Source organism: Streptopelia decaocto (assembly GCF_964273445.1).
Source record: "Streptopelia decaocto genome assembly, chromosome: 10".
Taxonomy (NCBI): domain Eukaryota; kingdom Metazoa; phylum Chordata; class Aves; order Columbiformes; family Columbidae; genus Streptopelia; species Streptopelia decaocto.
Genome location: NC_138665.1, coordinates 4,358,036 through 4,498,488, shown reverse-complemented (window position 1 = coordinate 4,498,488; position 140,453 = coordinate 4,358,036). Strand labels below are relative to the sequence as shown.

At 41.6% G+C, this 140,453-nt stretch overlaps 2 protein-coding genes across 8 annotated transcripts; both read right to left on the bottom strand.

Annotated features, from left to right (window-relative positions):
* Positions 1 to 3,564: 3,564 nt before the first annotated feature.
* SH2D1A (SH2 domain containing 1A) lies at positions 3,565 to 18,064 on the bottom strand. Of its 2 annotated transcripts, XM_082061926.1 has the most exons (5): positions 17,791 to 18,064; positions 6,797 to 6,860; positions 4,327 to 4,462; positions 3,984 to 4,038; positions 3,602 to 3,697 (listed from the first exon to the last, which is right to left on the bottom strand). In XM_082061926.1, exons 1-4 carry the CDS (start codon positions 17,925 to 17,927, stop codon positions 3,998 to 4,000), a joined length of 378 nt encoding a protein of 125 aa, XP_081918052.1. In that variant the 5' UTR covers positions 17,928 to 18,064; the 3' UTR covers positions 3,602 to 3,697; positions 3,984 to 3,997. The 2 variants fall into 2 exon arrangements, with proteins under 2 accessions (XP_081918051.1, XP_081918052.1); XM_082061925.1 differs by having other exon boundaries at positions 3,565 to 4,038.
* A 46,483-nt stretch (positions 18,065 to 64,547) lies between these two features.
* On the bottom strand, positions 64,548 to 140,212 carry STAG2 (STAG2 cohesin complex component). 6 transcript variants are annotated; one of them, XM_082061779.1, is made up of 34 exons: positions 140,017 to 140,212; positions 103,509 to 103,653; positions 101,503 to 101,581; positions 101,213 to 101,374; positions 99,112 to 99,208; positions 97,755 to 97,831; positions 96,012 to 96,216; positions 93,667 to 93,818; positions 91,925 to 91,998; positions 91,689 to 91,812; positions 90,527 to 90,625; positions 90,352 to 90,431; positions 89,745 to 89,852; positions 88,948 to 89,059; positions 88,233 to 88,350; positions 87,397 to 87,500; positions 86,658 to 86,750; positions 86,386 to 86,475; positions 85,317 to 85,520; positions 83,776 to 83,846; positions 83,281 to 83,368; positions 83,097 to 83,177; positions 79,915 to 80,007; positions 77,418 to 77,592; positions 76,882 to 77,021; positions 75,717 to 75,818; positions 73,439 to 73,587; positions 72,762 to 72,890; positions 72,223 to 72,428; positions 71,615 to 71,804; positions 71,416 to 71,529; positions 69,545 to 69,671; positions 69,137 to 69,214; positions 64,548 to 66,461 (listed from the first exon to the last, which is right to left on the bottom strand). In XM_082061779.1, the coding sequence occupies exons 2-34, from the start codon at positions 103,550 to 103,552 to the stop codon at positions 66,438 to 66,440; spliced, it is 3,789 nt and encodes a 1,262-aa protein (XP_081917905.1). In that variant the 5' UTR covers positions 103,553 to 103,653; positions 140,017 to 140,212; the 3' UTR covers positions 64,548 to 66,437. The 6 variants fall into 6 exon arrangements, with proteins under 6 accessions (XP_081917905.1, XP_081917910.1, XP_081917907.1 ...); XM_082061784.1 differs by having other exon boundaries at positions 71,416 to 71,499; XM_082061781.1 differs by lacking the exon at positions 140,017 to 140,212 and adding an exon at positions 139,545 to 139,561.
* Positions 140,213 to 140,453: the final 241 nt, after the last annotated feature.

Sequence of the window (140,453 nt, the reverse complement as noted above, 5' to 3'; positions counted from 1 at the left end):
CTGGAGCTCGGCACATCCCGGCATGGGAGGATTTTTCCCTGTCGGACACTCACTGTTATTTTAAACCCGTACTCGATACAAAGCGTGACCAGGTCGAAGGCACCCTGGCTGTCAGAGGCGTCGCTCCTCGGCAGAAGCTGGGAACGATGGAGTCGGGCTCGCTGTGTGTGTCCGGGCATTTGTCACCTGCCGTTATTTGTCTAAGGAAACGTGTTTGACAATTTCCAGTTTTTCCTTAGATCTCGTGGTGGACTTTAGCCTTTTAATAAATGTTAGTATATCAGATCGTGTCCTTGACAATATTTTACTTGTATGAACCATGATAAAACATTAAAATCTTCATACTCTTCAGGCAGAAGTGTCAATAAACAAGAAAGAGAAGCATAGCATACGATATATGTCAAAGTAACGTTCCTTTTTAGCTTTCTCATCAACAGTAAAAATGTTTACAATGTATGCCAAGATCTTCAGTTTTTGTCTAACACCAGTTAGAGGTTCTGATCTTACAGAAATTGTGTTATAATGGCCTCAGCCTCGTTGCTAGGAAACAATAGATCCCAATTTTTTTATTCCTGCTCTAACTCCTGTGCTGAATAGTGACTGGATACTGTACAGGTTTATGTTATATGGCTGCAGTTAAATGGTCTGATGCATTTTGCTCTGGGTTTCAGACCAGAAGCATGCATTTTCTACAAGAACATCCCAGCAACACGCTGTAAATATTAAAAGTTAATATATTATGTGTCGATATTTGAAAAAGAAAGTACTTTGACTATTTCATTTTTTAAAAATAAAGGTGCAAACTGATGGGGTGTGATATTGTCTTTGTTTACACCGTGTATTTTGGGATATTTGGGTCATGTCAGTAATAAGTGCTTCCTTACAGTTAGATAAGGGCTTCAGACAATATTGGTTACCTCAGAAGCTGGAGGGCACGGGGTTGCTAGCAAGATTTAATCTTACGTCTCATTCACCAAAGTTCATGCATATTGCTCTGCAGGTTTCAGTGCAGGTGAAATCAGCCAGTTTCTGTGCACAGGCCATTACATTTCATCAGAACAAATGTGAGAGAGAGAAAAATAAATTCTGCTAAATGCCTTTGCGCTCCCAAGAACTGAGTGGGTGAAGTCAACAGGGTGGTAGGGGACAAGGAGCAAAGTTTAAGTACCTGCACGTTCTGTTTCTGTACAGCTGCCTCAAATAGATAGTGATGAATGACTGTGTGTATCAAAAGTACGCGCGTGAGGAAAAATGAAAAGCCCAGCACATGCAGCAGAGGGGAGGAGATGGTGAACCGGGGGCAGAGGGAATGTTTAAGGCTAAAGAAAAGGTTGCGTGGTGAAAAACAGATGGGAGCAACTGGGCTGGTAGTGAGGGCTGGGGTGGCAGAGCTGTGTTGGATGGGTGAGAAGGAAGCGAGGCCAAAGGGGTGCTCTGGTGGGAGAGATGGCAGAACAGGGAGGGCGGGGGCCGCGGAGCTAAAGCGGCTGTCAGAGCCGGGTGCAGCACCGGGGAACGGCGATGGGGCAGAGCAAGCACAGCAGCGACGGGCTGCGGCCCTGCACGGCTGCAGCTCAGCTGGGGATGGGAGAGGAGAGCCAGGTGATACAGACATTGCCTGAGAAATCATGCCCACAAAAAACAGCTGCTGCTCGCTAAAAGGTTGTGTAGCTCTTCACACCTAAGTCAATGCATGAAATCTATATAATCTCCATATTACTGTTCTCATAACCAAACACCGACTCCTTGTCCCAGAGATACCATGAACTTCTCTCTCTGTTTCCACCTTGTTTAAGCCTACAGCAATTCCAGACCCTTGGGTACCCAAAAGAAACAACACAAACAAGCCTCTATCTTAATAATTTACATCAGAAACTGAAACAACATTCTCAGTTTTAAAGAAAAATGGCATCTTCTGTCTTATTTTATGCATTTTTTAGAAGAACAATGCACTCCTGGAGTCAATCATATTCGAGCCAGTTATCCTCAGCTCGCTGCACCGCAGACACGCGGCTGCTGCTCCTGTGCCACAGGATTTGCACATGCAGCGGTGACAGCCTCAGCAGTCGCTTGAAGGCAATAGGACATTTCTGTAGGACACAGCCCCCCAGCAGAGTGCATCCACTACATCCCCAGCACGGTGCGATCAGGAGAGGCCAGGTCAGCCAGGAGTGGATGTGTAGGGACGTTGTGCTCCGCGCTGGCATTGGGCAGTTCAGCTCCTCCATGGGTGGCGTTTGCTAAATTATGTAACAATTAAAAAAAAACCAGCTTTTAAATATTTTATTAAAGAGCAAATCCTTCTGGCTCTGCCGCTGTATGGCACTATGTTAAGGTAAGAGCCTTGTTCCAACCAGTGAGCTTATGTAACAAGGAGGCGCAGAGCAACGCATGCCAGCATGGTGTAAAATCTGATATGACTAGTCAGGGGATGGAACTTTTCACTGCAAATGAAATCTGGCCTTCATTTAGCCAGAAACTGCCTAATGAACTAAAATTGTCACAACTTTGCAACAGTCTTACCCACTGGTCCCTCTTACAATGAGGCTGTTCATTTATTGCATTTATTCCAATTGCTGATTTACGACAAACATGTTGCGTGTTACAGAAAATGTTGTATTGCTTGCACTGTCTCATGCGCACACTCCGTCTTACACAAACACACAGAGCCACTCTTGGAGGAGGGAAAATAAATAAAAGAGAAAAAAATACGAGGGGAAAAAACAAAAAAGAAAAGTAAACGTCCCAGCCTTATCAAATGCTGCAGCCCCTTTAGTGCTGTCACTGTTCACATCCAGCTTGGCCATGTCTGCTGGAATTTGGGCTGGTTTGTTCTCCTGCGCCTGTAGCCTGATGTTTCTGGAAAAAGATTCTTTACCTCTTAGAAAACGCTTCCTTCCTTCCAAGCTGTGCAGAGGAAATTAGAAGTATAGGCACACAATATTTAACCAGAGCAAAAGGTGGCTATAGAATGTTCAGAGTTGTAGCTTTTTAAAAGATATGTTTTTGTAGCATTTTTGCAATCACTGTTATTCTTGTGCTTTGGAAAGGAGCGTGGGACAATCACCTTTTTTTGGATAGTCAGGACCATTTGTGCAGGTTGAAGCACAACTAACAGTGGCACAAACTTACCAGGCAGCCCAGCTGCGTCCCCTCGAGTGTGCACACACACACAGCCCGGCCCCACACCACATTCACACCCTGTGACTGCCCCACAGACACGGACTCTGCTGAAACACGCTGCTGCAGGACAGCCGGGCTGGTCAAGTGTTTCCTCCTGTCTGCCAGCTCAGGCAGGACAGGGTCACCGTGATTGCTAAACCCGCATCTAAAAGGCGAGTACTGGAGTTCCCGGGTAGCCGGGTGCTCACCCCAACAGCTGTCGGGCTCTGTGGAGTCAGGGCTCTCCTCCAGGAGCCCAGCAGCACACAAACACAAAGCAAAGCAGAGAAACCGTCATGCAAAAATAATTTATTTTTAAAAATTTTATGCAGGGGTGGTTTTTTTTCCAAGTATGGAGAATATCTAAAAGCAAAGAATGACGCTCTCTGCTGGTTTCCTCAATTACTCAGTGCAGCGCTTAAGCTTTTTGATCATTCTGTGCAAGCTATAAATTCTGTAGAGCCAGGCAGAGGTGGCCAGTGGGAAGTTGGTTAGTGGCATCCTCATGATGCCGCCTCCAGAATATCTTTAGGATCTGTATGAATGACAGACACAAAGCCCACCCAATGCAAAGACATCTTAACGTCATTTTCTTAAAGCTATAAAAGGGCACTTGCCCATTTCGGCATAAATACCAATTAGAACAAAGCGAAGAAGGGTCCAAAGTTAAGTAATGGGTGAAGTTTTGAGCTAGAAATTCTATGAAATACACATTTCTGCAAATGTTACAAGAAAACTCATGGAGTTGTATTAACTATCACATAAATTGTTCTGTTCTACTGCATGGACCAGAGACAGTGGGAGATATGGTTATGTCACACCTGGGGAAACATCTTCATGACGGCTGCAGGTGGAAGTTGTGGCCTTCATTTCTCCCTAAGAAAAATAATCACAAAGAAAGGTTGAAGACTGCAAGAAAATGGACAGATCAGAAGGTTTGTAGTACATTCAAAATCTGTTTCCTCATCACATTGACAGGCCTTATCTCTAATGAGCGCCTCGGTGCCAGCATTTCGATCCCACATTAACAAAGTTAGGGCATATTTTTGGCAATACCACCCTGCTGGCCAGTTCCTGTCAAAGAGGTGGATGAGTCCAAGCCCCCCCTGCTGTGATGGAAGCTCTGCTCAGCTGTGGCCAAGGCTCCCTCCACCCCGCAAGTACCTGAGGGGTATTTGGCTTTTGCACAGTTGATGATCGGGTGCTGCAGGTGCGTTACGATGCCTTGGTTGGGTTTCTGGAAGGCCGAAATGAGGTTGTGCACTTTCCGAAAGAGCCGCCGGTGGACCCCTGGTGCTGTCTGCGAAGCCAAAGGGCGAGAGGTGAAAGGGGATGCTGGGTTCTGAGCATCCGTGCAGGGCTCAGGGTGCTGGCACAAAAGCCTTCTCCTCAGAAATGCACACACCTCCCAAGGAAGAGCCAGCCCTTCACTTGGGCCCCCGATATGCTAACTTCAAATGAGCCAATGAGCCATACTGCTCTTCTTCCCCCAGGGCGTCACATCCTCCCTGCACTGAGAGCAGTTTCCAGCTATTAGGTGATATAAGGCTGGAAGAGGGATGATTTCTTAATCACTACAAGAGGAACCCAGAGCCTGCCGTGCTTATTAGGCAAATTCCCAAGTGGTCTTTCACTGTTTCTGCTTTATTACAGCCAGCGCTTAACCTCCAGACTGGGGTTTATTGGTAAGATCCTTCCAGCTGGGAAATACTAGTAAGACAGTCTAGAGAGCTGCCTGATAGAGCTACTGGGGAGGCGAGTCTTTACACCACCAAATTCAGGTTTGGACATGGCCTCTCCATGCCTGCCTTTCTCCAAGCATTCGATACTGTCTTATCTATTCATCGGGTATCCCTGTCTAACTCTTGTACAAAGGCAGCAGCAAAATGTTGCCTGTTTATTAAAAGTGGGAGTTTTCCTATCTTTCAACATTAGCATCTCTTCAAACACTGTGAAATGAAACTGTGTCTGCTTTTAATCAAAAATCCCACTTTTTCTGTTATATCCTTCAGGACATTGTTGTAACAACTCCTCCCCATCCAGCCATGGGCAGGAGTCCTGCCGGCACAGTCCCTCCCGAGGGACACTGCTCTCGCCCAGGCTGAGTCCAGCCCTGCCTGCACCGGCACCAGCCGCAGGCTTCGCACGGGCTGGGATTTCCCCAGCTGTGTTTTAGTTTCCCTGTCAAGTCCTTGAAAGACAGGTGAACCCGAGCTCGAACAGAGACTAACTAGCCCTTGGGAAGGGAACAGAGACAGAACAGCACCAGCTGCAGCTAGAGCCTGTTTTGGCCTTGGAGGCACATTTTGTAGGGATAAGTTGGATTTAGGCTACTGTTTCTAACAGCTGAGGTCAGCGTGGTCATAGCAACATTTACTCAAAGGTTTCAATTTTCTTAAAGAAAGGGATGGTATCATTGGGCTGTGCAGTCCTGTAGATGATGCATTGATAATCCTGGGCCTTCAGGACACCTATGCTGTGAAATACAGACAGGGTTTGCCTAAAATACAGTGAGGGAAAGCCCAAGACCCAGACATAGGAATCCATGTGGCGCTCATGGGGCAGGAGCTGTAGCAGGCCTGTGTAACCCTAGCGAAACCTCGCTGCGGATACTGACGTTAGCTGGGGCCGAGCAGGCTGCAGCCTCGCTCAGGGAATCATCCTGCACAGTGGGGTCCCTGGGGGTCCCGGCACCCCTCCTGAGGCACCAGTGCTTGCCCTGGCATGCTGGGTGCACTGCCACCCCGCCCCAAAATCCCTCCTGCTCAGGCCGTGCAAAGCTACAGGGTGTTCCTGGCGCCTTACAGGAATGACCGAGTGAATTCTTCCCGGGGACCATTCCCAAGGGGAACACAGACAATTATTTTCTCTGCAGTAATGGGAGTCACTTCTACTCCACAATCTGCTTCTAAGTAACCCCAGGAATCAGTCTTGTCTTCCAGAGCACTGCAACCACTTCATAATGGCCAAGGAATTATGCCTGTCTAGAAATCACTTAATGTTTGTAATCAGTGTTCATTAATGCGCAAACAGAAAGCTAATTATGAATTAATACACAGAGAACATCCAAAGAACAAGACTTTCATTAAAGAAACACAGGTTAGTATCCCAATTCCATCAACCTAAATAGTTGTCTGTATTGCAAACTGTGTTATTCTACAATTGATTTACTAGTTTCTTATCATCTGGGTGAAAATATATTTTGTATTGAGTTTTGGCTACCTTATCTAGGCTTTGCATCCATGATGAATTAATCTGGAGAGAAATTAACTTTAAAACACTGTAGATTGAAAATAATTTCCTTAAATATTCTGACATTAGTGGTGCGTGGGAGAGAAGGGAACTGATTGTGCTTGTCAAATTATAAAAACACAATATTTTTGCAATTTAAAATGATGCAAAATAATTCACTATTGCATTATGCAACAGCTGAAATGTAACAAGAAATTAATTTATGAGTTCAAGACTACCAGAAATGGCACCAAGACATCCTACTGATGGGCACACTCAAGATCGATTACCTTCAATGAAGATCACGCTATGCAGAAACAGGAATAATTTGAATATATTTCACTGAATCAAGGCAAACATCAGACAGAATGTAGAAATTTTTGGTAGAGAAAGAAGTACACACCTCAGCACTCCAGGACCCAGTTTCTGTCTTGGACACTCTGTAGGTATAAACATAACCCTGATGCCTGTGAATAAAAAAAATCAACAGTATTTATTACTCATTTCTACTGCCAGGTTTCACAAGAGGTGCACTCTGTTATGTCGGAGTCCGTTTATCTGCTAACCTTTCATTAATAATAAACTCACCCATAAAGGCACTAGGCAGATAAAAAACAAACTGAGACACAGGTCAGAAGCTCTGTGCAACCTACTGGGTTCTTTTTGGATGGGAGGGATTGGTCTGACTCAGATCTAGTTCAACAATACTCAGGTATTCTAGGCTAAGTGAAATTGCTTTCGTTCCTGCCTCAGCACTATTTTTCTTCCAGTGGCCTCCTTTTACTGACACACACCAGACATACTTTCCTTGGAAAAACAGGCGTATTATTGGCAGACAACATTACTGTTTGTGACTGATGTAAATGCAGATGTTCCCAGAAGCAATAGCATAAGCCTAATTTATTTGGAAAGCTAGACCCACAAAAGCCAGGTAAATTCTTCTTTGCCTTGCTTGTATGTTCCTAATTCTCAAATACTGATAAAGGCGAGTTATAAGAGTATGGAATCTTCCTTCTTTTTAAATCTGAGTCTTTTGAGCATAAGGAGCCATGCACTAATAACACAAAACATACTTGTGTCCAGAGTCAGCCAGTCTCTTACAAACTCAGCACAGTGAATGAATTACATGGCAGAGTATTATACCAATATCCAAAAATTTAACTCAGAAGCAGAGACAACTGATAGTAGTTCTGTGGGTGCAACATTGGATGGTATCAGATAAGAAAGACTGTATTTCATACTACACAGATTTATATGAATACACAGCAGGATTTTAGTTACTGTTCCCTTAAGAAAGCAGAAAAATACTGTATTTCTTTCCAATTATACATGGTATTATAGTAGTTACTACAAAATAGCAAAAACCATCAATGACACAGATACCGTATGATTGCAATTACTTACGCCCCGTGTCACGGCTCCTGGATAAATTCTTGTTAAAAAGTCATTACAGCAACCTCTGCAAAGCAGTGTCTGATATAATTTATCCAAGCAGGAAGTTGTTAACAGTTGTCACACTGCTGTAACCCCACGAGGTGGGAGCAAGAACGCCTGTCATGATTTGCGAGCTCTCCCCCAGCACTCGGCTCCCACTGTGGTTCAATACGGAGGCAGAAGACGCGAAGCCGTTCCCTCCTGTGGGGGCTGTGGGGACAAACTCCCTGTGCGGCAGCTGGGTCACTGTCCTCCTCCTCCTCAGATGTGGGGATAAGCCTACCCCAACCCCACGATCCCACCACAACTTCATCTACCTTTTCATGTCAACAAAAGGAGCATTTTCTCCAGAGACAAGACATCCTGTACTATCATGTCCTTTCTTAAAACCTCTGAGAGCTGTGCCTGTATTGTCAGCTTTTCGTGAGCAGCTGATGGTCACATTCATCTTTTCTTTGTAGAAATCACGAGGGGCTTTCCTGCACCTATATATGTAGCACAGCAGCCAATATATAGTTGCTGAAATTAGGATTTTATAGGCTGTAGTGTACTGGGAAACACCAGAGAGGTCTTGGCATTTTGTTCCCTCTCTTTGAAGTGGATGTCTGACCATCTCCATGGTAATTTTTTTTCAAGCCTCAAAACCAACAGAATCAGTATGTAAAAATCTAAAAACTCACTCTCTTGCCTCCTCTTTTTAATAATACACTGTGCATATTACCCATGCTTGTTCTTGTTTGTCCCAAAGCATTCCAACTGCTTCAATCTCTTTAAAATCTGATTTTTTCCACAAATGGCTCGGTTGTCCCGAAAGCTGCCATCTGGTGTTCCTTTCATCATTGTCTGTACCTGAGAGATTGCATGACTTGAAGTGGTCGAGGGGCTGGGGTGCTGCCCTGACTCTCAAATATCTGATGGCTTCCAGCACTCTGCCAGAAGGGTTTACTAAGCTGGACAAATTGAAAAATAGGGGTCAGATAAAGTAATATTCAGGGCCAAGGCAGGGTAAGGTATAAGACAGACGCCTACCCTGCATTTTTCAAAACATGCCACTGTAAAATATTTCAACCAAGCCCAGAGAAAGCACAAAGGATAGCTCAGATTAAAAACCCATGAGATACAGAAAAGAAGAACAAGAGTTTGGGAACATGGGCACATTGAGCACAGCATGGACCACAGGAGGGGTATGACATTGCTATCACAGCCTTGCAAGGGACAAAGTGAGAGCTCTCCACTCACCTGGCAAACGTACATTTTTTCTCAGAGGACAGAAGACCGAAAGGCCTGAAGGCGTGCACTGTGCTTAAGCTGACAAACACAACGTTGTAGTCTATTGTTGGCTCTGAAGCCATCAGTAAACACAGCTACTCCATAGAGGTGAGGTGGCCCAGGACCACCACACCTGCTTCTTCAAAGGAAAAGCACAAAGGAAGGCGGATGCATTTTGTTAAGAAGGTGAACAACTAGATCTTCCCACCTAACTGCTTTCCATTGGGTTTTTTGTTTCCACCAAATGAATTACAGCTCTCCTGATAAGCGCTCTCCCAACGAATATGATCTTATCAAAACTTTCTGTTAAGCAGCAGGAACTTACTTCATTACCACTTCAAAGTGCTTTTTGCCTTCTGTGTGTGAGTGACATGATTTTGATGAGCCAAATTCCCTTTACTGCTAGACAGGCACAGTCTCCTGTGAGAAAGGTTTTTATGATTTAAACCACCCAACTAACTGAGATCAGTGTGGGCTGAAGGAAGATCAAGGTGTTTTTCTTAAAACAAAAAGTAAATACAGAAGTTGAAATCGAGATTATATAGAACATTATCTTCCAAAGAGCAAAACACGTAAGAACGGTTCAAAAGCAGGTGAAAAGGTGCATTTACTGAAGCTTAGGTCTCAGGAGATAAGAAATTTCCCAGCCACCATGAGGGCCAGCTCAGTTTTCTACATTTTACTCAATTCATGGCAGGAAAAGACCTTTTAGTGTGACACAATGTCCCTATATGTGGTGTGGCCACACAGCTAAATCCAAAAACCTAGTGCCACGGGGCCTGGGCATGGCACTAGTCACTGGGAGTCTCTCACATCGCTCATGCTTTGAGGCCATTGCCTAGTGAGATGCAGTTCAAGTCCACCTCTCAGTGACATGAATTCCTCTCTCTGCTGAACAAAATCAACAGGAGATGGACACATGTCACTGAGAGAAGGATTTCAGTGAGCACTCTTGCAGTGACACTGGCTCACCACCATTCCTTGCGGGACGACCAGCTCCTGACGCCCAAAGACGGGCTCCCCCATCCCTTCATCTGACCCAGGGATGGCCACAAGCATCATTCACAATTACAAAACTCCTCGTTCCTGCCAGTGACGCCCAGGGGATGGGAGCAATCATGAATTAACAGCTTGATGAACAAAGCCATATAAATTTTTTATCAAAGGCAAAAAATGCCAAAATGCTGATGAGAAGTAGAAAACCTCTATTGCTGTAAGGACAGTGTTGGATAGCACTTACGAAAGAGTGTTTTGGTCACTGCCGATGATATTTTTTTGTCATCCCACTCATTTTTTCATTTCCATAACAAAGGATGTGTTATACCAGCTGGGAACTACGGTAACACTCTCTTTGTTGCAACACTATCACTGGGAAAACTTCCTTAAAGGAAAATCTAGAAAATGTTGCTATTACAGGAAACAGACTGCTTTATATTATAGGGTTTTTTCTTTATAGCTAGATAATTCCTCCCAAAGAGCAAAAAAGGCATCATTCACAGATGACATACTGAGGCAGCATCTGTCTACCTGTCCTCTCCACTCCTCCTTTTCAACTGTGATCAGACTTGTTAAAGCTGCATTTGCTTTAACAGGTGAATAATTACAATCTTCTGCACCATTGGAATAGCCAGAGGATATTAGCCGCATGCTGCAGATTAAAATTAAGCATGACATTTCAGCTGCACGGTATATTTTAAAACCATCTCCAAATGTTTTGTATCTCAGTTGGGAAATTTTATTAAACTAATTTGTATTCATTTCTGGGTCCAAAATGGAACAAATATAAAAGGAGAAAGCCAGAGAGACAGGGAAAGCCATGTCAGCGATAAATGACATCAATTTCTTCCTTTTTACATAGCTTTCTCCTCTGGTGTCTTTGCACTATACCAATCAGTTTTTCTTACCTGGTAGATTTGCATCCTCATCTTACTTGTAATTTCATTGTACAATATTGCTCGGTGGGAGCTCGTGGGGGACTCGGTACTTGGGCAGTGGGGTTCAGTGGCACGCAGCAGATAACGCACTGAGCAAGACAGGTCAGCCTGCAGTTCTGCCTTATCCACAGGGCTTGGATTCAGGTTGCAGACCAGCTCCTGAATGCTCGGTCAGAAGGACCAACCTCAGCCGTGTCCCAGTGGGCAGCCCTGGACTGGGAACACGGGCAATGACATGAACAGCACAGCACCTACAGGGGCGGAACGCGGTTTCCACAGAGCCAAACGTCCTGAGATCAGGGGAAGGCACATCAGGGCCTGGCAGCCCACGCCTCCACACCCGGGCTCAGCCAGGTCTCCCCTGCCCAGGGCACCCCTGGGCCCCCTGCGACAGAGGTGACAGCTGCCAAAAGATGGAACAGGCAACCCAGCCGACCACTTATTTGTCCTTTTTCTTTCTTTTTCTCTTTTAATTGTTATATTTCTGCTCGGTTTATTAATCGTGGAAAGGCTTGTTATTTGATGTAGGAGAAAATCCTATTTAAGCTTGTATCTCCGCACTGTGCCCCGGAATTTGCATTTTCTTGTTGACAGGCAGCCTGGTTCCTGCCTTATTTAGGTCTCAGACACACAATCAAGGTACAGCAACTTAGCAATTACCATCCATCAGCTAACTCAAGCTGAAGAAATAGCATTCACATTGAGATGATGGGCAAGATACAAGCTCTATGTCAGCAAGAGTGAATAAAACAGTTTAAACACCTGAAAAGCCCAACAGTTACTGTAGCTTAACTCACAGCAGGATTCTGTACATATCCACTTCATCTTACATGTCTGTCACTGATTTGCCTACTAACACTCTTTTTGTGACAAAAAATTTACCTGTGATACTGAATCTATAACTACACTAAGCTTACCATACTGCTATGGCACTATAAAGCAGACACACTATCTTGATTTTCTTTTCTCAAATTAACAGAAGCCTGAAAGAGCAAATCAGGTCTTGTGATGTGCCTCGGAATTTATGCACGGATTTCTGTGTGAGATTGTCAGCATCTTCACCACTTGAACACTCCTAACCATCAGTAGAAACGCTGCTGATTTACCTAATGAGCATGTAGCCTGTCTGAGCAAGGTTTTTATTGGTCTAATACAAGGTGATGCCAGCCAAAAGCAATGTCTCAAAGACTTTTTTTGTTTGGTTTTGGTTTTTTTCAAATTTGAAAATAAAATGAGAATTTATTTGAATCTGAGATGATAAATTACTTTATGGTGGGCCAGTAACTAAGCTTCATGAGTCACCGTGTCCTCCAGAATAGTAGTACCTCACAAGGCAAAAACTCATTAAATAAGGTTATCTGGTGAAATTTCACTCACTTTAGGCAAAACTCACAAGAACTGCAACACATTATACACTGTCAATAGCCCTGTAAATGTTACTGTTTCATATTTCTATGACATTTCTCAGTTTGTTAGGGAGTGATTCAGTGTAGCTCATTGTCACATTTCCCATTTCTCTCAGAGCAAGGTAGGCACGGTCTGACCGTAAAATCCCTGAACCTGAAATCACTGCTGCAACTTAATCCTCAAAACTTGAGCCTGCAAAACCAGAGTAGAGCTCATCTAGGATCTGTTGTCTAACGATTGTAGCCATTCTGCCATTTACATATTTGTTTAACGTAGTGATTTCCCACTGTTCAGGCTGTCTACCTTTCTAAAATCTTTCCAATAAAAGCCATTGGAATGTCTGAAAGCCACTAGCCAAGTTATTTTCAGCAAAGACGAAGCTCCTTCTGATTAGCTGAAATATTCACCTCAGTGGAATTTACCATTGGGCTGTACAAGACTTTTTTCAAAGCTGAAAATCATGTGTGATATTTACGACGACCTTGAATTGAGGGGCACCCCCTCAGAGAGAAGCTTTTGTTCCAAATTACGTTTTAAATTATGATGATTATTATGTGCAGTGTTATAATAAATGCAATTATTCTGCCATTTCTATCATCAAAACTATTACTTGTGAAACAAAAGAAATGCTAAGCTGGAGTTGGCTCGTGATCCTGTATTACACCTTCACGCTGTACAGCTGATGCATCTGCCGCATCAGAAAGTTTCGGCACGTTGCCTGAACTTGTGCACTGTGGTTATGGTGACAGAAAAAATAGCACACGTAAGATCTGATAGGACTGCAGCCTATCCCTGCTGCCATTACTGTTGCTTCAAGAGCTCTAAACAGCTTTCTATTCCGGCTTTTGATTATTTTCCACAAATTGAATGCAGCACAGTACATGAATCGCTGGTTTCAAACAAATGATCTGAACATACAGTTTGACGAGTATGTCATGTTTAGCTTACTTAAAGGTCTGAAACAACAACTAACATTCCAAGATTTTTCAAGTATATGAATTTTAAGACCCAAACTACAAATGTTTTATCTTTGCCCATTCAAGCGTGAGCTGCTTGTTTCTGCATGTGTGCTCATGTATCCGTAAAGGGAAGTGGTGCTTTTTGTACTCTCTGGCATTTTGTTTATGCATTTTTCAGGCACATTTTAAGAGGCTGCTTCTCAAACCTGCCACCGTTATTGTGTCCTGTGTCCCCCATTGACTTCATTAGGAGCGGTGTGCACAGAGGATTTCTGGGGGTGCTAAAAACGTCAAATGGGCTTTGAGCAAAGAGGAAACCAGCCCAGTAAAGGAAGCTCCCTGGATCAATCAGGTTATGGCACTAAAACCCTGGTGCACTGCAGGTAGTGTCTAACATGTTTACAGGTAAAACATGTACATTTTTTAAAGCATATGCATTTATTCTAGCACAGTTTTCAGGAACAGCAAAAATGTTCTTGCTTTTCAAAGCAACCCTAAAAAATTTCCAGGAAAAGATTGTGCTCCTCTGTTGACATGTTCAAAACATGACGAACACCTTAAAGTATATATTGTCAATTTAATAATAATATTCACACAACAAAGATCTTGGGAGCATCTGGTATTAAAAAACTTGGCCAAAATCTGCAGGCAGCACTTGTGTTTGTAAGAAGCCCACGGGACACCGTTGCAAATCAAAACCTTTCTAATCTTCCATGCATAGTTTGATTGTGGTCTTAAAATACTTGTGAAAGTGGGTTCTTTGTGCTTTGCCACAGCCACACCAGAAAACCTTCTGTCTTTGAAGCCTAGCAGGCATGCCACGTGCACACCATGACTTCGGACAGCAGAAAGCAGCATTCAAGGAAGATAAAGCAATACTTCAGGAGAAACAAATACGAGAGAAAGCAGAGTTTTCTAGCCAAACGCTCCACCAACAATATCCTGCCTGCCGCAGTTACCCAGCTCTGTAGGTCAGGTTTTATGCTACTACCTGTCTCTTTTATGCTTGCCTGTAAAAATCAGTGTCAGTCACAAGGGATTCTTGAAGTCTGTGACTCTTCTCCTTTTTAAAGGTCAGGGCTTCACTTTTTAATTGAAAAAGCAAAAGCTGAATGAGCCTGACCGTGAACACTGTTGCCCTTGTTACGTGTTTCAGCAAAGACTGGCCAAACATGTTAGGGCTTTTCAGGAGTGCTTGATGGGGAGGGGATGGTGGTAGTGGTGGCATTACAAATTTATTCAGTTTCTTGGAAAAAAAAGAGGCAATCTTTGAGCCTAATCAGTGCAGTGGCAACCACAGCACTTACTGATTACTGTACCTGGAGCTAAGAGGGCAGAGCAGCCACCTCTGTGAGTTCAAGCTGATCAGAGCATTGTCATCCAAATATTTCTTTAATGACTTACTTGATACATGTTGTTTTTCTCTCTATTAGAACGATGCTTTTTTATTATTATTTTTCCAACTCCCTTCTTCCTTCATGGTGAACAAAAAAATACCAACAACAAACCTAACCCTGAGAAGGCTTGAGTCTGGGAAGCTGGGGTGGTTTAGATTTGTTTTATTTTACTTCTCCAGGGAAGTGCAGGGAGAGGAGAAAGAAGACAGACAGAACATGTTTTGATTTTGGAAAACTGGACTGTTTTTCTCTTTTTCTTTTCTAAGAGCAATAGAAACATTGCTGTCAGCATGAAACAGTCTCACTTCTGTTAGAAATTGTCACTGGAAGGATGTAAAATCTTTTGTTTAGCTCTGATGCTTATTGCGATACATCTAATGTCTGACCCGCTTCATTGCTCATGTTTCAAAGATCAGTTTAGGACTTGCAGTAAATACATGTTATGCCTAATCTTGATATATCTAGGTATCCCAGAGTGATCTTTAGCACAGCTTCTGAACAGAAATGTAAATTTCTTAACAACTTTGTTATTCCTAATGATTTCCATTATTTATTTAGAAGGAAATATAGATAAAAAAAACAAATGAACAAACAAAAACACTGAGAAGTACTTAGTCTTTCCTCTATTTTCTTCTTCTTAAACAGTGAATACAGCAACTGCAGGTTTCCCTCTCAGTTTTTACCAAAGCCCTCATGCACATACACACTTTCTGCCATCCCTGTTCAGATGGTGGCGGAGGTGGGTCCACTGGTTTTATTTTGCCAAAGCAAGGCTTAGCATCCTCTGTTAATGCATATCTACATACCTTCCCTATTTGCTCCTCCAGTCTCTCCACTAAAGTGCTCTGCTTTGGGAAACTTTTGCCTGTTAAAGCACTTCTCTAGTTTATGGTCCACATTTCTTTAACTGTCATGGGTATCTTCAGTGTGAGACCACTTGCTGGTGTCGTTATGGTAACTGTCTCCAAAATTATTACATGATGTGTTGCTTACTGTATCTGCTATTTCTTACATAATGCTCTGAATTGAAATATTAAGTATCAAGGCTTAGCTCTAGCATTTTTCAGGTATCTTTCTGTCTATATCACATCATACTCATAATAACATTCTTCTTCATCTTGATTTATCCGAGATGCTATTGAAAATTTCCTTCATAAAAAATTGATTGAGGAGCTACATTCCACAAGAAGCCTGCATAACATTCATCCGTAATATTTTTTTGCTTTCCCCTCTTCGCTTATCATATACATGTTTGAATGCAACATAACATGAAGACAGGAGTGGCCCATAATTTCCAGAAGCAATTAGGTAGGGTTCCGTTCCTTACTGAAGTCGCTTTTCTTTTCCTCCAAACACCGCAGACCTTCATAGTTAGCAATTCTTTCTGTTGTTTTCTATTTTCATTTTATACATTTTATTTCATTCATGAAACTTCTTCTGAAGGACATAAATTACCACTAACACGGAAAAATATCCCAATTGATTGTGTGCAGATGAAAGACCTTGTTACATACCTACACTCTGATTTAGACTATGGTGGACTTCCAAAATTCTCTATTTTATTTGGCATTGTAACATTTTGCCTGACCCTTTCTCTAATGTCTTAGTGTTTCACCTGCACTGAATGACTTCCGAGCATTAAGAAGATATATCACCGTTTCCTCTCACAGCTATTTAAAAAATATTCTGCTTTTATTGCCTATTCCCATCACAGGAATCATAGCACTCCTTACCTCTTGCTATGTCTGTTCTACTTTTCATTTAACTCAAAATGCTTATTTCCCATTTTTCAGCTAGCTGTTAAGGTATTTGTCAGCCTAGCTTGGTTCACCTTCCAGTTTCATGAGAGAAAAAAGAACACATCTTCTGCCACAAAGATCCTCCCTGAAAACAAGGTTGTGTATTTCTGGATTGCCTATAACATTCCTGCATGCCTCCATTTACTAGTCTACAACAGGGGAATGATAATGCTTACTCAGGGCTTAATTACATAGTGTTGGAAATGTATTCAAGACATTTGGGGACCTGACCTAGGACTCTTCTCCCTCTTGTGGTTTCCTGCCAGGTACCTAAGTGCCCTCTGTTAGCTAATTTCTTCATGGTCCTAAACCAGTTTTCTCTTGGATTCCTTCTCCCACTGAAGTAAAGCACAAGTGTCTGTTTAGCCTTGGTAGACACATCTTTGTTCTTTTAGTACAATGGCATTTCTTTGTGTAGTGTTACCTCTCAGGACATCCAAGACCTCTGGTTTTGCCAAAAGTAAGGTAACTAAATTACTGCATTAAAATGAGGTCCTATGACTATAAGGTACCCCAGGTGCCTCAGGAAAACCTCTCTACCCTCTCTCTGACAGACCAGCCCATCAAATTTTGTTGCTTTCACCCTAATTGATGAAACATTAGCACTCACCCATCAGTAATTCATGTTCTTTACTGGTAGTTTAATCCAAGACAAATGGCTTGTGGGACACACAGCCTGCCCAAGAGCACCAGGAAGCAAAGGCATGTTCTGGATGGCAGCAATCCATGCTACCCTTCCCAATGACAGAGGACAATGTGGATGTTGCTAAGCAAACCCACGAGCACATTTAAGAAGCAGAAGGCAGCGGGCAGAAAGCAAGATTATGCAGCACAAAGAGGCAGTGCATGTCATTCCAAGCCAAGTTGCCTGGCTCTTCCCCACAACACCTCGCTTGTCCTTCCTATGTGCTCCAGACCTGCTTTCTCTTTTTGTTTTATGCCTGGAGGAAGCATGGGCTCTGCAAGGCAAAACCTGCTTCTCTTCATGCTGCAAAGGACCCCACAACACTTATGCACACCCTAAGTCAAGGCAAAGGAACCAAAAGTCTCATGCATCTGCAAATGATAATATCAGGACATATTTTGCCACTGTTAGGTGGGAACATCCCATACTGTGGATGTGAAGGTTGGAAATCAGCTATCACCGTCCCAGCACCCCTCTCCCAGCCCGCAGTGGCGCGGGGCCGGCCGCACTCACAGCACGCAGAGGCAGTAGGCTCCCGGGATGCTCTCGCTGTCCCGCAGCAGGTAGCTGCCATCGGTGCCCGCAGCCAAGAGCAGCTTCTCCCCAGCCTCGCGGGTGATGCCCCCGTGGTAGATGGGCAGCGCATCCATGCTGGGGCGGTCACCAGCTCTCCCTGCACACGGCGCTGCCTCCGACTGCTCCTCAGCTGTGCGCTCCCCTCAGCATCTCCGTCTCTGTGGCAGATGTAAACAGGATGTGTTCACACCTCTGAAGCCTCCACACGGGGCAAGACAGCACTGAGGGAAGTGTGGAACGAGCGCAGCTTTTTTGTGTTTTATTTTTTCCTTTACCCCTTTTTGTTTTCCTCTTTCGTGGTCTGTAACATCCTCACGGCATCGCGGCTCAAACACAGAGGTGACATTTCACAGCCCACCCTCACCCATGCTGCTCCCGGCGCAGCAGGAGCGTGACATGACGCAGTACACGATGGCTGTGGGGCAATGACCACGCTGGGTCAGGGCAGGGAGGCCAGGACCATGGCGCCATTGTCAGCGGTTGCCACACGTGCTTGTCTCCTCTAGCATTAACCCAAGTGGGTACAAGAAGGGCGAAGCATGACCTGAATCCCTGCAAAGCAGGGATTATTTTTTAACCTCCTATTTTTAAAACCCCCAGGGGCAAGAAAGCAGAGAAAACAAGGCGGCGGCACTGTCCCTGCCCCGCCAGGCCACTCACCTCGGGCTGCGGGTGCTGAGCACAGCCCCTGATCCACGGTGGCTGGTCCAGTGCCTACAGATGCAAGCCCCCAGCTAATTTACCTCACGACCAGTTGCTCTAGTGGTGTTTAATCACTGCCCATGTCAGCGGTGCTCATTGTTTCTGCTTGGAGGCAGGCAACAGCCTTGGCACAGGCAAGGAGGCCCCTCACATCCTTCCTGGCACCATCGGTGCCGCTGCCGCCTTTGTGAGGTGCACGAGTGGGCAGCCAAAATCCAGATTTGTCTGAAAAAGCTATTTCTCTCACCTGCTGTGGTCACAGACATTTCCTCAGTACGCTTGTCACTTGAAAGCTCCCACACGCTCATGCATGCAAAAGGATCTGTTTGGAAACAAGCTGAAAGTGTGCTTTTATACCACAAAGATATTTCCATCCATGGAATAACCGAGCACGTTTCCTGGCGCTGAGTGGCACTGCACGACAGTGACAAGGTAGTGCTGCCACTGCCACCATGGCCATCGAGACAGACCCTGCGAGTTGCAGCGGCCTCAGGGCTGAATTCATCCCTGGTGCGAGGCCGCTGTGCTCCCCAGTGAGCCACGCTCTCACACCCAGCTGTACGAGTAATAACTCACTAAAATACAGCAATAAGTATAGGTCGTCCTTATGACTGATTAGTTTTAAATTGAGTTTGCTAGTAAGACGGGGCAGAATGAAATCATCTCACCCAGGTGCTCACAGAATCCCATGTCCTGGCTGAAGTTAAGGAACTGAGTGAAAAAATAGCTGTCTAGAAACACACATCTCAGGAACAAAGATTAAATTAAAACCCACCAAAAATAAGGGCTCCTCTTTTTAAGTTTCAATCACTCAAACTGTTTTCTTTTGATCATTTCCCAGGGTGTATTTCAGCTCTGACCTTTAATATAGTTTTGGCTTGAAAATATTTTTTTCAAGCTACGGGGTATTTCAGAAAGATGGACCCGACTTCAAAGAAGTATTTCTTTGAAATCGGGTCCATCTTTTTGAATCACCCTGTAGCTTTAGCTTTTCCTTTTTCCGACCAGTGAGTCACAGGGTAGCTGGTGTATGGGGCACTGCACCAAAGTCACTGATGGCAACGCTGCAGCTTTTGGAGGCACCAGGAGCCTCTTTCCCTGCAGAGACCCCAGCTGAGAAAGCAGCAGAAAACCTCAGCTGAAGAGGGACTGAAAACTTCCACCACCGTGTTTAATGCTTTTCTGTTTTATTACACAGGCGTTCATTACCCTGTTTACGTGAACCTGGGGACTCGGCTATCACACTTAGTTTTTTTAAACCGGTTGTTAAGGTATTTGCACAAAAAAAGGTAGAGCTGGTAGAGGCTACTGCAAATGTGATTAATGGGGAGGGCGACAAGGTGTAAGCAAAGCACTGCTCCCTCAGCAAACCGCTGCCTATTGCTTCTTTTCCAAACTACCTGTACTCTTGGGGATTTCATCTAGCTTTCCCATTTCTGAACTTATTCTCAATATTAATAGCTGATTTCACAAAAAATATCTATGTAGTCAGCTGGAGCAGAAAAACAACCAGAATAACCCAGTTCTGTAGATCTCATTGTCCCACTCATCAGATTTCAACTAAAGCATAGGTGGAAAATCATAAACCTTTTGACTATGAGATGCTCTCTTAGTAAGGGAATCACATTAGCAGGCCATCCTGCATACTCCCAGCACTTTGGTGAAGCAGTGTCTATTACTGTAAAAGAGCTATAAACACTGATTTGTGGATGAGGAAACCATAAAACTCCAGGTACTTTACCCCAAAGACCAAGCTTCCATACCAATCCCTTTCTGGCCACACTGACTAGGGGACATGCAGCTTTTAAGAAGTAATGGAAATGCTGGATTTTGGCACAAGGGACATTAAGCAAACATTGGGGCACCAAGCAGGATAAACCACATGGAAGGACAGAGGTGCTTCCTGAGCTGAGAAGAGAGAAACCGAGACACCGCTGGCACAGCTCTGCACCACACCACCCAGGCTGTTTGGACTTAGTCCCTGTTGCCTTCCACTGAAAAGAGTCATTTCTTCAATCATCCTGAGCCTTGCCCTGTAGGATTCTGGACATTTCTCTTGGGTTTTTTTTGAAGAGTATTCAGCATATTCTGGACACCACAGTTTTGTGCCTTCCCTAAATCAGTCCAGCAAGCAGTCCCTGCAGTATACTGTAAAAAATTTATCTAAAAAATGCATGAAGGAAAGGAAGCACTTAAAAGTGCTCTGAAGTATTTGGTCATGAAAAACAGGCTTAGAAAGATAGGCCTGCATAGACCTCTTGGGTCATCAAGTCTACTTCTCTGCTATCTTAGCCAAACACATCATATAATCCCTTTCAGAAACTCATTATCCTCCGTCTTAAAAGTAGCTTGGGGTTTTTTGTTGTTGTTGTTGTTGTTTCCACTGTTCTCACTGGAAAGCAATTGCAGAACATCACTATTCTGTTGTTTGGAAACCTGCTACCAATTTCCATCCAAAATTTATTCATGACCAATTTATACTCATTTGTTCTTGTGCCAATGTTGTCTTTTAGTTTAAATAGATGTTTTCTCTTCCTAGAGCTTATGTCCATGTGGTATTTATAGCGGCCTCCCTCAGCCTTCATTTTGCCAAACTCCTCTCCCACTTAAGGCTCTCCCTTCCCATGGCCACTCTAACCATATTTTTCAGTAGCTTCCCAAAAGTGAAGTGAATCATTTGTGAATAGCGTGCACCACCCTGGCTGATTTCGAACATGTGCCTCATACACAGTTACCAGCATTTCATTACCCTGGTGAAAATATCTTGTTCCATGTCTTTGCTCTCCTTATTCTTTTCTCACCTCTGAGCATCCAGGTACAATATTATAGAAACCTGGTTAACAAGACCCAGATGCATGAACTTGCACTCAAATCCTTTTCTATTTCATCCAATTTATCCTATCCTGCTCCTCAAGGTCACTCAGTTCTGCCTAAATGAGAGTTTTATTCATCTCTGCAGTGACAGTACCTCCCTCCCTTATGCCACCAGTAAATTCCATTAGCACATGCTTATTTTTTATGGGATCATCATTAATAAAAACATTCAATAATATCACGCCCCAGACTGACACTTGGGAAGCTTGTCTACCTTCCCTCAGTACTGATCTTCTCCTCCTACTACTCACTTTCTTATTCACTTTTCTCCCATTTTAGCTAATAATTTCACACATGGCACTGTAGCAAATGCTGTATTCAAGTTTAGGTCATTTGCTCTAAGAACTTCCTTTGTCTAGAAAAATAAATTATGATGATATTTCAGGCACCGGAACTTGCTGAAGTACCTGAGAAGTGGAGGTAGGGGAGAAAAAATGAAATTGCCTTAAGTTTCTTTTGCCTGATTTGGGCTGGTTTTCATTTTCAGATGAGCTACTTCATTCATCCCTAGCGATGACATTTTCATACATTGTTGAATTTTATAACAATTCTGAATATAACACTAATGAAAAAGAATCATTAAAATTCTTGGATATTGTTATTTGACTGAAAATAAGAATGACCTTCAGGACCTTTATGAAATTGATGCTACTGCAGAACCGTTATAGGAAGGCCTTGTATAAAGGGCTATAAAGCAAGATAGAAAGTAAAATACCTGTATTGATAGTTTTGCTGATACAGCAGTGTTATCATAAACACCATCCCTGTAGAAGTACTGACAAAGTAGCTTCAAAATCAGCAGCTATTGCAATGGTTTTGAAAAAATATTTAACTGGCAATATGCCACATTAAAACACAGCTAACTTTAAATATTATTTTCATTATTTCATGTCACTTTCATTTTTAGTGTAATCTAACAAAATATTCAGAACGACCGTACAGAATAATATTTACAGACAGAGACTTGCTATTCATAGAAGAAAGTAATGCTGAGATTCAGTAAAATGTTGGGTATACTACAGAGTAGCTGCAGAGTCATCATTGTCATGTTTCCCTTTTGAGCTGAAATGAAAGAAGTTGGAAAAAGCAGGCTACAATTATCAAATGTGTTATAGTGGCTATAATAAATAAGGTTTGGATGCAGGTGCAGATCCCAGCATTATACTCCAGGATACATACATCATTCAGATCTCATTCTCTTTGAGAAAGGCCAACCTGTAAGACTAGGCTACCACAGAACTGCTCAAATGTTTGGGTAGGTGTGAGGGCAGTTGCAAATCCAGGCTTTTGGCCCCTTCAGATTAGATACATAGTACAGGGAAAATGTCATTTCCTCAGAATATCAAGTCCTCAAGTGGCACATTAGCTACTGTGCTCAGAACTTGAAAAAAGTAAATGTTCTCATCACCCAGAAATTGGGTGGTTGGTGCCATCGATCAGATTTGTTTCTGGGGGAGGACTGAGAGTACAAAAGGTTATGGACCTTTATGAATGAAACTCATTACACTCATCGACATTTGCATTCTGAGCACAGGTATATACACATGTACCATAAATGACGACATTTCACTGAACTTTTAGAATATTATTTCCTCTGTGTGGTCTCACTGCTTACCTGTGCAGTTGTTTTGAATGCTTTGTGAGTGAGATAACACTAAAATTGAAAGCTACATACTATGGTGAAATTCATATAAAAAGTTATCTGTGTTTTAATGCGGTTTCTTTTACCGGCTAATATTTTGTATTTCTTTCTCCAGAAGCCTTGCAACAGCTGGCTATTTTGCAGGTGCATGTGCATTACTGAGCAGAGATGCCATCTGCGATAATGTCAGCGTAAGCAGAACTGCTCACAGAAGCTTGCACCTTTTTATTTTCTGCTATTACTCTTTCAACAACCCTTTCCTGTAAAATTCAGCCATGCACAGGTAGTCATAAGCATTAGGCACACAGCTGCTGTGGGAACCAGGACCTCCGTGTCTTTGTGATTTAACTGAATCAGCTTCAAAGCTGACAGGACTAAATCCTATGATGACGCTCTCAGGGTGGAGCAAGTGTCCCAGATGCAGTTCTTCTTGGTACATTCCTGTGTGAGCAAGTCTGGAGTCAAATTTAAGCCTTGAAAACTAGATTTACACACAACACACGCACAGTAGTTAAAACTGACTTGCTGACATCCCACCCAAGTTCCTAGCAGATATTTATCTGAATTACAACAGCACCATGTAATTAGGCATAAATAACGGCCTTTGTTCTGGAGGGGAGGAAAGTTTATCAGTTCTGAACCATATGCAATTGCGTGTCTAATCTCTGCCTGCAATTATTTCAAATGCACATCCAGATGATAACATTTGTATTCATTCTGAGATTCACTGAGTTTGAGGCCAGAAGGAATCATTATACCATCTGGCCTGACCTCCTGGATATCACAGGCCATTACATTTCCCCAATTACCTCTATATTGAGCCCTGTAACATGTGTTTGACTAAAGCATAACTACTTTTGACTAAAGCTTATCTCCCAGAAAGGCATCTATTCTTGATTTGAAGCCATCAAGAGGAGAGAATCCACTACTTTGTGGGTACTTTGTTCCAATGGCTAATCACACTCACTATTAAAAATGTAGGTCATGTTTCCAATTTGAATTTGTCTGGCTCCAGACTCCATCCACTGGATCTCGTTATACTTTTCAGAGTTAAGTTAAAAGCCCTTTGGTACCCATTATTTTTTCCCTGTGTAAGTGTTTATTCTCTAGAGTCAAGTCGCCTCTCAAATATTTTGTTCTGTTTTTTTCTAATAGGCTTCACTGAACTCTGAAAACTCAGAGAATAATGTGTTTTCTCTGGTCTTTTTTGTCTGCGCTTTTATTTTACCTGATATCTATTTCAGCGGTGCCCAGCCCCTTGTTGTGGTGCTGGCGATGCAGACAAGGATCGCAGGAGTCCCCGCTGCCCTGGAAGTGCACACTGAGTTGCTTTCCTGTTACCAACCTCTGGTCTATAACAAATTCTCTCCTTCCCAGTACACAATTGGAGGGTGAGGCAAACAACACTGTGCTGAAGTTTCATAAATACAGAATTCAGCATGTACCGTTTGATCTCAAGGGGACCTGTTTATTGATACATCCAGGTTTCCTTTATGACTGTGCTCACCGCCTCATCCCGTACTGTCGATTTGTGGTGATGCACAAACTGCTTCACCCAAAACCAAATACTGTTGATGGCAAAATAAAAATGCACTGTGTGCATGTTCCTGTTTCCAGCTGGAGTTTCCAGCATTTTGAGACTCCAATCATAAGTCTACCTATAACAGCACAAAGAGAAAATATACCGATAGATTTTTAAAATAACATATAACTTTTAGGTGGTTTAATAACCAGGTTTAAACTAAACATTAGAGCAAGTAGTTCAGTACAGCCCTGCATGTATTCTCTCATTGCACTAAGGAGAGATTTTTCATTTCATAAGTCTTTCAGAATCTATTGCAGTGACGTTACGTTGGTCTCAGTACAGAGAAATACACACACATGCGTACTTCTACCCGGAGTATTTTGTATGGAAAGCACACTGGCAGCGGAACTCACTGAATGCTCATTTCACTAACCAGGCTGTCAGCAAAACAAACAGACATGATCTCAATAGGAAAAAAGAACATGTTTGGTTATCTGGTTATGCTAGTTGTTCTTTGAAAGCTTTGCCTTCATATTTTGGGCACAGATTGCTTTTCTGGCCTACAACACCAACTTCAGCAGCAAGAAAATTACACTTCTGTCCTAAAAGAACCCAAAAAAAACCAAACAAACCCAGAACTGAAGATGTTTGTGTCCAAACACACACATGTATATGTGGTGCTTATGCATTTTAAAATACCTGTGCATATTACATCTCTCTTTTTTTCTTTTTTTTTTTTTTCTGACAGATCCTGTAAAATGCCCTCATTAAGCTTTATTTTTTGCCACTGATGAAAGACTGGAATAGAGTTGCTTTGGTTCAGCCAGGAAAGAAAACTTGCATTGAAGTCAATGCCAGGCTGTACATCAGATCATAAGCTACACTGACAGTAAAATGACTCGTAGTTCCAATCCTGCTCTGACTGAACTCGGCAGCAGAGCCGTCCTGCTCGTAGCAAGGGTGAGAGCAGCTGAAGCGTCTCTCGGCAGACAACAGGAAGCGCGTGTTTTTGGAGAGCAGTGATCTTTAGGCAAGGACTACCCAGCACGTGATTCTGGTTAGACCCTTCCTGCGGCTCATAGCATAGCTGAGCCAAACCCTGCAGATCTGGCATCTCCAAGCGGCGCAGTGAAAGTCTGTGGGTGGACTAAACCCACGTCCTTTTCATTTCATTATTGATTGCAGAACAAATCAAATACAGTGAGAGAAAACAGCAAAAGAAATTGAGCTGGTTAAGACAACAACATTTACATGCCAAGAGAGGCTCTGACTCCTTGTATCACTATCACAGTTCTGTGCATTTAAGGCCATTCCCTAAGGCAGATGTGGGTTTTTCAAAGGTTAGAAGCTCAGCAGATGATGTCTGGGTCATGCAGAGGATTCACACAACTCGAGGTCACTGCTTTCAACCCACACCAGATGGGTACCTCTGAGAGCCAGCACTCTCACACCAGTGCCTGCAGCGACCCGTCTCCCCCTTGGCTGGCATGCCTTGGCAGTCCCGTTGGTTACGAAGCCGCGTCCCAAGCATGGCTGAACCTTCTGTGTCCGGGTCGAGGTGACCCAGAAGGACAGGATGAGGAAGAAGACTGCATGTGGTGGCTTGCTACTCTATTTTAAGAGAAATAAAATTGCCTCACACACCAAGACACAAAGCTTGCAAGGCTGAAAGGAAAGCCTTTGCCTCCCTTGGTGGATCTCTTGACCCATGGGTTATACCCAAGTCGAGGTGGCAATGGTCAGTAGGGAGCAGAAAAAAGCTTGAGGCATCAAAGATGTTATCCTGCCTAGTGTCAAAGGAGAAGTTTTATTTGGAGATGAAACTTGCTGCGTGACTTGGCATAACATAGCCATGAAAGGTTGCTAGTAGGTCTACATGAGATGGGTCCCGAGTCCCAGCCAGGGTAAGGAGTTCCTTGTGAGGCTGCTGGCCCTGTGGGACTGCCTCCTAAAAAACAACTATAATGTACTTCACACTTGAGTCTTGTTTTATTTGTATGAAGCCATGGTGTTTCCTATGGGGATGGTGTTTCCTGTGGGGATGGTGTCTAAGCACCCCGATAGTGTTTGGGGACAGCATACTCATCCTGACCTTCTTGCCTGGGTAAGATCAGGCTCCCTTCTCCCTGGGACCTCATATCTGCAGGTACCAACAGTTCTTTTTCTGATGGGTCTGTCTTCTAAAATATAACTGAAAATCTTCACTTCTAGTGGTAAAAGGAAAATGTGCATGAAAAAATGAGATACTAGATTGGTTAGACACTTTTTTTGCCCAGTACTTATCACAAATCCCCTTACAGCAAAAACGTTAGCTGTGTCTGAACGATCTGCACTCAGGCTTTCCAACCTGTGGTTCAAAAAATGTAAACATCGGGCCATTAAGATTTAATTGCTTTTTATATTCTCTGTGGAAGCTTTTACTATGAACTATTCATAAGCACGCTCAGGGCTGTCCAAAAAACACATTAGGGCTTTGCTTACAGAGGAATGTGCTCAGGAACATTTTCAGGCACCAGGTTGCAGTGACCTGCCCGCCAGAGAGAACTCAACCATGGGCAGGGCAATGCAGTGGCAACGGGACCACACTGGTTCCAGCCCTTTGCCACTTGGACCATAGCAGGTACATTATTCTTTTGGTGCTAAATGTAGGTCTTTGACTTCCAATTCCTGCTCTTGTTTGACAGCTAAAACAGGCAGAAATCTCCTGCCTGAATTGTTTTCCTATCTCAGAGAGCTCTTCATCAAATACGAGGGGTTTTTCTCCCACTAAAATATTGTAGGGCAAATTTTAAAGCTAAATACAATTATTATTTTATTTTCATTTAATTAGTTTTTACATAAATAGTTCACAAAATACTTATCTTTTTGTGTTGTTGAAATTCCTTTACTGTTCTCCCTGCAACATCTTCACCCATCAGTTCTAACAGAGAGCAGAATAATTTTTTTCCTAACTTTTCCAAAATTTCCTTAGTTTCTACAAAAGTTTCAGGGATGTAAACTGAACTTCTTTATTCATGGTGGCATGTATATACTTAACTGAGAAAAAACTGAGAAATTACCAAGTGAGAAAGGAAAAACAAAAAAAAGTTCAAGATATGAGATAATTCCAGAAAGCACCTTTCATTTAACAGTCACAAAAAAAAAGAAAATAAACCCAACAAAACGTGTGTTTTTTCCCTTGACTGAGCTATGTCCAGGTTATGTCCACTGGAAATGTTCCTCTTCATTTCCAGGCATTTGAAGTCAGGTAATTTCATGGAGTACCACATTTTTAGCTCACTCCATTCTTTTCAGTTGCTCCCTTGAATGAGTCATGTCTTTCTTTTGTAACAGTGTATAAATGCCCCCCATTTGACTAAGGTCAAAGTAGTAACAATATAATCATAGGCATGAAACCCCTTCCAATTCAGTATCTGTAACACACTTACCTGCCTTAATCTTCAAGAAGAAAGGACCAATGCTTCAAAAAAGTCCCCAGGTCCCCAGTTAGTCATGAGAAGGTAAAAAGGTAACTATTATGGAGATAAGATTGTGTGCTTTCTTTACACGTGCTTAAATGTCATCCTTCACTTCCACTGGCAAAGGTATGTAGTGAAAAGTATTCGTAGTGCCACCATTTAAAAAAATAAATAAAAGGACCCTAATCTATTTGTTCTACACAGTTGGTGCTTTATTAATGCAGTATATTCACTGCTGCCTTGATCAGGGGAAATCTAATAACATGAAACTAGATCACTAATTTTAATTTTTGAGCTTTTACTTGTCAGTTTCCTTCAAGGGGTAAAGAACCGGTTTACTGAAGCCTTTTTACATTACACTCACTGAAAATTATACAGTAAAACTCATTCAGAAGATTATTTATTTGTAGAGAAAACAGCATGAGGAATAACGTCATGAGCCTTTAGTACTGTAATCCAGATCACCTGCTAGTCGATATCACCACTTCTGCAGAAAACAGCACCCACTAGTATATAATGTGCACCCACCTCTTTGCCGCCTAGAGGTAAGATTTGTGTCCTTGCCTTCAGCTCGTTTTCCCCGTCAGTGCAAACTCTGCTTTTCCTCTGTCTCCCCCTCACTGAACATCACCTCCCACACCTTCACTCTGCCGGCCTCAGCTTCAAAGAACCAGAAACCTCTCAACAGCTGTAAAGAAATAAAGTCAGCACTCCAGTAATTGCTCCTGGCCTAGCTGAGGTGGTGGCATCACTGTATTTTCTCACTCTATTTACCTTCCCTGGCACTTTCCCATGACAGGCAACATGTTCATTTCTGAGCAGGCACAGGTGCGGGAGGGGCTGAGCAGAGCTGAGGCACCGTTGTTTTCTCTGGTCCTACCTATTTATCAAAGTGCTTTTATGGTCCCTGTCCAAGCTCTATCTAAGCACTACAGGCAGCTAAAGGCTGGCTCTCAGGAGAAGGATTTAATACCGTAAGAGAACAAGTAGAAGAACATGGATATCTCTCACGGATTAAAACAACCAACCAAGCCAATGCTGGGCACATGTCCTTCACTTTCCAGAGTAAGTTTTGTCTCATTAGACAAAACAGAAATCAAAATGGCATGCAGGTCAATGGATGAAGACTGCTGTGTCACCATGAACTACAGAAAGAATACACTTCTGGTAAAACAATTCTGAGAAATATGTGTTTGTGAAATAGTTTAAGATCCCTCCATGTGAGGTGCAACACATAGTCTCGTATATAAATTTCTAATAACTTGTATCTCATACGCAGATTTCAGTTATCACACAGTGCTCATTTCCAGCATGCTTTGGCATCTGCAGCCGATGGTATTTTTAGTCTGTTGCAGGGACTCCAGAGTCACAAGCTCAGCCTGATTTTACAGCCTGATCTGTAATGATAACCCAGCAAACCATGTCATTTTATATGAAGACCAAGAAATTATTTTTACTATCAAACAACTTTATAATCTTGCTTAAAACATTCTTTTACTTCATTTCTTCATCTTCCCCTCAAATGGCTTTTTGGTCCTTTTTTTGTGTAGTCTTTTATAAAGATGAAATTAAACACCATGCTGCAGCTCAAATACATAAGACTCATCTGCGCTGGGTGCTGAGAGATGTTCATCTACAACACCCCCTTGATTGCCCAGGCAGGATATGCAATGAGAAAGGACCTAAGGTTCCAGATCAACTACCAAAAATTCAATAGTGGCTCAATTATTATCCAAAAATTGGAAAGGTCAACAGCCCCTTCCTAAAAGTGCTGTGGTTTGGGTTTTTTTTTTTGAGCAGCAGTTTAGGACATAATTTGCTGACTATCATAACCATAATGTTATTTAAATTGAGTTCCTTCTGAATGCAATTTACTGCCAAAGTTTACTGAGCTTATTTTAACATCATAGTGGGAGATTAAAAATTAAACTATCATTTTAACTGTTTTTATAAAGGTTACATTAGTACATTTCATTTCTTTATTGCTTCACTGAATGTCAAGGTGCAAAGCACCCAGCGAAGCCTGACAGTGAGTAAGAGATATAAAGGTCATGTCATGTACATTTGCTTCAAAAGTTCAACCTTTGTTTTACCTGGAAAATTATCCACAAATTACTGTCTACAACAAAAATCAATTAAAGAAGAGGTCATCCACACCAGGAGCACCGGAGACACTGCAGGAAATTCTGAAGAGGGGAAACCCACCATTCCTCAAGGTTGTCTTTCCATTTAAACTTGCACGCAAAGCTCACTTCTGCCCACGTGGAGTGATCTGATCCCCGCAAGGCGCTTCGCTGCCGCTGCCTGCCTGTGTTCCGCCTGCAGCTGGAGAGTGAGGAGCTTGTCACCCTTGCCTTTGAGAAAGAGCCCTGGGATCCTTCTGCAGTCCAGAGCAACAATAAATATTAATATGCAAATTGAGTATTAACATTGATAAAACACACAACAGATTATAACATAATAGGTGAAAACAGCCATAAATTCACATTGAAGAACGTGTCTGCCCCGAGCACGCTCACGCACACCTTTTCTTTGTCATTAGCAAATCTTAAGATAATCCTTTAAAACTGAAATTAAAATATGCATTGTTAATTGAAAATATTTTTGCCCTCTTCAAAAGAACACATTTGTCATAGCAGAGTTTAAATTGAATTAAGAAATGAAGCATTTGGTTAACAGGGCACTTGACTTTCATTACAGATGAGTATATTTCTGTTACTGCACTTTTAATCTTCTCGGAGTTCTTTTCAGTAGCAGCTCTGAAGTCATTAGCACTTGGGGACGTGTTAAAAGCTCAGGACGTGAGCAGAAGCAGGGCAGCGGGCTCATTTCTGACAGGACAGAGAAAGAAGTGAATGCACAGTGAGCTCGGGACCCCCCACAGCAGCGGCAGCACCGGGGCTGCTGGGTTTCACCCGTGGGCTCTGCTCTGAGCTGCACAAGCCAAGCCGCTCACCATTGCATCGTGAGGCATCGTGGGGTCTGATGTGGGGCTTCAGCTGAAGGAAGAAGTTATCTACCATGGCTGTAGAAACCAGTCTTCTGCTGAGAGAAAGATCATAGTCAATGTGAGCAGAGAAACATGGTCCTTCCTCCTTTTCTCCGCTGTCTCTGCCCTCCCTCCCGACCAAGCGCTGTGCCTTTGAGACCCTGACCTGCCGTGGGTGGCTGCGGTGTCAGGGCTGCCCTGACACTCTGACCCCTTTGGCACCCACTTGCACAGGGCAAGAGGGTGACATGCATGCAGCCCTCCATGTCTCGAGAGCAGAGGGACCATTGCTGCTGGTGAGCTGCCCTTTGCCTGAGGCATCATGAGCCCTGGGCAACACCATGGGCTTGAGGCACCTTGAGCAACCAGAGCAACAACCTGCAAACCGAGTCCAGCAACATGTCACCTGTGCAGAGGTTCCCAAGCAAAAAGTAAAAGGCTTTAGTGATGGTGTTCATGCTGTGGGAGCTGTACAGGGGTGAGATACACTGGGGGTCCTGCTTTTTAGTCACTTCACCCCTTGCACCGTCACCATGGGTGTAATGGAGAGCAGAAACCAGGAACCAAGGGAATTCCCTGCAACTGCCTGAGAACAAAATCTGGTAAAACGTAAAACCCAGCCGAGTCACGGGCCAGGCAGCATTTTGGCTGTGACTGCCTGGCCATTCCCCAGCGCCTGCTCTGAGTGGTCCCCAGGAAGCAGCTCCCACACTTGGCTTTGCACATGGTGTGGTTTAGGTTAGTTTGGTTTAGGTTAGTTTATTTTTGATTCTGTTGTTATGAGGTTTGACACAAGTGCAAAGATGATCAACTGAAAAAACAAGTTGTCGCAAGTCCACATAGCGGGGGGTGCGGAGCTTTGGCCCTGTGAAAACCAGGGTGCCGCAACGTTCTAGCACGTTCTGCAGAAAATGGCACAGGAGCATCTCTGAATGCAACAACCCTTGCTTTCAGCTAAACCAAAACTAGGTTGCTCTTGTCATTTGAAACAGGGTTTTTCCACCGGTGAGGAGGGAGAATATTGTTCTATATTTCTTATTATGCCTTTTTTTGGCCATTTTCTTTATTTTCCTGCCTAATCTTCTACATAAGCTTTCTAGGGCTTTGGACCTCTCAGTACATTATCAGATGCAATGGCCTGCTACTCTTGAATGTGCCTAAACTCGTGAATTTTACTCTCAATTTGACATCCCAAGCAAATCAAGATAGTTTTTAGATTGAGAAGTCTTTCTTTTTGAATTTCAAATATATAAAAGTCCTATCAGTAAAACACACAGACCTTGTAGACATGCATGAGCCAAAAGCTAAAATTGGTCCCTTTTATCCTGTGCAATTTGTTCTTCATTACAACAATGCAAAACACTGGAAATAAAAATGAAGAAGAAGAGTTAGAGCCTGGTTAGCACGGGGGATATAACCTAATACCAGCCACTATTATGCTTCCATATGTTGCTTAATGAATCGATGCTGGCAGGAAAAAAGATTGCTGGAGCCTGAGGCACTTAATAATGGCACGTAACATAACATGCTTTTCCCTTTAGGTGTCACTCAGAAAGTTGGTATGTACAATTCCTGGTCCTAATGCAACGAGAGCAGAGGGTGATGCTGTCAAGATGAGAAGTTTTGGCAGCACAGTTCGAAGCTGCACTCAGGCAGCCGGTTTGTTCGGTGGCCGGGAAAGCCATCCCGACGCAGTGCTGTGGGCAGGATGGGCATCTCGAGGCTGAACATTAAAGAAACGCAGTGCATGGAAATGCCTCCTGGTTCGCGGAGGTGCTGCAGGTGCTGCACAGCACAACTAATAGCATCGGCCTGAAAAAAAACCTTAATATTCGACCTCATTTTCATGATGTGTCACAAGTCACATATCCCTCCCATCCTGGGACTTCTGACTGGTCTTTGGCCTCCACCTGGCAGCTTTCCTTGTACAAATTCAGGACCCCACGGGTGCTGTGATCACCTCTGAAGTACCATCGTTCCCCTCCATCTGTGGCTGCCTCCTGTGTGTGTATGTGAGCCCAGGTGTGCTCTGCAAAGTGTCTGCATTGGTATGTACAGCCTGTAATCAGCAGTGAAGTACTTTAGGATTCATTTCAGTGGAGGATGTAAGGCTTGAATTGTATTATACAGTCTAGTAATTAATACTAAGAAAAGATCCCGCACAGTGTAACAATAGCTATAAAATTGCTTCAACTACATGGGATGCAGAGAGAAAAAATGACACAATACGATCATTATTATTATTTTTGCTTTTTTTTCACTCCTACTCCACTAAATCTTGTAACATCCTTCATGAACTCTCTTCCTCTCAAAATTTCTTCTTGCCAGAAAATGGAACTAAATTTCTAAACAGGACACCATGTCATTTCAGAATGAGTCAAGGTCAGCCAGTTCATTTTTTTAAGTGCAAAACTCCTACTCGGTCCCTGTTAACCACGAAGAAGCCACTTGTGCTGGTCAGTCTGCAAGATGCCATGTCTGTGCAAAGAGGGAAAATCAACAGCAGCAAATGGGAGGGTGCAGCACAGTGCCAGAAACACCAACTGACCTGGTGTTGCCAGGAGATCAGGTTTAAAGACTAATTTCTTACGAGTTGCAGCGAGAGAATCTTAATAATATTGCGATGGCAAAGGGGCAATGCCCCGCCACAAATCTCCTGCGCTCTTTCAAATACCAGTTCCACAGTGACAATAACTGCAGCCTCTGGTTTGTGTCCTTTGACTATGAGCCAGCTTATACAATTAATAACGCATCCCTGCCCAATCAACAGAACGATCTGTCCTTGCCCCCAGGTACTAATCATGTGTCAAGACAATTAATTGCAGCAATGTACTATGTGAGGAAGGTTGCACTTAATGTAAAATGTGGCAATGTTTCTGAAGGAGCCAAGGCAATGATCATCTGAATATCCTCCTTTACAGTAACGCTACCCTCTCTAAATGAGACAGGAGAACTTAGTCAACATGAGACCTAAAACCAAACCTCCCTCTGGGTTCAAGCCCACGAGATTCAGAGCACCCTGCCACCTCACACAGAATAGCATCACACTCTTCAGCAAAGGTTACAATTTTCCATTTAGATTGGATCAGAAGTCTCTGGATGGCTAAATTTAAAAGCTGATCACCGCAGAGGATTTTTAAGAGGTGTTTTTTTTTTCTCACCAACTTTGGTAGGTTGCAAGAAGCTCTTTCCTCACAGAAGCTTGGTCCTGCACGAGGGAAGGCTTGCCGTTGATTTTCGCAGAAATACAACTGTATCTGCCATTAGTCACCATCTCACTGGGCATGTAATTGGGTGCAGATGAGGGGAGCTAGTGAGGAGCCTGTGGACATGGACTTTGGGCATTAAAATCAAACAATATTTCAAGGTGCTCTTTGTTTCACTCTCTTTTCTTTCTCTTCTTTCTCAAAGCAAGAGAGGAAAATCAGACCAGCTCTGCCCGAGGAGGGCAGAGCCACCTCCAGAGACCCCCTCCCACCTCGACCTCCCGACATCTACTTCTGGCATGGCTCTGCCCCCCACCCCACGGTGGGGAACATCCCTTCTCAGGCATGAGGGCCAGCTCCTGTGGTCACAATCAGACAAGGAGCACCCACAACCCCTTTGCCCCATCTGCAACCAGGGCTACCTGGTTGTTGGCAGGATCCCTCCTTGGGGTGGGAAATGGCCCTGGCAGCAAGAACCACAGCCAAGGGTTTCATGACTGGGGAGTCACTATCTCACCACTGCTTCACCTTGTATTTTGATTTTTCACTTTAACTCATTGCTCCCAGTCATCATTGTCATCAATAATAAGAGGTGTTGGGGCACATCTTACAGATGCGTGTGCTTAATCATCTTGATAACTGAGAGGAGCCTTGTAGATAAGACGGGCTGCTAACTCCGTTTCACAGAGGCAACATGAACCTTCCCGGGCTGCACAGGATGACTGCAACTGCAAAAGGCTCCGGCAGCAGCGTGCAGACATCCCGCTGTGCAAAACTGAAAGGGAAAAAGCCTTTTCAGGGTTACAAGGGATGGATTTAACTTCACACGCTGCTCCAGGCCTTGGTGAGTCCCACCAAGCCCTTCCACTACTGTAGACTCAAGACAAGCCTTCCCCACTTGGTCATACCTCCCCTTGGTGCATCATCATCAGCAAAGACACAGTCGGCCTTCCTGGCTCCTCTGGTACATGCTATTGCAAGTCAGACCTTACCTGGAAAGTGTTGTTCTCCTCCTTGTCCCACTGTGAAAGGCCACTCGTCCCCTAGTCTTCAGTTTCTCTTAACATACAATAAATTGCACTCACAATAGGAGAGCCAAGGCAGAATTCCCCTGAGAGTCTGAAATGACATTTTTCAGGATCTGACAATAAAACATCACTTGTGCTCTGCCTCTCATCTGCTCACCCTTTCAGTTAAGCTTTCGCCCCATGCATTAGAGAAATGAGTCATCTTCGCCATCTCTCGTGCAGTAACATTCTGAGTACCTTGCCTTAATCTTCTGTTTTTCACTATCACCTGAAATATATGCTCTTTAATCTCTAATATTACTTTATGGGGAAAAAACACTAAAAAATAAATCACAGTCATAATGAGAAGCTTCCAAAGACTCTAATCCTAAAATGCACTCCTATAATAACACAGGGGAATCTCCATGCTCAGTATTAAAAGGATAATTTTTCAGTGCATCCCCAGTTTCACAGATACACACAGCTCGTCATTTTCACCTGCAAATGACTCCATAGATTAACAGACAGACAAACCTCAATCAAGTATGTCTGTCATTGTGATTATGGCTTGGCTGTAAAGCAATTTCACAGAATGGAAGAGGACCGTGACATACCTATCACAGCTTAAAAGCCTTCCTCATTGCATCAGATTTACATAACTTTATTCAGTGCTGTAGATTAAAGGTTAAAAAAATCTTCTTTGGCCAGAGGGATGGGAAATGAGCAAAGCACTGGCACTGGAGGTAGTTCATCATTTGACCTGGGTTTTGCACCTGCAGAATTCCCCTCTTTCTGTTTGGTAACGTCTGTGGCTTGCACAGAACCAGACTGTAAAGGGCTATTTGTGTATTTGTATCTCCTATCAAATAAAAAATAAAAGTAATTTGGAATGACTGAATTAGAGACGCCAATATTCCAGACTGACTGGGGCTCTGGGGTTCAAGGGAAAAGGTAGCACTTACTTCCCTCAGGAAAATACACCAAGATCCATGCACTTCTCTGCCTGAGGATCTTCCAGAGGGACTTTCACACACCTTCAACCCCCACAATGGCAATTGTAAAGCCATATCTACCAATGTAGGTTGCCATGTTCAAAATTTCATTTTGAAATTCTGATATGTCCTCAAATCCTAAAACTGACAATTTTTTTCAAGTATATTCTAACAGTTTAAGCTGGAAACTCTGGGATTTTTTAAAATAAAAACTGAAATGCTTACTATTATGAAAACGCTAAATGGTGTCAGTGTTTACATCTCAGTCGTCCTGGCTCTGGCATGAGAGTTCATGCTTATTTTACAAGGAAATTAATAGATGCGCAAGAGCTCTCCCGCAAGAGCTGCAGAGCTGATGCTGCTGCAGGAAGCAAAACGCTCCTTCAGCCACAAGAACCTGCCCCAGCTTCTCACTGCAGAGCTGCTGGGTTTGGGCTGCCCCGGCCCATACAGAGCATGGCTGGATGATGCTGCACCATGTTCCCCAAGAAAAACCAAAACAGGGGCACGAGTCACAGCAGGAGTCTCTCCACACTGGCAAACTGAATGTTTTCCTTCAAAATCTTCCAAATAACCACTGAAAGTGGTGTAGAGACTTTCAAAAAGCTGACCACATTTCATAAGGAATGGCTTAATCACATCATTTTCAGAGAGAGAGCCACAACAGCCCTTGGTGGTGTGCAGTTTGTTCCCGCGAAGGTGGGGGAAAAACCGGTGGCCGGGGCTTCCTCCCCAGTGTAACTGCTCAGACATGCAGCATTTTGTTCTTTGTTATGAAAACTCATTTTTGCCCTCTTCAATTAAAGATGGAAGTCTGATGCTGTTTCATTTTGCCTTTTCTCTGGATCCTGATTCTGCACAGCTAAAACTGAGCTCCATTGAATAGCTCTGATGCTGAAACATGTACATAAATAATTTGCTGAATCAGACCCTCTTAAAGTATAAGGAGGAAGACATTCAAGCTTTCTAATCCAGCAGCACAGTGGGGAAACTGCTTGTCTCGGCGTGATTGTGTAATTGCTTTTCAAAGAGAGAAGTGAGTTTCTCTATCCATGTAGCACTGATAAAACTCAGAAGTCACTTTGGTTTCCCAGCCTAACTTTGAAGATTATTTGTTATGGATAAAAGGAAAGACACTTCTATTTCCATATCTGACAAGCTTTGCTTCAGGGCATGCATTTATTTTCCATGCTGTTGATCTCTTCCTCCCTGTATCAGGCTAATTCATCAGATTAATAAAGGACGATTTAGCTTCCTGCAGGGTGTTATTGATCTCTTGGGCAATGTGGCAGTTGTTTGCTGTGCCACCTTTCCCCTGAGCAGAAGGGATGATTTTTAAATATTTCTAATGCTCAAAGGCTGTGTCTGGCTCTCACTGAGCAACGATGGAGGAGCAAAAGGCAGCGGCAAAGGGGAGATGCAAAAAGGTATCACCTCGATCCTTTGCTGTCCCCTGCCCCAGCACAGCCGGGCTCACCTCTGGGCTCTGCGTTTGCCCACCTTGAGCTGCCTGGACAGGATCTTCTACCTCTGGCAGGTTTTTCCCAAGCCATGTTTCTGTACGCCTCTTCAGAGCGCCTCTGGAAGGCACAGGGTTTCGGCACAAGGAGCCCGTCACAGTCGGCCATGCCAAGCGGTGCCCAGGACATCAGCTGTGCTCCTCTCGGGCCCTTTCACAGCAGCAGCCACTTTATTAAGAGACCAGAAGTGGGCACATGTTTCAGAAATATTCCCATCTCATCCGGCACAGAAACAACGGCGTCTCCTTCCCAGTGCTGCAACCACCGAAATTATTTCTATACCTTTTAGGCTACAGTGTTGGACAAGGATTTTAATTCACCATAATCTCCCAATAATTCCCTGGCTCTCTACTTGCCTGGATAGAAATCCCTGCTCTGCAAGCACAACCTGGCTCCTGGCTTCCAGGATGCAGGGCATGATGTTTGACCTTATTAAAAAACAAATACTGTTTATTTGTGTCAGGCTACAAAGCCCAATTGCTCAGCCTCGGTGACTTACTACCTCATTCTTCACCTTTCTCCTGGTTTAATGTCATCTATGAATGTTCCATCTTCTCCCCAAAACCACTGCCAGACATGTTAGCTCGAGAAAGGGCAAACCCCAAGCCCCAGCAGGGCTGGGCGGGCACAAGCTCGCCTGCTGCCCTGTTTGCGGCTGTGTTGTGAGGCTTGTAAATCTACTGGCTTGAAATTCACTCAGTATGTATATATTAATTTTCTATCATTCTAATTCCTTAATCAATGGTGTTGAAGAACCAAATATTTCTGTAAATTAAAACAACATTTTCACCTTTAGCAGTCTAATTTACAATGTCATTAAAAAGACATCAAGTTCTTTTCTGTAACCCCACATTGATGGAATAACTCTCCATCCCTCATCAGTCAGACCCTTGCACACACTGTTACATGTTTGTCTAGGGCTGGTGTCAAGCTGGGCCATCCCCAGCTGGTTTTGCAATCCTGGCGCAGCAGCAGCTTGCTTCCATTGCCACTCAAGCGTGACAACCCCAGTGCCACTGGCAATCAGTATGGCCAGTTCAGAGAGCTGCGGGGCCAGTGCCGGTGCCCAGTCCCCCGCACCCGTGATGCAGCGGTGGCCCGTGCTGTGCCACACGCACAGGGTCACCGTGGGTCTCTCCATCCCACAGCAGGACCGCAGCTGAAACTTGTTTTCCCCAAACATGACACATTTATTGAATGTTTCTGCATGTATCGAGTGCCCTTTCTGCATTATCAGTATCTTTTCTGCCGAGTTTAGCTGATACCTGACCAAATAAATGTCTTCTCTTCCCAATATATTCTGAGAATTACTGAGCTCTGCTTGTATCATTTTCCTTCCCAAAAGAAAGGTAAGCCCATTTTCTCAAATGTAGAAGAGCTTTGGAGCCAGAATCAGACAAGGAAATGTTTCAAGAGAAGGTGTTGGGACCCATTTTCTGCCAGGAGCAGGGGATCACCAGCAGTCTGTGCAGTTAGGCTGGATGATTAAAACCTGAACCCACCCTGCAAAGCTGCCTGTGTCTGACCACTGCCTACATCCCCCGCTCAGGCACATTTCTCATCATTACCCCTTAACCCTGCAGCTTCCAGTCCCACTTAAGAAGCCTGTCTTTATTTATCTGGCTTTTGGCATGACGGATAAAACAAAGCTATGCCAAATTTCAGTCCATAAATCCCAGTAAGTAGATTGGACGAGCGCAGATTGTAAAGGAAAACAACTGCAGAGAACTTGTTTGGGGGGAAAAAAAATGCTCTTAAAAGTGATTTGCTGACAGGGTAGACTGATGTCATCCTTCTACAAGTGGGTTATGATTGTTCTCACAAACGCAAAATGATATGCAAATATATACATCATGTCCTGCTGCTTCCAGTTTTGTCTGCCTTTCTCCTTTTTTGTCTTGTTTTCCCCTTCCTCTGGAGTGTCCCAGAAGCTGATGAGAAGCATTTGTCCCATTTACAAGGCCAGGGACAAAGGCGGTGGAAAAGGAAAATAACCTGCACTATACCTGTTCTGACAGGGACAAGTTTCCTGATAGTTTATGTCTGTATCATGAGATGTAGGGTTTCATTTCTGCCCTTCAAAAATAGATCAAAGGCTATTGCCGGTATACATTCTTCCATGACAATTTTGCACTGGTTTTGGAAATATGGAGAGTTTATAGTCAGCCAATGTTCCTCCTACAGTGAGAGCTTTGCTGGCCCAGTGGTTTGGAGCAAGCAGGACCCACCGGGACTGCCAAAAAGTGTTCCCCAAACCCAGAGCATTTTGTAGCATGAAAACAAGTAGCAATGCTCTCCTACAGGAAGAAAAGCATCACATGTTTGGTTTTTTTTTCCCCCAATTCACAACTACACATTATCTTCAGGGTTCCTCAAATCAGATCGTGCTCCAGCTGAACCTCAGTTCAAAAATCATGGGGTTTGTGTCTAGAGGTTGATCTGAGGAGTCTGTACCCAGGGAGGCCCCAGAGGAGCCTTGGCGAGGACTGGAGCCTGTGCCAGGTTGCTCTTCGCCCTGGGGGGGGATTTTCACCCGCTGTGGGTGGGTTGGAGGGGGGGCCGGGGCTGTTCTGTGCCCCACGGGGCAGCTGGTGCTCGGGCTGCCCCCGCAGCGTGCGAGCGGCTCTGTGGGAAGCGGCTGCTGCTCCTAATTAAATAGCACCGATCCATTCCTGCTCATCAGTGTGGTGGCCGTGAGCCCTTCTCCCGCCTCGGGTGCTGGAATTAATGCCGCTGCGAGACAGTGTAAATTGCGGCTTGAAAATGGCAGGTCAGGTGTACACTTGCTGCCGTTAAAAAGGCTTTAAATTGGTTTAGAATTGAAATAGAAAGAAAAAAGTCTACCACAGAAGATCCAGATATGGCTGCAAAGGGCTGAATGCAAATGGTTGTATTCAACATGAAGCTGCTTGCGGTCTTTGCAAGGCACACTCACAATGTTGGCCCTTAGCAAGGGACAAAGAGGCTGGGGCTGCTTAGCAGCCAAGTTTTAAAGCAGAGTCAAATTAAGAAACCTGGCTTTGAAATACTGGATATCTCTTGAACAACTTTAAGCCTGTTTTTGTAATGTATTAATACAAACACTTTGATAATAGGATACTTCGATAATAGGATCGAAGTATTTGAAGCCTTTAAACAGGATCCCACTGCAGAAATTTTGGACACCCTCCACCCAGAAGGATTCAAGATCTGTACAGTTAGTAATTATTAATACATGAGTAACATGTTACATGACAACAAAGTGAATATACCACATCCATATTTATATATATATACATGTATAGAAATATATGCATTAGACCTGTGAGCTACAATAGCATTTAGTGAAGGAGTGAACAACTTTTCTGAAGATCATAAAGCTCAGAAAATATTTCTATTTCAAAACCACCGAATAGTCATTGGTAAAAAAAATCTGTAGATAATTTTGACTTAAAAGTCAGAATCCAGGCTGCCGTTCTTCCAGGACAGCCTGAGCCCACCAGCCATGGGCGTCCCCTCCCAACCCAGTGAACCCCCTCCTGCCACCGCCTGCGGTGGCTTCGAGGGAACGGGGCGAGTACTTGTGCCCAGAGCCTGGCAGCAAGAGACACCCCAATGATGGGAGACATGAAGCCAAATCATCTTGGGCAGGAATAAATAATCAGTCCTGAGTGTCCCACACATATTACAAATGCTGGCTTGTAGTGTAAGGGGGTGATGGACCAGTCTTGTCTCTTCAGTCTTTCAAATGAGAGCTGTGTTTTTACCCAATCTGTCTGGAAGGTGAATGGGCTTCGCACCTTGTGAACTCTTAAATATCTTTCAGCTGAAAAACAGACCAGCTCACAGGGAGCACATCCCAAACAACCATTGATTTGCTCTCCTACATACCTTTCATGGAAGGGTGGGATGAGAAAGCAGAGCAGGCAACTTGCAGCAGCTGGATGATGGAGAAGTCTGGAACAAGATGCTGAAGCCACCAGCTTTTTCTGAGCTCATGGAGAGAGAGGAGAAGGGTCTCTCAGCATGTCAAGTCAGTGCTGGGGACCCTCTGACACGGTGCCCATGCCACCGGCTTTGCCCCTGCAGGCTGGACAGCGACACCTCTCCTTCTGCAGTAGGGGCATTAGCATACACTGCAAAGCACAGCCTAGGGAGGATGGGATTCCTGCCAGAGGCCTTGGGAAGCACTGCAGGAATAGCTGTATTTTTCTACAGAACTGTAAGAAAAAAGAAAATTGCCAAGAAAACGCATGAAATATCAATGGAGAAAAATGTTACAGTCCCTGTTCAGCACCCGTTAGCTGGACACTGATGTAACAGGGACTGAACAAATCTCATATAACATTTTCTCCTGAAACATTAACTGCAGACAAAGATCTTTCTCCGTATGAATTATGAAGTATTATTTCATGTTTAATTGCATTGATTTGCATTGAAAGCTTTAAACATCAGCCTAATAATTATCTTAAACCAATTTGTCATCCAGAATACAATAAACCATTATATCTATGCCAGTGCTTACAATGAGCTGATTCTCTTGCATCAGAGGAACTGGAAGAAAATAAAAAGAAACACTTAAAAACCCAGAGTGTGCATCCAGGTTTCTGCATTTAGGGGGAAGAAAAAAATAAAAAGCAAGAAGGTTTGCTGGTAAACATGACAGTAGAAAAACCTTTGGAGCCAGCAATGGCAATTATTTATGGAGAAATGTCCAAATGGTGGTTGGGCTGGCACCCACAGCACCGAGAATGGTTGGGGCTGGAAGAGACCTCTGGAGATCACCTAGTCCAACTCTGCTGCTAAAGCAGGTTCACCTAGAGCAGATCACGCAGGAAGGTGTCCAGGCGGGTTTGAATGTCTGCAGAGAAGGAGACTCCACAACCTCCCTGGGCAGCCTGGGCCAGGCTCTGCCACCCTCGATCCTCCTCTCCAGAGCTGAAACCAGCCCCGACAACATGGGCACGTGGTGCCAGTTTGTGTTATTGCTGGCAGCCTCGAGACCAGATCCGCCTTGTCACTCTCCCTTCCCTTGCACACCAACCAAGACGTTTCTGCTCACAGAGAGAACGTCAGCAAAAATTCTTAATAAAGAAACTTCACACCACTCCAACCCCTGCTCTTAGGAAAAGTCTGACTATTTAAAACCAACACTAAAAAAAAAAAACAGCTAGAGGCATGGAAAATTTTGGACAAAGCAACTACAGCCTCAGCAAGCTACAGAAACCAGGACAGGGAGACAGCAAGGTGAGAGGTGTTCCAGGGAGAGCTGCTGGGCCAGGGGCACCGAGCAGGCCTCCTGCCCAGCCTGGCTTTGCCAGCAAGAAGTGGTCTGCAGATTCCCCAGCCTGGAGAGGAGGTGAAAAACAGGGGTGCTCTGAGCCCCCGGAATTCCTGCGAGAGGGAGAAGGGTAAAGCGCAGAACTATAACAGGATTTGAATATTTTAAACTCCTTTGACAGCCCCACACTGTAGTGCATTTCATCTTGCAGCAATTGAGCACTTTACAGCTCCTGTCCCAGGGAGCTGACATTACGCAGTGCTTAGCTTGCAGCATTGTGCCAAATTTCACTACCACTGCAAAACTTCTCCCCTGCCTCACAACCAGTTGCAGCTTAATGGTCTTTATTTTGCAGAGTGATCTTGAAACATACACAGCGGTTTTTAGGGGCAGGATGAAAGCCAGATATGACTCACGGTGGCCTTCTCAGGGGGTGTTCCCAGGGCCGTCCTCTCCCCCAGGAAAAGGTTCATCACAGGCAGCCCATGCTACAGGACACGCCAGCTTCACCCACCGAGGGTGACATCCCTGCCCTGGGCACAGCCATCGCCAGCCCTGCTGCAGGCCTGAGCTCTCAGGCAGTGTTCCTTCCCTGACTGGGAAGCACTTCACGTTGCACAAACCCATTGATGGCTCAGGATACTTAGTCGATGTTTTTGAGCGGCACAGCTGGGCACAAGGCACTGCGCGCCCCATTGGCACAGTGGGGACAGGGCTGTGCCCCAGCGCAGCCGGGGTGGAAGCAGCAGCTCGGGAGCATCTTCCATCAGGATGGGTGCTCCTGCCTTCACCACAACATTCAATCCAGCCCACAGCCCTTCATATAAAGTATCATGAAATAATTTACAGTTGGTGTCAGCTGCAAGCTACAGCCAAAGAGAAGGTTTATTTAAGGTACCATGTGGATTGTTATACAAGATCCTGATGGATTATTCCTATCTGAGAATTTACAGATACCGCAGGAGCATGGCCAACAATTTGGATTAGTTTAGATTAAACTCAGACTGGGTTGTTTTTTCTCCCTTAGGAAATCTCAGCCCTAGGTCTACAGATTTTTTGTAAAGGAAAGATACAGACAAAAACAACTTTTACACTTTCCAGCAGGCACCTAAAGTGCTTTTTCCATCAATCACCTTTGGTATATGGAGACAGAAGTATGAGTTACTTCATTAAGAGCACTCACACATAACTGGGTACATTTACATATTAATCAGACAGCTGAGCTGCTAATCGTTATATCTTATGTGCATCTGTAACCATTAGTCAGAGCCGGAGTGCTGTTAAATACTCTGGGTACCACCGAGTGCTCTAAAATCAAGATGAGTGCAGGTGACAGGGAAAGGCTCATATTTACAGCGCTCCCGTAGAGCCGAGCACTGTTAGCTCTGCAATGGTAATAAAAAATACAAATATCTAACACCGGGAGCTTTAATCGAGCAGGAACCCTAAGCGAGGGGGGACACTTGCACTGCCTGAAGACCTTAGTGGTTCTTGGGGAAAAGGCTGGCTCCAGTTCAGCCTTCTCCCAGCTCTTGTTGGGTCCGAGCAGCACAGGGCACCCGGCACGATGCACCCTGAGCACCCAGCAGGACACTCTGGGAGATGCTGTGCTCAGGGGTCCCTGTGGGCACCAGGAGCTAACAGAGCAGATGGTGGGGATTTCAACCAAACCCACACATGGGTTTACGATAAATTAAAAGGTGCCAGTTCAGGTGCTTGTTTCCGTGTTACCTCCTTCCTCGTGTTTCTGAAATACTGTTTTGTGAAACTCATCCGTGTGCAATGATGGCGAGGGTCACTGCACATGGCTGCTCATACCATCTGCCTCTTCCTCTTTCTCTTTCTTTTTTATTTTGGAAAATCTCCTCAAAAATAAAAACCAAACCAAACCAAACCAAAAAACTCTCGGCAAGTAGTGTGCCAGCTTTAATCAAACTAACATTTCTCTGGCTTGGGAGCAGGAGGCAAGGGAGCCATTCTGAGCAGCCCGAGGCAGCGGGCAAGCAACCCTGACCACTGCACCACTATGTCCCTTGTGGGGTCACATGAAATGCTGCACAGCCCCACCAAACAGAGAGGAACCCGTCTGGATTTGTGTTTGTCCTACCACAGGGAACTAATGAAGACAGAGAAGCAGCTTCTCTGCACCACTGGTAGCCCACAGCCCAGCCCTGCCTGTCCTGAGTCCAGCTGGTTTTCTGGACAAGATTAGATTCCTGAGTAAATCAGTGGAGCAAAAGGGGTTGAAGCAATGAGGAGATCTGTGGAAATGATGCTCCAAAGTCATTAATTCCTGAGATGAACAACTCACACGGACCTCGACTGAGGATGCGGTGGCTCCACAGCCGAGCTCTTGCTCACTGTGTTGAACCCAGCACCTGTCTCAGGCACAGCACATTAGTCACTTGGTTTTTTGCTTTACTTGTTCACTTGCCAGTCCAGCATCCTCAACTCTATGTCTTCAACTCCCGGCTCCCTCCCTCCTCCTCCTCACACACAGCTCCTGAACCAGCTTGCACGGTGCCAGGCTTTGAGCTGATGAATTACCTTTTCTCCATCCTCCCCCAGCAGATAGCGTCACGAGGTGTAAACGTGGGGTGAGAGCACATTGCCTGTTTCTTAGCACAACATGTCTCACACCCACCTCCACACCGAGGGTGGGCACACACAGCGGGGACACACAGCGAGCAGGGGACAGGGACAACCAGCACCCATCGGTTACACACCTGCAGCTGCAGACTGGAACAAACAATACAAACGTGTAATAATGGCCTTTGCCGAGGAAGTGATCTGTGGTATCGCTTCCTCTTTGCAGAACCATCACAGTTTACGTTTCCCAGGCTTTAATTAAGCAAAGGAAAAATAATGTGGGTGGCTGCAGAGATACCACAGGCTCTGCAGAGCTTTCTGACATTCCCTGTTTTGGGACTTTAAGGGTTTTTTTGCCACTTTCTCCTGATTAAGTGGATGGAAAAGTTAGCCAGACCTGGTCTTGCCATGAGACATCACCTGGGTTACCTGCAGCTCTCAGCACTTGATATGGCATTAGGCTGGTTTTGCTGCCCGTCCCTGGGGGCAGTAACCCGGCTGCTCTGGTGAAGCCATCACCCACCCTTTGGCATTACGGTCCCTGCTGCCACCCTGGCACCTCTGCTGCCCCCCAGCACTGACCCTCAGACCAGACCCTTCAGTCACCACCACTAAGCTATGCACTGCCCTCCCCATCCCCAGCCCACACAGGCAGGAGGGTGCCGAGGGGCACAGCGGTGTTTTGGGGACCATGAGCCTCTGCACAGGCTTTGCCATCATTCTGGACCCAAAAACAAGTGTTTTTTGCTAATGGTTTTGGTTCTTAGGAGGGAGCCCTGATGCCCCACTCACACCAGTGCAGCCCTACACACCCCATCCCAGCAGCTGGAGATGTTAAAGGCTCCTATTCCTCATCTCATTGGAACAGGTGGATTTTGGAAATGGCAGCAATTCATGCTCCTTGTCTGAAGAGGCTGCACACAGCAGCGGGTGTGTTACAGCCAATGTCTCTCTCCTCCATCTTTCACTGCTTTTTATAATGTTTTATTGATTGGCTTTGTCGAACTATTTTATTGATTGCAAGTATTTCCAACTTCTGCAGTCTGGGCATAGATATTAAAGATGAGTGAACACAGGCTTTACAATGGAGCCTGGGCTCAGCCTTGAGTCTAGCTGGAGACTCAGCCCTGGCCCAGTGGCCTTGATTGACTCAGGCCAAAAAGTAGGAGAAAGGAGCTGGGACACACTAACACCCATGTCCATATCTCTGTCTTCCAGATAGAGGCACAAATACAGCTGCCCTGCTCAAGCTGGCTGAAATAAAGCCTTGAGCGCAATTAACGCTGTGGTGGGGATGCTTGAGGGAGAAGGGGGTCATGGCCACCACCGCTGTGGCTGGGGCACCCGTCGGCTGTCTGGGCAGGGACAGCGTGAGGCCATAGCCAGAAAAAAACAACCACCAGACCCAACCCGCTCAGGCCTGGAAAGGCCAGGAGAGCTGGGACACACGGCGCAGGCAGCCAGGCCACCGGCAGCTCCCGGTGATGCAGGGGGAACAGAGGTGGAAACACAGGGAGGTCGCTGCCCAAAATACCATGCTGACATGTTATCCTCACCATGCACCTCACCCCTGCCGCCTCCTGCTCTCACCGCAGTGGCAGAGGGACGTTCTACCCTCCAACACAGCCCCCTCGGTCGCTTGCCTCGCTGGGACATCCCAGTGAGCACCGGGGTTGCTCCGTCAGACACGAAGGGTTCGGCTTGGCCTCCATGCAGCCCAGTAAAGCCCAGTTTGTCCGGATCAAAAGCAAGCAGGACGTGCCCAGGGTGAGATGCCATGCAGCTCGCTTATGAGTCAGGGCTATTTATTCTTCACATCTTTTTTAAAGATGAGCTTTACAGCTTGATTTTGACTTCTAGCATTTGCCCCTCCTAAGAACACGTGAAAGAAAAACACCACGACAAATGCAATGGGGCAAAACCTCTGACCCTGTAACATCAAACCGCTGAAAGATGCTCATGTTTAGCACGTTAGCGCAGGGAAGAACGTCTCTGCTCCTTCCAGAGCAGCAGCGGTGTGTGCTACCTGAGGGAGAGCTGGTTACACCAGAGAGGGGAGCGTACACAACGGAAGGATTCCCGTTTCATACACGAATCATCAACAAATAAAATAAAACAGACCATAAAAAGCACATGACTGCCCCACTTTCTCATAAAAACCCCCAGCTAGAAAGTTTTACCTTTGCTGTGGTTTAGTTGTTGGTTTAAGCAGCATACACAAGCACGTGGGGACAGCCGGCCCTCGGTCACGGTTCCTCTCTCGTGGGAGAATGGAACGCAGCTTGTTTCCACCTGGATCCTACAGCAGCAATTCAGTGGCCTTTTCCACTCCCCCAGCACAACCCCAGCCTTTTCTGCAGGAACGTGAAGCTGAGCCCCCTGCTCCTATTGAGGAAACCCTGATTTGATTTCATTTCACCAGCTCTTCGCAGCTGCAGGGATTGGCGCCCTTATCCTCCTCCTCCTCCCGCGAGCCCCGGCAGAGCTCCGGGGAAGGAAAGGTCCAACCCTCACCTGCGGGTAGGAAAGGGAGATATTTTTAAATCATCGTTAAGCACAGTTATTTAATGGCTTTCAAGAGCTCTTAAGCTCTGGTCTTACTGCTGCCCGTCAAGCCCTCAAATTACATGTACCAAATTAAATTTGCCCTAGCCGCTGCTGGGAAAGGTGGATGAAGCTCTTTTTTTTCTTTTTATCACAAAAAAACACACAGCCAGAAAATGTAGTGGTGAAACCAGCTGTCCTTTAGGCAGGTGATTTCACAGATAAGTTACTCCCCGGCTGTGTGCAGTATAGATCTGACCTTGCAAATGGCCCCATGGGGACACATCCTGCTCCTATGCCGAGCGGAGCCGTACGGGACAGATCAATGCAATGCTGTGGCGAACAAAACTCATCTTAACGCACGTGTTTTCTAGCCCTGCTTTAACCTCCTGAAATCAATGGGAATATTTCCTTTGGCGTGTGTGTCTCCATCACACTGATTCCTGTGGCTTGTGGGGCAAAGCTGCAGGGTCCTCCCTGCACACCCCCCTGGTATTTACCGGCGCACGGGGGGATCCAAAAGTCCCAAACCTGGGAATCGCCTCCACGGGTGGCAGCAGAACTGCCTTCTGTCCAGCTCCTTTCTTCCACCTTTTCCATTTATTTATATAAATGCTGCAAAGTCTACTGCAGGTCTACCAAATGGTGACTTTCTTCATGGTGAAAGCAGGCACAGGGCTGCCCTGTCCCCTCCAGCACCCATTTGTGCCCACGAGGGACCCAAAGCACAGAGGAAACAGCCCCATATGTTCCTGGTGGCTGGAAGGGACCAGGGACAGGCGGGAGCCTGGTGGGTCTTAGGTGTGGGCTCTTAGCTCAAGGCAAATGCAAGACTGTGGGTTTTATAACTTTTTCTCCATATTATAAGCTAAGTCGAACTATACTACATTACTGCGTTATCATTAATTTTATTTAAATAATAAAAACCTAAAGATTCCCCCCAAAAGGAGGCTCCTGTCACCACCTTTAATTTCTCAGCAGGGCCAAAAGCTTCAAGCACCAACACAGAACCTGAGCAAAACAGACCTTTCCAAGGGCTCACGGCAGCCCAAACTCACGTGGGACTTCCCCAGAGTGGAAACCTTGAAAAAATAAAACACTGAACAATGTCAAAGCCCCAGGCAGGGTTTCCAGGCTCTACCTCAGCCTGGTCAAAGTCCCTGCACAGTTTAGGAGGGGCGGACGATGTGGGGATGTGGGGGGGTCCCTGGCCGGAGCTGCTCCTCAGCCAAGCATCAGCAGCCCCAGCACTATTCTTTGTTTGCTTTGGAAAAAAAGCAACCCCAGGAGGAGCTGTGGGGTTTGGGGCCACAAGAGCAGGGCAGGGGAGGGGTGCAGGGCTCCAGGGCAGGCAGGAACGGAACAGAAAGCAGTGGCTTTCTTCTGGCCTGCAGAGCAGGGAGGGCTTGGGTGTGGGCAGCAACACGGGGACTTGTCTGTCCCATGTCCCTCTTGTAGCTCCTTGAAGAGAGACCACAAAAGGGCTGATCTGCACCTCCCAGGGGAAGGCCAGGCTTAGTGGGGGGAAATAAATAAATAGCGGGAGTAAAAAGAGTTGATCTGTTTTTTTTCTCTCCATCCTACTTGCACTCCAAACATAAATATTAACTTAAAGATGCTAATAATAGACTTCAATGCTTGCAAACTGTCAGAATGCAAGCAGTTTGGAGGGAGGGTGCCACAGCTGATGTGCAGTTCTGGGCAGAAGGCTCAGGGCTGCTGCCGCTGTGCCCAGACTCTTCTTGCTCCTCCATGCAAGCTCTGATGGCAGCTGATGTTGCACCATGCCTGAAATATTTCCAGTGGCCCAGCCACCCCAAATGCCTTGGCAGGGAACAAGGGGCTTGCAGCACTGTGGATATATCATGCTGCTGTTTCTGAGCTGTTCTATAAATACTCTTTTTCTCTGGAAACAGCCCTCAGCACTACAGAGGCCAAACCTCTTCCCAGCACTTTGACGTCTCCTTTTTGCAGCCAGCCTCTCTGCTTCCCCAGAAAATCACCTCTTGGGTTAAAAGCTGGTTCTCCCCAACTACAGCTGTGTAGAGACCTGGAGGTAGCTGGGGCAGCTCACCCAGTGAGTCCATCGCCCCGGCTTCTGGCCTCACAGACACACTGTGAGCTGAACTGAGCTTTAGGCAGATTTCCTAGGGAGAGGGGCCTCTATCTGCTGCAGGTCTCCCCAGGGCAATTCTGGCACCTTTGCCAGTGCCAGCAGAGAAATGAAGCCCATTTGGGGGGACCATGGGACTGTCCCAGCACCATCATCCTCCTTGCTTTGGGATTGCTGCTCTCAGGCTCCACTCACTAGTGCCCAACACACTTGGAACACCCTCTCCCAGTGCCCAGGGGACAAGGTAGGGCACAGCAGCAGGTTTGGAGGCACCTTCTCCTCCATACAAACAAGCTAAAGGCAGCACACGGGCAGAGTGCTCACCGCCAGTGCGAATAGGCAAAGCTCTTGCCCGGGTTTGCACGTTCTCCGCCGCCACGAGGAGCAGGGACAGCGTCCTGCCGCCGGGACACAGCACACACGGATTTACCGCCGAGCAGCACCTGGTGCCGTCTCAGATTTATACAGCCTCAACCCTTATTTACACTTCAATTTTGTCACTGCTTGCACACAAACACAAATCACGTTGCTTTCCCAAGATGTTCTCACCAGCAAGGTTGCTTATGTTTTCTCCCCTGGCATTTAAGGGTGGAGTGCAGCCATACTAGCAGCTAGATATTAAAAATAAATAAACTGGGGAAAAACCAGGAGCTAGCAGCTCTGGCTGAAGATGAACAGGTATTTGGATTTTCAAAGCGATAATGCTTTGACTTAAGCACACAAATGACTGATTACATTTATAAGATTGTTCATCTGCTTTGTACTTGAATTAGATGATGCACTTTTAAAAACCCATCCCCAGGTGAGTTCTGGGCCTTTCTGGAGATCTGTCATGAAAGCACCAGGCAGACCCGAGTCACTCGTCAAGCACTGAAATGCAGTAATCACTCAGCAAGTGCCATCGCTCGAGCCTGGTGCTTTGGACAGTCTGAAACAGAAATGCAAATATCTATTCATGACCCCACTCAAATCACTTTGGTTTGATCGCAGAGATGCAGCATGAGCTGGATCAGAACAAACCATTTATTCAGGAGCTTGAAAAGCTGCAGAATCTCATAGCAAGAAGGAATCTTCGTTTCAAAAACATATTCACTTTTTTTTTTCCTCCCCCGCCCAGAACTGCCAGGAAAGCCCATAAAACCTTCCCAGGGACTGCTCTCAAACCCAGAAGACAAGGGGTTTCCTCACCAGCCAGCAGTGCCCTGTGCTGACATGGTGGGAATATTCACACCCGGTCTGCAGTGGGCCACGTGGGATGGACAGACAGACACCCGCAGGATGGAGCCCAGAGTATGAGTGTCAAGAGGAACATGGTGGGGGCTGATCTGCCTGTCCCCTGCCCTGGGTGCCAGCTGGGTGGTGTCCCCATGCTCCCAGCCCTGGTTTGGCATCCAGGGCACCAAGATGCCATTGGCCACCCCGGGCAGTGCTGGGTGCTGCGGGAGCCCAGCGGATGCTCTCAGGGAGCAAAACACTGTTCTTCTCCCAACTGAGAGACACTTAACTCCTGGAATGGAGGTGTTTTCAGTAAATCAACTTTTTAATCATCTCCTTCTTTCTTTAAAAAAAAAAAGCCACTGCTCACTTTATTAGAAATTTCTTTTCTCTTTTCCTTGTAGCCGGGGGCAACAGCAGCAGCTCAGTGGAGTGAAGTGCTTTCCTCACGCCCAGCACAGCGATGAGGAGGGGGCCGAGGTGCCCGTATCCTGCAGAACAAACCTCGGAGCTCCCGCTCAGTGCCCTGCGGCACCAAGGAAAGGACTGATTAACCGCACTGTGAAACAGCAGGTATTGCATTATGTGTCATATTACACTTAACCCAGAAGGATAAAACCATTCATTTAGATATAAAATGGATTCCTCATCTGATGTGAAATCAGCCAGCCAAAATTTAGCATTCGATCTGTGCTAATCTATGGATTGTGCTGCTTGAAGAAAACATCGCAGCTCCTGTCATCACCCTCCCAGGGTTCCTATATTCCCATGAGCACTTACATTTTAAGCAGACCAATAAAACCTGCCAGTGTCACAACAATACAGCTCTTGGCAGCTCTCGGCAGTTTGCGCAGCTCCTTGCAGGTTTCAGGGGTTTGCAGAGGCCACGCGTGCCCGCGTGGAGGAGCAGAGAAGACGAGCAGAGGCCAAAAGCCGCTGCAAGGGGCACACGAGCCCCTCCAAGCCCTGCGCATGGGACCTCTGCCAGCTCTGGTTTGCACCCAGGGCTCAGCTGCTGGTCCAGTCATCTGGACGTGGGACTGGGACCATCTGCAGTCACTGTCCTTGGCCACACCAGTGTCCAGGGACCTCCCAGGAACAGCTCCACACGCACGGGGGGCTCAAAGCACCCGCACTCGCTCACAGGAGGGGCAGGAGGAGCTGTGCCATGGACCCTGCGGCGCCAGCAAACACGGTTCGTGCTCAGGGAAGGGCTGAGTGCTCATCCACGGGATCACACAGCGCTCGGGTCTGCGAGCCTGGAGCAGAGCCAGAGCCGGCACGTTCATCAACCTTTTCCCTCACACACCAGGGTTTGGACCAAAACCTACAACCAGTGGCACAAGGTCCTTCTCATGCATCCAATACATGTGGGATGCTGTGATGGAAGACATTCAAAAAGATGCAAGAGACCAATCATGATGGAGCTTTCCCAACCAAAGGGTCCATTCTCATGCAGGCAGGAGCTGCCTTCTCACCTTCACCTACCTGAGCAGGGTTCCCGCTGGCTCAGCATCAACCATCAGGTTTCTGCAGAACTATCTGCCTTCTGTGTAGCTCTGCGACTTCCTCTTCCCTTCCATTTTAGTGACTTCAGTTTTTCCACCCAACACAGCAATTTCCTTCAAAGCCCAGGTTTTATAAAGCGGCACCAGCAGTTTCCTCCTTAATCACATCTCTCTCCATGTGCTGGCAGGTCCATTTTCCTTAACAGCTTCTTTTCCTGGGATACGTGCAAGTCCACCTGCTTGCCGGATAACCAGCTTGACTGGTATTAACAAATTTCCCGTGTTTTTCCCACTCTTACCGTATTTTTTTTCCCAACCTGTATCTTGTTTGGTTCCCATCCCTCCACTTCCAGGTCTGTCTCCCATAACACAAGTACAAGAGACTCCAGCTCACGGTGACCTCGCAGCCCGGCCCACAGCTCACCTCACAACATCACACTTTATTTCATGTTGGTTTTTTAGGTGGATGCCCTGTACAATGAATAATGCTCCCCCCGCTTCATTTATGGATGTCAGACACAGGGCTCCGCTGTGCTGCAGAAAAACAGCAAGAAGGAGTCCAAAGGCTCCTAAATGAATCAAGGTATTTGCAGGTGACCCAGCTATGGTCCCTCTTCTCTCACCCCCACTTCTTGTCCATCTGTCCCGAGATCACACATCACTGCCCCAGGGCTGGGTGGGCTCCCAGAAGCTGGGAAGCCACGAGCAGGAGCTGCAGCAGCACTCGGTACCATTGCGCGACTCTGCTTTTGTACAGATGTGCCTGGATGCTGTGAAATAAACCCCAAATTTAGAACTGTGTTCTGCTGAGCTGCCAGACGCTGTGTTGTTCAGACATACATAAGCAGCACTTGTTCACGAGTAGGGTTGACTTTAATTTGCATGTAAACCTTCAAAAGCTGTAGAAGATGGTCTTTTGTGAGACACTGAAAAACATGATTAGGAAATGACAATTTAGGTGAGAGGTTCCATGTGGCTTCCATCAGCCTTGCAGAGAATCACAGACTTCACCAATATTGCAAGACACTCTAACGATTCCAGCATCTTTGTCCAATGGCTCAGACACCATCCTGGCACCGGAGAAGAGGCCTGTAAGTCAGAGACCTGCTGGGCGTCCCCGCAGCTCAGCCTTCTGTCCAGCAGCTGCAGCGACAGAGGATCCCGGTTTTGCTCAAGTTCCACTGGGGACTGGAACCAGGCAGCCAACATCAGCTGCTGAGCAAGCACCCGACCCTCTCCCCGTGTGACCCAGGATGTTCCCATCCACAGCCCCCACACAGAAATGTCCTGCTGGGGTGAGACGGGGCAGCACCAGACCTGTGATCCCAGTGGACAGCCCGTGAAACCGTTCTCGGGAAAAGCCTGAACCCCCACCCTCCTTCCAGCACCTCCATCTCTGCTGCACCCGGGGCACTGCGGAGCCTCTGAGGTCCCGCTGCGACAACCTGCCCTGCTAAACACACAGCGCCTCTTAAAGCCAGAGAAGCAGAAGCCTCTCCATCGCTGAATTTGATGTAACGGGGTGGTGAGAATTCATCTATACAGAATGCTTCCAACACAAGCCCTTCCTCGAGCACTACCGCTGTCACACACCCTTCCAAGGAGGGCAATAAGGAGCAGTCTGAAAACCCTCGACCCCCATGGCAGTGTGAGGCCCACGCAGAGCCAGGCTCCCTGGGGCACAGCCTCCCCTCTGACGAAGATTCACACGTTCCCGTGCTGCCGTGGCTCACCAGCCGCTGCTGGTCCATCCCCAGCGACCTGCTCTGCCACCTCAGCTCAGGGGTGCTGGGCCAGCCCAGCCCCGCGGCCACAACGCACAGCAGCGATGCTATAAAACATCTGTCAGGCTTGCGGAGCCAGCTACGCGAAGTGAAAAACACAGGCAAAGAACATTCAAGGTTTTATTATCATTCTTCAAGAAAGGAGCGGGGTTTTGCCCCCCCTTCCTCCAACATTTCGTTTTGCGGCTGTAACGAGGCCTCGCTGATTGGAAGAGCCGGGAGAGTTTTAGCCTGGCTTAAAACAAATCCCTCTGCAGCACCAAGGAGACTTCAACCACCACTGAGAGAGGGTGGAGATAGAAACATTCATTATTTAGTGCAAAGCATATCAAATTTGATAGATCTTAAATTTCTTTTTAAATGACACTGATTAGTCCTAATTGGTGCAGAAGTCAGCATTACCTCAGGCTGACACCAGCTCAGGAGCTGAAGGCAAAGTCAAATAAATTCTGTTTTAAAACTATTTGAAGTTTAAATGAAAATTGTGGGTTGGATTGGTTCTTTTTTTTTAATCTTTCACTATGTTGAGAACACATTTGACAATTAATCGTGCAAAAGTCTAAGAAATTAAGAAACTACCAGTTTTAGGAGAAGAAAGGTTGAAGTACGGCAGTAAGAAAGTCAAGGACCGCACGTTGGATAGGCTGCCGGCTCCATACCCAAGGCTGAAAAGAACTGATTAAGTTGACTGCTATTAATGAAACCATATACCTGTATATCTTATGTCGTCATCTAAGATAGGGCAGTAGCCACGTGGTTTCTCAAGTTACTGCTCTAATGCTTTCCTGGGGTGCGTTTCCAAGCAGCTGCTGCGTGGAGCTGCCAGTGCCGGGCCCAGGCTGCCCCACGGCACCGCGCGGCACCCACCCCACTGCACAGCCAGGGAAACAGAATGAAGAACAACGCAAAACAACCCCCCGAAAACCCCAACTAAAACCTAACAGCTGTTTTTCAGCTTGAAGAACTGCAGTCGTGACAAAGCCATCCGGAAGGGAGACCTAAACGATATTCAGGCAAAATACAGGAAACTGGACGACTGGCTTCTGTGGAACGTCCATCCCGAATTCCACTGAACATGCTCAGACCTTGGAGTTTATTTTTCTTTCTAGCTGGAAGGCCACTGAGAGGACACAGTGAGACTGGCCGGTAGAGAAACACAGCCCAACAGAGGTTGATGCACATCCCTTTCTTTTTCCTGATGATTTGGAAACTCTTCCCAAAGCCCCCAAGAGACACCCCTGCTATGGTGAAGCCCTCCTGCCCTGTTATCTTGAAAAGGGCCCCGCAGGAGAAATGAGGAAGGGAGACCGGTCCCTGTGATGGAAATGGAACCATCAGCTCAGACAGCACTCAAACCCCACTGATCCATAACTGTGTTATAGGGACCTGAAACAAGGCCAGATAATCCCCCAGAAGGCATTATGGTGAGAATGGGGAATTTGTCTCACGGTCTGAGTGTCTTAAGGATGACCACGCTGCTGGAGCAGATCACTTTACGCTGTGGAAGCACAGGCGCCCATCAGGCTACTGAAGGATCTAAAAGGGGAGATCAGGAGGTATCTGCACAGGATAATGCACCATGACACAGCTTCTGGGCTATTTTGGGTCCTAGGATAAACTTAGCTACATTTATGTTTCACTTAAGCATGAACAAAAAGTACCTTCTTCCCCAAATTTCTGGCCAAAGCCAAGAAGGATGAAGTCCTCCCCCCGGGAGCTGAACATCCCTTACCTGACCCTTCTCCTGCAGGAAATAGAGCAGTCTTCTCCACAACGATGCTCCAGCACTTAAAACGTATTTTCCATTACACATCTGAACCAGAACATCTGTAAATCACATCCTGACAGTACTGAAAAGTACAATCTGTGCTCAAATTTCTCAGCCACTAAAACCACGCAAACCTCTCCTACCTTTCTACTCTGCCAGCTTCTTTATTTCTATTAGAGGCTCCTGCAATTTAATATTTGCCTAACATATTAGTATTTTCCTAAGACAGAGAACTCAGCCCTTTTTAATCTAGCAATTAATTCCTTTCAGCTCCAAAGGCACTTGCCATTTTGCTCAGCAACACAGAGGTAATCCTGCAGCCGCCAAAAGGTGGAAGCCCCTGGTGCGTGCACTGCGGAGATGCGGCCTGCGCCCGCCGGACCCCACACGCGTCCACTGGACCCCACAGGGACCCCCTGGACCCCACCGTGCCCACCAGACCCCACAGCTCCCAGGGCTGCGGGGAAGGATGAATTCCACACACAGCCTGTAAAACACGGCGGAGAAGCCTCAGCCTTGCTCTCGCAACACAAACCCTGAAGTATCCTCTTTACGAAGGTTATTTTCTTCATCGCTATTCTCCTCTAAGAAGAGTCTTGTTAACCAATTTTATCTTCACCCTGAAGTGGCTTATCATAACCTTCTTTTCTCAGAAAAAAGGATATTTTTAAATTTTTTTGTTGTTGCTGTAAAGCGACAAGAACAGTTGTGCTTATTTGTTCTTGTAGAGAATTAGTTTGTGAAGATCTGTAGGTACAAAGCGATATGGGAAAAGGAAGGAAAAGAAAGGGGGGAAACCCCAGAACTACAAAACCAAGAGCACAGCCCAGGCAGCAGACAGACAGACAGACAGACCGACAGCCGTGACCTGTGGCAGTGACATCCACCTCAGGGGATCAGATCAGTTCTAGCCCAAAGACGCATCCAGATCCGCCTACGGTGCTGCGCTTGGAGCTCACACACGAGCACCAGAGTTAACTGCAAATATCTGACTTTGCACACGAAGTCTTCCCGAGCTCGGCAGCCAGCAGGAAAGCCTGTGGGAGCGGGGACACCGCTCCTCCGCACACCCGCACCTGTCCAGCAGATCAGTCTCTGCTCACACAGATCGAGCCACTAAACAGGCATACAGGGAATATTAAATACTCCCTCAAGCAGTGATATATTAATACGATGTACAGTAAAATATACTTGCCTCATAATTCTAGAAATGCCTGCTGAGAGTCAGCCGAATACGAAAATTGCTTGATCCTGGTTTAAGTGGATTAAAGATGATCTTCCAGGGTTTAAGGCTCAGCTCTGAAATAGCTGCTCTGTTTAGGCCAACTTCAACTGACTTAAACATTCAGAGGGATGCTGGACTAGACAATCTCCACAGATCCCTACCAGCCAATGTTGGAATGTTCACTAAAAATTATCATCAGGTTGGATGTTGTAACAAACATTTCGTTGCTTTAACAACATTTTGGTGGTCAGAAACAAATATCTGTGCAGATTTTCTTCCGACTGGCTGGAGACTAAGGCTTGTCACGGTCAGTCTCAAGTTGTCTGTTAATATGGAGGTTATCTTCACTCAGTCATGTGTTAGGCATCAAGAGCTATCCTGAACAGCATTAAAAAGCTTTGGGTCTCCAAACAGTATATGAAAAGAAAGACAACAGGGACCAAAGATAACGAGAACAGCTCTCTGTATTTCGGAAAGGTGGCAGAAAAACAACCTGACGCTCAGCACGGGGTAGTAGCGCCAGAAATAGAAGTTACTGAAAAATCACCCAATGTTTGAACAAATCAAAGAGGCCAAAATCAATGAATAAATTACCACAAATTACCTCTCTGGATCTGATTCTCATACAAAGTCTGGGAAGTCTCACCCCTAAATGCTATGGTACTAGAATGACAACAGGATTAATACTTCAATTTGACTTTTGCAAAAGCTACAAGGCATCACTTCAAAACTATCGTACTGATTTGAGCTGCATGGTATTATTACCTTGAGCTCTACTCTGCATAATTGCTATCATCGTCCTTTGAAAGCAGAATTCTTTGTAACAAGCTACACCACAATCATCAGTTTACTCAATGATTCACATCTGCCTTGAAAGGCAAAACTCAGTTCTCCAAATCATTCAGTCCAAATTCCTGGATAATGCACCCTCCTCTGTACCTTAAAATGGTGCTGGAAAAGTCTATCATTGCACAAAAGAATCACCACTCTGAAATTCAGAAAATAATCACCCTGTTCGATGCACGCAGGTGACGGAGGTTCTCAGTACCCGCCTGCCACTGCGGGGCCCCAGGACAAGCGCTTCTGCCCATGTCCCATTACCCACAGCAGCACAGAGGATGGAGACACTAACAGACTGACCAGTTACACAGAGGGTGGAGCAAGAGGCGCCTTCAAAACTCATGCTGAGTGGAGAATAAAAGCAGAGATATTTTCACAGAATCCCGGAATGTCAGGGGTTGGAAGGGACCTGGAAAGCTCATCCAGTGCAATCCCCCCATGGAGCAGGAACACCCAGATGAGGTTACACAGGAAGGTGTCCAGGCGGGTTGGAATGTCTGCACAGAAGGAGACTCCACAACCCCCCTGGGCAGCCTGGGCCAGGCTCTGCCACCCTCACCGAGAAGTTGTTTCTTCTCATATTTAAATGGAACCTTGTGTGTTCCAGTTTGTACCTATTGCCCCTTGTCCTGTCACTGGTTGTCACCGAGAAGAGCCTGGCTCCATCCTCCTGACACTCACCCTTTCCATACTGATCACCATGAATGAGTCACCCCTCAGTCTCCTCCAAGCTAAAGAGCCCCAGCTCCCTCAGCCTTTCCTCATAAGGGACATGCTCCACTCCATCATCTTTGTGGCTCAGTCCTCATTTCAGAACTTCTTCAGATATTAAGTAGGAATGAGTGAGGACTACTTCCAATCTTCTGAGTTTTTTGAAAAAGATGTCTCAGGTAAGATGTTAGCAGTAGAAATGTCCCCACTCCTCTCCCCCAGCAAGTCCTACAGGGATCAGAGATGTACCTAATGCCGATGCACTCAATCTGTCTTTATTCTTAAAATACAATGGTGTGAAAGTCTTGGCCTAAACCAAGCTGGTTTATTTCTCTGTAACATTTTTCTGATAAAAAAATGAATTCTTCCTCCCCAGGCAGGTGAGGCCCGACTGCATTTGCCCAGCTCAGACTGACCTCACTGAGCAGTTCAAAACGAACTGGCCAGTGAAGGTCACTGTCCGGGTGTTCTTTCTGGTGGACTCAGGTGGTGTCTGGCCAAGGCTACAGGGCTGGCAGGGCCAGCGGCAGCTTGGTGACAAGCCAGTGTAGGAATAATTACTAGCCATCCTTCAGAGAGGGGCTGGGCACCTCCTGCCTGACACGGAGCAGAAGGCAGAGCCTGAGGAGCCACGTCACGGCCGAGCCGACAGCCGGGCCCCAACACCTCAACTGGTCAGAGCCGTGTTTACACTGGTGTGAACTGGAGCTGGCGCCGTGATCTGAGCATCCAGCTGTGTTCTGTAGAACGGGAGTTGTTATCTGCCCACAAGAGCCTTCCTGCCAAGGTACCACGGTTTTGATTATACATCCCTGAGCGGTGTGGTCTGTTCTAAGGACCACTCCGCACATCCTTCATTTCTGGTAAATGAAGAAGAGATGAACCACAAATCCAATTTAAATAAATAAATAAATCTTACTTTCCTTGTGGGTAGGGATTTAATAACAGTCTAAAAGACATGTCTTTTGAACCTTAATAATGGATCAAGTGACCTAAATCTAATACTGTTAACTAAAGGAACAGCACACATGAAGAGATGATGCTTTTAAATCACACAACGCATCTAAATCCACAAAATCTGTGGATCTGTCACAACCTGTGACAAATCAGTACTGTGCCACAGCAAACATAAGCAACCTGCTCTCTTTGGTTAACTCAACACAAATCCCAGGAGAAGGGCAGCCTCTCTGTTCTACAGGGCACCACTTCTTGCTGTCAGATCTACAAATCCAAGTCAGGTGAGCTAGAGAACTATGCGAGTTAAAAGTCATTCTGAAATAAGCAGGTTGCAAGGTTAAAAAAAAAAGAATCTGTAATGAAAGCAACTTTAAATAGAACATCTGTTCCTTTTAGCTTCATGGCACTTCAAACAAGCTGCCTTCACCAAGTATAATCTATTGATATGAGAAAGAAAAAAGAATAGTTCCTAAACAAGGAAAACTACTGATAATACAAATCTGCGGGCTGCTCCAGCTATGAGCATTCACACAACATGCCCCTAGACTGTAACACCATCAGTACCTCCAACAGGATGGAAATGACAAGAGGGTGTTTGCACTGACAAAGCCACTTCCCCGATCCACGTCGGGTTTCGGAGAGCACTTCAATTCCTGGCTGCAATGGAACACTTCAGTTTGAAAAAAAGCCCTATAAAGCTGCTTTTCAAGATGCAAAAGATTGTAAGGCAGCAACAGAAATAATGAAAAGACAGGTTTTGTCAGTTGATACGTAAAAACAGTTGGGTAAAAGACAGCTCAGTATTTTAAGATGAACAATATAAAGAGCAGGCTAAATATAAGATATGCCAAATCTTTAAGTGCTTTTGTGCATGATATGAAAAACAAGTGGATGTGGTTTGCTTTCTTGTTTTTGGTGGGGTTCAGCAGTCTAAAAAGAAGAAAACAGAATATAGCCGGGTGAAAAGAGAGTGTTAATGAGAGCTCTGCACGTACGTCACTCAGGAGCTGTGGTTTAACCGCCCGTGCCGGAGCCGCAGCAGCCGGGCTGAGCGGGGTCTGGCTGCCGGGCAGGACCGACGCAGGGCCGAGCACACGCCAGGGGCCGAGCACAAGCCCCACGGTACGAACACAGCCCCGGCCAGCCCAACCGGGTCACCGCACCGACCAAAGCGCTGAACCGCGGGCAGCACCGCCCGGCGACGGAGCTCACAGCCAATTCTGATTAAAGGTTCATGGGAAAAAGCTGCAGTTAAGGTCAAATGTATTGAATGAGCAGTCTAGAGTAGGGCTAAATTAATGTTTATAAATATGTAAAGGGTGAGTGTCAGGAGGATGGAGCCAGGTTCTTCTTGGTGACAACCAGTGATAGGACAAGGGGTAATGGGTTCAAACTGGAACACAGGAGGTTCCACTTAAATATGAGAAGAAACTTGTTCCCAGTGAGGGTGGCAGAGCCTGGCCCAGGCTGCCCAGGGGGGTTGTGGAGTCTCCTTCTGTGCAGACATTCCAACCCGCCTGGACACCTTCCTGTGTAACCTCATCTGGGTGTTCCTGCTCCATGGGGGGATTGCACTGGATGAGCTTTCCAGGGCCCTTCCAACCCCTGACATTCTGAGATTCTGTAACTATGCACACGGTGTTCCTGCTCCAAACCCAGCTCTCTCAAAGGCACTCCCAAAGAATGGAAATAAATGGGACATTGGCTGCTTATTCAAGAAAGCATTCAAGCAATGTCCACAGCCTGCCTACCAAATCTGAAACAAACTGCTGCTGTTCACATCAACCTGATCTGTCATCACCCATCACAACACCATGAAAATGTCTTCAAATTAATTAATTGATTTTTCCAAAACTGTATTGTATCACTTGAACGATTTCATGAAGTAACTACAAGGTTCATATCCCTTTCCTAATTTGAGATTTTCTAGGACCCCTATAGGTTTTATTATTTTGATTCATATTTTTATTAACGGCTTTTCAGAAAGTGCAGAATTTAAGCTCTTACGAGCTGAACACAAATTTTACTTTTAGAACTGCTAACTCCAGCTTTTTCTTTGACAAAAATAATCTAGGAAAAACATAATGGCCTTTCCTCCTCTTCTCCAACCCAAACTGCTGGAAAAGCTGCGCAGACACTGGCCAGCCCGTGTGGGGAGCAGAGCCGCAGCGCTCTGTCCGTCCCACCAGCGCCACGCGCTTCGGAACCGGCGCACAGCCTCTGCGGTCACATCTGCAACGCCTGGCAGCGGCTGCAAAACGCACAACAAAGGCAAATGCATCTCTGGTTGGAAGGCACTAATTTACAGAGATCCTATGACTCCAAGTGTAGCTGTTAAAAACTGCAAAAGAAAAAAGAAAGATAAAAAGATTTTATCGAAGACATACACTCAAGAGAGCTCAGCAACACGGAGAAGGGAGAGAGACAGCTGAGGAAATGACAGGCAAAACTGACACTGAATTGTTACTTTAACAGAATTATTATTATAGAACAGTATTGTCCTATGTTACCTTGTTTTCCAAGTACGTGTCATCACCCACCTCCAAAAACACGGTCCCTTTCAGATGCCAATAAATATTAGAAATTAAACCATCTTGATACCAGATATTGCTTAGGGAAAAAGGAGGGAACAGCATAAGCTGCATTTCAGTACCCTAAACTGATTAAAGAATATGAAACTAAAGCAGTTAAGCAGGAATAAGTATATTTTTGAAGAACCAATTTGTGTTTTACCAAAAGAATTCTGAAAAACAAATTGTCAATTATGACAAATGCTTCAAAGCATGAATAAGGCGTGACATTCCACAGGCTATTAACAAAAGTAAGGTAGCTATAGGCTGAAAAGCAGCAAAATGCTATTGTGAATCAAAGCAGCTCAAAAACCTCAGTAGACTTTTTATGGGTAGGAAGTTATAGCTAATAGTATCAGTACCTGAAATCCCAAGTGTCTGTGTAGACTAGCAGGAAAACAGAACAGGGAATTTTAAAGAGGCAATTATTTAGTTATACTGAGACTGGAGAAGATGGGGATTTACTAACAAGCTACGGGACTCAGCACCACAGCACCCAAAGGAAAAAACAAAACAAACAACAGCAACTGCTAATGTCTTACGTATTGTCTTTGGTTGTTTAATGTCAAGAAACACTTTGTACAGAATATGAGAAGACTACTCCTTTGAATTTCATTCTGTGTCAATATCTTCCCTGTGGCCTCTGGTAAACTAGAGGACAGGCTTTACCTTCTTGGAACTGTCTGTTGTTTTCTACATTTTAACCACATATGTTTTCAAAAGTCAAATTTCTTTCATTTACAGGCTTTTGTATCAAAATGGTATAACTAGAACAGACTTTACATTGTATAGCGAAGGTATTTTTCTTGTGTTATAAACTTAGAGCCTACTAAAACCATTTTCCACAAGATACTATTGACCTTACAGCAGGATTTAGAGACAGGAACGAACATTTGTCGTAATAATAATTTAAAAAACAAACCCAAAACACTCAAAGTTACATTAGCAAGTATTAGAATTATTATCTCTACCATTTTAAAATGACTCCTTGCAAAAGCCCTGTAGCAGAAAGGAGGTTTCCACACCCAGCCAGGGGGCTGGGCTGGAAGAGCTGGTCTGGGTTTCCCCTCATTTCCTTGCTGACTTGCCAATTAAGCTTAAAAGGTTTATCAAGTTACGCTAAATTTAAGAAATGGAAAGCAGCATAGACTTTTAGTGATATTTCAATTTGACTATACACAATATCTCCAACATCTTCATCAAAAGCATTCTGAGTAATGTCAGATCAGAGTTAATAAGAAACAGAAACAAACAGAAAGGCTATCGATACACTTTGGAAAAAACGTAACACAAAAACAATTAACCATTGATTTCTTGGCATGTAAAAGTTCTATACAAATTTTAAAAATTTTATTTGCAGGTACTAACCTCATGAAAAGCTCACTCTGTATTTACACTAATTCTTTTAACAAGGTTATCTCAAATTAAAGCATATTTCAAACAATCATGATTGCATTAACTTTTCTACTTTAAATTATTACCCAATTAGTGCTTTATTCACATTTTAAAAACTTGTACAATTTATTACAAATATAAAACAGTGCAGTTTTTCATACATTATCCCAACTCTGAGACAAACACTTAAAAGACATGGAAAAAGATTTTGATTTCTATAAACATAACATTTGCATTACTCACACCCCCTTCTTCACTGGCCTCCCCTCACCCCCACTTAAAAAGATCAAACATACAACATACTGCAGGTTTATTTTTATTCAAAAAGTTACTGTCTCAAGACATAAATACAAATCAGAAAACAGTACAATTAGGACAATAGAATGTGGAGGACAACAGGTTAAGGTAAATATATAAAACATTTTTAGCTGGTTGAAAACAAAGCTGTAAGAACTGCTTTCACAAAGAAACACTCCTTCAAGAGTAAGAAAAATCAACTGAAGTTTAAAATCATATATACAGTCCTCTCAGCAGTTCTATTAAATGCAGTGGTGTGAAAAACAATATAGGCAGTACTTTTAGACATGAGAGTATTTATTTATGTAAAATGAGTTAGGCAGATCTAGTTTTGAGTTTGTTGTTACCCCATGACTTAGTAAAATAATTCTATTTTATCATGATCCTTTAGATTATCTATGGTTTTTGGCTACCACAGCCGAATGGTTCATTTCTGAGTCTAGAAACAGGAAGCCTTTTTGTATTCACCCATTTGGGGAGATTATTGTATTGCAAGCATATTAAGGCATGGAATGATTAAAATAATATACCTCAAGAACTGAGAGACAACTGACAAAAAATATACATATGTAATATAAGTTAATATTTCCTTTAAAATGATGTCTAGCTGCCTAAGCCTCGCAAAATGAGCCGATGTCAAAATGGCATAGATCCACTTTCTGGTTTAGACCAAATTTAATTTATTTGTGAATGGACACAAAATGAAGTTTAAAGCTTAGCTTTCAAAGAATATTATGGGTTGTTTATGAATTTCTATTATCCAATCTAATTTACATACAGAGGAAATGTACTGTAACCTGTTAGAAGTATCTTTAACCTGAAGACTGCTTGCAAAGACAGATAGATAAAACAATATAAAATACAAATTTAAAAATCATTTTTAAAGCATGAATTCTCATGCTCTTCTATTTTTAAACATTGTTAAACTTTCAATATATTTCTGAAACCTCATAATTTTAAGTTGGAATTTAAAAGTAAGAAAAAACTAAACAAACTGCGCAATTATAAAATCAGCACCAATTTATATATATATATAATTTTATTTAAAATTTAGATCCCTATTCCCACACTCTAATAAGCTGTATAATTTTTGTTTAGAATTTTTCTGCAAACATACTACAATAAGCTTCTTTTATTTGGAGACAAAATACAGTGGCACTACTGGAAGGAATTTCACAACATTACATTTTTCTTAAAGGACAAGCAAACTTTCAGGGTTGGTAATGGGCAAGCATGACTGAGATCTGGTACTTTCCGGTAGTTCGTCGTTTATGGACCTTTCTGAGAAGGCTAGCATGAAGCTTTTGGAATAAAAGTGTGGTTTAGATTAAGAAGCTGTTGAAATTCTCTTTTATGCATTTTTGCCATGATTAATTGATACAAACCTTCTGCTGCTGAAGTTTGCATTTAATTTAAAATACTGACACTCTTCTGGTTCTATCAGTGTAAGAAAACCAATCCATCTATTGCAGTTCATGGATGTAAACAGCAATCCAGCAGAGCTCATGATTATTTAGTATAGCCAGCACGTGTACAGAGAGGGGCTCAAATCTGTACCAAACACCTCTCAGGCTGTTAGATTAAAACTCAGAGGGAACACTTCTTATGATCTGGAAATAAACCGATAGCACATAAATAAAATATTGATTTTTTTTTTTTTTTCCCCCCAACAAAAAGTGTAGCTTATCCTCAAATTGTTTACTTGTCCTTTACATTATTTTTTTTCAGGCAAACAAAACTGCCCCTTCAATGCACTTGATCTTGAAAGCATGTCATTCTCCTTAGAGAAAAATCTGTTCAGAATTTCACTGTATCTACCACAATTTTGTATTGAAAAACTTCCTCTTCCACTTAGAAAATGACTTCACCACTGATTTATTTGTTGCTCTGGTATTAAAACATTGACACCCCAAGAACCTAAAAAAAAAGTTAGAAATGGTGTCAATTTGTAGTCTACTACACATTTAACAAAAACAAAGCAATTAGTATATGATTTAAGATTAAGACACTTCAAGATATGTTAAGGCATTACAAGTTTATTTTGCTTCCAAACCAGGTTTACCACACTTCTGATTTACGCAATAATATGCAAAGGGCACCTCATTCATTAGAAAATATTTTTCCCACACTTGAAATTAGCTAGATCCAGTAGGAATGTGATAAAGACTGTGCTTTAACTATTTTAGGTAATAATTGCAAAATAATTTTTAGTTAGTTGCCTTATTTAGACTTCTTTGACAAGGGCATTTTCTAGGGCTTAACTTGAAATCAGGTGTGCAGTTTCCAGCAATCTGGGATGAAACGCTCTGCACACCGGCTGCTGCTGGCTCTGCGTTCATAACGACAACAGGACATCTCGCAGCAGCCAGGACACGAACTTAACGCTTCCTATTAAATATATCGCCCTTGTCAGGAAGGCAGTGGAAAAATAAAAGAATAATCAGGTTAAAAAATCAAACCACTGTCCTTCAGGAGACTCTCTGATGAAGTGAAGACAAAGCTTTCCTGAAACAAAGAATCAGTTTCCACTTCCCACGTGGGATCAAACCATATAGTTTTCTATGCCAATGGAGGTAGGTATCACCACTGATATGCCAAAAAAAACCCAACCAACCAACAACAATCTCAGAAGATCCAGATCTTATAACTGGCCTAGCTTTTATAGGACTTTATAAAATCAGAAAGAGCCACAAGAGACTTAGTTCTCCTGAACCTTAACACTGCTGTTCACATTTATCTGTTTACAAACCAATTTTTACTGTTCTTGGTATTGAATTCACTCTAGATGCATCATGGAATATAGCACTAGGCGCAACTGCCTCTGGTGCCAGCAATAACTGGACATATCAAAAAATGAAAACAGACTAAAATTTGGATAGTAAACCATGCGCATCTGAATAAACTAAACAGCTTTATTATGTTTAGGTCTATTAAAAACAAGTGCAACTCCAAGAATAATGAACTTCTGAAATAAATTATATTAATAAAGCAAATTAACTTGATCCAGAGAAAGTTTTTCTGCATTTATGATTTCTTCTTCCCCCCATTTAAAATGCTGCCCGACAAATTCAGCTCTGACTCGTGTTGTCTCCTAAGCTATTAGCAGAGCTTTCCCCACGCAGGCAGTTACAGGGATTCAGGTGGGGTTCACACTGGAGAGCAGCTGTTTCTGCAGGGTCGGGTTTGCTAGGGCCGCCCCTTGCGGCTCCCCTGGCAGGAGCAAAGCCACTGTCACCGCCTGCCACCGTGTGGTGACACTGCCACAGTGCGGCTGAGGCCCGGCAAACCCCGGCTCATGCTGCAGGGATGGATGAGAAATAAAGTAACGGGAAAGAAACCCTAGCTAAGCGTAAACCTCTTAAAAACCATTCTTAATTGGTTTCAGAGACTGAAAAGTTAAAGGGTTTCTGAAGTCAATGAAATGCACCTGTAGAAGACCAAATTTTCAGCATTGTCAGAATAAAAATGACTGGTATTTCACAGATCTATTAATTGAAAATCAAGAAGGGGAGGGTTAGTGCTATTTTAAACCAGAACATGAGAAAACAGGTGATATATGTTCCTGGTGTTACTTTGAAAACAGGACACACAACAGCTAGATGCACAACCTAATCTGATTCAGTAGTACTAAAGCAAAGGCCTACTGGTACAAAATATATGGATTTGCATTTGAAACAGTATTTAAGACTTCTTTCTCCCATGACAAGTTCATGCTGCAACAATACTGTAAAAAATACACAATCGTCTTCCAAATTCCAGCAATCTGTCCAAGATTCCCAGGAAGCCTTGTTGCACTGTCCTCGGCTGGCTTGCTGCAGCTTGTTATTTCCAGTGTAATTTTGTACCAGCTACGCAAGGTCAAAAATGGCTGCATACATTACAAGTGGTTCAAGACAGAAGGAATCCCTCATGCAGATTTTTAAAAGAGTATAGAGACTGCAGATTTATCAAGTCGGAAAAAGGGGCAACTGCAAGCAGAAACTACAGACTTCGGATGTTTTGGACCTAAAACTTTATATGGAAAGAAAAAATACCTCTCATCTCTATAAACAGATATCTGTATTATCTCTATTATCTATTTTGTCCAGTATCTTACTTATGCACACAAAAGTAAATATGCCAATTAAAAAAACAAAACCAAAAAACACCTAAAAAACCCCACACAAACCATCCAGTGCTGACAGTTGGTACTGACAGAGTCACTCAACTAAGCTCATCACAACAGGAAACTTGTCATTAATATTGTGTATGCACTTTGTCTTTCTAGAGCTCTCTGCTGCCAACCTCTGCAAGGGTCTCTTCTGTACCAGATGGGTTTTCTTCTCAGATTCAAAGGCTTTTGATTTTTACATAGCTATATATAAAGTCTTAAGGACCAAAATCCTATGAACGTACAAAGAACATTGACTACCTTAGAATTTACGAGGCTGAATTACAGCATAAAGTATTTCACTGACTGTACCAGTCTGTCAAAATAAGCTAATGAAGACAACCTAAAGATTGCGTTCTTTCCATTTAAAATTTGAAATAAGAGAGTAATGTAACCTTAAGACTGATTTTACAGCATTTTCCTCTTACGTTAGTTAACCTACCGATTCATCCATGATTGAAGCAGGGTCAAAGAAATCTGGTTTTAGTTCCGTTCTTTCTCTCCTGTTCTTCGATGGTGGCTTTAGAAAGCAAGCAAATAAACACGTTAACTGTAATTCCTGAAAAATAGTGAATTTTTAAATAAATGAAGCTGAACTCTCAAGGGATAAGAATTTACTGGGGATAAATGTTCATCTCTCATAACTATTACAGGAAGTGCTCTTGCTTTTTGTATGGCAGTTTGAACAGATGGCACTTCTACATACATAGTAGCACAGCCATTTAAGAATACAGAGATCAATAAGAATTGCTTTTCTGTTTCACCAAAAAGAAAATTTGATTCAAATATCCCACTTGAAAAGCAGAAACACAAATCCAAAATACACTATAAAGACAAGTCGATTTCTTACTAGGTCTATGTCCATAGTGTCGAAGTCCATGCCTTCATTGAGATCTTCAATCCGCCCTTCTGACGACATCATCACATCTTCAACAATTGGCTCTTCATCATCTTCCATTAGACTTGTGCCACGTCGACTGAAACGAAAAGAAAAAGCATCTTGTTTAGCACCAAATCAAATTAAGTTTTATCTGAATATTTTAAAAGCTTATAATTCAGTAAAGAACTGCCAAGAAATTACAACTCAATTAGACAGAAAAGTAATTAAATAAATGCATAAATACTGTTAAAGAAAGCTGGTATTTAACCAGCTAGAACAGGGGTATCAGACTCATTTTCACTGGGGGCAACATCAGCCTCACAGTTGCCTTCAAAGGGCTGAATGTAATTTTAGGGCTGTATAAATGGTGGAGCAGTTACATTTATTACAGTCCTAAAATTACATTTGGCCGTTTAAAGGCAACCGCGAGGCTGACAGAGCCCCAGGGAAAACAAGTTTGATACCCCTTCTAGAAGATACCGAGAAAGCGAAGAACAACTAACAAAGATCAACTTATGGAACCTTGTGGTACACCTCTAAATGAGGATCCTGAGATGCTGCAAGAATTGATACGCAGATCAAAACTACCCCTAGTTCAGAGATTTCCATGCAAGTGTTTATGCTCAAGTGAGAGAGAATAGAAGTTTTGCAGCTTAAAGAAAAATTGTTCCTGGCTTATGACAAGGCAAGGAGGAACATCTCTGCAATGAAGGGGATGCATAAATCCCTTTTCAGATATTCCCACACAGTCCTTCAACCTCACAACTTCTACATGCAACATCAGACCTCATGAGAAAAGTAAGGAGGCATTCTAATTATACTGACTGGTGTCACTATACAAACAACCCAGCTACTGAAACTATAGTGCATGAGTACCGGGATTCAAGAATTAAAAACAAGTAGGGGAAAGATGTAAAGCTCCTCAATATTATGTCCATGGTTTTACAACTTGTACTTCTGTAGAACCACAGAGTCTTCACGAAAGCAGAGAACTTCTAAAACTAGCCCTCCCCTCCTCAGCTAACTAGCTCTGGAACATAATTTCATTTGTGTGCATGTCAAAACGCACCCGTGATGAATCACAGGAAATGACACCACAGTAAGAATGCACAGCCTCTGAAGGACAGCGTTAGGTTAAGAAACATTAGCCTGCCCTCATCTGCTTGCACAACATGAAGGATCCTATAAGGTTTTTGTGTGTTTGGGTTGCGAAGTTCTACAAAAACTGGTACTACAGGATTCCTTCCAACTTTGGTGTCAGTGTAGGTCAGACAAAATCCAAAGCAATGACAGAAATGCTGAAGACAGTAGTTTCTTCAAAATGTATACTTTTTAAAAATAAATAAGCAGTTGAACTCTAAAGTTACAACTCAGCAGTTAAAGGAGAAAAAAAATAGTAGAATTAAGCTCAGCAGAAACTTTCTGCTTCACACATTGAACACCTATTTTAAAACTAATTTTTAGTTTTCTATTTCTAAAAATGATTCCGCAGTTGGAAACACATAAAGAGGATGTTTCATATGTTGCATTGGTTATAAATATCTGCCACAGATAGCATTCAGTTTAATAACCGGTTCCCTTTATTACAAAGCTCACTATTGTTCAATTTTTCTAGAGTTTAAGTTCTGAATTGAGCAAGAAATCAAACAGATCTATCTACTAAACACATTGCCATGCACTTTTGCCACTGCTTTTCTAAGGCAACTTAAAATTTTAAAACACAGGAAAACACTAGTCAAGAACTAGAATATGTATCCTTCTTAAAAGATACAGGAGTAACACCTCATTTGATAAACCCTCCCTCCCCGAACCACTGAAGGAAACATTCCACTCTCACTCACATAGCGTGTTGCAAGTTGGTTCTCAGCTTGACGTAGTTCATCGCTGCCCTCTCCTGTTGTTGTCGCGCGGCTTCTTCCTGTTGCCTTTGAGCCAACATCCACGTTACTTGCGTGCTTAAAAAGACCATTATTCTATTTTAAACACGAACTGGTTTTGTGTATGAACGCTAACACAAAGCAGACCTACTCATCTACGTACTTGTAATCGAGCGGAGCTTGGTGGTGTTCGGGCTGCATAGGATAGACACCCATATAACCTTCTTCAGGTCGCAATCTCTTGGGCTCCCTCATTATTGTGGAAGTCAGCTGAGGCGTCTGCATCATGACCGGTGTGTGCATCGTCTGCTCTCGGTTCAGCCACATGCTGTCACTACTGCTGCTTTCTTCAGCTGGAAGGAAACACAGGACACCCGTAAATTCAAACTAGCCTAGAAGGGAATGTTTAAACATGACTGAAATGCGTGTGCTTTCCACTTCCTGAGAACTGATTTATTCACTTTGTGCCACAAAATCTTGCATGTGCCCCAAAAGGTCTGGATTTATAACCACAGGCTAGAGTATTTGAAATACTTCTGTATTTTGTGACTTAATGAGCATAGTGCCTTTATTTCCTTTTGGGAACCAGTGTTATGTTATTCAGACTCTTCAAATGAAGAGTTTTCCCACCGAGACATGCACAGAAGTTATCTTGTTTTTAAAAAAATACATTAAAGCATACAAAGTCACTCAAGCTGAAGAGGAGGGATGGATGTGTGTAGTTCATATGAGTATCTACTCTAGTAAATCTTAAGACGAGAAAAGTTCTACCTTCAGGTACTTTCCGTTTCCCTGTTGCTGGCTTTGTCTTCTTATTTCTTACTGTAGATCCTCGACTACTAATTCCACTAATCACTGACATAGTATCATCATCCCCACCAGCTAATAAAGAGTTTCTGTAGGACATGAGAGGAAGCCACACATCTTCTCTTCGTAGAGACATCTGAAAGGTCATAAACTTCTCCAAGTAAACATACCTTTAAATGGAAAAAATAATTATAAAGATGCAAAAGATCTGTAACAAGGTATTAACATGTCAAGACACCCAGGTCTCTTCATCTAGTTAACAAAAAGGCCTGACAACAGCAAAAGCAGAAGATAATTTCTGTTCATCCACCATAAAATGAGAATAACAATGATAAATACAATTTACCCTTTGCGATTATACCTGACTGCACTGTGTCAAATTATCTTGATGTGCCCAAGATTCCACTTTAGGTGAATACAATACACATAAACACACATTTATTCAGATGCATGTCTTTTATGGCTATCGTTACAATTATTAAGAATATTAAGGAAGTACTTACACTGTTCTTTTGTCTTGTCTGAGAAGTTTGGAGGAGAACTCGCTCAGAATATCAAGAAATGCCAGATTTAATGGTGGGTGGCTCTCACCTTGCGGATTAGGCTCCTTAAAAGCAAATTCTATGCCATCCCTAAGAAAAATTTTAAAAACATTAAATTACATTAAGTGCAAACTAAAGAAAAAGTCCTAAGCACTGGGAGCTATTCAAACTGAACATCTTTCCTTTACATGAAGAAATTCAATGTTTCCCTATTCTGGAAAAAACAAACAAACAACACACTATTCCTAATGGGCACCCAGATGCACTCTTTCTGTGATGATGCAATAGATTCCTTGCATTTCAAGTGTTCTGCATGAGGCCACCATGACCATCACTGGCAGTGAGGTGGATCAGTTCTGTTACAGATAAAACGTTCAAAATGGTTTTTCATGGCAGCATCAACACTACTGTCATTTATAGGCTCATACAATGATGCTCAAGAACACCAACATTATTTAACATCTGTGTTTAATTCAGGGACCAAACTGCTGTCATCTTCTAATTTATGAATAAGCTATACAATCTTCAGTGCTGATGCATTTCATATTAATAAACTGATTTTGAAAGACTGAAAAGATATTTTAACTTTAGTCAAGTAGCATTTAAAAAAAGGGAAGTAAAACAAAGCACACAATTACTTGTGTAACATAGCAATAGCTTCTCTTGTTTTCAGCTGATCCAGTCCAAATGTTAAAGCAAAACGTCGAGCAAGTTCCTTTATGCCACTGAATGCCGGTGATGATCTGTCAAAATTATAACCATTTTCTTGAATCATTTCATTGAAAAGCTGTATGAAAAGAGAAGAGAGATTTTCATTTATTAAAAAATTATGCCAAACTTCGAACCAATTGACAAAGAGTTAACTTTCAGTAAAAAAGTGGCTTACTGCCTTTTCCCTCCCCCCACCTTAATGCAATGGCCCCAAAAGCCAAACACAGAGATTTAGGAGACCCAAGTCAAAGCTACTCTTGAAGAGTCTGCACTTCAGAGCCCATCCCTGAAATACACACTGGCCAAACACACGTCAAACTGTAAATATGTTGGATGACAGATTTCAGCACTTCCCTAAATTAGGTGTTCTAGAGTTGAAAATACTAAACATTAGTAGGATTCCTCGATACATACACTAACAGAGAAGAAATAAATGGGAGTAAATTCTCACCTGGTCTTTACTAGTTTGTCAAACTGCTACTTTGTAACTCATTGTTTGTTATCTTTTCAAAATATAATGAAGAAATTCTAAAATGGAAACATGTCTTCAGGGAAGTTGCCAAAGACACCAGGAACTCTGTCACTGAGGATCACACTTGTAACTACCCATCAACAGCTGGCAAAGCTGAACACCCCGAACTTTACAATCCTTTTCTCATTCTACCGAACTTGACTGGAATTCTCTTTAACAATTTTTCTATTATTTTCTAAGTTTGTCTTACACATCCTCCACTCTCTCATGTAACACTGAATAAACCAAAACCAGACTTACTAGGCTATGAACATTAACTTTTCATTCACAGATAAATTTGGGCCTATAGTTGCATACTTTTATGTTGGTGTAGCTCACTGCAACTTAGTTATTCCCTTCATCCAATCACACTTCTAATATTTCTTCTCTTGTTAGTTCCTTTTTTAAAGGAGTTTTCCTGGAAAAAATGCTAGTTATGTATTTAACTTTATATGTGGGAGGTTTTTTGTTTGTTTCATAATACTTGGGTCCTCTCATGTCACTATTCTTATTGCCACATCAGGCTTGGGTAACAGCGTAATTGTACTTCCAACACTAACTTCCTCTGTCTGCCCTTTAACATATAAGTGGCTGGTTATTCATGAGATGGAAAAGACTAATAAGAAGAGCATTTACTCAATATCACAAGAATTTGTGAACTCTGGTGAAAAGCCAGCACAAACTGTAAGAGAATTTAGTATTCAGTTGCACATTTTACGTTGCAGTTCCACCAGCTACTACCAGAAGCTGCTACCAAAAGGCAAGGCCTCATCCTCCCTTGTACTGGCAATAGCCACACAGATGAGCCAGCTCAGGGGCTTCATTAAGGACTTTCCCTGGTTATTCTCAACCAGGATCAATATCTAGATCTATATCCACTATGTGGCTTATGACCTCTAGTACTGATAAAAAGGTGTGGGCAGAGAGAGGACAAATTGGAGTAAGTTTTTCCTTTCAACAAGAGCGGAGATCTGTTGGATTACAGTGGTTTGCAGGGGTGGGGCTTTATTGTTCTGAGCCTGTAAATAAGATTCATGCAGATGGATCACGAGAGCAGACAAATCCAACTCTCACCTCAACTGAATTCATCACATCTCAACACAAACAAGCTCAATTACTCAAGATCATGCCTCCATTTCAAAGATAGGCGAAGCCCCTACCAAATCTTAAGAGATACTGAATTACCCAAACTTCCCATTACTCCTCAGAATAGTTAAAAAAAAACAAACAAAAGCCTCAAAGCAAAAAAAAAAAAAAAAAAAAAGCAAAAAAAAAAAAAAAAAGCAAAAAAATAACAAACAAAAAACCCCACAAACCAAACCATAAAATCCCACCACAGAGACAGGAAGCTTTTTCCCTTCTTTATCTGTTCAAGATTAAGTAAACTAGCAGTTTCATACCACATTTCTGAGTATGTGACTCAAACTATTGTTTTAGTTAAGAAGGTATCAGAGAGGTATTCATTTCATAATTATTATCCTCTTACATACCAAATATTGTGCTATGAAAAGTGTTCAATATAGGAAGCCTGACAGTTTTTTTAATAGTTGCAGAAAATGCGTTTCAATTTTGACCTATTTATCCACACCTTCCGTGAGAATTTCTTCATTAATACCTTGCACTGGCTGTTAAACAACAGGATGTGATTTATCACATGGAATTTCATGCATAAAAACATTGCAAACCATTCTTACCTGCTGCAAGCTGAGAATAAGCGTTTTAGCACACTGGATTTTGTCTATCTGTCTTGTTTTACTCATCGTTTCTTTAATGATATCACCATAGTCATTGTAATACTAGGAAAAAATAAAACAAAAAGTTAACTTCTGATTGCAGTTGAAAACATTACAACTATTGAATTCTTCAGAAAACATCTAGGAGTTGCTATTAAAAAAGAACACTTCGAAAAGTGAACACATCATCAAAACGATACCCTAAAACACCTCCAAAATGATTTTAAAACCTCAAATCAGGAAGAATATATCCACTTCTTTTCATTCTGGTCCTATTACTTTAGAGGCAGACTGACCTATTTATCTTCAAGGCCATGACACATTTGTTAATAACACATGGTCACCCCTTCAGGGTACAAGATTAGAATCTAATCTTTTTAGTAACTCCTGTAACTCTGCTGGGGAGTTTTCTATTTTCTCTGCTGAAAGGAAGCACTTATGGATGGCTTCCTAGCCGTGATTTTTCCAATGAAAACGGTTGCCTGTTCAGTTCTTTAAGTATATGAGGTTCAGTAAGTACCCAATTAGTTTATTTAGAGATTCAAAATATATGTAGGGCACTCAGACAGATAAAAGCGGGCTACTCAAATTTTATTTTTTTAAGGGAATCACCAAGGAGCAAAGATTTATCATGTTCATAAAATGAGAACTCATATTATTGTGCAGCTGTGAGTCCCAGGAGTCACAAATGGGGCTTTTATGTTAAAATAAGATAGAAAGAGGTTATTTGATGAGACCAGACATCATGGAGTTGATCTTTGTAAGAAGACTCTCTAAAGGCCTGCTAAACTAATAACTGAATTAAAAATATAGCATCCATCAGGATAAGAAAATAGATCTATTAAAAACAATGTAAAAATAATTATCAGGTTTCCTTCCCACCTCTCCACTAGCCACACACTGGAACTGTGAAACTCATCTCAGCCATTTTTTTCCCTTTTTTATGGAAAAAGAACTTTTCCATAACTTTCCATAAAGGCCTACAAACTACCAACTCTGGAGTGTTGAATTCTTCACATTTTGAATCAGTTATCTTGTAAGGTAAAAAATAAATAGTTATTAAAAAATCCACAACTACTGTGTTCTAGTAGTTTTATTAAGTCCCACTACTAGGCTTCAGATTTACCTTCATATATTGCTTGAAAATGTCTGCAGCTGTGTTCATTTCCACCACAGTATATACAATGAGCTTACAGAAAGCTGCAAGCAGATTTCTTCTTTTGTGCAATGCTTCGATTTTGCTAGCTTCATCGTCCTGCTGTCCATCTGCAAAGAGTTCAGAACAGGAAAACTGTCAGGCTTTAATATTTCATATTCAAGCATTTATGTAAAAAGTGATGTAGGCTAACAGTCAGGATTCCGAAAATCAAATATCAATTCTGACAGCAGTGCATCTCATTGCCCGCTGACCAATCTCTTTCCCTGATGTAGAGACAAAGATACTTGGTGCCTGTTACACCAAACCTTCACCATAATTATCCTCCATGTCCCCAAAACATAAATGCTTTAATTGGCTGCTGACACCTACAAGACAAACCTACCTCTGTGCCCACAAACACCTCTCAATGCCAGAAAAGCAAAAACAAACAAAAAAAGCACAGGGAAACAAATACCTTAGTTAGAAGGCAAATAATATCAAGGAAACGTAAGTTTTGTACAAACCTGCACTGTTATTATCATCATCCTGATCAATGAAGACATGATCCAAAATAAAACTGAGTAGTTCAGATTGCAATGAAGAATCAGGAGTGTAAACAAGTGGTTCCAACATGTCACGTCCTCCTGTCATAATCTGATGACTGAAGATCATCAACACATCACAGAGAATTGTGAAAGCCTGTTAAAAAGAAACCTTAGTAAATACTTGCTCAGAAACTGGATTTTATTTAGAATAATATATTTCCACTTAACTATTTAGAGCTTAATGGTACACACAGGCCACTTAAGTCCTAATGAGCCACAGGCCAGCTGGAAGTCAAAATGTGCAGCGTTCCCTATGGGAGGCTGCTGTATGAAGACTGGGTCTCCAAATAAAAATATTGCACAGCTGAAGCCAACCAAATATCAAAACATTGTGAGATTAAAACACAACGACACTGAAACTCCCAGATTGTGCTGACAGATACTACATCAGGTCACTAGAGAATTTTGTGGACACCAACCATAGTAGAGTTGCCTTTTTTCTTTCCCTTTTTTAAAATTGTTTTGATCACATTTGTAAAATATCTAATAGATGAGGGCATTCAATCCCTTTAAATCCTCATGTCTTGCTTCCAAAAGAACAACTACCTCTTCATTTTGCTTGCTAACTGGTGCATCTGACATCAGATTTAAAATGCCTGTACTCCACCTCCCCAGAAAGATCCCATGTATCGGTACCCAGACTGACATCCTTCACACCAACAGACCAAGGCACCACACTGCTTGGTGCTGCACCTCCTCCCTTTGACTCTAACCTCTTAAATACTTCCAATTTTAATGAACAGATCTGTTCTCTAATTCTTCAAAGCACGTTACTGATTTCCTGATCACAAAAATCCATATGCTCTTCTGAAGTTCCATGTGCCCTTTCACGCGATGAGGGAAGGGAAGAAGAGCTGTGGCTACCGTGCCCTGCGCTACCGAGGCACTTGTAGTTTCTCAAGCATTCACTGGACTCTGCGTTCCACAGCCTTTTAGAGAGACCTGCTCAGAGCTTCAGTAACTTTTGTTACTCACCCTTTCACACCCTACACCTTGTGATTTTTGACACTGGATTGCTCTCTGGCATAAAACATGCCTATTCAGTTCCAGGAATACTCTTGTCATAGCAAGAGTTTGAAAAGCTGCAGTTGTGCAACTCAGACGACTAGATTTTCTACTTCAAGCTCAACCACGTTATTACTGCCTTTAGCAGAAAAACCACTCTGGCTATTTATTTGAGTGAAAAACACACTCAGAAGACAGACTGGCCCTTCCCCCATAGAGAAGTACTTGAAGGTTATTAAAGGCATTTACTTTGAATTAATCCTCCTATCAGTAACTTGTGCTCTTCGCTGGAACCTGAAACTCCTGTGAGCATCCCGGCTAGAGAAGCGTTTGACCACAGACCGGGAGAGATTCAGCCTCTACAGTTTAACCTCTTTCTCTGACCCTGCTACCGTCAGAACTCAAGTATTTCCCAAGATGATGTCTCAACTCTTCTTGAACTTCCATCTAAAGCTCTCCCCCACAAGGGATAAGTGTATGAGAGACTGACTATGAAACCAGTAAAATGACAGCTGTTCACATCTTTACTGAGCAGTACATCATTGGCAAGGCTTCCAAGCACTTACTAGAATGGTCTCCAAATATCTCTCAACAATGCTGCTAACAATTGATCGGCATCTGACTGTACCTAAGGGTGACAATAAAAAAACCCCACTTCCCAACAACAAAATCCCCTATGTTAGAGTGCATGCATGTGCATGCATAAATACATACACTCTTATATTAAGGACCCATTGTTTTTCTCCTGATTCAGATCCCCCAAAATCCTGGGACTCCGCAGAACTAAGGAATATATTGTGCATGCAGCATCACGCTGAAGGGGAACAGAGAAGTTACCCCTGTATGTCCTCACAGGTTTACAGCAAGAGGAGGAAAGTTGTCTTCACAGTTCTTCAGAAAATAGCCACATTTAAACCATAGTACAAACGTGGGAACGTAAAAGCATTCAAAGATAGAACTAAAGAATATAACTTCTCTCTTTTCAATAGCTGTCATTAGGTCTTGCAGCTCTGAGTCCATGAACCCACAATCAGCTCCACCGGCGGCATGTGTCACGCTTTGAAATGGAGCTCCCCCACCTCACTTGCAAACCAGAAGAGGCTTCTACCATGAGTCTGCCCAGTCATGGTTTAAAGAAACAAACAACAAACCCCTTTGAATAAAAGTTTATGCTGCCTAGGATGACTAGCAAGAATCAAGTTTAAATTGATCCTGAAATCCTACCTAAATTGCCTAAAGCAAGGCAAGCATACCAGTACAGTATGTATTCAGACTGCAAGGGTATTCAGCCTAAACATCTAAGATGCATCACATTCCCACTTAAGTGCTAAAAATATTAGCAAGGGGAACTTTTCAGCTGCTTTAGAAGTTTAATATTAGCAAACGACAAAGAGAAACAACAGTCACTGACCTGTTCCTTAACAGCAGTGTTTACATTTGTCAGGTAGTGTTGGCAGATTTGACAGAACACTCTCATCTGCTTCTTTAGACGCAGAAGATCCTCCTGTAAAGAGAAGGATTTCATATAAGTCTTTTTCAATTGTATAGTCACATTTAGTGTACACACGTCCACAGAGCTATGCACCACAGGCCTCATGTGTAGTTGTAATGTTCAAGTCTACTGCATTATTTTAAAATCATTATTACAAATAAAATCAGCAAAAAGCAATTTCATCAGTTTTGTCGTGCTGTGTACCGCAAAAAGAAATGGAAGTTTGCAAGAAAACCGTGAAGTAACAACACTAAAAAAAACTACAAACAAACAAAAAACCAAACAAACACCTAAAAACCACCACCAATGCCCCCCCACCCCACACCCACTCAGAGCAAAAGCATCTTCTCTTTTCAATTTCTGTATTTTCAACCCAGAGGACAGATTTTAGGTAGCTGCTTACAACTAAACCAGACATGGCTGCACGGTATTTTTTTAAACTCACTGTTTGAGGATAAAGTAAAATGTCAGAGAAGAGTTGGGGTTTTCTTCCCCTCTTCCAATGAAAAACAAAAAAGTAGCTCTGTAAGTATTGCAATTACTTCCAGAAAAGTAAGTTATTGAGCAAATAAAGTATCAAACTGGCACAAGTACCATCCCCATATGCAGCACAGTCCGTGTTACTCAATCACGGGAAGATTATAGCCCATGTAGAACTGGGGAAATAGTATTAAAAAAGACCAACTGTGTAACCAGCATCAGTCCAGACAAAGAAGAACTACCTGAGAGAAGCTTGAAAGCTTTCCATGGAATCCAAACCAAAGCAACTCTCTCCCTTCAACAACACAGGTAACACTTTGGTACAATGCGTCTTTTAATCTCAACAGGAATTACAAAAGCAAAGCTGCTTCTTGACTATAAGTATAATATGATTTTGGAACACTTTAACCACATATAAAACCTTTTCTCTCAACATTCTCCATTCAGATTACTATACTGATATTAAGAGAATTACACATGGGAATGTTTTCTTTCCTTTGCACAGAATTACTCATTTAAATTTTAATAAAACCGAACTATTTATGTAGCCTTTTATTTTAGCGGCCTATATTATGCAGCTAATTCCCACCCAGTCGACCTGCTCACAAATAGCAGGCAGCTAGCAGTTCATTTGGTCACAGAACAAAAAACCCCCAAACTTTAGGCACAGCACATTTCTTTCACTTTTGTTTCTGTGCTTCAGCTTCTTTGCTGTTACATTCCACCAGCATTGAACAGAAATCAATGGAACTTCTGTACGCACCTGGTCTATTTGGCAGAAGACAAGCAGTTAAACATAATAACATCATCGTGGTTCAGAAGTTAAACCTATGAGAGCTTTAATTTACCAAATTTTATGACAGCAGCAGAAAACTGTCTCAAAAAAGGACCACTTTCAAATAAGTTCTTTTCATCCCTGCTGAAAGTATTACAGATTATATTTTACTGCAAAATAGCTAAATTAATCTTCATTTCCAACTTAGCTTCGGCATTTAGCTCAGCTTCTGCCATCAGGCTTATGATAAAGCTTTAAGGGCTATTATAAAAAATCCTGACTGCTGTTTACCCTTTCAAATGTAGGCTAACAAAGCCTCCAAAAACTTCACTCAACGTCAGTGCTTCTCAACAATCTATGTATCCACTTCATAGCCGATATTTTCGGTTTTGGAAATGCTAAAAGCCATTAAAACCTAGATGGTAAACTAGTTAGCCAGCCAGTATTGAAGAAGTTCACATTTATTTAACAGATCTTCAGATCTGTAATGACTCAATCAGTACGGCTGCAATTATTCACTGCATTCTCAACATGAGAAGAAAACAACAACAACCAAATAAAAAACAAAACAAAAAAAAAGAAACCAACCCCCCCCCCAGATCTCACAAAAGTGTTATTTGTTATAAAAAACATGAGTACAAATGACACAGCTTCTCCAGTCCTGTATCTATCAGAAGCTCATACTACCACAACCTAAAATAAAGGAAAAAGAATATTATAGATGCTGACATTAACTTATTGTAATAATGGATTGTTAATTACAAATTGCAATTTATTGGTTATAAATTATCTTGTGAGTTCTTGTTTTCTCCCTAGTAACTTACAACAGATGCCTTCAACTTCTTTTTTAAAAATTAATTATAAGTATGGCAATTAGAGTGTCTTAAAAACCTGAAGAATGTACTTATTTCACCTCTGCCATATAAAGGGTGTGTTATCAGTAACTCCAACAACAAAGTGCAACTCCAGTGTGTATTTCTGATGAAGAGAGCACAAAACGTATCCTCCAGAGAGGACTGCAGAAGGCTTCCGCAGAAAGTATGTTTGATTCTTATTTTTTTTAAAGAAATGGAACTGTTTCAGCACTTAGGAACTCAGTTCTAACCTGCTAGCCTTTCATAAGCCATTTTCCTTAGGCAGGTCACACAGCAAACCAGCTTCTCACCCTCTCTAGGCAATGCTGGCCAGTGGACACAAGAAACCTTAATCCTTCCTCCAAGACTTTTCAAGAAGTGAAATTAGAAAGATGACATTTGCCAGAGCTTTGCCCTTCATGATTACTATACATAGAACCAGAACAGGCCCTCTCATTATTCCCTGAGAGCCTGAAATTTAACTTAATCTTTCCATGTCTTTATTTAACAACACATTTAAAAGACTGAAGAAGAGCAAAGTGTGATTGCAACATACTGAGCACTGAAAATGTTACGACAGTGTGCAAATTCTTGTATGTGATGGACTTGTCACTGATACTTCAGTTTGCAAACAAATTCAAACCCACTACTTGAGTAGTAATACTAACTATGCTGTATTTTATAACTGGTATTCTACCCCTCCTTAGCATTCTCACTGTGCCAGTCTAATAGGTATTGCATTTATTTACTACAATTAAGAATCTGTCAAATTAAGCATAATATTGACATTTAAATAATAAAAACATAACAATTTTGAGAAACAGTGGGTTTAAAAGTCAAACAACTACTACTACTAAACCTAGGAATTCTGAAGAACTTGAGTGCATATTTAGGCAGGTATTGGCATAAAAAGATCCATCACAGTTCCCACCTGATGCCACTGGGGGCATGTACCAATATTTATTTACTAACACAACTGGAACAAGACATACCTTTGTAGAACTGCTTTCAGAGACTTTTGCCAGCTGCCACAGGATCACATAATGAGTACACTGCAGTGCGTGAATAACAATCTGAAATCAAAAGGAAAAACGCATTAGATGACAAAGGCCAACAAAAGAGAGCAACAAAAGCTATTTCTTGTTGTACCTAAAGAACGCATTTTTAACTACAGACCTGTTCTGGCATGTCTCCATTTTCAATGCCAGTTTTCAGTAACTTGTAGTTGCAGCCAAACAAGTCCCATCTTGATAGGTCATGAGCACTGGAAGCATTAGAAATGAAGCAAAGATGTAATTTAACTAATACTGCTTCTGCAATTTGATGTTAAGAACTACTAAAAGCTTAACTGGTCTTAAAAAATCCCAAACAAACAAACCCCACACTCAAAACATCACAACAGACCAAACACCCTCTCCCCCAAAAAAATCCAACAAAAACACACCCCCAAAAAAAAACACAAAGGGAAAAAAAACCCCCACACCTCCAAATATTTCAGTTCTGTATATATTCCTTCATATATTCAAAATGTGTCATGTTCTGCACAACTCTTACTCACACTAAACAAAAATCCCTTCTAAATTGCTCTACAAAGTTATCAAATTAAAAAATAAAAATAATCCTCCCACACCACAAGCCCTGAAAGAAAGATGTGTGCAGAAGCCTACTTACTTGTGAAAAGCAGTGATTCTCTTCAGTGTCGACAAGACTTGATATGCATCATCTTCATCAGGTTCCTCCCCCTATTTAGTAATCATACAGGAAGATATCACAAGTGATGTATGGTGAGCAAACTAGGGAACTTAAGATATTATTATTATTGTTGTTATTATTATTTATTATTATAAAAAGAACCCCAAAACACCTCTCCCTAAGAGAGAGAATTATATCTAAATTATTTATCATTGACACTTTTGTTTTCAGAAGAGTTTGAGAGAGAAGGTAGCAGTTCCTGGTTAGAAACAGTCAGCAGCACAAGGAGAAATAGGGGAGGAGGGAAAAGGAAAAAAAGTCTATTATTGTAGGTGCCTCAATTTTCTCTGAAGAATCCAGCAGAGGCCACTGTCAGACAATAGATACTGGACTAGATGGGCTACATACAGGTCACTACCTCAATCTTACTTTAATCACAGAAAAAAGAAGTCTTTGAGAGATGGAAGGGAAGTGTTTTGTGCTAATTTTCCCACCAGTTCTGAGCAACTTGCACTTGGAGAAAGGAATAAAAAAGAAAGGGTCCAAAAAGTGTCTATTGAAGTACACAGGATCAACTATCTAAGGTCATAGAAACTCGTCCTCAGTATATTACAGCCACTCCAAGTCCAATGCTTCTTACGGTTCTGCAGTTGCACAACCTTATCACAGCACTACAGATTTCAACACTTGCAGAGCATTTGCCATTTTCCTCCAAGGCCACTGCCTGACATTCCATTTCCTTGCTTTACCTCTCACTCTTTTTCTCACAAAGGGGGAAATAAATGGATTACTAGGCACATTTCTTAGGTAGTCCACATATGTCTCACATTTTTAGAGTGGAGTCCCAGCTCAGGCCAATAAGCAAGAGGAATGGGAGCAAAGCTTGTTAAGTCTACATCTGAAGTGTTGATAATTAAGTTCTCAAAAAGACACTTCTCATCCTCCTTATCACAGATGGGAAGAGAAGAAACAAGTTTTGTCTGAATGTCTGAGATCCCACATACTAAAGTACTGTATCAGAAAATTCTCACCCTTCAGATTAGAACAGTGTGGGAACAAAGTGATTTTTAAACTATTAACTGCATCTGCTTGCGTTCAGGAAGGAAGAGGATTCTAGAGGTTTTGATAACTACCAACAGCAACATGCAATCAAAGACTAGCAACGCTTGTACATCTGAAGAGAATCCTAGTGGAATTGCAATGCTACATCTCTCGAAAACACAAGCTTCAAAAACAAAAGGTGAAAAGTTTATGCAATTCCATAGTTTATCTGAAACTTATCTCAAATTCCCAAAAGACACTTGTCAAAAGGAGATTAAAGACTCTCTGTCCTAATATAAAAGAACAGTCTGATTTCATATAATCACAGCAATGACTCTGTTGTGTTTCTGTTGTGCTTCACAGCTTCGAAAGTCAGAGCAAAGTTCCCATTCCTAACACCCTGACTTGTATAAGAAGACAAAAAACACACTGCAAATATTTACAGAGGCAGGAAAAGCTGATCGTGCACATTGAAATACCTCTTGCAGGAAGTCTTCGAGAAGTCGATTAAACTTGTCTGCCAGTTCATCTATTAACTGACTTCTTGCAATGTCAACCCTGTTAAAGATTGTGAATTCTTCATTACAGAGAGCGTGGTATGTTTTTGAACAGGCTTCTAAAACATCTACGTCTGTGTGCTTCTCCACAATATCCCGGATTTGTCGCAGTAAGGCATCCAAATGCTACAAGAAAGATGAGTGAGGGAAAGAAAAAAAAAAAAAGAATTCATATGTATATATGTGTATATATATATTCACACACATATATATACATACACACACACATTTCTAATAGACCTTAAGGAATTTTAAAAGATAAATTCAATGTATTACATTTGTAACTATGATAAGGAACACAAAACACTTCTAGAAAGCTGGTAAAGCTTCTGAGTGAAATATAAAGGTATTTGGCAAAATTTAAGTAGGAGCCTCCTCTCCACCTGAGCTGTTCACTGCTGCTCCATCACTGCTAGGCTATGCTGTCAACTCAACATGTTTTTACTTTATTGACCCTAATGATTTCCAGCTACGTCCTTCACAATACCACAAAACAGTGCACGTGAGAAGGGGAAAATAGAGATGAGCTTACACCAACTTCATCACCACAGCAGGTAAAGTGAGAGCAGTAACTACATAATTTGCGGTCTAGTAGTCTTGCCCTTTTTCATGCAATTAAGTTGGTGGTTTATTAGTTTTGCTGATCAGCAAAAGAAAACTTATCGAGCTATTTCTACAAGCTTTGTCTGTCAGGCAGCATACCTCAAACATGACCACAACTCAGCAATAAATGTTCTCACATAAAGTTCATTCAACTGGCAAGATTCCCTGTTAAAACTGGCCAGCCAGGCCTTAGACAACTCTTTCAGTATGGGTAAGAACTGCAGCCAGTCACAGCCCTCAAGTCCAAATCTCATCTCAATAAGGGTTACGATAAAGTCCAAGTCTGACATAAAACCAATGCATGTACAATGGTGACTGAAATTCAGTGACTAAGTCTAAATTATGGGGTTTCTCCTTTTGTGTTAAGTGTTATTGAATGTTACTGTACCTTTTCTAACCGCCCTGTTGTATAAATTTCCAAATCAAAGTACTGTGGCAACTGCAACAAGTTGGTGACCTTTTCTGCATCTACGGAATACTGTAAAATTGACAAGGAAAAAGTTTAAATGAAGAAGTCTTGGAAAACACAATTCGTTATAGGACAATCAAATATTAATAAAGACTAATAAGAAAAAATGAAGACTTGTGCAAGTCATATAGTTAAATACAGAAACTATAGTGCTAACATTTCAACAACAGTCCAAATGGAAATAAACCTACCTTCGCTAGCAACTGAGGAAGTGCCACAGCAAAAAGTTCAGTAATTTTTGTCCTGTCATCCAACTGGGTTTTCTTTTCCTTTGCTGTCAGCACCTGAAATATCGGTATTGTGAGGATTTTACAACTAAAAGTTCTGGTGGAAGGTTTTATTATAATTAATGAAATGACAACTAGGTACACAGAGCTTCTAACGTCACTGTAAAATATCACTGTTTAAAAAAAAAAGCCAATTTAAAAGAAAAAAAATCAGCACTCAAAAAAAAGCACTTCAAAGTGACACCTAATACTACTGAGATTATCTTGAAAACAGAAGTGACAATCTAGGACAGGTTTACCTAGATCATCAGAGAAAAGCCAGCTGCTGGGCTGTCCTCCTTCCAAAGAGACTATGAAGTTATATTCCCTTCTCTCATTTTGCTCTTTCAAATTGAAAATAGTTTTCGCTTTCCCAAACATTGGTTTTTGTTCCCCTTTCCAATCAATACTTCTTCCTAAATCAATTTTGTATTACCTTTAATAGCAAAAACAAGTGCAGCAGTCCAAACCGTATTAAGCATGTGCTGAAGCCCAGGACAAGTGAACTAGCCAGGCAGTCAGATACTGGAGGCTGTGGTGACTGAAGCTGAATTTCTGCATTCAGTCCCTTCAGCAGTCACAGCCAACGACCTTGTCCTTCTCCCCACACTGTCCCCACAGAACCACTGCCATATCTTTAGACAAGTAGCTTTTTGCTTCCTACCCTTTTCCCTGTTCCTCTTCCCACAGGCGGATGACATTCAGCTGCTTGCCGAATTGTACAAAGCATTATTTCAATCAGTGCGCTTTCCTGTCTATCTGTTAAAGCTGAAATTTAAGAAACAGATGTTAATACACAGCTTAAACTTTACTTTTCCAGAAGTGTTAGTATTTAAGGCTCAAAATATGTTTATTTTTTGAAAGAAAAAAAAAAAAAGGCATTTATCTAGGCCAATAGCTCATTTCCAGGGGTGGGGCTGACACAGGGGATAAAGAAGATAAGCACCTTATAAAACAACATAAGAAAATATCTGAAATTGAAGGAATATCGCTGGATGAGTCACAGAACAGGATGAAACAAATACCAAGTTTTCTAATCATTTTAGTTCCTTTTCATTTTTCAGAGGTCCATTTCAGAGGACCTAAAAATTACAGAATCATGCTGGAGGGTTTGCTTGGTTTTACTGTCATTAAAGAAATGACAGTATTTTTCCATAGGGTAGTTGTGACACTCAATAATGACGTGGTTTCACAAGTAACCTAGTTTCTCCAGTGCCTGAAGTGCAGCCTGAGCCTGTGGAACAACAGGGCAACTGGACACTACATGTAATTCCCTCTCTTTTCTCTCCACCATTGTTCTTCTGTGTCTCAATTCCATACCGGAAGTGATCTCTTTCTACTCCTCCCCACATTTCATAATGACTATTAGTGATTTACTATAGCCATGTAAAAACAGATAATATATGGGGACTCATATATGTAAACATCTTATTTCCTTATAAATCAAGACGAAGAAACTGCACAGCAATAAAGAAAGATGGAGGAAAATCTCTCTCTTACGTTCTTCTCCATTGAGAGGCTCCTCCAACAGAAGACTGTTCATACATTCCCAGTCCTTCAAGAGGTCTGTTGCACAGTCCCACATGCTGTCCACAAGATAAGCAGCATGTTCATGCAACTAAAATGAGAACAGATTAAGTATTTTTCTTTATCAGCAATAAAATTCATTACAGAACTTGCTACAGGTGTTTTGTCTTTTTTTTCCACTTGGCTCCTGTTTGCGGTAAAAAACCCAGAAAATTTTGCAAGTTCAACAGAGGCATCTCTTCCCCGATTAACTTAAAAAGATTAATCCAGACCAGCTGCTAACAAGAGTAGTGTTACAAGATTTGTCTAAACTTCGGAGATAGGGAGGTGGGCATCATGAGGGGCTGTTTGGTTTGGGGCTTTTTTCCCCTACTCACTCATAAATCACCTACATCACAATTTCTTTCCACCTGTACATGAGCATGAAGAACGACAGAAGAACACTGAGTTGAGTTCAACAGCCTGTCTCAACAATGTGTATGGGACAGATCCTTCAAATAATCACAACCACACAAAAAATCTTTTAACTCCCAGGTTGCTCAAGTAATAGGAAAATGAGGACACATTCATGGTTATTAACAAATGAGTGGGGAAAAGAAAAACAACAATTAAATTAAAAACACACACAAACAAACCAGCACCACTATACACACTACAAAAACAAGGATATCCCTGAAACTCAACTTACTTCACTTTCCAAAAAGAAAAACACTAATGTCTTCACAAGATTAGCATTCGGACTTTGTCTTCCCCTCCTTTTAAGTATTCCATCTTCTTCAGGATCTCTGCGGCTGAAAAGCCTAAAAGAAAAATTATTTCAGGACAAGCTGTTTCTTCACTGCCTTTGCCACAGTCAATTCATATCAAAATACTGTTTCTTACAGACACACAATACTTTGCTGCTTGGCTCCATATTTAATTTTGAAAGGAAGCAACTGAGGACAAGTATCATTTGAACAATTTCATATACACTGAGCTGGTATTTCACTGACTGTTTCCAGTGGAATGTATAATTATAACAAAATAGTTTACGAGCATCAGTGATAACTGCAGGTGCTTGAGGTCCCATGCTCCTCTTTAACAAACTACATTTTCTGAACCTCTGCATGAGACTTCAAGCAACAAAGAAATATGGGAAAAAGGTCTGAAAAGTATTAGATGGGGTTTTTTTTCTTTTTTTTAAAAACAAACAAACAAACAAACAAAAAAAAAACCCAGAAAATTACTTTCTGAAAGGACCATATGAGGCAACTTTGGCAGGGAGGAGGAGGGACTACAAATAGGAAAATACTTGTATGATGCAAGTGCAAGTTCTAGGTACCAAACTACGTGAGCATTTAAGATGTTTCACAGAACACAGAAAGAACAGGAAAGGCAAAGATAGAGGAAGGGTTTTATTATATTCCCTGCAGGTACAAGCTTTTAAAGGACAACCTTCAAAACAGCTACATGAACAAGAAGTTAACTATAATCTCCCCATCTTACTTTTTATACAGAAATTCCCCTGCAGCAACTGCTACTGGCCGATGAGCTGAATAAACCAGATGGTAGACGTTTTCACAGTCTTCGGCAGTCAGAACTTCTTCACTACTCCTAAGGGTGGGATGAGAAGGAAAACAGAAAACAAGAGCTGAGTCAGAGTATGAACGCTAGAGAAAGAGATGGAAATGAAGGAGAATGGAAAACTTTTCATTCAATTTATCATCCTAAAACCTGAAACAAGACATCTTAATTCCAAAGTGTTCCTAAATGAAAATTACTGATAAAGTATGAGTGCTTGGTAGGAGGTTATGCGCAAAAGCTCATTATTGTATAATGTTAAATACATCCTATATTTCTTCAGTTCAATATTCCACAATAGCTTCAAATTATGGAGGTTGAATTCTAAGTTTCCAGCTTTTACGCTTACTTAACTGTGGTAGATAAGTAGCAGCACTGTTCTAGCAAGATTACTTTTGAAATTCTGATTTGTTTAAGTGTAAGATGCGTAGGCATTTTCTGAATTCTGTCAAGCTGCTGTCCTTGACCACAGGTATGAGTAATACTTTTAATATTTGTTGTAGGTCAGATAGGGAGATGTACATGTACTTACTGTAAAACAAGAGTGAGTAATTTTATTGCTTGGACTGCAACATCATATTCTTTGTCAAGAGTCATAGACACAATTCTATCCTAAGAACACAAAACAAAGTATTTTAAAGAGGAAAGAAGTATAATACAACCTTTAAAAAATTCACATGTACTTAAAAATATGAAGTTACACTAACCTTGAACCGACTGGTGAAGAGTTCCAATTTGGAATTAAGTTCTTTATTATAGTAAAGCCCTTGCAAAGCAGTTAGGCATTTGAGTCTTACTTCCCCTTGCTAAAATAAAATTAAGAACTGGATTAAAAGTCAAGTATAGGATACAAATGTGATCTTCAAATCAAGCAAGACATGCTTCTTCTGCCGCTTGAGTTATTTCAAAGACAAAAATTAAATGTTGCCAAGATATCCTATACAAACTACTTGTTTGTAACAAGCCAATGGGGGGGAGGGGGGGTGTGCAGAAACCAACACAAAAACCCCCAACATCACACTGCAATTTGTATCAGTAAGTCAAATAACCTTGTTTCATTCTTTAAAGATGTACTTTAAATGCACAGGATATTTCCAAGTAGAATCCTAGGTGCTTCCTTTCAACATCTGTACCATTAATGACCATCTCTTGTTAGATGAGAATTACCAAGTACAAGATCTGCTTTAGCAGGAACCGGTTTCAAGGTACAGATGGGGAAATACTTTTCAAAGTCCAGGACAACTGACTTTACGCAGTTTCTTATCATCCCACTGCCAGAGGTTCCTGGTTTTTGATACCAGACCCATGAACAGCGTGGCATGAGCGAGCATCCTGCATTTCTTCCACTCCAAATGCAAGAACTGAGACAATGTGCTGACTCAACAGCGAATCAAGGAGTATTTGTAAACTCCAAGCAGGGAAGAATCTCTAGCTGGTAGGTGGTAAGAACCTGAGGCACACATCAGCACAAAAGGGGACTTTCCCCATGTTCCTTACAGCTAGCTGAGAATGCCAAGAAGTTTCTTAAGTTGGAAAAACAGAGAAACTGTTAGGCTGTATGACTGGATTATTCCGTGTGAAATGCATTAATTTTAAAAAGTTAAGCATTATAAAGTAGAAATTTGTATCAGCAATAAATGAATAGAAAAAGCCATTTCCTTACAAATAACAGTACCTTAAAAATCTATATATACTCTCTAAAACCATGCAAAAGATTCCAGCCTGTTTTATATATATGTCAAAACACCAGTGCTTCTGAGTGATACGAAAAGCAGGGACTGATTAAAACAATCAAGTGATCAGAACTCAGTCTGGCAAGATCAACTGAAACCATGGAGTTTCCTGCTCCTTTTCCTCCGTGCAGCTTACCTTATCGTGCATAGTCCACCCAACATATTTTAAGTAGCTGTCATTGAGAAAGGCATCACTATACATCTTCATCCATATGCCGATCTCTTCGATACAGATAGCTCTTATTTCAGCAATTGCATCTCTGTAGAGAAAAGTGGGGTAACAGGATCAAAAATTAATAATTAGAATTAACTCATCACCAGCTTCCCAAATAAATTAATGCAGCTACAAATTACTTACTAAGAGAAACTTACCGGTATCTATGCACAAAAACACCTTTAAATATTGCATTCATCATGTTTTCTATTTCATCCTGATTTTCCTGAAGCTGCAAGAATGAACAGAGTACATCAACAGTGAGCAGCACTTCTGCACTCAGACCAGACTCTGCTGATGCTGGATAAATTAAATTCAGTCAACATTTTTTAAGTGTGGCCATTAAATCCTGAAACATTCAGAAATCTGTTTCACGGTACGACATGCTACTATTTAAGGAATTATATCTACAACAGCATATAAATTTTAATAATCCTGACCACCTGAAAACTGTTCTTGAACAGTAACAAAAACATACTGGGTTTCTTCAAGGTCCTTCTTAAGTTAGTTATAAGAAAACTTAATTTAATTTTCTAGTAACATTTTAAGCCTAATGTCCATCCCAATTTTTTTAGGAACTGTGGAAGGAAGGAAAAACTATGCGGAAGTACAGTAAGGAGACAAAGACTAAGCATCAGAAGAAAAGGACTAACAAAGCAAAATATGTAACATGTTCTAGCCCTAAATCTATACCTGCCCACAGCAGCCTCTGAAAGGGGGTGGGTGTGTGTGTGTGTGTGTGTGTGTGTAATAAAAATCAAAACTATTAAAACAAAAGACATGCAAAAAAAATCAATGAATAAAGATACGTTTAGTACCGGATAAGGCTGAGTTATAAATGAACTAAAACCTGAAATCAAACAAACAATGGAATGTTACTTCAAAGCTTGATTTCATTTGGTACAAGAAAAATAAAAAATTGAAACAAAAACTAGAAAGGCTGGTAGGAAATCCTAAAAGCAAATAAACATAAGAGCAATTGAGACTGTAAAAGTATTGATCACCACCTCACTGGCTCTTCTGTGTCTCTAGGTATTACTTATCCTAGGGCTGGTCCTGCACATGCATCCAGCACAACTTCATTTAATAGGTGTTTAAGGGATCAGTCTCAAACTGCAAGAGCTTTGTGAGACGAACACAAAGTCGTTAGTTTATCTCAGTGGTCAAGAAAGTAAAAACGTTTCACATAACAGCACAAGTGTTGAAGATGTTTCCTTTGATCACCAGAAGGTTACTTCTAACATCTAAACCAAACCGAAACGACAACAAAAACCCCACTCTAGCTCTCCCAAAAATGAAACGTTGAACCTGAGTGAATTAGGGCTTTCAAAGAGACAGCACTGTCAGCAATGAATCAGCAAGCCCCTTTTACACAAAAGAAAACAGAAGGAGATTGCATTTTCAACTTTGATAGTGTTTTCTGTAGGAGAAAAAAAAAACCCTTAAAAGTATTGAAAACATTGACATCATAAAAGCAGTATTTTTCCCCAAGATCGTGGGGTTCTTCTTTAGAAGCCAAAGCCAGTTGATACATGGTAATTTTTGTTGAATATTTAAGCTTAGTTTAGGAAACTCATCAAGAAATACAACAAACAATTTCCTATGACTGACTGCAGTGTCTCTTGTTAACCTCACTAAGATGGCACTATCTGGACATTTTTAGAAGTCTTCATTTATCTCTTTTTACACAAAACCACACGGTAAGAACCACCTTTCAAAGTAATTAAGTTTTTCAAACATTAAACATTAACAACTTAAAGAATGAAACAGAGGGACTAATAACTAACTTTTAAAACAAACGAACCACCACCAAACAAAACATTACAGAACAGGATTAATTATTAATTGCTGTTAATCAGCACTCATCCTATGCACGCCAGCTACAGATAGCTGCACTAACCTCCTTTCTTTTCTGTAGTAAGAGTTCCAGCCTATCATTAGCTCGTTTCCCAATTATTTTATTTCGTTCTGCTTCATACTGTCGTTGTGTATTGTCCATGTTAATACTCAGGTTTAGTGCCACATTCACTAAAGCCGTCATCAACTTCATGGCTGCAAAGAAGTGAAAAGAATAAGGATTATTTAAAAGGTTACTTGAACTAAGAAAAATGATAAACAAAAATCTTGACATCTTCCCTTAACCCTTTCTGTATTTACAAAAATATATTCAGTGTAAATTTACATAAAATTTAGCAATGTTTTACTAAGCACCGCAGCATTACTTGTCAACACAACAGATGGAACACTGACATGTTCTTTTCTTTCTGTCAGTTTTTTAATACTACCAGCATTATTGTTGAATTGAGACACTGGATACGCTTCTGTCCAAAAATGGTGGAATGGAAGATTCAGAAACACAGCCCAGGAAATATTAAAAAGGACTGCATCATTACAATCAGTTAGACTGATATTACAAAATCATTCAACCTCAAACATACAAGTTTCTTTCCTCAAAAGGAAATGTCTTGCACAACCAATGCCACCACATCACACCATTCTTTCCCCCTCTATTTAGTTTTAATAAGGGGCAGATTTTTTTTTTTTTTTTTTAATATTCCTTTATTTGCAGAAGCAGAGAAAAGACTAACTGTTCAGAAGCCAGAGAACTAACCAAAATGTAAAATATACTTGGGTGGGATTTTTGGTGTGCTTTTATTTCTGAATGGACCCTGTTAAAAGGGGTGCAGACGAACACACCCATTGCACAAAGCAGGAGGCGGTCGACAGCGTACTTGCCTTTCTGATGCACTTTGGTAACAACAAGGCCTGAACGGGCTTGTCTTGGCAGAGCACACACACAACACTACGCTAGCGGTACGCGCTGAATAAAGTCAATGAGTTAGGCATAAAAACATGCAGATACATCAAAATATCCTCACACACTCTGATCTCCAAGGATATCCAAATGAACAAGTCTGAGCTAATCATAGAAGCCAAAATTACTGCCAATAACAGTAAATATGGACACAAGGATTTTGTTGGCTGTCTCAATCCCATATAGAACACAATCTTCAAGAATACAAACTAATCTCATACGAAATGCACAAGTAATTACAGAAAATCAACAGAATTTACTACTGATGTGAACAAATGCAAACAGACCATTAATAAAAATCATTCTGTGTGACAAGAAATTAACATGCAACAGGGCAACTTCTATGCAGATACAACTGAAATTTTTAAAAGTAGTAAAAGCTTGTTTTTTTAAAGAACTAAAATCTGTATCAGCCATATGGTACAACAGTCAAATTGATGACAGAGGAAGATCAGTACATTCTCCTGCAATAAAGGGGTTTGTTCGTGTCTCCATGACACACGCCTGGGCCAGCGGGAGCCTGGCAGCAGCGGCCTGATGCGCAGTGTGCCCACAGGCACGCCAGGGCCCAGCCATGAAACACAACAGCTGCCCGGCCACAACTGAAGGGAGCTGCGAAGTGGCCAGTGAAGCCAACAACAACCACCGCCAGCCTGGCAAAAACTCCACATATATTGTCAAAATTCACCTTGCTCAGACTGAAATTGCTACAACAAAGTGGAGCGCTGCGCAATGCCAGCTGAGGCCCTTCTTCGGACATCAACGCAGCTTTAGCATCTCCTTATCCAAGAAGCTTTTACCTTTTGTGCATATAATGACAAATTTATTTTAAACGCTCCATACTCATAAAGGATTTCTTCATAATTTAACAAATAAAAAAAAAATCATGTAAAAAGAAAATCATGTAAAAAACACAATTAAATCACACAGAAATTCAGCAACTGTATCACTGATGAGGCATTTTTTAAAATTATTTCTAATGCAATGAATGGAAATGCTGCTTTCAACTACATTGTGCCATGGCTTCGATATACACCATCACTTTTGCATTCAATCTGAAATATGACTCCTGTTTGACTTATTGCAGAGTATAAATAGGTTGAACTGCATTTGAGGATAAAAAGATACCTACACCTTTATTATGACCAAAGACAAACTAATAGAATCAACTGAAAAGTTTCTTTCTATTTACTTTTTTACTAGACTTAATTAAGTACTAGAGAGCTGGTAAAGAATGCTTTAAAGTAATGCTGTGTTCTTCGGTAATGAAAAAACAATAAAGGCAAGAAAGCTGTACCAAAGTTGCATTAGATGAAAACAATGAAACACAAGTTGAATGTCAAATATCAAAGAGTTCAAGCAGAACCATTCTTTCCTGTGCAACACGAAACAAACTGGAAGCAATCCACAGACAAATATAACTCACTGACCTGCCAGTGTGCTAGTGTGCCGAAATGCTCTGACTTGGGAGTCTGACAGCCCCGTCAGCAGTGAAATGACAGTGTCCATCATATATTCATCATATATGATGCTATATTGACACTGTCGGACGAGTACTCCAATGAACTCACAAAAACTGGATTTGAACTTCTTCCACTGGGGACCAGCCATGGTTAGCGGATAATCTCCACTATCCTATTAAAAAACAAGGAGGGAAACACAAAACAAAAGTGTCTTAAAAGTCACATTATTAAATAAAGATTAAAAAGAGATGGGTACAACTTTAAAGCAAAAAAATCTCCAGTGCCATAAAAACAATACATCAGAACGTGATTCCACAAGTATGAATATGCTTTACAGCTTGGGCTTGTTATATGCAGAGATAACATTCTGCAAGTCCTACCATATAAACCACACATGACCAGATATACTGAAATAACTACTAATTTATTCCTTCTGTCCTATTTTACCCTCTTTCGCTCCCCCCCAAAAAAGAAGTTTACAGGGACATGTTATATATATAAAAGTGAAAATTACTGAAGTCATAAAATGACCTACTGTAACACTTGGAATATAACAAACTTGTGATCCTCTCCTGATTTGGGATCCTTTAAAAACAATGGTAATATGACAGGGGAAGAAAAAAAATACAATCATTTGTGATTGCAAGCTTCTGTGATCAGCTTCTTGGAGAGGCTAAACGACATTACAGGTTGAAAATGAAGAAAGCAGCCACGAAAAACTATTAGAAATCTAAGAGGTGTTCGTTAGAGTTCTGTTACAAGAAAAAGTGAGCGTAAGGCAGTGATAAAAACAAACTGGACAAACAGACTCAGCTGAAACTTTACAAATTTCATTCAACATTACCTTATACAAATCAGAAAACTATTTATGAACTGAGATAGCACTAATGAATACTAAGATCCTTTTAAACAAAATTGTATTATATTTTCCCCTCTGTTAAAATTACCAGTGTTCTTTGGATTTCAATTGGTGAGGGTGGGGGGAATTATTCGTGTGTTGGACAAATGTTGGGGGCAGGTTTTAAAGCTATCTTTACATTCTGTGGGACACAGGGCAGAAGGAATCCCACCCAGGAACAAACCCAGGAGGAAGAAGAAAGAAAACAACAACAAAAAAAAAACAACAATGATCAAACCCCACCACCCGAACCAACCAACCAGAACCAACCAACCAGAACCCCACCACAACCCACAGCCCATCTCACTCACCCAAACACTCAGTGGAACAGAAATTCAATGACAATTTCAAAGAGATAAAGTTATAATTCCCATGAAAGGCAAAGCATTAAAGTCCCCAAGTGAAAAAAAATCAAATTCAAATCCCCATGATTCATACATTAATGAATGCATAGAAATAAATTTAGCAACCATTCTACAAGTTACTTCAAGAAGATTTCAAGGCCTTGCACAGGCAGCAGGACCAGGGAGGTAGCCCACCCAGCCCCACTGCAGCAGGAGTTCCCACTACTCAAAAACTGACTGTGGATATTGATTTCTCAAACCATTAATAAAACAACTTATATACATGGAGAGCTCTACTTCCTAGTCTTACAAGATCAGTGGCATAAGGGAGTTCAAGAGTTTCATTCCTGTCAATTTTACAGCTGACTTTAGCCTTGGCAGAAACCTGTAGCAATGTCATCCAGTAAGAGTAGGGCAGGTAAAATAAAAAATTAATATCCATACGTTATCAGCACTTCATAAAATTACCTCATCAAATTCTTCAGTCATTTTTCGGATTATTTCAGAATTCTGCATATGTCGGAACATCTCTGCTGTAACAACTCCTACAATTTAGATATTAGATTATTAGCACTTTAAATATGAAAGAAGAAGTGGCAGATGACATGCCTCCTTCTACGATGTAAAAATTATCAATTTTCAGCTAATGTACAGATTATATAACTATTTTTTTAAGAAGTTATAAATTATTTTAGCATTCATGTATAACAAGTGCTTGGCACTAACTGTTCTTCTTTTCTACATACATATATGGGTTTATTATTATTCTTTCACAGTATGTTTGTGTATGTACACACACATCTAGAATTTACTCATTCACTCATATTCCAAAGTCAAACACACTTGTGCCAGACCTGTTCATCATATGAGAGGCTACACTAATCCCAAGTGACCTGTCACAACTCAAGATTCTAAACTGTGTAAGACAATGCTGAACAGTTCTAGTGCTACTTATTGTCTTCTGCACTCTAATAAACACAGTGATTTCACACCATTTCTATCCATCTTGGCCTCCAACTGTTAGAGTGCAAAGTGCGATCTAAAAACCAAACAGATCTCCTAAAATTCATGACAGAGATCATCTCAGAAAGGATTAAATTATTCTGTAGTTTTATCTGCTAACAACAATCAAAAGGTCACTGCTCTTGAAAGCATGGATAACCTGAGGAAAGCTGCCAGCTATCTGGACATTTATGCACATTAAAAGTTTATCGGAACAGAAAAATGCTTAAGCAGAAGCAGTTATATCCATTCCTACTCTACCAAGCATAATGACACTGCAGGGTAAGCCACCTTTTCCTCTTCAAAATGGGGTGACAGGGGAAAGAATGGAGGATGAGGACATAAAGAAAGAAAATATGGAATAAAATAAAATATGGAAATATAATTTTACTGTCTGTAATATCTTTTAAAGCAAGTATCTCTACAAAGGCTAAGAAACAGTCTTCAAACACTCAATGATATGAAGGAGATAAATGCAAACTAGAATTCCAAGACTGAACAACCTGAACTATCATTGTTCGAAGAGAGAGATGTTTTTCTGAAATAATAGCATCAGCAGAGGAAGACGGAGTGTTAGGTACCAGTACTGCGTTCTCTTTGCTGTGAATACAAAAGGCTTAATATACATTTCTAAATACAGTATAATATTTCTAAAGCTCCTGCTCCCACCTTCAAAAATACGAGGTTAACTACAAGAACCTAATAATGTAGACTAGCCAAAGGCATGGAACATTCCTACAGTGTGTGCAGTATAACAGCAAAGAATGAGAATAATATGCTATAATGTTACTTTAATGGATGAGTAAACATTTCAGTATCTTACCTTTGCAGCCTGAACACTGAATAAAGAAGTTAATGAGATCAAGAAGTGCTATATCTCTGTCATGTTTGTATGACTCTATCCAGTCATCCACTACAGACTAAAAAGAAAGAAAGGCCGTTCTTATTTTTCAGCAATTGAAGGCAGTCATGTTATTTAGCTGCTTAGCAGCGATAGTTTCTTCCATAAATAACTTGAACTCTGTGGTTTTTTTTATTAATACAGAACAAAATGTCTGAATGATCCTTTACTGCCATAACATCAGTTTTCAAGAAAAAAACCTCATTCTATAAACATATACATGTGCAAAACTGACACCTAAACACAGCACACAGGAATACCAGAGAGTCCTACAGTCATTTTTTTCTTAGAAGAATGCAAAAATAATTGCTATCTTTTACAGAGATGGGTTTTCTTCCCCTCAAAAAAGAAACCCAAAACTAGTGATGCTTTTCTCAAGACAGCACTTAGGGCTTCAGTTCCACCAGCTACAAATCCCTTCAGCAATACTGCCCCTTTGACAGACTGTGCTCCGTGCACGGCAGCGTGACGGGATGAACAGCACTACCCTACCCTGTATGAACCAAACCAAACAGGAACAAGAGCATTTTCCCAAAAAACTTTAAAGAGAAGCAAATTAACACAAACACAAAACACAAAACAACGGTGCAAGAACAGGAAAATGCTAGGAATGGGACTAATATTTCAGATAGGCAGCCTGTTTCAAGCATTTATTTATTTTAAAGAACCTCCAGTAAAACAGCAGTTTCTCAAAACATTTTGTCTCAGTGGATGAACCACCTGTTTTTGCCAGACAACAGACACCAACTCAGAAGAAAGTTATTATCAAACTCTTTTCAGGCAAGCAAGCACTGAGGGCCACTGAGAAAAATTTCTGCACTGCGTGCTTAAGTGGACTTTACTTTCAAAATGCTTTAAGGATTTTTTTTCTTTCACTATTACCCAGATATCAACTCCCTAATTCAACAGAGTGATCATGCCTGGCAAAGGTCCATTTTGCTCTTGGAAAACAAAAGACTTTAACTATGTATCATATTAACAGTTATAATGTCATGAAGATACATTGCTGACAGTTGGCTAAAAACGCAGCACACAAAGCAACAGTTAGAAAAGTATAGTTTTTCCACCCACTTTGAAATACAACAGAACAAAACAAATGACGGAAGTATCAAAATTTCTCTGTGCAAATACTTTAAATCAGCCTGTTCTTTTAAAAAAAAAAAAAAAGCCTGAACTAAATTTCTGCCACGGAATTCAGGCTCCAAGGTTCCCAGCACTAATGCAGGAGCCAGCAAGCCTTGAGAGGCCTGCACACAGACGCAGCCTCCTGCGCGCGGGTGGCAGCAGCTGGACACGGCAGCAGCTGGACACCCCACATTTCCAGGCTCGCACTTTAACCCTCTTCTCCACTGCAAGATTCACAGAGCCAAACAAATGCTTTACTGATTTCACTGAACTTTTTAAGTGCTGAATTTCTTAACAGGCTGACTTCAGTCCTATTAATAAATGCAGTGGAGACGCTGCCTAACACACAGACTTCTAAAATTTCCTGACCCAAATTCCACCCGATTACAGCGTTGCAATACAGCCAAGCCAACTTAAGGCTACTCTTTAAATTTCCCCTAAGTTGTAGCTAGTGATTTTACTTTCGGTGAGAGAAGCAGTTATTTCTTTTCAGATAATGTAAGCTCTGGGAGCATCTACAAACTACAGATTCCTTGTTAAGTTCTATGACAACTATAGGCATAAACCACATTTGTATTTAGTTACAGCCACAAAGAAAGGACTTTAAAGTAATGTAATCTAAAATAATCTTTCTTCATGCAGGATACTGAAAATTCACTCCAAATCATAGTTTGAATTACTTCATTATACGTGTGATTATTCATGCCTGACATTAAGAAATGAAAAATCAGTTTGTTCAAATTCAAACCTTAACAATGCAAAAACACTTACAAAAAATTCTGGAACTAAAAACTACAAATTGAAAAAAAAATTAACTTTATGCTTCATTTCATTAAATCAGGAAAATAATATTAAATTGTATATTCATCTAAGCCACAGAGATATCCCCAAGTCTTACCTGCATGGCACTCTTGCCCATTTTAACTACCTCAAACAGCATCATGTTTTCCACACCATTCTGTTGGTGATGTCCATTCATCCGATTTGGACCACCAGGTTTCCCTCCTCCGTTTCCACTTTTCCCCTTCTCTGCTGGTCCTTTTTTTCCTTTTTTACAGGTCTGCAATCACATACACACAACAAGACGTTTTAACTGGGTATTACGTGGTAATCAAAAAAAAAATATTCATACCATGACAACTATATACAATGCTTCTGTTTTCAGGAACCAGATTAAGCTGAACATACTTTGCCTTTGCCTTGTTTTTGGTTTTTTCCTTCAATATCCTCAAAGTCTGTATCAGAAGAGAAGTGTGTTTCAGACTCCCTGCAAGGATAAGAAGTACAAACCATTTATACATTTCATCAGCAACATTCTTAGATATAACACTTGAAGTCACATTATGCTCTCCGTCCAGTAAGTCAGCTCTAACAATGAAACTGCTTTTTTCTTTTGTTTAAGTCTACTGTGGGGGAACAGACAGAGCATATCCTCCCACACCTACCCTGCCTCCTCCTAACAACTCACCTGCAATGACAGACACACACCAAGGCTAAGAGGTATGAAGGTGGACAGAAAGTAGCAAGAAGTTTGGAATCTTGTTTTTGGCACATGACAAACATTACACCATCTCAAAAAGCAAAGAGCACTAGAGATATCTGCCAGGGGAAAAAACTATCATCGAAAAGAGAAACCACCACCTTCCCTCATCATCAAAGTGTCTCAGCAGATCTCTTCATGCTGTTAGAAACTAAACAAGCAGTTAAGAGGTACAATGTTGAAAGGTACAGGAAAAAAGTTTAGCTGAGGCTTCTCTGTCAAAAAGAGAGCCAGTAGTTCTGTTTAAGCTTGTAAGGTGAAGAGATGTTAAACAATAAATTAATTTCCTCATTTGTTTGGTTTTCTACATCATTAAAATATGCTGCATCGATATACAAGTCCTTAATTGCCAATGGGAGAGGGGGGAGATGGTCTGTGAAATCACCTGAATTATTAATAGAGAATGCTTAGCTTATATATTCTCTAGTTCTATATTTCCTATAGAATACAACTTAAATGATGCTGCTAGATCTTGTTTTAACATAGACATGCAGCACGATGGACTCCAGCTGCTAGCACAAATTTCTGTTACACACCTTCTGATGCAATTTACCAATGCAACCATAAAGAATGGCCAGGGGCACAGCAGACCTATTTCTATAGATATATTAATAACATTCTAAAACAATCAAGAAATGTAAGGTCTCTCATTACTGCAAGTGTCTGAAAGGTGTTTTCTGCCTTTTAACATGTATTTTGCTATTTCTGGTTTTGTTGACTATACTTTCTGATATGGACCAGTGAAGTCTCCAGCTGCAGGGGCAGGAAGGGCATGTAGAGAGAAAGGAAGAGAGAGATGACAAATACTGCTTCAAAACCTGCCAGGTGTTCCTGTTTTCACAGGAAAGAACATTAAAAGGAAAAAAAAAACCACCACACAATCACCCTCATTGATACAAAACTGCATCTTTGTATCTTTTTAGACTTCATACTAATTTCATCCATTTCAACAGTCCACTGAAACGTCTTCAGGCCAATCTCTCAACAATTAAAAGGTGAGGAATTGGATTATTTTGGTCTGCTTTGAATAATCGCTTACCTGTCCAAAATGTAATCTATGCCTCACTTTAAATCTTGGAAAATCAAATGTCTGCCTCTTTAAAATTGCAGGAAGACTAGCGAGCTAATCAAATTATGTCAAAAACACTGAGGAACAGATGCCTGAGTGAAGATTAGACTTTGGCTTTAACTACAGCATTTGGCATCAGATATTTTAAATATTAGACGATCTGCCCCAGTTAGTAAGGGCAAATACCTCAACTACTTCCTCTGCCTCTATAAAGAGGCTTTAATGACCTCAACTTTTTTTGGTATTCCTAATCAAAGAGTTTCTGATTCAAATAGTTCATTTTGAAAGACAAAATCCTGAGAAGTACATCACGCAAATAACGAAAGTGTCTGTCACAATGGCTTCACACTAGCAAAGTTTAAAAATGGATTTAAAATAATTAAGCACCTCTATAATACTTAGATCAATTAACTAGTGCTGAATACTCAAGAAAGAATTCAGATAATGCTTTATCAACTTCTCAAAAGGAAAAAAACCTTCATATTGTTTCCTTGTTTCCAAGAAAAAAACAATCGTATGTATTAACACTAACAACAGACAGGATATTAAAAAATGAAACTACAAATTCTTAATTAAAACACTTACTGAAGGAGAGCAAAATCAGTTGGTATTTCTGGAGCTGCTATCATTTCTTTATCATCTTCTGGAACACCACTGTATTAGAAATATATTCAAAAACTAGTCTGTAGCACAAGCTTACTTTTCTTTCTTCCTTTGTAGTGGACAACTTCTATAATAAAACAAACAAACAAACACAGTGAAAATTTTTCCACGTATGAAGGGGTAAAAAGTTGGAAACACCGAAAATTTAGATCACACCCCCCTCTGTTCCCAACCAAGCTTTTTCCTGTTTAAAGATTTCATATTTTTGGCTCCTCCTACGATCTTACTACAAAGTAGCTCCATGATCTTAAAAGCATCACAGCAAAATAAAATACCAAAGCACCTGGGAAAAAAAAAAAATCTGAATGGGATGAACAACCTGGAATGGTTTCCATTAACACCTTACAAGTAATAGCTTTTATTTCAAAATCTATACTAAAACTGGAACTGTGACACCACGCACCGCAGAGCTCAGACCGAGCAACACCAGGATATTTCTGGTTAACCAAACCAAAAGCAGATTTGATATTACATTTAAAGCACAGCATGTGTTCAATCCAGGACATTATGTATACCAACTTTATAGCTCTGAGTTGTAAACTTCCACGGCATTTTCCACAAAGATAAGCTCCTGTAACTAATTCTTATAACCTACCCAGCTGTTCAACAACTCAGTTTCTTCCAGGCTTACAACAGTTTTAACATGTAAAGCATTTGACAAGACTATCAAGGAAGAGAATACTATCCACATGTTACGAAGAAAAACATCAGAAACAGCACAGCTTTCTATAAAGAAAACATAAGATCGTGAAATACTTGCTTTTCAACTTAATTATAATGTTGCCACCTATTTGTAGTTTTTTACATTTATCTAATTTTCCTATGTTTAAGGGGCAAAAAACCAAACCCAAACACTACTGGATACTTCAAATGTGAGATTTAAACAGGCAGGCTAAAGTTTTCTACGGCAATTGTCCACCCCAGGTTAACTTTTATTCAGGTAGATTAAGAAAACATGATGTTTGGTTACTTCAAAGATACAGCAGCAGGAAGAAAAAGCTTAAGAGTCAAAGTCTGCTGACTCTCCAACTTGCTGGAGTGATGAGGTATTTGAGGGAAAGATTTAATTTTGGCATGCTGAGCACATGTTGCTTAATATCTGGTAGCGATGCTTCAGAGACCACATTTCAATTGAGCATGTAGATCCAGGCTATGCCATTTCTTCTTGCAAGTGCTTTTTCTCAATGCTAGGGGCCACTGTAGCTTCCACAATTTCCAGAGTTGAGAAAAAACAGAAACTCTGAAATTACTACATTTTCTTCACATTTCGCACAATCACATAAAAGCAGAGAACAAGAGCGGAAAGAAATAGTGGCAAAAAGAGGAGGTTCAAGGTAGGCTGGTGAATCTCAAGATAGTTGGCAACTACCAATGTTCTATCCAGAACACAGTAGAAGCTAAAAAGCTTCAAAAACATCACTACTGCAGAACAGCAACCTTTGTCACCCCACTTCTGCTCCTCTAAAGCCACATGGCCACACAAGGGGAGCGCTTCACCCTCTCCCTGGCAAGCACTCGCCCACGGGCAGGGCAACGTCCCCTCCCCAGCCATTTATCTTTGTAGGCTCCGTTCAGCATCTCCTGATCCAATTCCCCAATAAAATGGGTAAAACACATCTCAAGAAATTTTTTCCCTAGATTATCAAGTTAAACGGGTTCAGCAGCCGGTATCCAGAGCCAATGCATGGGAAACACAGGAGCACATGGCCATGAGCAGGGGAGGGAAGAGTAAAACTCCCTTCTTCGGTGGCAAGGAGTTATGATTCCATCCAGGTTGGCTGTAAAACTACATGTTCAGTTGCAGTGGGGGTGGGACAGCAGAAAAAAACCTGCCCCTTTTTTGGACACATTAGTAGTTCAGCCCCAGTGCAAAGCAATGATGCAAACTTCAAAAAACACACTGCTCAGTTTCAAGTTCAACCTGTCTATCGACATGCTATTTAAGTTCTCTTAGTTTACATCTTTCAATGTCGAGAAGCAACAGAAGTACTAAAGTGACAATCAAGAACCTTACATGCAAATTTTGCATGATGGCTCATTAATACTACCTATTTACAATACTAAAAGTACTTATTCCATCAACTTTGAAAGTACTGACCAAAGTTTAACCACTTGTTCACAGAATTAACACACTTTAAACTCCCTTTATGAAAAGCAAACCTATTGTCCTATCAAATTTTGCAGGAATACTCAGTAAAGTTTCTTACAATCACAGAAATATTTTAAAGAAAAAGAAAATAGTAATGAAAACATGAAAAAGAATGGGTATTAAAGTATGCATTCCCGACATCAAACAGTCAAATCACTTGGCAAATCTAGCTGGCTGCAGTTTATACCAACTTGAACTTCTTGTAAGGACTGTTCATTGTAGTGCAAACAACAAAACATGAAAGAAAACAGCAGTGTTTGGACAGGATCAACTCATAACATGGGAAAGAAATACCAAGATCTCGCTACGTGCTGAAGCATTGAGCTGCTCAGATTTACATTCCAAGAACTGTTTTTCTTGAAGGAAGAGAAACTTGGCTCTCATGAGTGCAACGATATACTGATGTTATGGAAAACGGCAGCTACAGATGAATGTCTTGCAAGAATATATGAGGTAAGACTGTAAAGGACCTCCAGCATCAGGCTCGGATTTCAGCAATGACCAAAACACCCCTTGCATTTGTCCCAATAAAGGATAATTTTAAAAGATTTGCATGCATCCAGAACATGACACAGACCTGTGATTCTCAACCTGCAGGGCCAGCCTAGCCCAGCACCCCCTCCCTGGCCGTGCCAACAGAAGCCACCCAAGGAAGACACATTTGCTTTGTTCTTCTCAGTGATGTTTGCCCTGAATACCTTCCCAGCATCCAGAAATAACTTAGGGATTTTTTCAGCCAGAGGGCCTGTCCCAAGGTTTTATAAATCCTTATCCATAGTTTTCCGTTAACATTTCCAATTACCTCTTGAACTCGGTATTCAGTCATGATGGTATTCCACACAGGAACTCCCACAGCCAAACTCCATACTGCCCAGAGCCATGTTCTTTCTCTTCAATTTATCACTTTCCAATTTTATTTGATTTTTCTCTTGTTTCAGTACGGGAAAAGGCTGGCACTGGTCATTCACCATTATCCTTGATCTCAGTAAATGCCTTCTAGAAATTCAAGACTATTGCCAGCTGCGTCTTCCTTGTGCACGTACTTGATGACTCATTCAAAGCACCCGGTTTGGGAAGTCAATGAGAAAGGAAAACCGTCCATATAAGCATCCTGTCAGGCTTTTAAAATATACCAAGTTTATCACAGTGCAGTCTTAAAAGAAGCAGGTGAAATTCTTGCAGATGGCATTTCAAAAAAGTCTACGTTAACTGCTGTATGTGCTCTAGTAGCAGATTATTTTAATAAGTTAAATCTAAACTGAAGTGTATCAGAAGAAGCAGCTCTTCAGTTTCTTCTTTGCATGTTCACAGAATTCCAACTTCAACTTTCCAAAGCAGATACTGAAATCTCTCAAGTCTGTGAAAACTTTCTGAAGTCACTCAACTTTGTGAAATCATAATTAAATTATTAACTATAAAAAGAAAATGTATCCTGCTGAAAGATCACAAGGTGGAGCTCTAGCCTAAAGCTAACTGAAGAAACTCCAAAAGACAGGTCATCCAGAGGTTGACCTAGTTATTTCTGTGCAATAAACTATAATAGATTGTGAAAACTGCAATAATATTGTAGCCCATTTCCTTTAGATTTATATTTAGATTAAAGACACCAGAAGATTCCTAGGTCTTTGCTGAAATAAATGCATATACATTTGATTCAATGACGGAAATGCACACAGCTGCTGTAGTCTCAGTACTTAGTTGTCAAAAGCAAGCAGAAGAATTTCAAAATACACTTTAATAGCAGAAATATGTACCCCTTCATTGTACCTTTCTATTTAAAATTTTGCTAACATAACATTACTAAAAAGTCACTGAAACAACAGTAGTAGTCCAGGAATACTAAACATAATAACGTTGCCAAATCTAAATGTAAGAGGAGTTTTTATTTAAAATAAATTGACTGATAAAAGCAAGAGCTAAGCGTGAAACACTGTAAAGAACTCAAAAGTGTCTTTGCTGAAAAACAGATTTACATTTTAAAAGGTTATTTTTCCCTAATATATGGTTAATTTAGGTATGGTTGTAATTAACTCAAATATACTGGCCACATGTTGAGATCTGGCAAAAGCTGACAAAATCCACCAGCACAATCCACACAACAACACATATGCTATCAGCAGCTGCTGAGCACTAGTGTTCTCTCAACCATTCCTATTAAACGCACAGACAGGCTAAACAGGAATTAAGGTAATTTGGTGATCAGCCTTTGTTAGAAGAATATACACACACACACAAAATAGAACAAATCACAAGATCTGTCCCAGAAGCTTGTGTTTCATGCACTTCTGCATGCACAATAATTAAGTATTGCTTAAGAAGCTCACAGCAAGGAGTTCCAGGCAGGCAGGGGTTGGTTTGGGGTGGGTTCCCTAGACGCGCACATTTTTGTTCTTGTTGCTTGGCATTTATTATCTGGAAATCTTATAAGGCACATCAGTAAAGTCGTTATTTTTCTGGGCAAGACAGAGACACAGAGTTTAAAAATGGCTATGTCGGCAGGACAAAGATTTTTGAAATGTGTGATGGCTGTTCACAGCTGTATTGATTTTTCCCTGTAATTCAGTTAATAATCTGTAAAAAATCAAGAACCCCACTTTCTTAATTCAGAAAATTAGAACTTCTAAAACTGTAATGCTAAAGTGCGTACCTAAAGTGCATCCCTGAATTATTTATCTATCCATGAATGAGAGATGCTGATGCTTCAGAACCGATTATGCAGCACCAACAGTTAAAATGCTAGTCAGATAAATTTAAATAAGGGATCAGATGTATGTCCAATATTTTGTCCTAATTATTTTAGAAGAGAAAGCTGTTATTGACTATATTATGCCCCTCACTCCTTTTCTGGGAGACAAGAATATGTTTAAACTTTTGTTTTTTAAAATAAGGTTTGGTTGCTTGGTGTTTCTTCCCTAAATTACTGTTGCATTCAGCTTCATACATTGATTTTTAAGCGAGATTTTGAGCAACTGCATGACATTCCCTACAGGCCTGAGAAAGTGTGCTATTTCTACTGATATTATACACCCTAATATTTCAGCTGCCAACAAGCTCTAAAGCAATTCTGTAATTTGAGTAAAATACAGAAAACATACTTCAAGTAGCATTTTGTATTGTAACAACTGTGCTTTAATGTAATTTAGTTATAACCATATCAGCAGTTTTGATCAGATTATGATAGCATAATCAAAACTAAACTGAACAATAATGCAATTACTACCTCTAGATGTGTAGTTATTTTTGTCCTGTTTGCTTAAAAAATGAGTCTTGTAATTCCTTTACAAGAAGACCTGAACTAGACATCATCAGTCTAAACTCTTCCATGCTTACCAGAGACTTGGTCTGTACACACAATACCAGTTCATGGTGCCAAAGTCACCCAACAGTTAACACTGCAACAAAGAATCTAAATGACCTACTTCATACAGGTCTCATATTTTCAGTCTCTTTCTTCACGATTTTATTCTAAACTTTCAGCTCTTACACCTCCATCCACACCAGTTCTGTCCATACATCTCCATCTTTCAAAAAACAAAAAAGCAATGTTATGGTGGCTGTTGACATTATGCTGTCACACTACCGTTTTTATTCCCTGGCCTGCTCTTCACTCAATTTTTATGATATTTGCTCTTTAGCTCATGCAAAATGTCTGCTGATTAAGTGGGAAAGAGCCATCTCACAAAATGCTTGTCTGAAGCAGTAATCTTCCTTCCTGCTCCCAAAACACACAGGAAAGTTTCTGCTCCCTTCTAGCACTCAAATGAACCAGGAGCAAGCAACTTATGAAAACATCACCATTTCCTCCCCCATGACTAGTTCTCCATTGGCTCAGCCAACTGAATCAGCTCCTCCTGCACCACACCAGTCAGCAGACACAGCTCAACCCTGCCCCTGCACCACAACGCGGTGACGAGCTTTGCCAACGCAGCGCATCACCAGCACGGGCACAGCATGGCTGCCACGCAGGACCAGCTGCATCCAAATGCCAAACTGGAGTCCTTGCATGGCTACTGTCAATACTGCAACACTGCTGCCCTGTGGCTCCAAGGCGGTGGCAAGGCCAGATCCCCAGCTGAACACCCTGCATTTTCAATATACAGCACATATACCTACAGATCCACTGGGTTCTGACCAGCTTTGGGAGAAGCCCAGTGAACAGCTGGCGGTGACCGCCAGAGCCTGAGACCAGTCAGGAAACAGCCGGGCACATGGAAAACACAGGTCCCCAGAGGTAACGCACACATTGCCAAACAGAAAGCAAAACTTGTTTTCATAGTTTAATGCTGTGAAAGAAAAAGCTTAAACAGGCTTTATTATGGGGAAAAAAAAAAGGGGAGGGGGAAACAAAGAATATTTAAAAGGCATATGAAGTAAGGCTAAAACCTAAAGTAAAGTTTAGACTTTACAGTAAGCTGAGAGACTTGAGAAGTGAATAACATTCAAGGACCACCCTAATAACTTTACCAACCTCAACCACCAAATAGTCCCCCTCTCGTTAAAAGTGGTTTTTGGATCTCTACTGTTTTTATTAAATAAATATGTGGAACAACTATAGTGAAGGAAAAGAGCTTGCTACAGTGCTTCACAGTCATATGATCGCTCTTTAACATACCATTAATAACATCAATACCTTTCATGCAGTAGGTTAAATGCCATTTTGAAATATAAATATATTGTCATGGTTTGAATCATATGGGTTTTTTAATTGATATTTAGTAATTAACACTGTCCAGTCAAATGAGGGTTTAAATCAATTGATATAAGCATTACATTATCAGCTGTACAATAAACGCAACTATTACCCTTAAAGAAAAACACATATAATACTCTTTAATAATTGTGCGCAACAGTATTCCTGAGCTTTGCTAAAACACACTTGAAATTCCCATATATCTTTAAAAGGGTTTCATTTTCAATATCTTTTTTAGAAAGGTAAAGGTAAGACAAAAAAAGAAGAAGTTAAACCTCGTTGTGCCTGTCATGTCTTTCTCTGCCAAAGAAGAAATGGCTTCCAGATGTTGAAGTCTGACTGTGTGGAAAATGAGGCTCTTAAGAATAAAAGCCAAGTCGGATGACAACCACAATTTGAGGGGAAAAAAAAGCGCCACATATGCCTACTTAAATAGGCTAAAAGAGGAGCACTAGTTCATTTATGATACAAGGCAAGCAGGCAAACGTACCTCCAAGTTGCCTGAAGTTCCAAATTAAACTACAGAATAGATCAATATTGCCGCTTTGCACGCTGACTGTTCAAACACAGAGTCCTTTGCACGTTCCCTCAACATTTCAGCTCCTGTAAAAGCTAGGGATGCAGAGGCACACGCGCTGCCCACAGCAAGCAGGTAACCAGCTACACCAGGAAAGCCTAGAACAGAAGTAGGATTGTTCAAACGTGCAGCCAAGAGTGATGAATTACTTCAGTACACATGGCACAAGGTATCCCCATCTGGTGAGTTCTATTTCTTGTTCTTCCACCGATCAATGCAAGCCTGTAAGTTGCCTCACTTTATAGGAATCTCAGCCTCCTCTCCTACCATATAGATTTCCTCTTTGAAAAGTCCAGTTCACTAGGGCTTTGTGTCCCAAATCTTGTTTGGGCATTTTTAAGAACAACTGGATTTAATTATAAATTCTGAAGGGGGGGACTACACAGCACAAAGTACAATAGCATCAGCTGCTGCTGTGAGATGCAGTCAATATTAGATGACTGAAATAAGGGAAAAAAAAACATAAGACAAAACTATCAAAGAGTAAAAAGTAAAATCTCTCAAGCACGTCTCCCAAAATCAGCTCCCATCAGCCCAGGTCACAGCGCACTATGGACAGTCCTGTGCTGCACTCCCCTGCACTGTGGTCCCAAGCCTTCTAAGATACAAAGAGAAACGGAGAACCAGTTCAGGTCAGTGTTTCGTCAGCTGAGATCCACTAGAGTTTATTAGCTGAAGCTTCACACTACATAAAAATGGCTGAACCCCTCCCAGACAACAATTAAAGAGACTAAGTTCAGCACAGAAACAACCAGAAGAGTATAAGCACAAGTCAAACTGCTTCAGTCTTAACTGGATCTCTAAAATGAATTAGAAAAAAATCAGGGGGGGCAGGGATGACAACAGGGTGTGGTAAGTGCTTCACACCCCATCCCATCCTGCTTTCTTCCTGCCACCCCTGGTTTGGGTTTGGGCTACAGAGAGGGCATCACTTCTGGGACTCCCGTGGGAACGCAGCTGACTTGCACCCCGAGCAGCAGGTGCCCCGTCACCCTCTCACTTGGGTGACTATTGGCATTATCAGTCTCACAACAGCAGTTTAAAACTCTACTTATAGTGAAGATCCAAAAACTGCCAGTACCTTAGTGCTTGTGTAAACAATCAAGAGCAGCCGTTCATCCTTCCCTGGCTCAAATGAAAACCTATGCCATCAGAAAGGAAAAGGACTCTTTAAGAAGCAAGAAATAAATGTTGTGTCACATCCAAACCAAGCAGTATGACAGCTAAAACTTAAGCCTTTCATAAGTGGATTATGGTTGTTTCAACAATCAATCTAAATAATCATCCTTACAAAATTATATTCAAGCAACTACTCATGTATGTAAAAGTTGGCTTCACCTCTAAAACAGAAGAGGTAAAGATAAAAGCCTTGTTATCTTTCATTAAAAAGTTATCTCTGCAATTCTGCCAACTTCAGAACATCTGTGCTCCACACATCCTCAGTCATAACCTGAAGATTTTTAATACCCAACATTTTGTTCCTGTTCTCCCTCATAACATTTGGGCTAGAATCCCAAGTGGTTTGTTCATGGATTTGCAGCACTGAATACTAATTTTATATGAAACAGCAGTTGCAATGTGCAGGGCTTTCCCCCACACAATTTAGGAAACATAATATATCCACAATGCAGAATGCTAATAATCCATTAATGAATTCATTAACAGGTGGGGAAAAAAAAAAAAAAAAGAAAACCAAAAACGACATATCCTTATCACCAAGTCTAAAAATTATCTGTTCTTCTTCTTTAATCATCCTAAAACAGAGCCCTCTTAAAATAATTTTGTGGGCGAGATGATTGGTGCTGAGGCCTCACGTATGGAGACCTAGAGTTAGCTATTGATATTCATTAAACATCCAGAGGAAACCAGCGTGACCACTTGTGTATGTCCTAAGAACACTGCAAAAATATTGGCGTTATTCAAATCAGTAAGTTCTTTCAACTCTAATTGCTTACTTGTGGCAGGTAACAAAGAGCTAGAATATACTATGTCTGTCATAAGAAAGCTAACGTGAAGAAAAAGAATGAAAACGTGTGTTCTTAGAGACCAAACTCCTTTTACTAAGCTGACAAAGACTGAGAAACTCTTGATATGTATAAAATATTCTGAAGCACAGGTTAGTGAGTCTTGTCCTTCCAAAATCATCTTCCTTTGTAAGTCTCTTGATACTGTGCATTAGGGACTGTAGGGATATACGAGCATTCATCCCACACACATCTAATATATGAAGTGTACAGCTTGTTAAATCAACCAAAACTAAGGCTAGGTTTCTTCATTTAATCTAAAATGAAAAAAAGAATTCAAAAAGTTATACGTATATGTTTATTTATAAGTAATCATGCACACAAAGCTAGTAACTCCCTCCCCCTTCAAAAGGTATTTACAGCCTACAGCTAAATTTTGTTGGAAATTTACTGTTTGCATTATGCAAGTATCACAATTTGTAGTAAATATTTTACTCGAACAAGTTCAATACACAGAAAATATTTTTAAAACTACAACTATGACACTTATTAGCTCAGCTACCCAGTAGAAGCTGTTAAGTAGCTACTTTCATCCTCTCTTTCCTGCTTTTTCTTTTTAAAAGAAGGAAAAAGAAAAAAACAAAGCAGTAGTGCTCTTAAACAGGCTCCTGTGCTACGATTCCTCCCCTGCCCCCACTGTGCGGGAGGAACGGGGTGCACCCCACAGCACCCACCAGCTGCCTTCAGAGGGCTGCTCCATGCTCTTGGAACCGCATCAGGCTCCCAGAGCTCCAGCACCCCAAGCTGCCAGTTTTTCACTAATCCCCTCACCTCCAGCAATGAAACACACCTCATGCGCTAAAGGCTGGGGCTTTTTTCCTTACAGCTGAAACAAAAATGCAATCTTAGGCATAAGAGGAGAATTCAAGCTATTGTTTTTAGCATATCTTAAGAACCTCCTTTTATTCACCATAGTTCACTAGCTTCTTTCATACAAGGCATACCAACAAAACACTTTGCTGAAAGTTCGTTGGTAAGTATATATAAAATGTAAAATAAAATTTCATTGCAATGTTGACTGTATTTACACAGCTATATTTTAATTCATAAAGCAGTTTAATACTTATGATTTTGTGTGGCAAATTCAGATATATTTACTGCTGGACAACCCTTTCCCAGGACTCTTAACAGGCTGCTACACAAGGCGGAAAAACTAACGAGATCAAATATTATCATTCAATTGAGAAGGAAAAGAAAATAGAAATAAAAATTTTTTAAAATCAAGTTTTCACATTTCATATGCTTTGATTTATAGATGACAGCTCATCTTCACTGATAATTAAAGCTAATATTCCGAACTGCAAATTGGGAGGTCTAAAGAACTGGCAAACCCCATTTTGCTGACTGTCATTACACAGGTGGTAACCTCCATGAGAGGGACGGAGAACTCAACTCCACGGCAGAAGTCACCAAAGGACAGCTATCCAAACCTACAGTTATCCAACTACTGCATGGAAAAATGCTTCAGCAACTCACTAGAGTTGTAGCTTTTAGTTTATTATCTGAACTGAATCACCTTGTGGTTTTCAGTTGATGATCACATTTGACTTATCAGTTTGCAATTACCTCTAATTATTAAAACAAGAATTGCTAGATTTCAAGTGGTGTATCTGTCACCACATCTTCCCCAACAATTGCGGTTTCATAATTAACTGCATTCCTACTAACACAGGTTTCTCATCCTGTTTCGTACCAAATACATAATCCCCCATCTCCCCACACTCAAACTGGAAATGGGAACTCAGCAGTCGAGAACACAACACAGTATTAAGTGTACAGGGTTTTTTCAGTCCTGCCTTAGTTTCTCTGACTTTTCTCAGTAAATAATAATCTCAACTATTTTAAAAAGTTGGACACGAGAGGGATTACTTAAAACAGGCACTATTCTCTTTCAGACGCTTTGACCTTTCTGCTCCATTTTACACTGTACAAAGATGCAATGCTGAAAAGTCAATATACTTTATACCACATATTGAAATTTCTGAAATACAAAATTAAATCTAGTTGAATTCCCCATATATTCAGTTGTCCTAGCTGCTTATTCAAATGCAGTGTTTCTTTTACTTAAAGAGAAAAGGAAAGAAAGAAAAGTTTGTTATGGCAGGACTGGCTATTTGTTATGGGAAAAGGAAAGGGACTAAATAATTAAGTAATGAGATCAGGATTCACACACGTTTAAAATACCTTTATACAAAAAATAACCTAGCTTAATTTTTTCAAGTCATGATTTCAGTGCTCCAGACACTGATTTCATAAGAACACTGGATCAGCAATAAGCTGTGTTATATTAATCTCTTTACATTACTAATGCAAACTGCCAACTTTGTGTTCTGCTTACTCAAAAAGCCATTTAATGTTTAGTATTGCTCTTACCAAAAATCATCAGCATAGAATTCTCATGCTGTTGTACAGTTAGTTAATCAGGATTACAAGTGTATTATCTTGTTTCAAATAGGTTTGTGCTCAGACTTCTAAAATTTAAATGAAATTCCTATACAGGCACACCACTAGAAGTTACCACAACCTGACAAAATAGCTACATACACTGTTCAGTCACAGAAACACAAGGCTTTGACTGAAAAATATTTACTGTCTTTACTTTTGTTTGCCTACATACAAGTATTGGTCATGATCTATCGCATCAGTGGCAAAACATGGGTTACTAATAGATCAACTGATCTGAAAATATAACAATAGTAATCCTACTGAAACACACTTATCAGATCTGTCTTGGAAGACTCAAACGTAAATAATCAAAGGGGTTAGTTACATCTTTCCCAGATATTTTTCTTCCCCTTATTTTGGAATCACTGACTGCTACTATCATGTGGACATCATATTAAGAAGTTTATACATTAAGAACACATTCTATTTGCATTAAGTCTTCCTATCCTCTCCACAACAAGCATGATAGGGGTCGTTAACGTGGATACCCAATCCTGTGCTATTTCATAAACGTGAAAGGTGAGACTGTGACACCATTCAGAAGATGCTTTCTCAGCATCCGATTGTCTTGGTCTTGAAACAAGATAAACCAAATTTTAGCAAAGTTATGGAAAGAGGTAATAACATTCAATCTAATTGTTAGACAAGAACATTTTTATCCGAGTGTAAATTAGGTCTGGCGGTTGTTCAGCTTGACCTCCACTTACTATAATCTCGCCCTAGGGTATGAAAATCCTAGATCATTAAATGCTATGAATTCAGTCTTGCAAGCAACCTAAAATGAACCTGCAAAAAGAGCCATGGTTTTCATCTGCTGTTAAAAAGTTGAAGAGACAATAGTAATAATATATAATACTATATCAAGTAGGGCTTCTTGGTTGGTTTTGTTTTTGTTTTGTTTTTTAAGAAACAACTATTATCTCTACTCTTAAAATATTCTTTTAAATCTCAGAGTATTTTTGAGATTAAGGGAAAGTAAGTGCCTTTTGAATTCAGAGGTCAAGAGAAAAACAATCCACCACTTTTATTTTTTAATATACACATTTATATTATAGCTGAAAGTTTGGGAAGTTTTTCTGAGAACACATGGGTTAATATAAAGCTGCCCACTTCTTTCAGTTGTGAGAAACATTTTAAAATGCCAGCTTTCCTCCAATTCTCTAGACAGTCAACAGACATTTTAGGAACTGCTACCAATTCATTACTGTGAAACAGATGCCTGCCAAAAAAAATTAATTACTGAACATAAATTTTATTACTATGTGAATTAACTTAAGACTTTATATGCTAAAGCATAAAAACTACTCAAGAAACGCAGAATCTGGTCTAATACACAGCCCACTAAGAAAACAAGGCAGAAGGGAAAAAAAAAAAAAAAAACAAACCAAAAAAAAACAGGTATGTAAGCACTTCTTGGAGCTGATCATAGCAAGATACGCTTGTTAAGCCACAAACAAGTAAAATTCCTCTTCTGCAAACTTTGGCTGCAGGTAAGGACTAAACGTAAGAACAGCAGAGGAGCCAGGCAACAACACAGAACCTTTACAAAACTCAGAGAAGACTGATGATGGAGCACAGAACAAGCCGTAATTAGCTACTTGTGAGCTTAACTTACATGGTAAGGGAAGGTTTAAGAACATTGCTAGAGCATTTGAAGGACTAAAGCACAAGAATGGCAAACTCACAGCTGTTTCAACAGCAAAGTAAAATGACAACACACAAACACCATCTGAGAAATTAAAAAGCTTGAAGAAGAATCAGAGATACCACTCGATTAACAGAACTCTGCACAGGTCTCCCAGGGAATTAACTCCACCTAAGACCTCTGTGTATCATACAACAATAAGAAAGCATAGTAGGTGTTAAAAATTAGGTTGTAGCACTGAATTTCCACAGTAAAAGCAAACTACCAGTGACAAGCTACGAAGAAGCCTTTTCAGCCTCATAGTAGTGACAGAATGAAAGTACTCCATCAGAATTGTTCACACAGCTTTTCTACAAATAAATGAAACTTGTAACACCTAGGAGGACATAGTTAAGGAAATCATTCTGGCATTTCACATTGTCTACAAAAAGTCGATCCACAAAGGACACCTTACCAGCTCAGGCCTAACAAAATGTCATCAGGTTTCTCTGTAGCCTATACAAATACTGATTTATTCTTCTTCCCAAGCAAAATTGTTGTATGCCATTCTCTATCAGACCATATAAAGATGTTAGTAACTGTATGGTGATTACAGACTACAACATTCTACAGTAGTGAAGGTTTAATCATTCTTTGCCATATTTCTATATTTAACTCTGTATTACAGCCCAACTGAGTATACACATTTTAGAATTACAATCAGTTAGCCCCCTTCAATCCCCCAAGAGAACACATCAGGGAGAAAATTAGAGTTGTTTCGACTCTGATGGGTGAAAAACTATATAGTATAAATTGAGAATTTTAATGATATCAACATATCTTCACCTTACTTCCCCAAGAATCAATAACCTCCATTTTAAACAGAAGGAAGATCGTTTTGCATAGAAAAAAATCGCAGTTGTCCAGTGTTACTTCCAGAAGCAAATACCAAAAATATTTTCACTTCCTCCAATAACCCTGAAGTAAGTGAAGTACTCGTCAAGCAATTCACTTCACACATGAGGTGACTCCTTGGAGCAACACAAGCAGCAATTTCCAGCTCAAGGAATCTCCAAGTATTTGCTGGACTGCAATATTTACAACCCTCATGCCCTAGCATAAAATTATCCCACTAAACAATTCCCCTTTACCAAAACCACATTCTTGTTTAAAATAGAAGCTGGGATTTGTCAGGAGAGACAAGAGAAAGCAGTGCCCTGGCTGCCCATTTAAACCAAATCTCTCATCAGTTAACACATCAAGGTTCATGCGCTATGATTCCCTGTCCTGAAAGAAAAAGAACAAATTTAAGTTTCTATATTTACCATTCCCCAAACTTACACTAAAGTAATGGACTAAATATTATGTACTTATTACTATTAATAAATAAATCACAATTTCATATAAGCAGCAACTGCTTAAAAACATGTCCATCTCCAGCACAGTAGTAGAAAGTAAACGAAGAGTGACAATATAAATGTACACTGTAAGTAACAAACAAATACAAAAAGATTTAAACCATCGGAGCTGAAATACCATTAGATGTTCTCATGTATTGCACTGCCTCTAATGTGCAATATGACATGCTATTTGTTAACAGTTCCTATCTTGGCAACATGAAGGCAAAACCCAAAAATTCTGCCTGTGATCTTTCACTTTTCTAGAGCTCACACACAAGACTAAAGGGTGGAGAAACAATGTAAAGCACTTATCTTAAAAATATTTTTAAAGAGACTGATTGATCACCAGAAAAAAAAGGAAGGAACTTTTATCTTCCCTACAAAGAAAAAAAAATATAGAAAAATTCGTTTTGTAAAAATCTATCAACATTTCTGTCAGCAAGACTAACAGCTCGACACCACTTCTACTGGAATAACAAGTACAGGAAAATAACGGCAGCAGATGAAACAAATCAACAAAAACTAAACACACCAGAGAGAGATCCTTCATTATGAGCAGCACAGAATCCGCGAGTGAGAAGGAAAACACTGTGTAGTGACCATGTTGAAGTATTCAGTACTAACGGCTGATAATCATACTCTCTAACCAGCAGAACAGAGGTGCGATGTTGCAAATGCAATAAATCCCCAAGGAAACAATACGTCTTCAAGATGTTCTCTAGAAACTGCTTCAGGCTGATGAAAGCAGCACCAATATCTGGCTATGCACAGGCAGCTAACAACCACCCCACACTGCTAGTCAGAGGAAAAAGTGAAAGACCACATCACTTGCGTTAAACCTTAGCACTTCAAAACCAACTAAAAATCAAACCAGCACTACTGCAATATTTTAGTCGCCTCCATCACATGAAAGAAGGGATGCACAGGCATTTTGTCAGGAGTGAAGAGAAATTATTATTGGAAACACTTGTTAAGCCACAATTAGCAAAACTCCTTCCACGGGAAATACTAATATCTGTGTATCTTCAATACAGACATAGTATCACTCATGAAGAGCAGTATTTTAAGAAAGATCAAAAATATTATAATTTAATGTATTTATTTTCAGTCATTTCAAACAAACCTTTCACAAACCTCTATATACAAGAAAAATTTTGAGACTGGATACCTGTTTTTTTTTACTGGTTACCTGTTTTCCAATAATCCAGCTTGAAACCAGAAAGAATAATGGACGCCCATAACCCAAAGCAAACTGCAGAGCTGTAATAAAAGGTATTAATCTTCCTGGTCTTCCTCCAGCCATTTCATAGTAGACAAAATTTCTGCTATGGCTGCTCCAGTGCTGCCTTTACTTTCGTATGTGGGGAGGAAGAGAAAGGACAATGCATTGGAACAGGTATCTAGTTCCCAAAACCTTCTTGAGTACTACCATACAGACCCTTGCACCTCTAACAATCAATCCACCTGCCCCTGCAGCACACGCTCCCTACATCCTTTACTATTTCCTTCTGATCAGTAAGGGATCATGAGCTACACTTTTTCATATTTTTTTTTTTTTACCTCTCACTTTAACCTGGGACAATTGTTTGGAACTTCTGGAAGTTGTCCACAGTTCTTCACTAGTAAACTAAAAATCCTACAAGCACATGAGTATGAGCAGTCAACGTGCAAATCTGGGCTACTAATAAAATGACGTTCAGTGAAGTCCATTTGCAGAATGTGCATCTATTAAGGAAATAATGCCCACCAAAAATATTTGCAAATATGTAACCATTATTTATTAAAGAAACAGCCTTTCAACAATAAACAACTTCCTCCTTAAAACGGGCTATTAACCTAACAGTTACCTTTCCAACAAGGCAAGCTTTGTGCTGTTCCCTTAAAAAGCCATGGTGGTCTCAACCAGTGGCTTAAGACAAGAAAAATGATTTTTTTTCAGTTAAGCCACTAAGTTGGCTAAGAATACTGTGGAAACCAAAACATTTGTCAAGAGGCTACCTACTTGAATCTCACATGCATTAGTCATGTCAAAAAATCATTAAGAACCCAAATACATATAACTTTTTTTCCTGATGACTGGACACCAGTGCAGTTTCCAGAAAAATCCTAAACAAGTGATACTGACAAGAAATCAGAGGGTTTCCTAGAGGGCTGAGTTTTAAAATAGACCTTTAAGCCAGGTATATTGTACACAGAAATGCACACAGTTGAATACAGTTGTACAAAGCATAAAGGAATTGGACAATCATCTACTACAGCCAACCTGCCTCTAAAGAACAACATTATGGCACATCCCAGTTTTAAGCTTCCGTCACTAAAACTACATAAACCAAACAGCAAGACCACCACCACCCCCCACATATTCTTTTAAATTCCTCCACTAGCTTTGCACAAATGCAGGAGCTACAGCGCTCATCCAGCGCAACCCCAACAAACCCCACTTCCCTGAAGAGCTCAGCAACACACCTGCTCACCCATTTATCTGTTGCCTTCAAAAACCATTCTTCTAAGTTTGAGTCTCCACAGCAGAGTTTAACTAGCTCATAATATTGCATCTTCAAGCTGGATTAGCAATAGTATGCATTAAAAAAAGAATCTACAATAATGTACTTCTCACTCCAAAGTAATTAATCATTTCAATTAAAGCTGACTGGTCTAATGTGGAAACGTTTTCTGAGGTACTGGAAAAATGGCTCGGTTTTTATCTTCTTCCTCAATATATACAAGAGCAAAATGAAATTTTAGTTCCAGATCTGCTTTATGAACTTGAATTAATGACTAACCTGATTTTGGGTCTTCACATTTCTACCTGTAGGGAAATCTATAGAAGCCTACCAATGTATTTAATTAATTAATTAATTAACACCCACAAACAATAGGAAACTGCACATTAACCAAATAATAGTGACAGAAAAACAGTGAAAACATTTTCTTTCACCCTTTCCAGCCTTTTGCTCTAACTGGTACTAAGTGAACACATCTGCTTCCATAGATATGGATGGGTCTCTAAAACCCAGAGTGTCCCCTGGGCTTTCTTCAGTTTATCTGGTTTTTCTAAAAAGTCCTGATGGAGTTTCCTATGTCTTGTCAGTGGTAGTTGTTAATGTGAACCCATTATCCTACATCTCCATTACTGACAACTCCCCTGTTTCTACTTGCTATGCTGAAGACCATTTACCATTGCAGAATCAGCAAACAGCAATGTAAGAAAAAGATTTATTTTTAATGCAATTAAATAGGGCAGCACTACCATGTCTTTCAGAGAATTCCAAAGGATAGAGGAGTTAACAGTGTTAGAAGACAGATGCTATTCATCAATTTAAATATGTGGGGGCAGGAATGAGGGAGAAGGAGGAAACAAATGAAAATGGCATGGATCAAGAATTACTTCAGGAAGGTAACTGCTATCAAATTAGAATAAGAAGATTAATATTCAGCCATTATGAAACGGACAGTATTTACTTAACATATAATTTAGTCTTCAGTAAGCAAAATTAGTAGTATTGACTTTTCTGCAATATCTTGTGCCTTTATTTTAATTAGGCTCTCAAGATAGAGAAGTTTAGTACTCTAGTAATAATTTACAGTTATTAGAAACTTCAACAATAATAAAAATTGTGAATTCCATTTTGTACCCACAAAGCAATACAGGCCAGGCACCAACAGGTACACTACTGCCACCACGCACAGTTCACAAGGAACACCACTCGAGGAAGAATAACCCAGCCTCTTCCAAATAACTGTGTGGCATTTGCAGAATAACTAACTGTCATTAAGTCATGAGAGGAAGAGCATAAGCACAAGAAGATCTAATTTACAGGACAGTCAAAAACTGCAGTGTGATACTTAAATCACACGATTTTCCAGGTTTCTGCATAAACATCTGCCTTCTGTGCCAACAGGATGCAGAAGTACACTGCACGAGTGCTCTGACTATTGCTTAGGCTTGGACAAAGTAGCACCAGATGACCCACTCATGAAAACTTGACGTACACTGGACTGAGGCACACAACTTCATTTCTGGTAAGTCTGTACAAGCACATAACGCCAGATCTGTCCTGGACAGAAGATACGGGATTCATCATTAAACCTGTTTGAGAATTATAGGTTAATTTTATAAACAGGTGGACTAAGTTAGCACCTTCCTAATATGGAGCTGTGGCATTTTTTTGATTCATGGACACTTGAGAGTGCTACCAGGCCTTTTTCACACACACACAAAAAAATCATCAAAATATTGGTTTGCACATTATAAAACATTAACTAACTGAAGCAATACTAAAACCAGTATTAAAAATAACACAAGAGCTTACTTTATCTAGCACCATGCTCTTTAAAAGAACACCTATATGGGTGGGGAAGGAAAGGAGAGATGCACAAAGCACAGAGCATATAGCTTCAAATGGCATTGCTGCTCAAAAGTATTCAAATACAACAGTATTTTAAAAGGAAAAGCAACCTTCTTACGTACCAGGAAAAAGTATCTCCAAGAGTAAAGATAAACACATTATTTGTCCAGTAAAACCAACACAGACTATGACAAACCAAAATGCTGTAGTATATACCCAACAGCAATGCAAAGTACTATTTCCAATCATCTTACCAGACACCCTTTACTGAATTTTCCTTGAAGACACTCCTTGCTGCCTTAAGTTTGCGTTTCCTTCAATGCTGATTTAGCATTATAATGTAATGTATCATTAAAATATTCTAAACAAGTATTTTCTTACACGTTAAACATTAATTTATACTTCCCTCAAACTAAACTTATTTTCCTCTCCCCTCTCATTCCATATCTATCCATACAAAGACATTCCTTAGCATTGCTTTCTCAAGATTTGAGGATCTAGAAACAACAACACTGGTGAAATCTATTTTTCAAGTAACTTTTTTGCATTAACTGTTCTGATTTGCTATAAGATATCGCTTCTGAACGTGACAACTGCAACAGTTAACCATTTGTATGATGTCCAAAATAGCAGTATTTTTACAGCAATATGCAGCTTATACTGTTTGACAGGTCTAACTGATTAACTCCATCATCTACGTGTTGCCTGAATAAACTGCAGAACCTTGCTCCATTTTGAGTATCATCTATTCCCAGATTAGCAGCTCAGAGAACCACTTAAATAGAAGTAACAATGTGGTAAAATTGTAGCAGTCCGAAAACACAGATATCCCAGATTTCCAGCACTCTAGACTACATTCTACTATATTGTGATACACAAGTTCCGGTGTACAACCTACAACACATACTCTTCAACTCTGAATGTCATTAAATCTTCTGTGTAGAAACTACCATATCCTAAAAATTAAGTATATATTTAAAACCAACGTGCTCTCCAGCAGTTAAAGGCTTTACGCTGTTGTTATTGAAAACTTAAAATATAAAATGTGTTACACATACATTACAAAAAGTCCTTTTTTAAAACTTAAACACTTCTACTAGTTCCACTCACTTTCGTTTCACAATCTTTGCCTTTTATATGCCTTCTCAAATTGTCATTCACCCTGGGAAAAGGAAGCTGCTCAATGGAAACAACTTGGCTAAGTACTAGTAATTTCAAATTTTTTTCCAGTATTCCTTTCAATTATCAACAGAGAGCCCATTTTATACTAACTTGAACAAACTGCATCAACTGTATCTATATTTTTTTTTTGCTAAATAATGAATGAAACTACAAATAATAACCATGTAATTCAATATGACAATAGACTGGTTGCTACTGGTAAAACAACAGTCCCACTGCCCCCTTCTCCCTGCATTTATTTCTGGCCACATCTCATAGTCAAGGGCACTTGTCAGACCCTTTGTTGAGCAACAATCTATTAATTTATTTTTGAATGAATTGCCTTTCCAACAGTTTAGTAAATTGAGCTGGCTCAACAAAAGATTCCTGTGGTTGGTGCAAGAAAATGGCTCATTTTAAAATCAGTGAGATACTACCGCAGACATGATCTACTATCAAATTACGTCAAAGGAAAACAAAAAGAGATGTCCATACTGTTCTGGTAGGCTACAACTGCTTTAAAAGCTGCCATGCACTGCTCCAAATCCAGCTTACCCTCTGGCCACAGCACTACGATGCACACTTAGCACAGCACCCAAACACCTGTACCACCATCATCTAGCCAGCTATAAAACATAAAAGCCTGGCCCCAACATGCTGCTTTTCCAACAATAACAAAAATTTGTAACACAGTATATTTTGTGGTGTCTGAATAAATGTTCTGAAAAGTAAAGAGCTGGTCACCTTTGCCTAAACCCTATATAAAATGGCAATGAAAGCTGCAGAGATGTGACAGAAATAGAAGACACACACCCCTGCTAACAAACGGCCACCATTTTACCAAGGACAGCCAAGAGTGGGCTGATCTATGTAATTTATATTATCCATTGCTATTACGATGTTTCTTGGGCATATCAGACATAATTAGAATCTGCCAGGACTAGCTTTATTCAATCAGACAGCACTCACCACTGAGTAGTTTAATACTGTAAGAATACATAATAAGAACTAGTTCTATTTCTAATGATTTTCTTCATTGATCTGTGTAGTTTCTAAAAATCACACTATTACTAGAAAACAAAGAAGAAAAAAATTTTTACTATGTTTATGCCCAAGTTGGTTTGACTAACATTTTTTTTCAGATAGGTTACATAGAAATACAGATTTATCCCATTTTAACTAAGATCAGAAGAATTCGTAGAACAGTACTAGGCCTGTATATGGGATACTTATGCATGCTATTAATTTTTGTATAACACTACTTTTTTTAAAAAGGCTAGCTACATTTTAAACACTTAGTGGAGGTCAAATATCCCAGACCCATTTAAAGCTACTGAACTTTACAACAAACAAAAAAACTTCATTAACTAAAACTCAACAAATCAATACATAACAACCTATTCAAAATTAGTGAACTGATTGGTCAAAGAGAAAATGTAAAAGGAAGCAGGAGATCAAACCTTGTTTTACAGACTTTTTCCTCTCTGAAATTTACAGTCAGCTTTTCATGTGTTACAAGTTACAATTCAAACTTCCTTAAGGACTAACAATTTTGTTCTATAAATTCTGCAAACTATATATTACCAGACACTATATTTATTGTCAGACCAATTTTTACTTTAATTTACGAAATTTCCCTTTTAACTCTGTTAAACGTTTAAGACCAATATGCACTGTCCACCACATCATTTTCCTTAGTGATCTGTAAGTATCTCCAAGATGCAGCACGAAGCCACAGAGAAGCATTCAGGCCAGTCCTGGTGCAGCAAACAGAAGCACGGGTTTAGCACAGAACCCCAGATATACTAAAATGGCCCTCATCTCAATATTTCTTCCCATTAGTCCACACTGTTTCCAGCACGCAATTTATTGTATAGACCTGTTCTTGCAAACTTATGTTTAACTGCCTAAGGAAAAGTTGGAATAACAAAATCTTGAAGCTTAATTCAGAACTGCTGAAGCCTCTCTTTAAAAGGATGCTTAACATGAAAATATACCTATGCAATTTGCAAAGATGCACATTTATAAATTCACGCATATTACAGTTGTAAACTACCTGAAGAAAATAATATTGTACAGATTCTTCAGAAGAAAAACAAGGAGTAGAAAATCTGGGTAATAAGGGCTAAAATGTACAACCACATAACTTTCTATAAAAACTGCCACTCAAAAGAGGCATTTTTATGAATTACATCTCTGTTTTAAATCCATACGCTGATTTTTCAGACACTGCTGCAGCAAAGTACTTCCATGCAACACATTAGCCATTTACAGCTGAGCAACAGTTTAGACAAAACCCAACATAATAGTAATTTTCAAAGTCACTATGAGATCCTAGTAAAAATGTACATAGCTACTTTGGTTGTGGTGTTGTGAGAACTTTAATCAGAACACTAACAGCTTGATGAATTTATCATACCAGTCATATTTAATACATATCAGTTAACTGAAAACTAACATTTATACAGACAGGGAAAACCTCAATAAGTTTTTAGTACAGGTATGCAGTAATTAATTTTCAACTTAAGACTATGTTTTAAGATGAACAACAGAGCTTTTAAGAAGCAAGCTCAGAATGAACATCATTCTCACAGCGTTACTTGTTATGAATATGCAATGGCTCCCAAACTGCAAAGAAATAAACCTTAATCTAGCAGAAACAAAAACTAGCCCAGAAAAGCTTGAAATACCACACACAAAATGAATGAAATGCCATTCTTTCCAGCAGTCAGCATTCTGCAAGGCACAGACCTCCTGAAGAGTAGTACTATATTCTATTCGTAACCTTTTTCTACACAACACTAAAGCGGAAGGTTAGAGTGACAAAAACAGTACGTTAATAAGATGATAAAGATGATTCTTAACTACACTAGTTACAGCTTTTCGTTCTTTTGACATCAAAAAGTAGGGGTCATAACTGGCTGTTACTGATTTATACTGACAGAATTTGGGCTCAAATGTTAAATAAAGATTAGTTAGTATTTGCAGAAGACTTTGAACATACAAAATGCTATGTAAGTAGCAAGTATTAAGTCTTCCCACACACTCATTTTGGCATGCCTCCAAGCAGGGAAGTCCCACAGCAACATTTCAACAGCAGTAAGGAGAAACAGCGAGCTCGGGCAGTTGCAGCTATATTCACAACAGCCCTTCTAAGGAACACCTGCAAAACTGGCTAGAACCAAAGCCCACCAGCCATGCTCAATGCTCTCTAAAAATTCAACACCAAAAGAGTAACTCCTGTTCCAACATGGCTTATATAAACGGAAACCATACAACCCAAACCATATACAACACTCCAAAAATTTTGTACATGTGGCTTTCCTGTTGTCTAGTATTTCCAACCAGACTACAACTTCACAAAGCAAAATCACAGCCTACAATGTAGCTGTCAGTTTGATTATTCACATAGAAGCTTATCTTCAACAAATCACAGACCGGTTTCCCCAAATCTAAACTCTAAAATGGTGAGGAATTTAGCAATGAATCACTTTGCAGTAGTTTCTGATCAATAACAGTAAAGCTCTTCCGAAAGACCTAAAGAAGAAAGCTAACATCTTCTCAGTTAGTTGGGAAAATATAATGAAATTTTTAAAAAAATAAAATAAAAATAAGAATTAAAAAAAATTCCATGTTGTAAAAAACACTGCTAGTTTTCTACCAAAAGTGGAAGAAAACAAAATGCTCTGAACTGAGCCTAATGTAAGGCAGAGAGGAGAGGCATGCAATGTGTTCAGGCATCATCTGGTCTATTTCTCAGGTTCTCTGAAGGACAATATTAATATTTTATGAAATTAAAAAAGGGTATGTCTGGTTTAGTTACCAGGTATTCCTAGAGATGAGACCTGTAGCCTCAGCATGCCTCAAAAACTCAGAATCCAGGAGGGAGATGAGTCAGGAGGGATGGGACTGCAGGTCACTGCACAGGATGGTCCATGTTCTGTAAAAAGGCCAAAGGCAGACCTCACGTACAGAACTGGCACTGCAGCTTCCATAAACCACGGAACACTGGAGAGTGCAAAGGCTCATAGTAAGATCTAACCACAACAAGCTGGTAAGCATCCAGCTAAAGGAGGAGGTCTAGCAGGGTTTTGACAACGGCATCTGATTAACCATGCTAAAGCTGGAAGAAAAATCTTGGGGGAAGGAAACTCTTCTATAACCACTCTTACATCTTTTCTTAACTCCTTCTGTCTCATTCCAAGTAACACCTGCACAGCTTCTAACCGGTGCATAGACTGAAACCAAAGAAAAATGTGCATGATCTTCCTGTCTGCATAAATTAATACAAATCAACAGCAGTCCTGAATTTCCTTGCATAGATCTAACTGTTCTACGACAGACTTTGTAACATTTCAGAAAAAAAATAGATAGATAGATAGATAGATAGATAGATATCACTACAAAGATTAGAGGATTACTTTTGAAACTGGCATATTGCCCAAATGGTTTTTAGGAGTAAGATCAGGTAGAAAAGTAGCAAATGACAGCAGAAGTAAAGTTTTATTTTCCTGGTTCTAGAGTTACAGAAAATATTACCACTACTGTTGGAGCAGGCAGCTGACAGAACCCTTCAACAACCAAACCACCACCAGGGCAGTCCCCTTTCAATTCTACATTCTCAGTGGCCAAAAGCTCCTGTAGCCTTTTCCATGCAGGAGCAGCACCCTTTTGAGTCCACAGAGATTAAACCCACAGAAAACTACTCTTCTTCACAGTTTAGCTCCTTAAACCAGTTCACCTATGGGTTCAAACAGGCAGAACACACATGCACAGGGTAAACAACCCAAGCAGGTGGTCAGGACACAGAGACAAAACCACCCTACTAGCAGCAGCTCACCACATGGTGATGGCACATCTTCAGCAGCTTGAAGGGAACAAGTATGAAAGGAAGATGACTATGAAAGAGGGAGGAAACTCTGCACATGCAGTTATGTTCAGAAACAACTGCCAGTTACAAACCTGCCCCAATTCTGTTCTTTCACATCAGCTAGGTACCTAGTCTCTCCACCAACTACCCTCATGGTGAAAAACAAGTCTACATTGTCAATGGATTGCCAGCTTCATTTCTCTCCTCCAGATCTCACCTCAAAAGGCTTTAAAGATTAACTTTTCAATTCCTAACTTTATCAAAAATATAAGACAAATATTTGCAACCTTCCACATCTGATAGAACAACATATTCCAAGATTAAAATTTTACATAAATGCAGTTTTTTATACTTCATATAGCTAATAACTCAATGCCAACATATTCCACAACAGAAACTAATAAAGAGAAAGTAATGCAACAGGACACAGAACATACTTTTGAAATGCTTCTAGTAAGCATCAACATATTCTTATACTTTCCTATCTTTCCTAACTTCCTCGGTATCATTTTCTTCATTCTGGTAATTTTATCTTCTAGAATGCTTAATTCCTTATATACTGTCAAATAGTCCTTACTGTAAATGAAATGAAAACTTCACTAAGTTTCTTAAATCTCCAAGCTACTAAGAACATGGACTCAATTAGAATTTTTCCATGCTTCTCTTCACTGGAGATAGCGGAAGACTAAGCCCATTTGTAGGATTATGCAGGAATGCATAAATCTTCTCTGTAAACAAAACTTCCCTAACCAGTTTTGAATGCAAGGTATGCTACACATACTTTATACTCCCTTGGCACAAAGAGGAAAGAACTTGAGAATCCGTTTTACACAGATTATACTGCATTTCAGATCAATACAAAAAAATCTTAACGGGCCTGACCTGCTGTATGTATATGAAGAAGATGATTTACTGCATTTTCTTCTATTCACAGTGTTAATGAACAGGAAGTTTCTAAAAATGTTTTTCTCATTTTCATATCATACTGATGTACACAAACTCTGCCTGCCCACCTTTGAAAATTTTTGCTTAGCACCAACTACTACTCTGAGGCACCAATATAATCTGAGTACACAACTTTTTAAACTTTCATAAAACTATCACATTGCCGAAGAGAAATTCATCAGTATAACCAGAAAGACAATGCAATTCAGCAAGAGAAATATAATGCCTAAAGTCTTCTTCCAGTTATTTTTCAACCGTCAAGCCACAGGTCTTCTAGTTTACAAAATCTGTTCTAACTCACAGCAGAATAGTAATACAGCATATACATATTGCTGTATCAGCGATACTTTTAAAAAATACATTTTAAAAATTAAACAAATACCAACAAGCATGCATCAGTTTTGAAAATATAGCTTATCAAAGCAAGCCGAACAGAAGCCCACTTAATAAAACAAGAGCACCTTAAACATGGAATTATTCGAGACAAAAGTGCAGTACAGCAGCACATGCAAAAGAAACCAAACATTTTTCCATTATCATTGATGTATTCGTCTTAATAAATCATTTCTATGTTGTGTAAATCAATATCCAAAAGCCAGTTTCACCTTTTTTGGCCAATCATTTATTAGGCAAGTAAGAACAGACCTATACCAGAGAAAGAGATTTGTGCAGCCTTCCTTCCTGGTTACCATAGTTTCAAATGAACTGTAGATTTCTTATGAGAAGGAATAAAAATATCATTGCTTAAATATGAAAACCGCAAGACAAATCACGTTGATCAGTGTATGAACACCACCTAAGTGAACAGGTAGGTGCTCAGGGAAGGCAGTTTTATTTGCAAGACTTTGTCATAGACACAGTAGCAAAGCTTGAAGGTGGACAACAGGTGAAGAATAAAGACAGTAAACGCAACCAGAGGCAAGAGGAAAGTAGATACCAAAAAGTAATCCCTGTAGCCAGTGACCTCTCTCTTTTTCAATAATTTTCAATAAAAACCAAATCAGTTCTAAACCTGGTCATTAGCTTCCCACACCTCCATCATGAAGGAATACATTCCAAACATACTGGGGGTGGAAGAGTGTGAATCTTTATAGGAATTTAAGATTACTTTAAGACCTTAAATAATAAAAAATAATAATAATTTAAAAAAAAAAAACAACACAAAAAAACTAAACAACCAAACAAAACCCACAAACAACTAAAATACCAACAACCGTCCAATAAGAATAGCATAATGGGTTGCCAGAGAGATCATGGAAACTCCATCCTCTGAGATATTCAAAACTTGACTGGACAAATTCCACAGCAACCTCGCATAACTGGAAAAGCTTTAGGTAGGAAGCTGGACTAGATCTCCAGAGGGCCCTTCCTTCCAATATGATTCTGTGACCTACACCACAAATAAGGAAGCAACTGCCCATTCACAATGCAAAGCTTTATTTTATGTGAAGTTAAAAATAAAATATTTGGGATATGGTTTTCAACCAGGTACATAAAGCAACAACAAAAATAAAACAGTATATGGCAGCACACTGAACTGGAACTTTCCTGTAAGAATATAGCTCCTATCCCAAAATAGTACAAAATAACAAAATTTCAAACATACTTTAAAAATACTTATGTTATTAATGTTAAATTATGAATATCACAGTCTTTCCTTTGCAACTACATTTAAATTGTATTTTTTACCCTAAACCAAGATGCAACGGTCCGTATCAATCCTACTTCCTGTATGTCTGCCACAAACATATCACTGCTGTAGCTAGACTGCAGCCAATGGCCATCCTCATTTTGAAACAAGTCTTTATCAAGTTTCCCTAGTTTTATTCCTTGGGGGAAAAAAAAATATATATATATATATATATATGTATTTAAAAAAAAATCATATTTAATCAGTTCTCTGTTTCTAAGAAGATCAGAAGTGAAATGAACAACATTGCCAGTGGTCAGGATGCAGTGCCTTATTACTCAAATCAGTTGGCCACTATATCCATAAGTAATTAAAAAACAAACAAACCAACCACACACCAAATTTATTCCAGGACTCATGTCATACAAAATCACCTTTGAATTAAAAACCAGAGATCTCAAATGCATGCTTCATGAATTACAAAACTGTTTTCCTGACATTACTACTGACATTGTTTTTTAGTAACCTCAGTTATCTATATATTCAACTGCCCACAGGAAGATAATTAAAATAACATATATTTTAAAAAACAAAACAAGCATCTTGAATATTCACAACCCTAATCCATACAAACTCTCCTCATACTGAACACTCGCTGCTGAAGATGACATGCTGACAAATGAAATCAGACAATTACATTACTTGCATATTATCTGCTTACTAAGACTTGATATGGTCCAAATTTCCAGAGTTGATCCTTCTTAAGGGATGAACTAGCAGTTTTACCTAAAGGAATAGCAGGTAATTGCATGAAAGACAGAAAAGGCTTACCTTGAACAGCTTATTTTTATTTGCAAAGTAAAAGTCAATCTTTTTTTTCCCAGATGAGATGCTGCAAGGAATATTAATATAATAATATTATTTCATAAAACTCATGGCTGAAATCCTATGTTAAGTAAAAAAATGCAATTCAGCCATAATCAAGAACTGCAACATTACCTACAAATCAAAAATATACATCTCTTTCTAGACAGATCACATGTATTAAGCAACAGGAAAACACCTGCATTAAGTCCTCTTTGCTACATGACTACATGTACTACATCACCATACCTTCCCAGGAAGCATCAAACTGGCAAGCACGTACACTGAATGACACCTGTCACTCAGTGGGAGTGGGGAAGGGAGACACTGGGGGTGTCTGCAGGTAAGGTGAGTCATCCTGCACATCACCCAAAGCTCACCCGCTGGCCAGAAGCCAAGCAGCATTTCACCAAACCTTGCAGCAACTCAAGGCCAATTTTGGAACGCAAACCCAACTAAACAAAAGATGCATTCCTAAGGTTTGATGTTTCTTTTTTTAACTGGTCAGTAGTTTTGGAAATGTTTCCTGCTTTCTGAAATGTCAGTATTCTTGATTTCTTTCCATGATTTTGCTAATAGAAAACCCTGATATTTGCACACCATCTATAGTACTTATCATCCATCTAGGCCACTACAGACATAGATATTACATGGCAACACACACCATTTAAGACCTTTTTCAAAATATAAGCAAAAATCATTGGCTTACCCTATCAAGCCTAAAACAATGGGAACAGATGCAAAAATACTTTCCTCTCTAGAAGCCACCCAGAAGCACTAACAAAAATCTGCTTTGGAAAACAAATATTCTTCCACTGAATTCTAGTGCCACACATACTCCCTTCTAATCCAATAACTAACCTTTACTGAAATAGAAGCATAGAAAAGTAAAATGCATAAAAGGTTGTGTGAGGGCAGGACTAATATAATAAGCCATCAGATTCAGAGCCATAAGAAAATAAACATTCATCTACCTGCCCCCTATAACCATCCCCCCACCAAACCAAACCAAACACACTTATCTCTAGATAATTGTCTTTGGGTGGGTATCGTGATCAACTTCTCAATCACAGATCACAATCTACCCTCCAATATATGACAACCTTCTTACATCTACTCACTCTTCCTATTGTATTCTTTTTCAAAAATAAGTCCTCCAGAGAGGGATGTTATAGCTAGTTACACAATCAAAAAATGTACAGAATAGACAACAATAAAGTACATGCCTGGACATAAAGTGCGTACCTGCATAAAGCAGTTACATGACAGCTAATTTAATTTCCCTCTGAAGTCACAATAAGACAAACAATAACTGCATACAAATGCAATCCTGTATGCACTTCATTTCTGACACAAATTGGGATTAAGAAGATTCAAAGCAGACTACGCCTGCACTCTTCCATGTGACTGTAGCCAATAAAGGCTAAGAAAGGGCTAATTGTAACATGAAAGCCAAGGGGATCAAATTTTTCCCCATATCCCTATCTCCAAAATTGCATGCCAGATCCCCCCTCAGATCCGAGCAGTCGAGGGAAAATGTTTGAGAGATGAACAAAAAGAAACATCTCGCTTTCCCTTCTTCTCTACTCAAGATCTCACAGATCAGTGATTTTCTTAATGGTGCAACACTTGGGAGACACAGATACTAGAAAGGGGTAAACTGTGAAATATTGCAATGGCATAACCCATCAAATTTAGGCCTCCGGTCTAGTCTTAGTGATCCTGGCCATCAAAATGAGAGGATTGAGAAAAGAAAACACAGTATTTGTGTTGATATCTGAACAGTGAATCATCTTTCTCAAGATAGAACCCAATCAGCACTAGCCCTACGTTTGTCTGTGGTGATCTAAATGAAGGCCATGTTCAAAAGTTTCCCTTACTTTGTATTTACTCGCAAAAACAAAAAACAAAACAGAAAACAAAAAAAACCACCTTCACCAGATTTTTATGAACTGCAACATGAGAAAACTTAGAGAAGCTAAATTCTAATTAAAACAACATACAATTAAAAGTACATTTTAAATCTCCAATTCTCAAAACAGAAGTTTGCACTGTATCACTCATAAGTAAATATCTGACCCTGTTAAAAGTCTCATTAGATTTCAAGGCTTACCCTTAAATCACAAAGATACACACTTTTGGAAAGTACATAGTTGTTTTTTTTTTCCCCCAATATAAAAAGCCAACTGAAGTCACTGGACTGATCTCCAAACATTAAAACTGTTCACAGAGTGGTGGAAGAGTTTAACTGGTTTACTCCAGAAAGTAGTCTTTAAGAAAAAACAAAAGCTAGAGCAAGAGATTCACTCATGCTGATGCAATACTGCAAAGGTTACCAAAAGGTTTTCTCTTCAAAATTTCATTTACCAAAACAAACACCCAAGTCTTCCCACCCTCACAAAACACCCGCTGAGCACGACTCCCCACAAGGCCCCTCCAGGACCCCCCCAGCACCCTCCAAGGCACAAGGTAGCCAGTGCAGCAGCATCAGCCTGGCCCACATGAAACCACCACTGACTTGACAGATCCAGATCAAACCTGAACAGACTGGATTGAGTAACTCGGCACACTACAAGCTCCTTCCTTGCAGGAAGGACTCTCATATCTCGACCAGAGCGTTTAATCTGCCTGTAGCCCCATTTAGTTCCACCTCTGTCTGTGGCCAACAGGACAGAGATTTGTTGTGTACAAGCTTCTTATTTTCCAAGCCAAAGCTCCAATTCCCTGCTCACCCTCAGTTTCCCAAGGACGAAGTTTTCACTTAATTCTCGCCTCTTCTTTGTCAATGATCCTCATATAAGGAACCTAAAGTTTTCAGAATATGAATGTTTTAAGTGATACTGAGAAAGTGAGCAGAGCTTATTTAAGAATATTAAACTGATATGTTGATGGCTGCTATCAATCACTTTTCTCCATTACAAAACAATTACTGAAGCAAATGAAGCTCTGGGAAATTCTAGCATCTAGTTGACAGACATGCAATCTACAACACATTCCTTTTCCTGTATGTTTTCTTAATTCCTCACATACAAAAAAAAAAAAAAAAACACAACCAAACAAAAAACAAAACAAAACAAGAACACCACACAACACACACTACCAAAACCCAAGTACAATTTTATAAATTCACACCTACAATATTCTCCTAAGTTTTCAAATTAATGGGAGAAGAAATTATGACACTGTCGGCATACCACACTGAGTTCAGAACCTCATCTCATTTGACAAAACACAGCATTCCAACAACAGAACCAAGCAGCGTAAGTAACCAGCAGAAATATTTGCTTGCTTTTGGGGATTCATTTGGTGAAAATAAGCAACCAAAGTGTGTAAGGTTTCTGTAAAACATACAACCTGTTTACGCTGTCACACAAGTCCCAGAAAATCTAATATCTCCTACAGCATTTGACTGCAGCAAAACCAAGACAGTAACATCACAAATGAAAATGACAAATGAGGGTTCTCATATCATTCTAAATTTGAGCCATAAGCGACAAAAAGCAACCTAATTAAAAAAAGTTCATAATGCTCTGCTGTGTTAAGATTATTTCATGATTTGACGAAACCTAATGCAGTTGTTCCCACCAACCAGAGCATGTACTTTCAAGTGGTTTGTTGCCTGCGGCTATTTTCTACAGGAGACTGTAGTAGCATGTAATATTCAAGAGAAGCTGTTTGCATGACATTTTTAAAAAATAATTCGGTTGCTGTTGATATGTTATACTGAAATAAAATAAAAATAAAGAGAGCATTTAACTGACAATTCTATTTACGCTCCTTTCAAGTGGAAATAATTTCATTCTGCACATTTATGCCTTTAAAGACTGTAACATGTAAAGATGGAACGTGATATATTTATGGAATTCAAGTTAGATTAACAGTCAGTTAATTGAATATTCCTATTTTAAAAATGGAATGTTCTTCAAGTAGTAAAATGTATTTTTAAACCAAGTATTTTAACAAGCTATGCACCTATCATTTTTTTGTCATTTCACAGAATTCATTTTTAAAAAATATATTAAAATACCACAGCATCATTAATTTGAACCAACTTATCCCAACCAATAATTCCAGCTTTTGATTGCAAAACACCAAGACCTCATACCTAAAAGAAATTATCTGTACATAAATTTTGACTAGTGTTCTTAAATACAAGTTTAACAAATCCTTACGCTGCTCTTTGACTTTACTCAGTAATATCTTCCCAAAACTGTAAATGGATGAAAAAGCTCCAAAAACATATCTCTGGCCCAAGTACATAACTTGGGAGATATCCAAGCGCTAAGAAGTTTCACAGGAAAATTAAAGAATCTCTCCCATCCCCCAGTTCCATGCCTGGTTTGTTTGTTTGACTTTACACTTATACAACATTGAATGTTAAGTTTACCACAGCTAATTCAACATAAACAACAGCAAAGGAAATTAACTGATTTCTCTCACAGGTTGCAAAGAGCCCACCTGTAGATGACACTGTAAAACATCACTGGTTTTGTTAAGAAGGACCTACATGAGCCTCATCAGTTAAGGCGCAAGATCTACCTATATGATATGGGAATTAATTCATATTTTTCTCCTTTCAACCTTGAAGCTTTCTTAGTCTTTGTTTAATTAATCAGAGCAGTATGGGCATTCCACCCCACTCAGCTCCAGCACTGAAAGCAGAAAAAGATGAAGGTTTATGCTAACAGCATGGCAGTGGCCTTCTCACATCTTGTATCATTTTGTAATGAAACTGTCACCATGGTTATAAGGGAAAAGATACAGTGTTACCCAGCAAGGTGCCCCACACAAGATCTGTGGCATGGTGACTCTGCAACTGATCACCGCCAAGACTTATCTGCAAAATTATGAGTTGGGCATAATGACCATGTAATACCAAGAAGCTAGAGATTGCACAATCACTTGGGGTATTTATTTACCTGCATGTAACCAACCAGCCTGCACAGGGATGTTTTCTAAATCCTGTACAGTTCAATACAATATAAACACTCCAGAAGTAACAGTAAATACGTTAATAAATAATGGCTTTAGGGAAAAGGCAATATAAAAAGGGGGAAAGTTTGTTTCAAACGGCCAAGCATTATAAACGAGAAAGAAGCCATCAATCACAAATCGAAACTGAACGGCCAAGAGTTCACAGTGTGACCTGTGCTTGGAGAACATCCTACTGCAGGAAATTCTAGTAACTCTTCTTTCTAGGTCATTTAAACCAGGATTGAACAAAACTCCCAGGCAGCAGAAACACAGTCACCCAACGGCTTCGACGGACGCGATCCAAAAGGCCTTTTCCTCTCCGTCCCTCTCCACAAACCCAACAGAACCGGGAAGACGCGGAAGCGTTTCGCGCGGCGCTGCCCTCTCCGCGGCACTCCCGGGGCTCCGGGGCCCGGCGGGGTGCGCGCCCGGGCTGCCCGCCGCGGGGCGCGGGAGGAAGCGGCCGCCTCCCGCCCGGGCGCTGGCCAATGGGCGGCGGCAGGCGGGCGCGGCGGCGGCGGCCCCAGGCGGCGGCGGAGCAGGCCCCGGCGGGGCCGCGTGTGACGCACTTCGGTAACCCGACTCCCCGCCCCCGGCACGAACCGCCGCGCTGACATGGCCCCTCCTCACCCCACCGGGGGAGACGGCAGCGGGGCGCAGCGCAACCTCGGCCGCCCCGGGTTACCTCGGGGCACTGCTGCTGCGGCCGGCCGGGACTCACGCTCCTCCCGGGGGGAGGCGAGGGAAAACGCGGGGTCGCACGGGCGATAAGGCGGCTAATGAGGCCGGACACGCCAGGGTGTGGCTGCGGGGAGCACACGGGAAGAGAGCGCTGAGCCAGCGCGGGAGGGGGGAGGCGGCAGCGTTTGTTACCCAGGCTTCCAAAAAGTAACAAAAATAAAAAGCACACAGTAACTACAGCACCGGACTCAGCGGTTATTGAAACTTTGTATTAAGTCCAAACACCACATCCCGTGGGAAAACAACAGCAAGAGCCGAGTGAAGAGAAAGAGGGAGACGAGCGCCTTCACTCCCCGTTCTCGGGGATGAAAAGAAGAAAAAAAAAATGAGGTCGGTCGGTCGCGGATTTCCACGGGACGAGCGGATTACACAACGCCACCAGCGCGGAGAAAGGCAGGAGGCGGCGGGAGGCCGGCAGGGCGGGCACCCAAAGCCAGCGCACCCCGGCTCGGGGCTGCGCTCGGCCAGGGAGAAAGAACACCCGAAAAACAGGGCCGCCCAGCACAGGCCTCTGCTGCCGCTCTCATTCCCCCGTCCCTACAAGTCCCTCACCACAGCAACAACTGTGTATATATTTTTTTAATCCGTGTAGAGAAAAGAAGCGCCCAGAAAAGAGAAACACCAGGAAAGCTCTTGCTTCCTACCTGGGCAGGGTTCAGCTCAGTTCAGTGCGTGCCGAGGAGGAGGGGGCAGAGAAGCACTATCTAAAACAAAAGTGGCGCCAAAACCCCCCAGTAAGAAGCACTCTTCTTCCTCCTCCTCCCCCTCCCTCCCCCACCAGGGCCGGCGAGAGCCCAGCGGGGTTCCTGCAACACGCGGCTCCCGGCATCAGGCGGCCCCGGCACAAGTTGGCAAGCGCCCTTTCTTTACAAAAAAAAAAAAAAAAAAAAGAAAAGAAAAAAATAAAGCAAGCCGAACGGAAACTGCCACAACTCTTCCTCTTAGAGGGCAGCCGCCGAAGAGCTCGCCCAAAGTCACCCGGAGGGGAAAACTCGCCCTACAAAGGCATTCCCCGAGCTGGGCGCCGGAGGAGGGGGGGAGGGGGGGGGTCGCCAGCTCTCTCGAAGGAGGCAGCGAAGAGGGGCGGGGGAGAAAGGCACAGGTCAGACCCCACGTCCTCACTTGGGCCGAGGGAACTCGCTGTCGCCAGCTCTCCAGCCCAGTCACTCAGAAAGAGGCAGCCGGAGTTGCCCCACTCGACCGAGCCGGGAAAGGGAGACGAAGGAGAGAAACCCCGATCCCCCGGCACTTCCCTCCGCGGGCAAGCCGCCGGGAGCGGGCTGGCAGGAGAGCTCAGCTGCGGGAAGGAGGGGAGCGCTGTCAGGGGTGGGAGTCCCCTCTCCCCGGCCTCCACCGACACCCGCCCGGGGCACCGGCGGCCGCCCCACCATTTTCTGCTGCGCGCCGCGCGGCCCAGCGCTCTCCGCCCCCCCCGCTCCGGCCGCAGCGGCTCCGACCCCCTTCCCCTCCCAGCCACCCCCCGAGCGGCCCGGCCCGGCTTGCCCACACACACACCCGCCACACACACAATGCCCGAGTCCTCCATCTTGCCAACAGCCCCGGCTCGGCTCGGGAGAAGGGGGGAGGAGGAGAAGGTGGTTCTCCATTTTAGCTCGCCGCGCACTGGGCCCAGCCTGCCCGCGGCCGGCTCTGGGGACGCGGAACGGGGCTCCGGGCGGGCAGCGGGGCCGCTTTCGGCGCCCTCTCTCTCTCTCACTCGCGCTCCGCTCGCGTCCCCCCTCCCCGCCGGGGCGCGCTGGGAAGGGGGGGTGGGGAAGCGGGGGGCTGGAGTGTTTTCGCGGCTCGGCCCCGCCGTCCTCCATCTTGGCTGCGCGGAGTCCCTGTGGCCAGCAGGCCTAGCGCCCCGCGCCGTCCCCGCAGGCCGGGGACCGCGGGCCCCGTCCCGGCCTCGCTCCGCAGCCACGCACCGCGATCCCGAGTCCCCCCTCCAAACTTCCAGAAGCTTCGCCGCCATTTTCTAACTTACCTTGCCCAGTGTCGGCGTAGGCAGCGAGGAGGCCCAGGCTCGTAGCTCCGCTCCTATATCCCCGGCCCGGCTGCCGGTTGCGCGCCCGGCCCGGAGCCTCGGCCGCGGAGGGGGGGTTTGGGGAGGGCGCGGGGCGCGGGCAGGTTATTTAATTTGGCGGCGGCGCTGGGGATTGTTTGGGGTGTTCGCTGCTCGGCGGCTCGCGAGCGAATGGAGGGCGCAGGCGCCACCTGGCGGCCACCGCGCGGGGCCCGCTCTCCTGGGCGCGGGGCGACACCTGCCGGCCGGCCGCGGCGGCGCCAGCCGAGCGGGGTAAACAAGGTGCCGCGCATGCGCGCGGGCCGCCCGGCCGCTCCCCCACCCCCGCCGGCTGGCGAGCGCGGCGCGGCCTGAGGGGCCGGGCGGGGCTGAGGGGGCGGGCGAGGCGGGGGAGGCAG

Coding starts and splice junctions, on each gene's coding strand:
- SH2D1A (XM_082061925.1), bottom strand. CDS start 17,927: ATGGATGCGCTGCCCATCTACCACGGGGGCATCACCCGCGAGGCTGGG. Junction 6,861..17,790: donor GCCTACTGCCTCTGCGTGCT/GTGAGTGCGGCC, acceptor TTTTATTCACAG/GCATCAGGGTTATGTTTATA. Junction 4,039..4,326: donor AAAAGCCAAATACCCCTCAG/GTACTTGCGGGG, acceptor TATTTTTCTTAG/GGAGAAATGAAGGCCACAAC.
- STAG2 (XM_082061779.1), bottom strand. CDS start 103,552: ATGATAGCAGCTCCAGAAATACCAACTGATTTTGCTCTCCTTCA. Junction 89,060..89,744: donor GGGGAATTTCTGTATAAAAA/GTAAGATGGGGA, acceptor TTTTTCTTTTAG/GCTTTTCAGCCGCAGAGATC. Junction 69,215..69,544: donor ACACTATGGACATAGACCTA/GTAAGAAATCGA, acceptor TGCTTTCTAAAG/CCACCATCGAAGAACAGGAG.